This window comes from Hyperolius riggenbachi, chromosome 4 (genome assembly GCF_040937935.1).
Source record: "Hyperolius riggenbachi isolate aHypRig1 chromosome 4, aHypRig1.pri, whole genome shotgun sequence".
NCBI lineage: Eukaryota > Metazoa > Chordata > Amphibia > Anura > Hyperoliidae > Hyperolius > Hyperolius riggenbachi.
Window position 1 is genome coordinate 116,731,031 of NC_090649.1, and position 144,179 is coordinate 116,875,209.

General features: G+C 45.2%; 2 protein-coding genes across 3 annotated transcripts; both read right to left on the reverse strand.

Moving 5' to 3' along the window:
• Positions 1-29,523: 29,523 nt before the first annotated feature.
• Positions 29,524-92,600, reverse strand: LOC137570472 (uncharacterized). Of its 2 annotated transcripts, none has more exons than XM_068279141.1 (12): positions 92,486-92,600; positions 77,984-78,037; positions 75,220-75,285; positions 66,887-66,961; positions 64,978-65,031; positions 62,304-62,360; positions 62,108-62,190; positions 59,465-59,573; positions 59,177-59,294; positions 40,216-40,404; positions 35,931-36,121; positions 29,524-31,804 (listed from the first exon to the last, which is right to left on the reverse strand). In XM_068279141.1, exons 1-12 carry the CDS (start codon positions 92,580-92,582, stop codon positions 29,868-29,870), a joined length of 3,030 nt encoding a protein of 1,009 aa, XP_068135242.1. In that variant the 5' UTR covers positions 92,583-92,600; the 3' UTR covers positions 29,524-29,867. The 2 variants fall into 2 exon arrangements, with proteins under 2 accessions (XP_068135242.1, XP_068135241.1); XM_068279140.1 differs by having other exon boundaries at positions 64,972-65,031.
• A 9,363-nt stretch (positions 92,601-101,963) lies between these two features.
• On the reverse strand, positions 101,964-139,862 carry LOC137504695 (kyphoscoliosis peptidase-like). Its single transcript, XM_068233279.1, has 7 exons — positions 139,778-139,862; positions 131,852-131,934; positions 128,327-128,435; positions 122,975-123,092; positions 111,934-112,122; positions 105,561-105,751; positions 101,964-103,070 (listed from the first exon to the last, which is right to left on the reverse strand). The coding sequence occupies exons 1-7, from the start codon at positions 139,860-139,862 to the stop codon at positions 102,160-102,162; spliced, it is 1,686 nt and encodes a 561-aa protein (XP_068089380.1). The 3' UTR covers positions 101,964-102,159.
• Positions 139,863-144,179: the final 4,317 nt, after the last annotated feature.

Below are 144,179 nucleotides of genomic sequence, written 5' to 3' on the forward strand. Positions count from 1 at the left end.
ACTGAACATAAAAACACTTTGGATCATTTAGTATAACCATATTTGACATTAAATAGGTTTTTCGCTAAAGGAAATGTGTGAATGGGAAGTCAGAAGTTTAACAAATTGGCTCTACAAAGCTCATTCAGTCACTGGAATACTGCTGCGCTGTACAAGAAGCTGTTACCGCCACCAATATACCCAGAAACTTCATATATCATGTGGCCTGGATATATTCCGCATGGGAACCAGGTTGTGAAGCAGACATGGATTAAGATGCAATGGGGCCCTAGGCAAGGTAGTATATATGGGCCCCCTTGTTGTTATTTTGGTAGAGGAAGGTGGCAGGTGGGCCCCATGATGCCCACTAGGCCCTAAGCACCTGTCTATGTTGCCTGGTGGATGATCCTTCTCTGTTGTGAAGTCAAGCAATATGCCTTAAAGAGAGTCTGAAGCGAGAATAAATCTCGCTTCAGACCTCATAGATAGCAGGGGCATGTGTGCCCCTGCTAAACCGCCGCTATCCCGCGGCTTAACGGGGGTCCCTGATCCCCCAAATCCCCTCGGTGCAGCGGGGGAGCGCTTCCTGGTTGGGGCAGGGCTAACCGCCGCAGCCCTGCCCCACGCGCGTCTGTCAGCGCGTATCTCCGCCTCTCCCCCGCCCCTCTCAGTCTTCCTTCACTGAGAGGGGCGGGGGAGAAGCGGCGATGCGCCGCTGATAGACGCGACTGGAGGCAGGGCTGCGGCGGTTAGCCCTGCCTCCAGGAGCGACCAAGTCTGCGACCAAGTGTCGCAGTGGGGGGTTTGGGGGTCAAGGGACCCCCGTTTAGCAGCGCGATAGCAGCGGTTTAGCTGGGGCACACGTGCCCCTGCTAACTTTGAGCTCTGAAGCGAGATTTATTCTCCCTTCAGAGTCTCTTTAAAGAGAGCCCGAGGTGGGCTCAAAAAAAAAAGTAGCTCAAAAACTGCTGCTCCACGCCGCTGCTGTGGGCTGCACTGGCCCACTTTCACTTTAGTGACCTATAGGTCACGCCACTGCAAGGAGAAAGTTTGTGTCTCTCGCAGCATGCAGGGAGGCGGGGTCAGCAGGGGGCGTGGCCAGGGAGAGAGAGCTGTCCAATGGCAGCTCTGGAAACCCTGTAGGAATGCCCCTGGCAGGTGTTTTGAACAGGGATGTGTTTACCTCTGAGATAGCGACAAATATTATTGCTAATCTCGGGGGGCTATAGCACGGCGGTGGGGGGGGCAGAGAGCGGCGGTGTGGGGACACAGAGGCATGTCATTAGGCAAAAGACATGCCTCTGTGTCCCATCTGCCTCCCGAAAATCCACCTCGGGTTCTCTTTAAGCTAAATACTCACCTAATGATGGATCAGGAAACCTCTCAGCAACACCTCCCAATGAAGGAGGTTCCCAGATCCATCTTCCTACCTGCGGGAACACACAACGGCATACGACAGGGTGAGAACGAGAGTTCAAATGATCACAGCACTATGCGCTGGAGTTGTTGGCAATCTTAAAGATCCGATCTGCCGTGATGGTTATTGGCGCTGCATGTCGCAAAGTGTCATTTGCCTAATCACCCACTTGTACCCACCTCAAGAGATCGCGAAAAACGAACGCTCCTTGCTTAAAAAGGTCACCAGTCGCCAGAAGAACCTTGCAAAGAATCGCAAGGTGGGTACGAGCCTTTACAGGAGGCTCAGGATCACCCAAAAGATGGGAGTCTATTTCTAGGCCTCTTTCACATAAGAGCCTGATCTGTGTACTTTTCGGGCAGTTCAGCATCCCATTTGCCACCCAAGAGTGATGTTTGGCTGCAGCTGCATACAGCCAAATGGCAGTGTTTGTAACACCATGAGCGCCAGTAAGTGACCACCAGCCAGTGCATGGCAGCAGGTGACAGGTGGTGAATTCACCACCTCTGTGTAAAAGAGGCCTTATTGAACCTAACGTGGTTGATCTTGAACAAAAAAATGTAATATTTCCAGATCTCATAACATCACACAATGTAGTACTGGCAGCTATAGCAACTCTGGGCATCTTGTTTCCTCTTTACCAGCACTCCGGTCCAGAATGAAGTTAGATTTGGTGCAAAAACCCGGTCCATGCAGGAAGGTTAGTTTTACAGTTGGATGTGTTATATGACTTATACATTTAATGTGGATAGACTTTCGATATAATGACATATGCTGTTTTTATCATTATAATTATTATTATTATTATCAGGGCCGGATTTACCATAAGGCACTGTAGGCACGTGCCTACAGGCGCTTGATGATGGAAAGGTGGCTCACTCCCCTTCCTGAGTGCCTCCCTCCCTCCTTACCTATGCAGAGTCCAGAGCAGAGTGTAAATGAGAGGTTACTCACCATGCTCTTGCCATTTACCGACCAGATCTCCCTTCAGTCACCTCTAGCTACTTAATACTAAGGGTACCTCTGGCTACCTAATACTAAGGGGCACCTGTAGCTACCTATGACAGGCAAGGGAAGTAAGGGAGAAGTGACATCTGGGACAGCCAGCACACTTTCAGTGCAGATTGGTGGGGGGTTGTAGGTTCATGGATGGCAAAGTGCAGGGTGCCAGGACATCTGTGCCTATAGGCTCTAGTGATGTAAATCTGGGCCTAATTAATATTATTTTGATTATTATTATCCTCTTTTGGAGGGACAGTCCCTCTTTTGTCCCACAATCCATCTGTTACTCTTTCTTCCTCATTTGTCCCTTTTTCAGGACTGATGTACACATCTATGTAAATAAATACCAGGAGAGAGAGAGAGAGGGCCAGTGTCCATATTGTTCTCATGAAATCTTTAAGGTATGTGTGACTAGGGGTGCGCCGGGGTGTGTGATTAGGGGTGTGGCAGGGGCGTGTCTTAAATTCCACTATTTCGTATCTCAAAAAGTTGGGGGGTATGATTATATGGTACAGGACTTCAGGTATGGGCCCTAGTCAGAAAATATTTCCCCATTGTATCGGTTCTAGTCCCTTGAAGCAGAATGTATACTAAGGAAGGAGTCCTGGAACCATTTGAAAACAACTCACAGTTTTATTTTTCAGCTTAGGGCCTGGACACTGGAATGGGAGGGAAGCAACTGAGTGGGCCTTCCCATACCAGTCAAGTACACACCTTTGTTTTCTTCTAGGCAGACAGGAAGTCTGTAAATGGTAAGGCACAGGTGCAGTGTCAGCAGAGACAGGAGCGTGTTTGCGCTGAAGGTGAGCTGTAAGCTGCTCTGCAGAAGCACTGAGTTCTTTGGAAAGGAGCTGTGATCTACCCCAGGGGCGTTGCTAGCCCCAAAGATCAGTGGCACGTGCCACGGATCTATTCTGGGGTGCCCCGGATGTCCCCCAGACAGAGTCAGAGCTGTGGAGCCTCTATGAGGGCATGCTGGGAGCTGCGGTGCCTCAATGGCGGGCATGCTGGAAGCTGTGATGCTTCAATAGGGGGTATGCTGGGTACTGTGGTGCCTCTATGGGGGCATGTTGGGTGCTGTGGTGCCTTTATGGGGGTATGCAGAGTGCTGTAGTTATTCTATGGGAGCATGCTGGGAGTTGTGGTGCTCAATGGGAGGCACATGGGAGCATGGGAGGGGGTCCGTTAGAAGGTCATGGACTGCTATGGGAGGACTGCCAGATAACCTGGTTGCAGGCCAGCCCGCCCAGCAAAATCCAGACCAGTCAGCACAGAAGCCAGATAACTCTGCCTAGTATGTTTAAGTGGTACTGCTTATTTATGTGATATGCTGTATTTATTTATGTATGTGTATTAATGGAGAGGAGGGCTTCATCCAACATTTTGCTGGACAGGCCTACTTAGACCGCTGTTAAGTTCATGTAAAGACCACACCCAAATTATGGTTCATGGCCCCACCCATTTTTCAGCTGGAGTCCCCAAAAGTGCCCCAGATCTTTTAGGATCCTAGCAAGCCCCTGATCTACCCCAAACCTGCAGTGTGGATCCCAGGCCTATTTGGCCTAAGCTAGACTGTCAGGAACCTTTGGACTTGTGGTGAGGACAGTAAGTTTCTAGCAGGCCAACATTTGCTGCTGACTTTATACAGATTGTAAGGCTGGGAATGTCCTCTCAAACTAAGTATCTAACAGAGTTTCTGGGGTGGTGACCTGTTTATGTGGTTATGTATTGGGATTTATTAGTGAAAAGCATGCAGCCTAAGCTCTGCAGGTCTGGGCTGCAGGAAATAGCCAGCGAAGACCTGGTGGTACTTTATAAGCAATTTTTCCGGTATCAGCTAATCAAGAAACGTAAACAGATAAAAACAAACATTGTTCCTGAGTGCCTACAACACAGGGCTGGGAACATATTTATTCCTATTGTTTAGATGTATTTTCACAAATAAACCTGAATAAAATGGGCATCACTGACAAAAATGGGTCTAATTACAAAACAGACTAAACAGCAATAAACACTACAGGCTGTACCATCAGATATCAGCATCAGACATCCCCGAAGGTGAGTATGAGGTCAGCCAGCACATTTTCCATTTATTCACAAAGCATTTCCTTTTACTAATACTATAATTATTCCTGATGATCTCCTAGACAATGTTACGTAATGTAAAGCATCCCTTTCATTGTTAAAGCTATGCATTTTTTTTTTGCTTTTCTCTACACCATACATGTCAAACTCTGGCCCGTGGGCCAAATTTGGCCCTCGGAGCCATCATATTTGGCCCTCAGGAGGTTTCCCCAGTTTGCATTATGTTTGGCCCTCTTAGGACCACCAGAGAAGCTATAGGAGGGTGAGTCATAGATCACCAGGGAAGCCATATGGGGAGGGGGAAAGCACTACTGTATAGGAGAGGGAGGGGGCCACCAGACACCAGGGAACTGTATAGGAGAGAGAGCGGGCCACTAGACACCAGGAAACTGTATAGGGAGGGAGTACCACTAAACATCAGGGAATTGTATAGGGGAGGGAGAACCAAAAAAGCACAAGGGAACTGTATGGATGCAGGCGGAGGGCCACTAGACAGCAGGGAAGTGTTTAGGGGAAGGAGGGGGACACTAGACACTAGGGAACTGTATAGGGGACTGAGGGGGGCTATTAGACAGCAGGGAACTTTATAAGGGAGAGAGGTGGCGACTAGACATTGAGGTTGACCCGCGACTACAGTAGGTTCCAGAGCTCAATTTCGAATAATGTGGAAAATCACAAACTTATTACAAAATGATTTTCAATGGCATTTTCGTTACTAAGACGAATTTTACATTAGTTTTGCAACAATTAATACAAAAAGAATATAGGCATTTTTGCTCATTACTGGTGACCATTAACCTTCTGGGGACCAGCTGAGTAACGCCCCTTAAAGAGACACTGAAGCGAGTAAAAAAACTCACTTCTTCTCTTATATTCAGCAGGGGCATGTGTGCCCCTGCTAAACCGCCGCTATCCCGCGGCAGAACGGGGGTCCCTGATCCCCCAAATCCCCTCCTGCAAAATCTACGACCAACTTGGTCGTAGATTTTGCTGCTCCTAGAGGTAGGGCTAATAGACGCAGCCCTGCCTCTCAGCGCCGTCTATCAGCGGCCGATCTCCGCCTCTCCCCGCCCCTCTCAGTGAAGGAAGAGGGAGAGGGGCGGGTGTGAGGCAGAGATACGCGCTGACAGATGCGTGTGAGGCAGGGCTGCGGCCATTAGCCCTGCCTCACCAGGAAGCGATCCCCGGCGAGGATGGAGGGGATTTGGGGGGTAAGGGACCCCTGTTGTGCGGCGGGATAGCGGTGGTTTAGCAGGGGCACACATGCCCCTGCTGAATATAAGAGAATCAGCGAGATTTATACTCGCTTCAGATTCTCTTTAAGGACCAGGCGATTTTACATGTGGGGTGGGGGTTGGGGGGTCAGGTAGCCGGATCCCCAGTATAGTTAGCTAGGCATAGTGTACCCTGTGTGGCCAGGTGTCCCCCGTATTGCCAGCAGCCTTTACTCACCTCCCAGGCTCCAGCGAAGAGCAGCTTTAGCCCCCTCCGCTCTGGACGGCATCCCTGCTCGTACTGCTGCTCATACTATCCTGGTCCTCTTCTTCCCCTCAGAACGCCGCTGCCAATAGAGATCACTACCATCAGCCAGCGATCGTAGTGATCACGTGATCAGGAGCCAATCGTGATGGCTCCTGTCCTGATCACTGAGGCTAGATGTCAGCTTAAAGCGGAATATAACCCTGCATTTCAACTTTGCTCTAAAACATTATTTACAGTATATTATATGCAACCAGCATTTTTTTTTTTTACTAGACCAGCATTGGAAGGGTTACACAGGGCTTTAAAGTTCCTTTAGATTTCTGCAGACGCATCCGAAGCTGAAATAGATACATTTTGTTTACATAATGTATCTAAGTGTTGAATGTGACTCATCTCTCTCACTAAGAAGGAGCTTGGATGACAGCCAAAGAGTGTGTAACTGTTTATCAATAGATACATGTAACTAAATAGAATGTATCTATCTGAACTTCTGCATATCTCTCCAGGACCTTTAAACCTCTGTGTTTAACCCTTCCAATGCTGGTCTAGTAAAAAAAAAAAATGCTTTTTGCATATAATATGCTGTAAATAATATTTTAGAGCAAAGTTGAAATGCAGGGTTATATTCCGCTTTAATATCCCCTCTCGGGTGCGCACGATCGCATTGGGAGTGGAAATGGAAGGGGGCAGAAATCCTACGCTGCATCAGAGTTAGGCAGCCACAAGTGCGGCGTAGGATTTACTACACGCGGTCCCCACAAGGTTAAGGACCCTCCCAGCTGAAGATCCAGCATGTGTACAGGGGCCCTCTGACATTGCCTAAAGATCCAGCATGCAGCAACCCCTGAGCAGTACACAATGTTCTGCTCTTCACCGAGCCCTGAACAGTGGGCGGCAGTGAAGGAAGTGATGTAAGGAAGTAAAGTGATTGCTTTCCCGCTCGCTGCCGGCTTAATTACATTTAGCGAAAATAGCTGGAGGGGAAGCGCGGACGGGGAAGCCCCAGGTGAGCAGGGAAGTCTGACCCCCTCCCCACCGCTGTGCCCGTTGCTCCCCCTTCCTGGCTGCTACTCCCTCCAGGCTGGCTACCTATGGGGAGGGGGGGGGGGGGGAGACATCCTCACAAGTTTGTCTCAGGCGGCAAAAAGTCTGGAACCGGCCCTGTCCTCACCCCACCCGCCAGAAGCCACTCCGTAGATTTGTATGCCAAGCCTTGCCCCTACATTGCCCATTGCCACTTTAGATTGTAAGCCTCTGGCAGGCCCTTCTCCCTTGTGTTCCCAGCTTGATTATGCAATCTTACTGACAGTCACCCCTCTTGTGGACTAGAACAGTCTCTATTTTGACCTATAACACTGTTATGTTATCAAATCATTTGCATGATCTTGTTTTGTTGTGAGTTTCCTGTATGTCCTACCTTGTATGTTAACCCATTTATCTATTGTGCAGCGCTGCGTAATATGTTGGCGCTTTATAAATACAATAATTAATAATAATACATAGCAACAGATGCATCACTAGCTTCTAGCAATCATCCCCAAACTGTTGTCCAAAGGATTGCGTTCCAATCCCTGCAGGCGGGAGCACTCATCAGTGTGATGATGATCTTATCTGTTATGAAAACTGAGCTTTTATGTAAAGCAAACCCGTAAGGAGAAAAAAGGTAAAAGTTAGATACGCATCTCAGTAGAGGGAAGCCTTCCCAAGAAGCCATGCTCCTGTCTGCAGATGAGTGCGGCTGTACTGTGCATGCGCAAGTGTGATCCACGCATTCACAGTAGCACAAAGCTGATTATGCACGGAGGACAAAGCCGTGCACGAGTGGTTTCGTTCTACTGTGCAGGTGTGGCCTGTACTTGCACATTCACAGTACGACCACATGAGCATATCTGACAAGCCCATGCTGGATATGCTTAGGGGTTCCCAGCATTGGATCTGTAGGCTTGAGGTAGATGGGAAGCCTCTGCATGAACCAGATTCTACCCTCTACAGCAAAGACCCCAGTATCCGGTATCAGCCAGATTGACTGATGCCTTATACATGTGTTTGCCAGCCGAAAAAAGCACAAACTTTCTCCACGTGCACCATAAAATACTTACCGAGCTTCTGGGCGGTGTGTTCTACCCATCCTTTATTTCCTAGCAGCTTTCTGGCATCATGTACAGCTTCCGGTGTTGTGTCTGATTACGCTGCCTGTGGATTTGCACTGCCCCGCATGCGCAGTAGGAGACTGTGCGGCCACATTTCCTATAGATTCTAGAATGATGCTGCTGGAGATAAAATATGAAATATCTCCGCTCCCACACCTCTTACACTCCCCAAATTTTCAGGGTAGGGAGGGGACCCCCCGAACGACCTCTATGCCAAATTGCAGCCCCCGAGACCCGCTGGTTCCCGAGATAGATTTCTCTAATCTATCTCCTGAACCAGCGGGTCTCGGGGGCTGCAATTTGGCATAGAGGTCGTTCGGGGGGTCCCCTCCCTACCCTGAAAATTTGGGGAGTGTAAGAGGTGTGGGAGCGGAGATATTTCGTATTTTATCTCCAGCAGCATCATTAACGTCACACTGAGCATGCGTGCTACTCAGTGTGGAAGGGAGCTTCCGGGCAGCGCAATCAGACATTACACCACCATGTCACCTGACCCACATTGGGTCACATGATGCGTCAGGAACATGCATGGACACTGAAAAGCCACTAGGAGCTACTGGAGGCACTCGGAGGCTCGGGAAGTATTTTGCGTCCTGCAAACACCCCTAGAAAATCCCAAAGCACAGTCCCCGTTATCCCCTCAGCTATGCCGGTTAGTTGAGACTTCTGGCTGCCTGCCTGAGTTCCAGATAATGGGGACTTTGCTGTACTGAGGTAAGTATCTAAGTTTACTTTTTTCTCCTTACATATTCACGTTAACGATTTACAAAGCTCAAAAAAGTTTCTGTCTGTTCTTCTGTGGTGGTATGTAATGTGGTTTTACCTCTATGAAAAAACAGGAATGTGCAGAGACATGTTATGTTGTTATTTTCCTGATTCTATGCTACATAACTTTATTCGGCTTCTGAAGTAAATGATCTGAACACAAGAATTTCATCAAGCAACCTTAGAAATGAACTGGAGTAAGGCATGAAGAGCAGAAATGACAAAACAGAAGACGTAGGTGTAGCAACAGGCTAACCTGAAGATGCACTGATGCAGAAAATAGAAAAGTAACACAACTCCATACTAAAAGATTACTAATGGCAGGAAACAAAACATACAACTGATTGAAGAGATACTGGAAAAGCATTAAAAAAATGAAGCAACAAAAAAATTCGGAGGCAGAGATGCAGAGCAGTGGAAGGTTGAGAATTGAGATACATCTTTGGTTGCACAGTCTAGGCCAGAGAAGGAAGCGTTCCCTGATCATATATTTTTTTTGTTCATCTAGCGAAGAGAGTGGAGTCTGCATCAAATGCGAATTCATTCTGAGGCTACATTCACAGTAGGCCGTTGCGTTGTAAGGTTAAAGTCGCAAAGCAGCATTACAATGCAACGCAAAAATAAGGTGGTAACGCACATTAACGCTGCATTACTGTCGCATACAGTAGGTACAGGAAAGCATACAGTCAATGAAAAGTATGCTCTCCTGTACCTGTTAACGTGTGTGTTTAGAGCAGGGGGGTCAAACTCAAAACCAAAGTGGGCTGAAATTGTACACTGGGACCAAAGACCAACCTCAGTGTCTAGTGGCCACCTCTCTCCCTTATAAAGTTCCCAGGTGTCTAATTGCCTCCCTTCCTCCCCTATACAGTTCCCTGGTGTCTAGAGACCCCCACCCTCCCCTATAAAGTTCCTTGGTGTCTAGAGACCCCCACCCTCCCCTATAAAGTTCCCTGGTGTCTAGTGCACCCACCCTTCCCTATACAGTTCCCTGGTGTTTAGTGCTTTCCCCCTCCCTACACCATATGTCTTCCTTGGTGATCTAGGGCTTCACCACCAGTGTTGTTTCCCTGGTGGTCTAGAGGCGTACGTACGAAAAGGGCGTCGGGAAAAAAGGGCGCGTGGTATAAACGATAAATGGAAATATCGTTTATAGAAATTATTGTGTAGAATTTCGTTTATAAATAGTGTTTTATGAATTTATAAATCACTAAATAATGTGTATGAGATCGGCAATTCTTAAAACGTTAATCTTCCCTGTTTGTAAAGTGAAACTTATATTTTCGTTTATTAAAAACCCTCCCTGTACCTATCCCTAACCCCTAGACCCCCTGTTGGTGCCTAAACCTAAGACCCCCCTGTTGGTGCCTAAACCTAAGACCCCCCTGTTGGTGCCTAAACCTAAGATCCCCCTGTTGGTGCCTAAACCTAAGACCCCCCTGTTGGTGCCTAAACCTAAGACCCCCCTGTTGGTGCCTAAACCTAAGACCCCCCTGTTGGTGCCTAAACCTAAGACCCCCCTGTTGGTGCCTAAACCTAAGACCCCCCTGTTGGTGCCTAAACCTAAGACCCCCCTGTTGGTGCCTAAACCTAAGACCCCCCAGTTGGTGCCTAAACCTAAGACCCCCCTGTTGGTGCCTAAACCTAAAACCCCCTATGGATAATAATGTTTTACAGACATTAATAAATAAAAAATGTAAAGAAAAAAAATGTAAATTATTTTTTTGGGTGGATAATAATGTGTTAGAAATGTTTTAGAAATAGTGATTTATTATCTTCATAAACGTTATTCGTCACGGGCTCATTTTGTAAACTTAAATCATCACAAACATAGTTATAAATCCTTAAAAATCTCCGGGCGCCGTTATAAATCCTTAAAAATCTCCGGCGCCTTATTTTCCCCGTTCAGCGCCCATTAAACGATATTTATAATGGAAGTGAATGGGGCGCCCTTTTTGTCCACTTGTCTCATGCGCCCAAATCTACTGCTTCCGGTCTAGAGAGGGCCAAACATAATGCAAAGTGGGGAAACCACTTGAGGGCCAAATGTAATGGATGTGAGGGACAGATATGGCCCCCGAGTCGGAGTTTGGCATATATGGTTTAGAGGTAACGCACTGCTTGCTTGCACTGCACGTTACAATGTGATGCTAATGTCGCACTGTGAACAACGCATAGAATCATCAGAATCAGAATCATATTTATTTCGCCAAGTACAACGGGGATTGTACCCGGAATTATTTTTGGCACAACAGGATTAGCATTGCAGAGTTTAAACAAGAGTTTAAATTAAAAAAAAGTTTAAATAAGAGTTTATAACTAGAGTTGGGCCGAACCTCCGATTTTAGGTTCGCGAACCGGGTTCGCGAACTTTCGCGGAAGGTTCGGTTCGCGTTAAAGTTCGCGAACCGCAATAGACTTCAATGGGGATGCGAACTTTGAAAAAAAAAAAAATTATGCTGGCCACAAAAGTGATGGAAAAGATGTTTCAAGGGGTCTAACACCTGGAGGGGGGCATGGCGGAGTGGGATACACGCCAAAAGTCACCGGGAAAAATCTGGATTTGACGCAAAGCAGCGTTTTAAGGGCAGAAATCACATTGAATGCTAAATGACAGGCCTAAAGTGCTTTAAAACATCTTGCATGTGTATACATCAATCAGGGAGTGTAATTAAGGTACTGCTTCACACTGACACACCAAACTCCACTGAACAGAACAGGTATGCAGTGGCGGGTTCACTGAACAGAACAGGTATGCAGTGGCGGGTCCACTGAACAGGTATACAGTGGCGGGTCCACTGAACAGAACAGGTATGCAGTGGCGGGTTCACTAAACAGGTATACAGTGGCGGGTCCACTGAACAGAACAGGTATGCAGTGGCGGGTTCACTGAACAGAACAGGTATGCAGTGGCGGGTCCACTGAACAGGTATACAGTGGCGGGTCCACTGAACAGAACAGGTATGCAGTGGCGGGTTCACTAAACAGGTATACAGTGGCGGGTCCACTGAACAGAACAGGTATGCAGTGGTGGGTTCACAGAACAGGTATGCAGTGGCAGGATCAATGAACAGGTATGCAGTGGCAGGATCACTGAACAGGTATGCAGTGGCAGGATCAATGAACAGGTATGCAGTGGCAGGATCAATGAACAGGTATGCAGTGGCAGGATCAATGAACAGGTATGCAGTGGCAGGATCACTGAACAGGTATGCAGTGGCAGGATCAATGAACAGGTATGCAGTGGCAGGATCAATGAACAGGTATGCAGTGGCAGGATCAATGAACAGGTATGCAGTGGCAGGATCAATGAACAGGTATGCAGTGGCAGGATCAATGAACAGGTATGCAGTGGCAGGATCAATGAACAGGTATGCAGTGGCAGGATCACTGAACAGGTATGCAGTGGCAGGATCAATGAACAGGTATGCAGTGGCAGGATCAATGAACAGGTATGCAGTGGCAGGATCAATGAACAGGTATGCAGCCAGGGACAAGCTAAGGCTAACTAATCTTTCCCTATGAGAGACTGCAGTAGCTCGCCCTACTCTAACTAATGCAGGCACACGAGTGGCCACGGCCGCCGCTGCCTGCCTATATAAGGGGGGGTGGGGCTCCAGGGGCTAGTGTAGCCTAATTGGCTACACTGGGCCTGCTGACTGTGATGTAGAGGGTCAAAGTTGACCCTCAGTGCATTATGGGGCGAACCGCAATGGGGCGAACTTTTCCGCAATAAAGTTCGCGTGCGGTACCCGCACGCGAACCACCTAGGTTCGCGCGAACCAGGTTCGCCGGCGAACCGTTCGGCCCAACTCTGTTTATAACGCAGCTCCGCAATGTCCCACTGTGACTGCAGCCTCAGTCCAGAATTCAAATTCAATTAATATTTTCAAATCTTGCAAATGTTTGATTATATGTGTGGGGACAGATTTGGTCGTAAACCCAAAAACATCCTGCGTGACCTTTCGCTTTGGCCTGTGAAGCCACAGAAACTAACCAATCAGAAGTGGGATTCAGAAAGAAGAGGCTGACACCAGCCGCATTGACCCACATCCTATTAACATGTCTCCTGAGTTTTCTTCAACCAAATATTTTCAAATCTTACCAATAAAATACCTCTAAAACTCCCAACAAACAAGAAAATACTCAAAATAACTTTGATTTGATCTTTTTACCTCAGTGCTTGAAAATTATTCTTTAGTGTAGATACTTACAAGTGGTGTGCTAGAGGATGTGTATTATGGTGTACACTCTGCTCTCTATGCCACCCTCTGTTTTCACAGAGCACTGTTTAACCACAGAAGGCCTAGTAAGGACTAACAGTTGTCAAGCAAAGGATTGCAAGCTCTTAATACGTACCCGAGGTGAACCTCTGGTAGAAAAACAGATACTTACCTAAGAAGAGGAAAGCCTATTGAAACTTCCCACACCGTCCTCCAGTCCTTCATTGCCAAGCAGGGACCCCCTAAAGAACTCTAACAAGAGCTTGTCAGGATGAACATCGTGCTCTGTGCTACTGTGCAGGTGCAGCCATGTGCACCTGCACTCGTGCAAGAAGGGTAGTACTGGGCAGGAGGGTTCCAGGCATCAGCGGAAAACTCGAGGACAGGGTGGGATCCAGAGAGGCTTCCTGCTACTTACCTTTGCTAAGTATTTGCTTTTTTATGTTTTTGATACCTCGGGTTCTCTTTAAAGTGACCCTGAACAGACCTAAAAAATGAAATAAAGAACTACCTCTGGCCCCCTGTAGCCCGCCAGGTCCCTCGGCATCTTCTGTGTCTCCTCCAGTGGCGTAGCTAAGGAGCTGTTTGCCCCGATGCAACTTTTACAATGGGGCACTCTATACGTGACAATTGATACGGCGCACCAAAACCTGCCAATGGCAACTACAGTGTCAGAGGTGCAAGAAGGGGATGGGGAACCATTTGTTAATAATTACCACTATTTAAGGTATCTATAGAAGTGATTATTATGAGCACAGGACCAATAGAGAGCTAATACTGTAGTTGAGGGAGGGCCCTTCGGGGCCCCTCTGGCCCAAGGGTCCCGATGCAGTCGCTACCGCTGCAACCCCTATTGCTACGCCCCTGGTCCCCTCCATTCTCCCACTGGCTTCTTTAGCTGCGTGATTTGCCCAGCAGTTTCACGGTGGCAGTTGCATGGCTCGTCTGCACACCCAGGACGATCATGCGCCCATCGCCGTAAGCGTTCATTCTTTCCAGAACCGCACTGAGTGACCTTGCAGGCTACAGGGGGCTGGAGGAAGCTTCAGTAAATTCAGTATTATTTAGGTCTGTTCAGGGTCACTTTAACTCCTTTGCTGCTGTTTTCTCTGATTTTTCTGCTGATTCTCCTGTTGTCTTTAAATATTTTTTTATTTATTTTTTTTTATTTAATTCCTTTTAGTTGCTGTTTTTTTTTTCTGTAATTATTGTTCCCTTCCTTCTTGCGGGCAGCAGTCACTTGTTGCTTCATCCTTTTACATGTTAGACAATTTTCTTTAAGGGACAAGAGAAGTACTACAACCCAAACTAAACACCCACCAATTCCCTAGCAGCAGCAGCAGCAGCAGCCATTTAAGCAGCCTGTGTCTCAGGCACAGACTAATAGGCCCGCACTGCAGCTGCACATATAATAGAGCATTCTCAGCTGTATCATTAGCCACCACTGCGTTAGGAGGCTGAGGGCTGACTGCTAGTCATACCCCTAGGTGTGAAGGCTTGGGCTTGTTCCAGACCTCAAACCTCTCTCCAGCAATTCCTGTCCACAGAAGATGTATAGACTTTACAAAATGGTCCTTGTGATGCGCATTCCTCAACTTCATAGACCTGATTTATGAAAAGCGTGAAGAGCAGCGCTCCACCGTAATGAGGAAAACAAATCTCATTCTCACTATTTATTTTAAAAAGGTGCGTGCAGGCGGCTGTGAGGACCTGTTATGTCATATTGTGCATTCATCAGCTGTTAGGCAGCCATTGCTATGGACTGATATACCCCAGGAGATGGTTGTAGAGATCGGCAACAAATAGCAGCCAGTCTCTAGAACCAATAGCTGCTTTATAGCCATTTATTTTGTACACAAGAAGTAGCAAAACACATAACTGAAACCTCTCTAATAAATATATATATATATCGGAAAATATTCAGATCCTTTATATTTTCAAAGCAAACCAACATTGTTACGTTCTACATATCTAAATAACACTGTTTCAGCATTGCATGCCACCATCTAGTTATGCTGAGCAGAGCTGCAGAATTGATATTTTTCTGGCATGGGGGCTGCCATCTTGCTTTATGCAAACTGCAAAAATGATGTTATTGTCTTCTGATCTTTTCTACTGCCTCTGAACAAGTAATGTATGCCTGTAGGCTTCTCTGAGATAGCTGTGGTTACACCGGAGGGAGGAGGGCAGTACAGAGAGAAGCCGTCCCCTGAAAATAAGCCCTAGCTGCAATATCAACCATGCTTGAAATATAAGCCCTCCCTCAAAAGTAAGCTCTAGCAGAGGAAGAGTCAGGCAGGCGTGGACAGGATGGTAAAGTGATAATTGGGCACCGGTCCTGTCATCCCTGCACACAGCAAAGTTATCAGCTATGTGCAGAGATGACAGAGCAGGGTGCCTGATCAGTACATTACCGCAATCCATAGAGGAAGAGCTAGTGTGGTGTCGATTTATGCCTCTTATCGAGGCATGCCAAAACCCCATCACCGGCGAGAGGTCCGCACGCACACTACACTCGCCGTAACCTTGATATCTGATAGGTCACTGCTACTGATCGAGTGCAGTAATTGGCCCAGTGATAGTGCCATGATCCATCAGCACCAGTTAGCAAAAGGAGCAGTGGATGGCTGTGATTGGCCAGTCTGGTGCCAGCAACCCCGCCTGATTGGTCGCATGCCAAAGTTTCCCCTCTGACTGGCCAAGGTGACGGCGAGTGTAGTGTGAAATATAAGACATCCCCCCAAAATAAGCCCTAGCAAATTTTTTGGAACAAAAATTAATATTATTTTCGGTGAAACACAAGCACACTTAACCACTCTACCCCCGCCCGTACGAATTTCTCCGTCCCTTTTTCCATCCTTTAACCCCCAGGGACGGAGAAATCCGTACTTTGCGCACTCCCGCCGCTGCCAACGCTCCCGCTCGTAAACACGCCGCCCGCCGCTAGTAAACACGCCGTCGCCCGCTCGTCCGGAGATCAGTGAACAGGAAAATCCATTCCCGTTCGTTGATCTAAGCCCCGCAATGATCTGCTGCTCTCCGATGGGCAACGCGATCATTGTGAAAAAAAACTCACGTGTCCAGCCTCCTTATACTTCCTCCGAGCGTCCGGAAGGACGCTTGGAGGTCGCATTAGACAAAAAGTTACTGTCGCCATCTTGTGGCCAAATAGTAAAACTACACCCTAAAAATTTTTCAAACACAAATGAATTAGTTATACACAAAAAATTAACTCATTACCTCCCACACTCCTCATTTTTTTTTTTGTAATGAAAAAAAATTTCAAACATTTTCAATTAAAAAAAATACATAAATAGTTACCTTAGGGACTGAACTTTTTAAATATTTATGTCAGGAGGGTACAACACTGTTACTTTATAAACTATGGGCTTGTAATTAGGGATGGACGCAAAACTGAAAAAAATGCACCTTTATTTCCAAATAAAATATTGGCGCCAAACATTGTGATAGGGACATAATTTAAATGGTTTTATAACCGGGACAAAAGGGCCAATAAATTTCATGGGTTTTAATTACAGTAGCATGCATTATTTAAAAACTATAATGGCCGAAAACTGAAAAATAATTAATTTTTTCCCACATTTTTCCTATTTTCCCATTAAAACACATTTAGAATAAAATAATTTTTGGCATAATGTCCCACCTAAAGAAAGCCTAATTGGTGGCGGAAAAAACAAAATATAGTTCATTTCATTGTGATAAGTAATGATAAAGTTATAGACGAATGAATGGAAGGAGCGCTGAAAGGTGAAAATTGCTCTGGTGCTCAGGGGGTAAAACCCCTCAGTGGTGAAGTGGTTAAAGGGAACCAGAGATGAACGTTTCACACAAAATAAACATATCAGTCGATAGCTTGTAAAGAATAAATGTCTACCTGATAATTTCGCCGCTCTGGTGTGCTTTTTTAGTGGTTTTTTTTCCATTATTGCTCCTGGAAAAATCAAATATGGCCGCCGGCTCAAACCACTTCTGCTTCCGAGTTATGAGTTGTTCTGGATGTGATGTCTAGGCTATATGAGATTAGGCTACTATCTAGGCTATATGAGAAAGGCTGCTGCAGCCTTTCATCTGTGTGCTTTCATTTTGGTATGATGTGCAGCTGCCTGTAGGAAGTGTCTCTCATAGGAATGAAACTGCAGTCATCATCATTATCTATGCTGAGAGCACACAGATCATATTGAAGCCACACTTGTCTGTTTCAGAGATTCTCTCTCAGCAGAAGCAGCCCCTCCCATGTCATCAGAGCTCTCAGTATGCAAAGCAGCAAATCTGAGCCAGGAGGTGGCAGGCTTGGGCTTGAAAAGACTCCACAGAAGAGTGACTCAGCTATAATGATTCCAGGTCAAACCTAGACTGAGCCAGTCGGGGATTCTTACCACAACTGATAATAGATTAATTAAGCAGATAAGAATGAAACTAAAAGCAGGGTAGGTGTTTACTGTCATGTTCCCACTGATAATTGTAATAAAATACATGAGGGTGCTTCGTCTCTGGTTCTCTTTAACACAAGTACACTGATGATGGGTATACAATTCTGCTTGAGAAAATAATATAGAAATACCTTTCATGTGCAAAAGAAAATCTCACATCAAATAATTAGCCAATCTGTCAAACAGATGCTAACTACCCACAAGACTTTTACTAATTACTGTATAAGGTAAACAACAAACAACAATTCCAGAGGCAATTACAAAAAAAAGCACCCACAAAAGGAATTATACATATGCTGATAATGTCAGAGAGCTTTACCAATGCTCATATATACAATACATAAATACAATAAGCCTGCAGTTAGTTGAGAGAGTCACAAGGTGAGCATGGACATTTCGGAGGTGAAGATCCAACTTTCTCAAGGTGCTCCTGACATCCATGACATATTTGGCTGGTTTAAAGGGAAGGTCCAAGCAAAATAAAAAAATGAGTTTCACTTACCTGGGGCTTCTACCAGCCCCATGCAGCCATCATGTGCCCTCGTAGTCACTCACTGCTGCTCCAGTCCCCCGCAGGCAGCTTGCCGACCTCGGAGGTCGGCGGGCCGCATTGCGTACATTTTTACGCATTCCCGCTAGTGCAGGAACATTAACACATACATTTTTATGTGTTACTGGTTCAATGCGTAAAAATTTACGCATTTAACCAGTAATGTGTAAAATGTATGTGTTAATGTTCCTGCCCTAGCGGGAATGCGTAAAAATGTATGCAATGTGGCCCTGACCTCCGAGGTCGGCAAGCTGCCAGCGGGGGACTGGAGCAGCAGTGAGTGACTAAGAGGGCACAGGATGGCTGCATGGGGCTGCTAGAAGCCCCAGGTAAGTGAAACTCGTTTTTTTATTTTGCTTGGACCTTCCCTTTAAGGCCTAACGAGGCAATTTGATTGGTTACCACTTTTTTAAGTTCATGACATAAAAAGTAACTGCGTGTTAACAATTTTTTAAGGCATTGTTTCTTGCTTTACTAATTTCTGCATTCCAATTTCAGAATTGACTCAATCGGGGTGACAACACATTTTCACACACCTGTTTACGCTGTTCTTTGTCCGTTCCTTAACGAAAAGTCTCAAATGAGAGTTTATGTATAAAGAGGCTGATGTTAGTGTGAGTTCCAAGATTGATTCCATTATTGGCATCATTTTCTAACATTACACTAACCCTAACCTCCTAGCACGATCAAATCTTACCTCACCCTACCGTATCCCCTAACACTAACCCTCACAGGTTTGCCTCAGGCAGCAACAAGTCTAGAACTAGAAAATGTCAATTGGAAACCTGAGCTATATTGAACATCACATTAAAGTTAGCCATATACTCAGGGCTATATGGATAGCTTTAATGTGATATTCAATATAGCTCAGGTTGCCAATTGACATTCTCAGCCCTTAAAGTGGGATGAAACTCCATGTTAACTGAAACAGTTAAATAAATCATCCAATAAGAAATCATTCATTTAGATTACCTATCCCCCCCCCCCCATCAGATTTAAGAGAAATGTGCTGATTTCTATTTTTACTGTTTCTCTGTAATGCCAAAAGTGACGTCACTTCTGTCCTTTTTTCTTTTAACCCAGCTCAGTGTTAATGTACTGCTTATTTTACAGATTACTGTACCTCCCCCCTCCACAGCAATCATCACCTAGATAACAGGCTTACGTAACTGCGTAATTTTTTTCAAACGGACCAGGGAATCAAGTACCTTCTAGCGATAGTGTCCTTGTCTTATCGAAAATGAGAAGTTTCTGTTGCTTGCATTTTGAGATAAGATTTTTATTATAGCTAAAAATACCCAAAACTTCCCAGAATCCTGTTGGCACTTCACAGTTCGGCACAGTTCAACAAAGGCACACAGACCAGGTAAAAATAAAATGAGGGGACATATAGGGACCTATTTTAGAAAAATGGGTTTAGGGGTTTATGTTTATATTTGGGGCACTAACTATTGTTAGGCAATTTTTTGTATTTTTGGATGTACTTTAAACCCAAAATAAGACTATGGGACTCCAGGAAAGGTCTATTTAGGAGTATTCCAGCAGATACAATTGCTTATCTTATCTGCTTTATTTTCAGTTCAGATTTGTTTTAACAATGCATAAATAATGCATAGAAGAAATATTAATATTGTATTTAACTTAAGATCAGATCTTAATGCCTGTACATGTCAAGGACAATAAGGTTTAGCTAAAATCTGGGACATAAGCATACAAATTTAATTTGGGTACATTTCCCTGGGTACGTATTTACTGTATTAGGCACTCATTTGCTTGGGCCTCGGTGATGCCGGTAGTATAATATCAGTGATAAAACATTACCTTTAAGAAGGGGACCCCCAGATGCCCACCCCCTGCCCAGGTGAAATGAGTATAAAGGGTACCGAGTACCCATTATCCATTGCCACGAAGAGTTAAATTGAAGTATAAAAACAACAATGAAAAAAGTCCTTAAAGCATAACCAAAGCAAAGAATATTGTTCACTTCTGTCAACCTCCGTTCTCTCGTAAGAGCAATCAGAAGCTGCTCCCAGGTCGGCCTGGATGGCAGCAGTGTGCAAGCGCTATGCTTGTGTCACTGAGTGATTAGTGACATTACATACAGTGTTACACCAATACAACTGTGTGACCTAATGACCTAACATTACTATGAGTTACTGTCGGTGATTAGTTAGTGTCTCTTTAAAAGAAAAATTTACACGGTCATTTGTGTCACTGAGTGATTAGCATAGAGTGTTCCACAAATTGACCTGTCACCTAACCTTACTGTGAGTTACTGTTGGTGATATCAGACAGTCAGTGTGTCCTTAAAAAAATATACAGTGTCACAGTCATTTGTGTCACTGACTGATTAGCACGTAAGTCAGTGGGCAACGCACTGTTGACTTCGCAGCAGCTCTACGGCAATGCGAAAACTTCCGGCATGACGAGGTACGTGTGCTAGGCCCCATTGCCTTGCCTTGCCATTGTGTTGCCCTGCAGAAGCAGGGTAACACAGCGCACACTTGCAATAACCATGCCCAAGTTCTGCTGCGTGACCACACCCATTTTTCGCCACGTTTACACGAAACGCAGGGGTTTTGGGGTGAGTCCACTCACCTCTTTTCCCAGGACTAGACCACTGTGTCTACTGGTTCCTCAAGGCAATGGTTTGAGCTAAACTTTTTGTTTCCTCCTTTTCTGTAGGCTCCGTGAAGCTGGCCCCCCTGCAATCAGCACAAGTAAAAATGTCATCATGTTTGGTTAGTGCTATGTCTGTGCCCATTTGTACTGCAAAGATAAATATTTGTGCTGCTTTCATTTTCAAGATAATAGCACTTATTTTTTCCCAGACAATAACATCATCTAACCCGTACAACAGCCTACGTACATGACACAGGAATGAATGGATAGTGCTGGCTGGGTTTGTGCTCATTTGTGCCGCAAAAATCATAATTCTATCTTTAATAGTTTTTGAGATATCCAAGTTTTTATAAAGGTCAAAAGTTCACTCAGCCCCCCTACATCATCACAAAAGCAGAGCAAAGCTTAGGGAAATTTAGACCTTTATAAAAACTGGAATATCTCAAAAACTATAAAAGATAGATTGATGATTATCACAGCCCAAATTAGCACAAACACAGCCCTACCCAAACATGCAGTGGCAGAATGGACTGTGCATAGAAACATGTAAAGAATACACTCCAGAGAGGACACACAGGAATTTCTTGGGACAAATATTCTGGGCCTGCATGGATACAAAGTGGAAAGGGTAGAGATGATTACCGTAATAGACTGAATATTTTTCTGACTTGATCTAAATTTTGTTTCAATTTGCATGCATCTTGAAATTGAGCCAGTGAAATCTAGTTGGTGCTAGATTGGTTTGACTCAGTTCAAAGATGCATAGAAATTTAAAAAAAAATGCATTGAGTAGGAAAATGGAATCTCATTGATGATCTCTAGAAGACAGATGCCGAGGTTGTAAAAGTATGTATAACATTAAAAAACAATACACACTAAAACCTTATGCTATGTCCGCATAGTACTTCTTTATTAGTATCCTTTAAAGTGACCAGATGGCTGTAAGGCTGTATAGTATTCAACCTTTATTACCTAAGCAGCATTGGCTGCCACAAAAGTATAGAGGCACCCAGAGTTCCTGATTCTAATCCTTTGGGCACTTTATTGACCTGAGGAAGTGAGCGTGTGACTCACGAAAGGCGTTGTCTGAAAGTGCAATAAACTCATCTTACTCTAACATAGAATAGAGACATCTTATTGAGGTAAGATATTTTCTCTTTTTCATATTGTGATATCCACAACTATCTCACAACATGGGCGCCTCTCATCCAATCCATTTACTAGTTGCTTGACAAACAACCTCCCCACCCCACCCCATCCCTGGAAGGATACAGGCAGTTAGATAATTGGGCCAAGTTTTTTTTTTTTTTATTAATACCAGTTTCCTGACTCTCCTGCTGATCCTGTGTCTCAAATACTTTTAGCCACAGCCTCTCAACAAGCATGCAGATCAGGTGCTCTGAGTCTGACTGAAGTCAGACTGGATTAGCTGCATGCTTGTTTCAGGTTTGAGATTCAGACACTACTGCAGCCAAAAGATCAGCAGGACTGCTAAGCAATTTATTAAATTATATATATTTAAACAAAGAGGGGTCTAGGGATTAGGGATAGGGATAGGAAGAGATCTGTGTGAGCCTACAGTTTGGTATAATTACAGTAAAATATCTGTAAAACCTACCATTGCATTGCTATGCTTAATACAAGTGTAAATATCGTTTTTGTTATAGACGATATTTGACGTTTCTTTTCAGAATTCGTTTGTTGTTATAGACGGTATTTTGCCATTTAATTTCCGTTTATTTAACCTATTTAGCACTAAATTTTCGTTTACAACCCTTTAAAAGAAAAATATGGTTTTGCATTAAAACTTAAAATTTCGGCTATATCCCGCGCCCTTTTTTTCCAGGCGCCCTTTTTTGATACACGCGTAAGTGACACACAGGATAAAAAAGAGCAGTAAGTGGCACACCAGGTTAAAGGTGGAGCAGCAGAGGACACACAGGGTGGAAGAGGGAACAGTAAGGTATAACAAGTGGTGTGGAGAAGCATAGCATAGCTCCCAACTGTCCCCTCTTTTGGAGGGACAGTCTCTCTTTGGGGCCCCTGTGCCCCTGTCCCTCTTTCCTCCTCATGTGTCCCTCTTTCAGGACTTTGTCCCTCTTTCTATGTAAATATATATATATATTTCTACTGAAAAATGTATTTAACTTGCTGTAAACTTTATTCCCACCCTTTAAATTGACATATTTCTTATTTTAAAATGGTAATATGAAGGAAAATGAAGCAGGATAGAAAGGACCATGTGTGGTTTGAATTATAAAACAACATATTTTTCCTATGAAATCTTTATAGTATTTATGGTTAGGGGTGTGTCGGGGGCGTGGCCAGGGGTGTGGCAGGGGCATGATCAGGGTTGTGGCAGGGGCGTGGCTTAAGTGTCCCTCTTTCTTATCTCAAAAAGTTGGGAGGTATGGCATAGGACAAATGGGATTAAATCAGCAGATGACACACAGCAGATGACACACAGTATGAAAGAGGAAGTTGCAGAGGACACATGCCATGTGGAGCATTTATCTGATAATGTAGGAGCAGCAGAGTAAAACAATGGATGGGGAGAGGGGAGGATGCGGGAGCAAAATTGCGCTTAAAAGATGATGTGATTGGAACAAAGCAAGAAAGGATCTGCAGGAGATTACTGGGAATAGGGCAGAGAGAGGGAGACGTGTTCATGAGAGGAGAGGGGAAAATAACACATCAGTAAGGCTTTGTTCACATCTAAAATCGAAGACGCCAGTGATTTTCGATTTTTTGGGGGCATTTTACCTCCTCTCGGCGCTTACCTGAGCGCTTTGATTTTGTATAAAATGCTTTTGTTAGCGCTTTTGCAGATAGATTGCGATTTTTCACTTCCTGACATCAGTCAGAAAGTGAACTCTCTCACCCGGAAATGAATAAATACTATATATTTATTCATGAAAGCGCTGGGGATATCGCTATACAAAGCGCTTTGCGATTTCCCTATACCTTCCATTAAGACAAATCGCCCCAAAAATGGTAGAGGCAGCACTTTGCTGAGCAGATCGGAAAAACGAAGAGCTCGGATGTGAACACTCTCATAGGGAATCATTGCATAAGCACTTTTATGGCGATTTTGAAAATCGCCGGTGCTTAAAAAAAAAAAACGCCCTTAGTGTGAACAAGCCCTCAGTAAGATCATGAACTTTTGTGAATCATATCCTCCTTTTTTCACAATCCCAATAATGTGAAATTATCATTCTTAGCCACACGATGGCAGCAGAGTCCTGTTCACAAAGTAATTACAATAGCTTTGCCGTTAGTTTCTACAATAAAGCATAAAGTGTACAAAGCCTCTTCCTATTTCGTTTTCCAGGTTTCTCATTTATTTCTAATTTATACTGGAAATGTTACTTGTTGAGCTGTTGACTATGTTACATACTTTAACGCTAGCCTTTAATATTATTTGCCCCGCTTTATAAACTTGCCTGGCTTAGGATGGTACGAAGTAATCTTTCCTCTGAAATCTTTCCTGTCAGAGCTGACAGGAATTATAGAAACAGCTTGCAAAGTGTAAAATCTCTATTTTTCAGACAACCATTTTAGTTAATGGCATTTTCATCAAACAACATTTTCATTCCTAATTTTGCATTCTTGTTTCTGAATACTTTAAAAAAACAAACAAGCCCATTTTTTTCAATCAATTGATAGTAAAGTTCCAGAAAAGGTAAGTATTCTTGACTCCACCAGACTGTGAATGTTCTAGAGCATACATATCATACTCTGGCCCGTGGGCCAAATCTGTCCCGCAGACTCATCTAAGTTGGCCCTCAAGTGGTTTCCTAACTTTGCATTATGTTTGGCCCACTCTAGATCACCAGGGAAGCCACATGGTGGAGTGAGGGATGGGAGCAGATACCAGGGAACTGTATAAGATAGGGAGTGGGCTCGCTAGACACCAGGGAACTGTATAGGGTAGGGAGGGGGCAATTAGACACCAGGGAACTTTATTAGGGAGAGAAGTGGCCACTAGACGTTGGGGTTGGCCTGCAACTTAGCCCAGGTGTTTAATTTCGGCCCACTTTGTACTTGAGTTTGACACCTCTATTTTGGAGGTAAATAAAATATTTACATTGCTGATTTTCACAGTGGACTCCAAGCAAAAATGGAGATACAAATGTAAGATGATTTAAGAGAGCTTTTAATAAGCTCTCTAAGGCCATATTTAATTTAACAATTTAAAATTCACTTTAGGAACACTTTAATTTTAATATTTGCTAGCAGGGTTCTGAAGGTACAGAAGAACCAATATAATTCTACTGATCATAATGGCCTAGATAAGGGAGTACAAAATGTATCATTAACCTCCTTGCCAGTTCAATTCCCGCCGGCAAGGAGGCAGCGCAACACTTTTTTTTTTTATTTATTTTTTTTTTCAAATCATGCCACTGAGCGGCGGCATCCCCCTACCCACTCCGATCGCCTCCGGCGATCAGAGTAAGCAGGAAATCCCGTTCTGACGTTGGGACGTCAGAGGGAATCCCGATCCACCCCTAAGCGCTGCCTGGCACTGATTGGCCAGGCTGCGCAGGGGTCTGGGGGGGCGGCTTGGCGGGTAGCGGCAAATCGGCGGATAGAGGCGGCGATCGCGTACCACACGCAGCTAGCAAAGTGCTAGCTGCGTGTAGGGAAAAAAAATTATGCAAATCAGCCCAGCGGGGCCTGAGAAATCCTCCTTGCGCAGGTTACCCCGAGCTGAGCTCGGGATAACCGGCAAGGAGATTAAAGGGCCTTAAGAACCCTCTAAAGCAGGGGTAGGGAACCTATGGCTCGGGAGCCAGATGTGGCTCTTTTGATGGCTACATCTGGCTCACAGACAAATCAGTAGGGGTTGATTCACTAAGTTACACTGCTCAAGCAGCGCAGCTTAGTGTGGCAGCACAAGTAAAATTTTCAAAGTAGTGCACACTACTGCTGTAGTTACTTGCGCTACCCCAAAATGAATGGCTGCTCCAATTTTTTCACTCTGGACCCAGTCAGGTCCAGTGACTTTGTAGAACAAGAGCCCAGCACTTTGATTGGCCCAATAGGCTGCCTTTCACTTGACAGGCAGCCTATTGGGCCAAAGTGCAGGGATCTCGTCCTACAAAGCGAATCAACCCCCAAGGCAGCTAGCTAATTGTACAAGCTGTTAGTCGGTATTTCTCCTGTATGGCTCTCAGGGAAATTGCTGATTTTGCTGAAACCCAAGAGAAGCTGAAGACGTGTCTGACACTTCCGCTGCCCGGTGGATCAACTGTATACACATCACCATGGCAACAGGGACGTGAGCCCTACTGTCCCAGTCTGAAACATATTTTATGGCTCTCACGGAATTACATTTTAAAATATGTGGAGTTTATGGCTCTCTCAGACAAAAAAGTTCCTGACTCCTGCTCTAAAGGTTCTCAGTTTCATCTCATTCTGTTACTTTAGAAGGAATTCGGTTGAGTTCTTCAGTTCACGTGTATGAAACCAATATAATGCTACTAACGTTTTTCCAAAACCGACATTTTTTCTGTGACAATTTAGAGGAAAACGTGTCACTTACACTTTGTTTTGGAGGAATGCAAAATAGAGAGAATTGTCTGTGTTGTCAGTTGATGGTGGTGAACATCCAGATACATTTTTTTCTACTACAGGCTGTAATATAATTTTAAATATCTGATCAGTTCCTACTGTGCTATGAAAAAGTATTTTACCCCTTTCTGATCTTTTATTTTTCAGCATTGTTGTCACACTTAAATGTTTTGGCTCATCACACATATTTCAACATTATACTAGGATAACCCAAGAAAACAGTAAAAATGCAATTTTTAAGTCATGATTTTATTTATTAATGAAAAAAAATGACTTAAAGGAATACTTAAGTCATTTAAAAAAAATGACTTTTACTCACCTGGGGCTCCCCTCAGCCCCCTGCAGCTGAACGGTGCCCTCGCCGTGTCCCTCCGATGCGCCTGGTCTCGCTGGCGGCCACTTCCGGTTAGGCCGTCACCGGCCGACAGGCTGTGAACGCGGCTGATTATCCGCGTCCCCGGACGCAATAGCATTGTAGAAGGCGCTATTGCGTCCGGGGACGCGGATAATCAGCCGCGTTCACAGCCTGTCGGCTGGTGACGGCCAAACTGGAAGTGGCCGCCGGCGAGACCAGGCGCATCGGAGGGACACGGGGACACGGCGAGGGCACCGTTCAGCTGCAGGGGGCTGAGGGGAGCCCCAGGTGAGTAAAAGTCATTTTTTTAAGTGACTTAAGTATTCCTTTAACTGTTTTGCGTTTACTCGGATTCTCTTTTTCTATGATTTAAATTTGATGATACCAAACATTCTAAGTGTACCCAACATGCAAAAAAACAAGACATCATGCGAGGGTCAAATACTTTTTCATAGCACTGTGGATATAGCACAGAACATTTCTTACGTTTTTGTTAATTAATGTTCTGTTTGAACTGTGTCAAAAAATCGCAATTATTTTATTATGCAGCACAAATACCAGTAACTGCTCGTTTGGGAAAAATGGCAGATCATTATTCATCACAATAAAATATACAAAGCAAATGACTGTCATGTAAATGTAAGAAGTACTTATAAAAGTTGTAAGGAAAAATAACACTTTGACGTAGGGGCCTATTTATAGAGATAGTAATCTGCACTTTTATAAGTGAGCATCAGTTTACCATGGTTGCCAGTGCCAAAAATTATCAGCAATATATAGAGATGGTCGGTGGGATGCCAATAATTAGGACGGAATGCAGGTCGAATGCACTCTTGATGGCAATAACTGAAGGTGATTGGCTCAATTTCAAGCTGCATCCAATGGGGGTTGATGCAGAAAAGGACGACAACATTGCACACCGCACGGCACTGTTACCGGCCTGTACTGAACCTAGTAACACTCGTTGCGCCAATAGCGTGAGAATGACACCATAGCAACAGGCATAAAAAGTATACGCGCAGTACGGCAATGGAGTAGCACATGCTATGCTACTCCCATACCATGCGTACACTGTTTATGCACATTGCTATGGTAAAGCTATCGCCGCAACGAGCATTACTAGGTTCAGTACAGGCCGGTAACATTGCCGCGGTGTGTGCAATGTTATCAGCCTTTTCTGCATCAACCCCCATCTGCATTACATTTGCATGTAGGGCAGAATTATTTCCATCTCATCAACCCTCTGTATCAATAAAGACCAATGGACATATTTATAAAGTGGCTATCTGCCTAATCACCACTTTTTAAAAGTGGAAAATGCTGTTAGTGTGGTTGTTTGAATCGAGATTCCTTAATCAGAAATCCAGATAATGCCATACAGAGCAGCTCAGCACCAACAGGAACGGAGAGAGAATCATGGGCTTGTGTTCCACGTTGAGTGTCATGTGACTTTGATGCTTCCTACTTCCAAGCCGGAAGATGACGCTTCGAAGCCGCGGAAGCATCAGAGCCACATGAAGAGCGACGTGGAACGCAACCCCCGTAACCGTCTCTGCTTCTAATGGTGCTGAACTGCTCTGTTTGGCATCAGCCGGGTGTTCGAATAAGGAACAACAACACTCAACGCTATGGGCTTCAGTAGAGCAGACTGGAGAACAGTAATATTTTATTTCTTCTCTAAAACACCCTGTTCACTCTGTTTCTGGAGATCACCCCTTTAAGAAACAATAACACAGTAGAGAGTAGACACGTAGAGTGGCACTAGATACCCTGGTGGGAAGCAGGAGTTATAAGCTGTGCCTCCGGATCATTCAGCATATAATGTAATAGCAAGAAAACAAAATAGAGAACCGGGCACCAGCCAGCAGGAAATGCTGCACACAACACCTTTAATACATCCCCAAGGTTCCTGACAGATTATTGCAAAAGCCTGACAGCCGTTTCACAGATAGAACTGCTTCTTCAGAGGCTTCTTCAGAGGCCTTGCCCTACCTAAAGGTTGGGACCCTGGTTGGGACGTATTCTCAGAGTTTCCTGAGTTGGTTAATAGTGGGGGTTTCCCCTTATTTACCTTTGTACCTGACAATAGGAGGTCTTTCTCTCTGGGATAGAAGGTCTGGAGGGGTTCTTTAATATTGATAATTTTAATATTGATGATTTAAAATTCAAATTCCAACCTCCAGGCATTTTGATGTAATTGAGGTGGGTTGTCCACATATCTGGCTTTCTCTATGCAAAATGTTTTTCTCCCTTTAGGTGTTTTTATATCCAAATGTTATATATCTGCTTCGCTATAATGTTTTTAACCGGTGCTTTGTTTTGTTCTGTTGTGTTTATCTTCTGCAGGCACGCCGCGCTTCAGGACTGGACGACTAGACGCCAGCCCATACTCCCCATCGATACCGCTGCGCAAGATGGAAATGGGGAATTAGAGGCGGAGTCACCTGACCCTCTGAGGACCAATGAGGCTCCGTCTACTAGACGCTCCCGAAAGTGAGACGTCAGGAATCTCCACAGACCAATCAGGCATGTCCTGTTAGACGCTCCCGAAAGGGTGACGTCACTGTCTGCCTGCGAATCGGCGGCTCGGGGCGGCGCTCGTCATTGGGCGCGCGCTCGGCGGTGGGGCGTTCAGGAAGTGCGGTAAGCCTACCATTCCTTATCTGAAAATGTATTTAATCATGTGTTTTGCCACTTTTGCGTGCTATTGTTGCCTCTGAAGAAGCAGTTCTATCTGTGAAACGGCTGTCAGGCTTTTGCAATAATCTGTCAGGAACCTTGGGGATGTATTAAAGGTGTTGTGTGCAGCATTTCCTGCTGGCTGGTGCCCAGTTCTCTATTTTGTTCTCTTGCTATTACTTCAAGAAACGGAGGTACATGACCGCAGGGCAGGACAATGACCGCAGGGCAGGACAATGGCTGCATACTATTACTTCTTCCAACATAGTTGGAGATCTGCTACTCCATTCAAGTCAATGGAGCTGTAGATCATCATATTGATGAATTACAGTACTGGCGATAAAGAACTGATTGCTGGTGAGTGAAATATGATCACCCGTGAATAAACATGGAGCTCTAAAAGTGTCCATTAAATAGTTAAAAAGGAAGAACAAAAACATGGCTATCTGATTCAGATCGCTACTCTTTATAAATTAGCCCCTTTATAAATAAGGCAGTAGGAATGCTGTAAAACAGTTTGTGCATTGTGCAGTCTATGGAGTGCTTTCTCCTACACGATACTGAAGAGTATATATCCAGGTCTCTGGATCTTCTTTAGAGCTAATAGTGACATACATGTATCTACAGTTGGCTGTATTTCCTTTCCCTTCCCAGAAACCTTCATCACTGAGGCTCAGAGGGAACAAGCTCTTTCCTTTGACTCTCACTCCAGATACATCTGGAATCCGCAGCTTGAAGAAAACATCACTGTCCTCAGGAAGGATGCCCTCTAGAGGTTCTTGCAGTTCATAGGTTTCGGCCCAGTCAGTGTATGCTAGAGGAAACACTGGCCATTTCACAGCAGCATTGGTACAAGTGATGAGGTAATTACACTGGTGGTTGTACACATTACTGTTCCTAGGTTTAATGTTTATATGTAAAACATACGTTCCTGCCTGAGGGAGGCGGACCTTAATTTGCACATTGCTTGATGTCTGTATTTGGAATACGTGTCTGCGTTCCATCTCCGGTGTCATTTGTACAACACTGGAATGCAAGGAGGAAAAAATGCTTAAATCCCGCAATAGTGCAAAACTCACAGTAAAACATCCATCTTCTGCATCAATAATAGGGCCCCAATGGGAAGGCTGGATAAGGCCGGCCTTTTCCGTCTCTGGGTTAGGGCCCACAGGATTATGAAGGCTGGAAGGGAATGGAGGCCATTTTACTTTTGGATTTGAACATGTGACTAAATAGTTGCAGATATAACCAGCAATAGTGTCAAATATCTTTAAAACATATGAGCCAGCACCGGGGAGGCGTCCACTTAATTCTAGCTTTTGCTTCTGGACACTTTGAAGAATATACATGGCATTCGGTGGAATTTGGACATCATCAGATTTCAAGCTGATGGTAAGATTTAATATTCGGTCGGTAGTGAAGTTTATGGTGAATTGTCCATCCTCAGTATTGATTATGGGGTCTGGATGTGAGGGTTGGTGAAGTCCAGCTATCTTTGTATCTGGGTGAGGACCTACTGGGTTGTGAAGCATGCTGGGAAACGGTGGCCATTTTACATTGGAGTTGGAGCACTGCATGAGATAATTGCAGAGTAAACCTTTGTTTTCACAGAAAATCTGAAAGACATAAGAACCATGTTGTGGAAGGCGGATGTTAAACTCTACTTGATCCATTGCTGTTCTCTGTAGAATGTGGTTTGCTACTGTTTGAATTTTTTCAGACTTCAAACTACCACTAAGTTTAATCTCTTTATTGATTTGAAAACTTATAGTGCAACATCCATTATCGACATGAATGATGGGATCCAGGTGTGATGGATGAAGAAGGCCAGCCTTCTCAGTCTCTGGATTAGGGCCTACAGGGTTATGAAGTGCTTCAGGGAAAGGTGGCCATTTCACCTTGGCATTTTGGCATATTACTAAATAGTTACAGATGTACCCAGAAGTGCTTTCAAATATCTGGAGAACATAAACTCCGGCCTGTGGGAGGTGAACGCTAAACTCAACCTTTTTCTCTCGCACTGTCTGCAGTATATAGTTCGGAATGGACTTTACTTCATCAGATCTGAGGTTGGCTGTGAGACTGAGCTCCTTGGTTGTGGAAAAGCTTATAGTGCAGCATCCATCTTCTGTGTAAATGACGGGATCTTTGTGTGAGGGATGAAAAAGCCCAGACTTTTCTGACAACCAGTTTGGACCAGCCGGGTTATGAAGACACTTGGGAATCTTCATCTTGGTGTTGACGGTTTTGCAGTCTATTCTATAGTCTGCCACCAGCTGATACACTTCTGCTAAACTTGGACTCTTGCAATAAATTTGTATATTCTGTTGGCCAGTCTTTGGAGGATAAATATCAAATTTGGCTGTATGCTCTGTTAAGCTCAGTATGCCTGGATCTTCTGCTTCATTCAAGCTGAAGATGTACAACATGTTCTTCTGGCTTTCAAGGACAATGGACACTTTGCCTTTATCTGGATAGGGGAAACATGAATAGATTGTTCAATGAATAAATTAATTTCACAGATGCAAAACCAAAAAATATATATCAATAGTACCGGTATATTATTTTGACAATCAAGAACAGTCTGCCTCTAAAAAAAAAAACTGCCAAAAATCAAAGACCTATCAATCAATGGAGGAAAAGAAAATGCTCTAGTGCAGATATGAAACGTGGATTTATCTCCTTTGCTAATTACTATTTTTTTGGCAATGTTCATAGTCTTACTCCTCAATGTTCTGCTTATCTTCAAGGTTCCTCTCCAGGTCAATGCCTTTTAGTGCCACCTGACCAGTTTCTCTCATACAGCAAGCTAGCTTAGGTCTTGAACTTTACCCGTATGCTCATGTCTTACTACTTGCACCAGACAGAAGTTCTCTACAGGTATTTACTAAAACAGTTTCTCCAAAGCTGCAAATCCCTTCCAGTGTTTTTGGAAGGCATAAAAGAAACACTGAGAATCCCCCATGAGCAGATGGATTAGCCAGATCCGTCAGATATTTACTGTAAGTAACAGTGGTCCTTTAAAGTCATTGGGAACCGCTTGAAAAAAACAAAAGGCAGATATTTACCTAAGGAGAGGGAAGCCTCTGGGTCCTAATGAGCCTTCTCTCTCATCTCCCATTGCCCGTTACAGCGCTGGCTCACCCGTAGCAGCAATCGACCAATTCGGTCAAATACTGCTATCTCCGCTGCTGAGAGGAAGACTTCGAAGTCTTCGGGAGCCTAAGTGCTCCCAAAGACGGGCAGTTCCATACTGCGCACGCGCGAGCGCCCTCTCTCGCGTGATCGCACGTGTGCAGTATGGAGCCGCCTGTCTTCGGGAGGACTCGGGTCCCGAAGACCTCCGAAGTTCCCCTCAGCAGGGGATTTGAACAGAGAAGCTGCCGCCTAAACCAGAGCACTGGGAGAGGAGAAGTAAGGTGCTACAGGACCCAGAGCCTTCCCTCTCCTTAGGTAATTATTTGCCTTTTGTTTTTTTCAAAGCAGTTCCCATTGGCTATAAAGTGGGAGTAAACTCTCCAAACGTTTACATTTTAGTACCTACTATTAGGTTCATAAAATATTACTTCAAACCATCTCAATACTTAATTCTGGGAAGATGACACAGAACATTTATATTGCAGTTTTCTCCTGGTGGACTCAAAGCGCCAGAGCTGCAGGCACTAGGGAACGCTCAGTAGGCAGTAGCAGTGTTATGGAGTCTTGCCCAAGGTCTCCTACTGAATAGGTGCTGGATTACCGACCAAGAAGACCAGAGATACAAACCCTGGTTACCTGTGTCAGATGCAGAGCTCTTAAAGAGAAACTCCGACCAAAATTGAACTTTATCCCAATCAGTAGCTGATACCCCCTTTTACATGAGAAATCTATTCCTTTTCACAAACAGACCATCAGGGGGCGCTGTATGACTGATATTGTGGTGAAACCCCTCCCACAAGTAACCCCTCCCACAAGAAAAGTTCGAACTTTTGGCAGTTTCCTGTCTGGGAACCTTGCTGCATTGTGAGAAATAGCTGTTTACAGCTGTTTCCAACTGCCAAAATCCATGCAGCAGCTACATCACCTGCCCACAGTAAAATGTTTACTGGAGTTCCTCTTTAAAGGGGTTCTTTCGCGAATGAGGAAAAAATAAAAAGTGGTTTATGCATAAACTATTAAACATCCTTCTAAAATAGTGTTAAAAAGTTTTTTTTAAAAATGAATGGTTTCACCAATACAACATGTATTGTAAATAGTGATGGATGACGGCTGGGAGGCTAATCCATTTGTTAGGGGTGGTTTTTTTTTTACTGTCTTTTCACAACCATAACTGCTGCCTACGTAGTTTTCAGTGGTATAACCCACTTCTAACAGGATTCACTGTTATAAGCCTAATAGCTGAGCTCTGCTGAGCTGCTCAAAATGTGTTTACATTGTTGCTAGGCAACCAGACCCCGATGCAGAGACTCGTTTGTGAAAAGAGTCATAAGCTGCTGGGAGAATCAGTCCCATCTACACCATATGATTCTTTGTCAGATTTGATTCAATTTGATTCGATTCATTGATATGATTTGATTCAATCTGACATGTCCGATTCATGATTCGATTCAATTCGATTCAAATTGAATCAAATCATGAATCGGACATGTCAGATTGAATCAAATCAAATTGAATCAAAACTGACAAAAGAATCATATGGTGTAGATGGAACTGATTCTCCCAGCAGCTTATGACTCTTTTCACAAAAGGAGTCTCTGCAGAGGGGTCTGGTTGCCTAGCAACAATGTAAACACATGATGAGCAGCTCAGCAAGCTCAGCTGTTAGGGCTATAACGTGATTCCTGCTAGAAGGGGGTTATACCACTGAAAACTATGTAGGCAGCAGTTATGGTTGTAAAAGAAAGTAAAAAAAAAAAACCACCCCTAACAAATGGATTAGCCTCCCAGTCCTTCATACGTCACTGTTTACATTACATGTTGTATTGATGAAACCATTCATTTTTTGAAAAAACTATTTACACTATTTTAGAACGATGTTTAATAGTTTATGCATGAAACACTTTTTATTTTTTTTCCTCATTCGCGAAAGAACCCCTTTAACCAGTACACTATGCAGCCACCACATGATGCAACTTCCGGTCCAATCGATGGGAATCAGACAATTATTTTCCACCTGTCCGATCTATTTCTGATCATTAAAGCAATTGATTTTGAGAAGTTAGTGATAAATCGATCCCCCTATTGATCAGGAGCAGTTTGGACATGTGCACATGACATAATACAATACAATACAATAACATTTCTATAGCACTTTTCTCCCATGGGACACAAAGCGCTTAGGCTCTCTCAGATTCAGTAATTTTAGTAGGATGAAGTATTCACACAACAAAAGTTATATTTCTGCAAATGCCAAACTGAACAGGTGGGTTTTCAGTCTGGATTTAAACACGTCCAGGGATGGAGCTGTCCTGATCGGTTGAGGTAAGGAGTTCCAAAACGTAGGGGCAGCATGACAGAAGGCTCTGGGACCAAAAGATTCCAAGTGGACTCAGGGTAAGACTAGATTATTAGAACCTGTGGATCTGAGAATGCGGGGATTGCTACGTAGCTGCAACATATCTTTCATGTATCCCGGGCCTAGATTATTCAGGGATTTAAATGTCAGTAGGCCGATCTTGAATAGGACCCTCCATTCTATAGGTAGCCAGTGGTTAACTCTCGGTGGTGTAGTGGTTAGCTCTCTCGCCTTGCAGCGCTGGGTCCCTGGTTCGAATCCCAGCCAGGGCACTATCTGCAAAGAGTTTGTATGTTCTCTCCGTGTCTGCGTGGGTTTCCTCCGGGCACTCCGGTTTCCTCCCACATTCCATAAACATACGGATAAGTTAATTGGCTCCCCCTAAAAAAATTGGCCCTAGACTACAGTACTTACACTACATAATATAGACATATGGCAATGGTAGGGATTAGATTGTGAGCTCCTTTGAGGGACAGTTAGTGACAAGATATATATATATACACTGTACAGCGCTGCGTAATATGTCGGCGCTATATAAATACTAAATAATAATAATAATAATAAAGGGAGTACAGGACTGGCGTTATGTGGCAGCGACGGGGTTGGTTGGTTAGCAGTCTGGCAGCAGTATTCTGTATCAGCTGTAGGCGGTGCAAGACCTTTTTTGGAAGGCCAGTGTAGAGAGCATTACAGTAAGTCCAGTCAGGATGTGATGAAGGCGTGGACTAAGGTTGGCAGATCTTCTGGGGGGATGAGGTGCTTGATTTTGCATGATACAACCGTCAGATTACCCGTCAATCGGACGGGAAATTGCATCTTGTGTTCCCAGCATAAAAGAGCGGTACGAGCTTGTACTGTTCTTGTAACGCAACTAATCTTATCTTTGCTGGCCAGGAGAAGCTCTCTGCCTCTCTGCCTTGCCTCTTCCCTGTGCGCCCCCTTCTCCCCTACAACAGCTGACACATCACTGCTATATGGACTGAATGTGTGGCTCTTATCTTATATTATCTAGTTTATCATTGTTCTGGAAGCAGAGGTAATATTGTTTACAGGCCTACACTTCAATTTAGAAAGAATTGATAATCTACCAAAAACAAGTTACCTGTTTCTATAAAAGCTGTTTCAGGCTGAGAAGAGATCAGCCCTAAATTATAAAAATGGCTTCTGAGATGCACACTCTGTTCAAATTGTTTCCGAGTTACGGAGGTTTCCAGTAATTGGCAGTCTGGTTGTTCGGGATAATGTTCTCCAATGAAGAGAGCCGGGTGGGTTAGGAAATAGAACTCGTTGTACCTGGATGGAGGGAACAGAGAAGAGTGACTTCACTACTCATTGAATGCTGATTGCAAACTTATGCTGCCATATCAGAAACTTGAATTCACAGAGTCACTGAGAGGCATGATCGCTGATTGTCATGTTTCAGACACTCAGACCCAGTGGTCATTTTTTTATCGAATTGAGGCACCCATGAATAATTAAAAGTAACCTACTGTGAATATATATATATATATATATATATATATATATATATATATATATATATATATATATATATATATATATATACACACACACACACACACACACACACACACACACACACACACACACACAGTGGGTTGCAAAAGTATTCGGCCCCCTTAAAGTTTTCCACATTTTGTCACATTACTGCCACAAACATGAATCAATTTTATTGTAATTCCACATGAAAGACCAACACACAGTGGTTTACACGTGAGAAGTGGATCGAAAATCATACATGATTCCAAACATTTTTTACAAATAAATAACTGCAACGTGGGGTGTGCATAATTATTCAGCCCCTGAGTCAATACTTTGTAGAACCACCTTTTTTGCTGCAATTACAGCTGCCAGTCTTTTAGGGTATGTTTCTACCAGCTTTGCACATCTAGAGACTGAAATCCTTGCCCATTCTTCTTTGCAAAACAGCTCCAGCTCAGTCAGATTAGATGGACAGAATTTGTGAACAGCAGTTTTCAGATCTTGCCACAGATTCTCGATTCGATTTAGATCTGGGCTTTGACTGGGCCATTCCAACACATTAATATGTTTTGTTTTAATCCATTCCATTGTTGCCCTGGCTTTATGTTTAGGGTCATTGTCCTGCTGGAAGGTGAACCTCCGGCCCAATCTCAAGTCTTTTGCAGACTCCAAGAGGTTTTCTTCCAAGATTGCCCTGTATTTGGCTCCATCCATCTTCCCATCAACTCTGACCAGCTTCCCTGTCCCTGCTGAAGAAAAGCACCCCCGGAGAATTATGCTGCCACCACCATATTTGACAGTGGGGATGATGTGCTCAGAGTGAAGTGCAGTGTTAGTTTTCCGCCACACATAGTGTTTTGCCTTTTGGCCAAAAAGTTCCATTTTGGTCTCATCTGACCAGAGCACCTTCTTCCACATGCTTGCTGTGTCCCCCACATGGCTTGTGGCAAACTGCAAACTGGACTTCTTATGCTTTTCTGTTAACAATGGCTTTCTTCTTGCCACTCTTCCATAAACGTCAACTTTGTGCAGTGCACGACTAATAGTTGTCCTCAGGGGCGTAACTAGAAATCACTGGGCCCCCCTGCGAATATTTGGATGGGCCCCCCCCCCATAGGTGCCAAATAATCGTAATGGGGCAGCGTTTCACTGTAAATTAATTGTAAAGTGGGCAGCATTTCACCAGACAATCATAAGGTGGGCCAGAAAATTGTAATGTGGGCAGAGTTCACCAGAAAATCGTAATGTGGACAGCGTTCACCAGAAAATCGTAACGTGGACAGCATTCACCAGACAATCTTAACGTGGGCAGTGTTCACCAGAAAATCGTAATGTGGGCAGAGTTCACCAGAAAATCGTAATGTGGGCAGCAGTCACCAGAAAATCGTAACGTGAGCAGCAGTCACCAGAAAATTGTAACGTGGACAGCATTCACCAGACAATCGTAATGTGGGTAGCATTCACCAGAATATTGTAATGTGGGCCAGAAAATCGTAATGTGGGCAGAGTTCACCAGAAAATCGTAATGTGGGCAGCGTTCACCAGAAAATCGTAACGTGGACAGCATTCACCAGACAATCGTAACGTGGGCAGTGTTCACCAGAAAATCGTAATGTGGGCCAGAAAATTGTAATGTGGGCAGAGTTCATCAGAAAATCGTAATGTGGGCAGAGTTCACCAGAAAATCGCAATGTGGACAGCAGTCACCAGAAAATCGCAATGTGGGCAGCAGTCACCAGAAAATCGTAATGTGGGCAGCAGTCACCTGAAAATCGTAATGTGGGCAGCAGGCACTAGAGAATCGCAATGTGGGCAGCAGTCACCAGAAAATCACAATGTGGGCAGCAGTCACCAGAAAATCCTAATGTGGGCAGCAGTCACCAGAAAATCCTAATGTGGGCAGCAGTCACCAGAAAATCGTAATGTGGGCAGCAGGCACTAGACAATCGTAATGTGGGCAGCAGACACCAGAATATCGTAATGTGGGCAGCTGTTACCAGAAAAAAAAATGCCCCTGTAAAAAGAAAAACAATTCACTTACCTGTCAGGAGTCTCTCCTGGCCTCTGGTGCGCAGCTCCCCGATGATCCTCCTGTGCACTGCAGCACATCTCCCGCGCTGACAGGCAGAATGCAGGGCTACGGCAAGATGGCTGCCGAAGCCCTGTACTGGAGACACAAATAGTCTCCAGTGCAGGGCTTCTACGGCAGCCATCTTGCCATAGCCCTGCTCTGCCTGCCGGAGGAATATGCAGGCTGCTGGAGCGGGGCTGCGTGGAATGAACTGGCGCAGCGTCTATTAGACGCTGCGGCCAGTTGAGCACCTTGTGTGGGGTCCAGAATCGGGCGGGCGGTGGTGGCGCTCCCCCGTGCACAGTGAGCGGGCCCTAGAGCCCCGGGCCCCCCTGCGGCTGACGGGGTCGCATCCCCGGTAGGTACGCCGGTGGTTGTCCTATAGACAAATTTACCAACCTGAACTGTAGATCTCTGCAGCTCGTCCAGAGTCACCATGGGCCTCTTGACTGCATTTCTGATCAGCGCTCTCCTTGTTCGGCCTGTGAGTTTAGGTAGATGGCCTTGTCTTAGTAGGTTTACAGTTGTGCCATACGCCTTCCATTTCTGAATGATCGCTTGAACAGTGCTCTGTGGGATGTTCAAGGCTTTGGAAATCTTTTCGTAGCCTAAGTCTGCTTTAAATTTCTCATTAACTTTATCCCTGACCTGTCTGGTGTGTTCTTTGGACTTCACGGTGTTGTTGCTCCCAATATTCTCTTAGGCAACCTCTGAGGCCGTCACAGAGCAGCTGTATTTGTACTGACATTAGATTACACACAGGTGCACTCTATTTAGTCATTAGCACTCATCAGGCAATGTCTACTGGCAACTGACTGCACTCAGACCAAAGGGGGCTGAATAATTACGCACATCCCACTTTGCAGTTATTTATTTGTAAAAAATGTTTGGAATCATGTATGATTTTCGTTCCACTTCTCACGTGTACACCACTTTGTATTGGTCTTTCACGTGGAATTCCAATAAAATTGATTCATGTTTGTAGCAGTAATGTGACAAAATGTGGAAAACTTCAAGGGGGCCGAATACTTTTGCAAGCCACTGTGTATGTATATATATATATATATATATATATATATATATATCTACTTATGTTTAATTTTTAACTATCATATGTCACTCTGGAGAATAAAATCAGTGATTTTTTAAAAAGACTTATTTTTCCTCTCTCTCTCTCTCTCTCTCTTTTTTTTTTGCTACAAAATGCCTCTATTCCCCTGTATAATTTAGAGTTATAATTATGCAAAATTTGTGTTCATCACTAATATTGAGTGAATATAGTTTTATTGGATAACTTTCACACCTGGGCGGTGCAGTGTGGTAATTTTACCGTAGCCCACTGCAGGGCAATGAAACTCTATAGAGACTTTCACACTGGGGCGGTACGGCAAGTGATGGAAGTGATGTTTTCACGGCATCCCTGGTGCTTGGAGAAACCTACATGACCGCGCGGTTATACAACGAGCTGTGACGGACCAGAAGTCACATAAGTCTATGGCGACACATTTCAATATAAAAACCCGCCGCATATTTTACGCGTCGCGCATGCGCGGAAGTGTACTTTTTGCAATATGCTTCTGTGCACGAGATCGCATTGGCCACAGGAAATGAACATCACTTCCTGCGTAGCCGGCTGTCAGCCGGGGATTACCGTGTACTAACACGGTAATCCCCGAAGTCTTATATTTGGCCGTGCGGTGCGGCACAGCGCTGCACTGCTGCTGCCAATTGTCAGTGTGAAACCGGCCTCACTCTTATTCTTCATAAGCAAGAAATATCATTTTAACGTAAAACCTTATTTTCAGGTACTTACTGGAAGGTGAACTTGCTTATGTTTTCATCGACATGCCCTGCACCCCATGTGGCGTCCAGCAGATGCCATCTTCCCTCTAGGTACACCATGTTCCATGTGTAGTCAGGGTCCCCGGATAGGATCTGCCCTGGTTTGTGTGAGGTCCCTTTAGAAAAGCCACTAACTGTCCTGCACTGAATACCAGCAAGACTAAACAGGGAATGAAACACATAATTATAAGACACACTATCCAGTATCCACTAAGGATCCAATCATACTTCATACTGTATATGAGGACTTCTTCTCTGTCTTGGAATCCTGGTCATTCCAAAGCAACAAGGTATGTTACCCAAGTTTCTGCATAGAGACTAAAGGTGTTTTATAAAACAAATTCTGGGATACGATCCTTTATATTGTGGAGGTTCAAAGAACACAGTCCTTTTTGGGGCAATCCACCTTGCCCTTCAATACTCGTTTATACCTTTAAAAAGGACTAAATCTACTAAAATGCAATCTCAAACAGGCAAAAAAAGTCTCTGAAAAAACTTTATTAACACACGTACAAAAGGTAGAAAAAATGGTTCTTCAATATCACAATAGTAGGTCTTAAAAACACATTGGTTGGTTTGAAGCAACAATTGGTTGTAGCTTTATGGGCATTTAAACTTCAAGGCAACGACACATGTTCGTTTCGGGCCCTTGTATAGAATTATATGTGCCCCTCGTCAGGCCGCAATACCCGACCCTGCGTAGCCCAACCAGGGAAAAGAAACCAATCAGGCGAAGAGCCAAAAAATGGGGGGCGTCTGAACCCACCAGACGCACTAGACCCTCCCAGAGGCTGTGATGAAAAGCTGCTAAACGGGAACCCGCCTGATTGGTTTCTTTTCCCTGGTTGGGCTACGCAGGGTCGGGTATTGCGGCCTGACGAGGGGCACATATAATTCTATACAAGGGCCCGAAACGAACATGTGTCGTTGCCTTGAAGTTTAAATGCCCATAAAGCTACAACCAATTGTTGCTTCAAACCAACCAATGTGTTTTTAAGACCTACTATTGTGATATTGAAGAACCATTTTTTCTACCTTTTGTACGTGTGTTAATAAAGTTTTTTCAGAGACTTTTTTTGCCTGTTTGAGATTGCATTTTAGTAGATTTAGTCCTTTTTAAAGGTAGAGACTAAAGGTGGCCACACACCATACAATTAAAAGATCAAATTTTTTGCTATTTCAATAATTACGATCGGTTGTCCCAAAAAATCAAGAGCTTTTCTTTGTTTTCTATCAATAAATCCTTTACTTACTTTTTAGTACATTTACAATTGTTTACTGCTGAAAAGTTATTTACTAGATAAAAACTGATCTTCTGTTACGCATGCACCTTGTGCTAAGACAATGCTCTTCAATCCATGCATTGGCTACCTTGGAAATCCTATCACTACCTTAATAGAGGGTCCATGGTAGCCCCAAACATTGGCTTTTTACAATGCTATGGATTAAAGTACATTGCCATCTGCATCCAGAGCGCTGGAATTTGTGCACTCATTCATTGAAGAACTTAGACCTGGAGCCTCATACGGCTGAATCAGGAGATCCCAGCTCTCCAGCTAAAGAGGAAACTCGAAAAATTAGAATTGCATGCAAAAGTCACTTTATTTCAGTAATTTAACTCAAAAGGTGTAACTAATGTATGAAATAGACTCATTACATGCAAAGCAAGATATTTCAAGCCTTCATTTGTTACTAGCTGGTCGCCCGGCGTTGCCCGGGTATGTATTTGGCTAGTGTTGTCTCTGTCCACTTTTCCTAACCCTAACACACAATTACTTAATGACCAAGTATGTGAGCTTTGCTGTTAGGAATAATGCATTGCCTTCTCCTGCCTGCTGGTGGCAGCTTTTACTTGGAGAACTTTGGACTTTCACTGTGCCACCAGCAGAGGGCTTTGTGGACATTTAGCAGCCTTGAAGTTCCACCTTCCACCAGCAGGTGGCTGTGTGCTGCCTGTACTAAGGAACTGCAGTTCTGTGTCTGCCCTGCAGAGGCCTCTATGGGACTTTGGTTAATTACCACCAGCTGCATCCTGCTTCTATTTAAGACTGCCTCTTCCTCCAAGCGATTGCCAGAACGTCTATGTCTGTAGGTCTGAGTTTCTGGTCACTCCTGTATCTGAGTCCTGTAACCTATTCCTTGTAACCTGTTCCTTGATCTGATTTCCTGTTGCTGAACCTTGCTAGTCCTGACTTTGCCTCTGCTCATTCCTTTGTACCTCGATATATCTGAATTACCGCTGCTGACCCTGATATGTGTTTTGACCTGTCTTTGCCTGCTCCTTTTGATACCGCGTTATTGTATATAATTGCTTGTACATATATATCTCGTGCACACCGTTTGTAAATAGATAGTTAGATAGTTAGGTGTTATATATATTTTGTCACTGCTTCCCGGGTTATTTGTGTATATATTGTGTGCTGTGTATATGTGGTATGATATTTGCATTCACGCTTGCATGTATGCTTGCATTATTGCATTTGCAATAAAACATTATTTTTGCACCTTAATTCCTGGTTCCAGTGTCTGTATACTGCAAACTGTGGTCAAACCCTGTTTCTCCGTTCAGGGCCGTGACAGTACGTTCTGGCCCTATATACACTGACCACTGCAGCTATACTGCACACTGATACCTGGCTGTTATGTCCAAATATGGATCTGCAACAAATTGATTATTATGCATTGCTTGCTGATGAGGATGAAGCTGAGTGTCGTGCAGATTTTGCTGATTTCTCTAAAGCTGAATTGCAGCAGTTGATTAGCCAGACATATAGTTATGTCAAATTAGGAATAATTCGTACACAAGATATTGAAAATTTAGCCAGGATCTGGAATGATCTCGCATACCCCAAAATGACAAATGTTTGCATGCAACCTGATTCTGACCAAGGTGTAGTCAGTGATTATGATCCACCGTTTGACAATTATGCCATAGAAGCTCTGATTAACTTGTTTGAGGATGACAGGGAATATTTTCTTGATCATTACTCAAACAAAGGTAAACAGACCGTGCAGGCTTGTATAGATTCCCTCCAGTCCCTGATCACTCAGGGAATATGCAAGTATGGGAAAGCTTCCCTTCTGCTAAATGCATGGCAGAGAATTATCTCTGCAGGTTCCACAGCTCCTGCCTTACCTGTTATAAGTCCTGTCCAGGTTGATTTTACTTCTGAACAAGTTAACATGTACTATAGTTATTTGAAGAGAGGCAGAAAAGCATTTTTTGACTTTTACATTAAGCAAAGCTTTGCATTTGTTTCTGGATGTAAATGTGCGGTTGAGAGTCTATTGTCTGACAGAAAATGTAAGCCTGAGTCAGCCCATGCTTTAATCAATGCATATTCAGAAATCTTGTCATTATGCACACCTCCTGTTAACCCTCTGAATGCCACTCACTCCCAGCCCACTGCAGTTAAACAGCTGCAAAGTCAGTCTCCCAGCAAAGAAGAATTTAATTTTATTTTTGACTCTGAACTGATTGATGATTTGTTTGATTTTCTGAGAAAGGATAGAGAAGGATTTATTAAGTACTACTGTGACAAAAGTGAAGGTTTTGTGTCTGCCTGTATACGTGCAACTGAGACATTGATTGCGCATAGGCTTTGCAAGTATGAATCCGCTTCTGCCTTAATTGCTGCCTATTTAGAAGTCCTGCCAGTAAGAAATTCTTCAGTTAACCCTCCGAATGTCTGTCACATTCAGAATCCTCAGCCCACAGCTACTAAACAGCTTAAATGCCAATCGCCCATTACAAAACAATTTGATTTCATTTTTAACTCTGATCAGATTGATCACTTATATGGTTATTTAAAGAGAGACAAACAAGGGTTTTATGAATCTTACTTTGAGAAGGGGGAATTGTATGTGTCTGCCTGTGTTCGTGCAACTGAGTCATTGATGCTGCATAAGCTCTGTAAGCGTGAATTTGCTTCTATGTTGATTACTGCCTGGCGTGAAATCCTTTCTTCCTGTTTCCACTCTCCTCCTTCTGCTCATTCTCCATGTATCTCTTCTTGTGTCCAGAACTCAGAACCTGCAATAGTTAAAAAACCTGTAAAATCAGCAACATTACAAACCGCTATCAGATCCACACCTTGGTCCTGGCAGTATCCAGTTATATCAAGAGAACCTGCTGTTCCAGTTTCCAGAGTGGTCACCAAAACCAGACGCAAATACTTTCCTACAGCTTCCATTACTCCAGTCATCTCACCTTCCGTGCAGCCTCCAGTCATCTCACCTTCCGTGCAGCCTCCAGTCATCTCGCCTTCCGTGCAGCCTCCAGTCATCTCGCCTCCTGTGCAGCCTCCAGTCTTCTCGCCTCCTGTGCAGCCTCCAGTCATCTCGCCTCCTGTGCAGCCTCCAGTCATCTCGCCTCCTGTGCAGCCTCCAGTCATCTCTCCTCCTGTGCAGCCTCCAGTCATCTCGCCTCCTGTGCAGCCTCCATCCAACTCCTGTTTGGTGCAGCCTCCAGTTAATGTTCCTGTGACACTTGTTATACAGACTCTTGCCTTCCTCTCACAACTCTTGCAGACTTTGTATGCTCCAGAATCCAGTCCCGCCGTTGGTTTGTCTACAAAGCCTTGCCTCCAGCCTGCAGAGACTTTGCCTCCGTCTCCAGAGCCTTGTGCTCAGTCTGCAAAAACTCATTTCCAACCTACAGAGACTTCAAAACAACTTGCAGAATCCTGCTCACAGTCTGCAGAGCTTGCAGAATCCTGCTCACAGTCTGCAGAACTTTGCATCCAGTCTGCAGATCCCTGTTCCCAGTCTGCAGAATATTGCTTCCAGCCTGCAGAGACTCTGTCTTCATCTGCAGAGCCTTGCCTCCAGTCTGCAGAGACTTCAAATCAACCTGCAGAATCCTGCTCGCAGTCTGCAGAGCTTTGCATCCAGTCTGCAGAACCTTGTTCCCAGTCTGCAGAATATTGCCTCCAGCCTGCAGGGACTTTGCCTCAGTCTGCAGAAACTCACTTCCAGCCTGCAGAGACTCTGATCCAATTTGCAAAAGTTTGCATCCAGTCTGCAGAAACCTGCACCCAGCCTGCAGAATGTAGTCCTAAGTCTGCAGAATCACGCTCTCTGCTGGTAGAGACTTTGCCTCAAGATACAGAAACCTGCATACAGCCTACAGAACCTAGTATCTTGCCCACACCGTTTCAGTTCCAGCTCGCACAGGCCCAGTCCGCACAGTCTCAGTGCCAGCTCACACAAACTGTATCAGGGTCTCAGCCAAAGGTCCAGTCAAGTGCTCAGCCAACGGTTCAGCCATGCGCTCAGCCAACGGCCCAGCCAAATGCTAAGCCAAAGGTCCAGATCCATGAAGTTATACAGTCTGTTGCCCTGCCTGAAACTACTGAGCCTGTTGCCCTGTCTGAAGCTTCCCGACCTGTTAACCTGTCTGAAGTTTTCCTGCCTTCTGTTTCACCTGATGTTATGCCATCTGCTGCCCAGTCTCCACAGATTTCTGCTGCTGCCCAGCCTCCACAGATTTCTGCTGCTGCCCAGCCTCCACAGATTTCTGCTGCTGCCCAGCCTCCACAGACTTCTGCTGCTGCCCAGCCTCCACAGACTTCTGCTGCTGCCCAGCCTCCACAGACTTCTGCTGCTGCCCAGCCTCCACAGACTTCTGCTGCTGCCCAGCCTCCACAGACTTCTGCTGCTGCCCAGCCTCCACAGACTTCTGCTGCTGCCCAGCCTCCACAGACTTCTGCTGCTGCCCAGCCTCCACAGACTTCTGCTGCTGCCCAGCCTCCACAGACTTCTGCTGCTGCCCAGCCTCCACAGACTTCTGCTGCTGCCCAGCCTCCACAGACTTCTGCTGCTGCCCAGCCTCCACAGATTTCTGCTGCTGCCCAGCCTCCACAGATTTCTGCTCCTGCTCAGCCTGATGCTCCTGTCCTGCCTGATATCTGCCAGTCTCCTGCCAAGCCTGTTGGTACCTGCCAGTTTTCCGTCCGGCCTCCTGCTCAGCCTGATATCTGCCAGTCTCCTGCCAAGCCTGATGGTACCTGCCAGTTTTCCGTCCGGCCTCCTGCTCAGCCTGGTGATCCTGTCCAGCTTCCTGCTCAGCCGGGTGATCCTGTCCAGTTTCTTGCTCAGTCTGATGATCCTCTCCAGTCTCCTGTCAAGCCTGGTGATGCATGCCAGTCTCCTGCCAAGCCTGTTGGTGCCTGCCAGTCTCCTGTTCAGCCTGATCTTGCCCAGTTTCCTGCCAAGCCTGATGATCCTGTCCAGTCTCCTGTCCAGCCTGATACCTGCCAGTCCGCCACTTTTCCTGAAACCTGCCAACCTGATACCTCATTTGATGGTTTCCGGTCTATGTTCCAATTTCCTTGGATTCTGCTCACGGTCCAAAAGATGCTGGTCTGGCTTTGGGTGGCATTGTTGCCCACCCAGGTTGGCATTTTGCTGTCTACTTCATTATTTATTACTTTCTGGGTCCTGCCTGACATTGTACAGGTTCTCGCCCGACTTGCCTTCCTGCTCGAAGATTTACCATTTTTATCACAGCAGCCTCAGACCAAGGTTTCTAAATGTATGTATTTTCCCTCCCTGCCCACCCTGCCTTGGCATCTGCGACCCACCTGGCCAAGGTATTTGTTGCCTGCTTTTCTATGGGACCCTGGTGGGGGATTTTCTAAAGACATTGTGGAGCGTCCTGAGGCCGCTCCTTCAGGGGGGGGGGTAATGTTAGGAATAATGCATTGCCTTCTCCTGCCTGCTGGTGGCAGCTTTTACTTGGAGAACTTTGGACTTTCACTGTGCCACCAGCAGAGGGCTTTGTGGACATTTAGCAGCCTTGAAGTTCCACCTTCCACCAGCAGGTGGCTGTGTGCTGCCTGTACTAAGGAACTGCAGTTCTGTGTCTGCCCTGCAGAGGCCTCTATGGGACTTTGGTTAATTACCACCAGCTGCATCCTGCTTCTATTTAAGACTGCCTCTTCCTCCAAGCGATTGCCAGAACGTCTATGTCTGTAGGTCTGAGTTTCTGGTCACTCCTGTATCTGAGTCCTGTAACCTATTCCTTGTAACCTGTTCCTTGATCTGATTTCCTGTTGCTGAACCTTGCTAGTCCTGACTTTGCCTCTGCTCATTCCTTTGTACCTCGATATATCTGAATTACCGCTGCTGACCCTGATATGTGTTTTGACCTGTCTTTGCCTGCTCCTTTTGATACCGCGTTATTGTATATAATTGCTTGTACATATATATCTCGTGCACACCGTTTGTAAATAGATAGTTAGATAGTTAGGTGTTATATATATTTTGTCACTGCTTCCCGGGTTATTTGTGTATATATTGTGTGCTGTGTATATGTGGTATGATATTTGCATTCACGCTTGCATGTATGCTTGCATTATTGCATTTGCAATAAAACATTATTTTTGCACCTTAATTCCTGGTTCCAGTGTCTGTATACTGCAAACTGTGGTCAAACCCTGTTTCTCCGTTCAGGGCCGTGACATTTGCGGTCTTTGGCATCAATAATTTGCAATGAAATAAAATTAATCTGATTGGATGTGGCTCCACCCCTTTTCTGAATTTGAACCCCAATCACCCAATGGCCAACTGTACCAGGTACAGGTGATTAACAGTGCAAGAATGGCAGCAATTAAATAATCTCCTTAAAAATCAATAGGTGGATTTTGAGTGGCTTTTATAGGCTCCACTCACTTTTCTGAATATTAATCCCAGTCACCCAGTGACCAACTGTGCAAAGTTTGAGAACCCTACCATTAACAGTGTAAGAATGGCTGCAGTTTACATTTGCGCAATGAAATTTGTATTTTTCTCCACCCACTTATTTCCTAACATTGTTCAGGTATGTATTTGGCTGGTGTTGGCTCCGCCTACTATTTCTAACCCTAACACACAATTACTCAATAACCAAGTTTGTGAGCGTTGCGGTCTTTGGCATCAATAATTTGCATTGAGATTAAACAAATCTGATTGGCTGTTTGTGGCTCCACCCCTTTGTCTGAATTTGAACCCCAGTCACCCAATGACCAACTGTACCAGGTTTAAGGCTTGTGCCATTAACAGTGCTAGAATGGTAGCAATTACATATTCCCCTTGAAAATCAATAGGTGAATTTTGATTGGCTTTTGTAGGCTCCACCCACTTTTCTGAATATTAATCCCAGTCACCCAGTGACCAATTGTGCAAAGTTTGAGAACCCTACCATTAAAAGTGTAAGAGTTGCTGCAGTTTACATTTTCTCAGTGAAATTTGCATTTGTCTCTACCTACTGATGACCCGGCATTGCCCGATTATGTATTTTGCAGGTGCTGGCTGTGCCCACTTTTCCTAACCCTAACACACAATTAGTGTTGGGCGAACATCTAGATGTTCGGGTTCGGGCCGAACAGGCCGAACATGGCCGCGATGTTCGGGTGTTCGACCCGAACTCCGAACATAATGGAAGTCAATGGGGACCCGAACTTTTGTGGTTTGTAAAGCCTCCTTGCATGCTACATACCCCAAATTTACAGGGTATGTGCACCTTGGGAGTGGGTACAAGAGGAAAAAAAATTAGCAAAAAGAGCTTATAGTTTTTGAGAAAATCGATTTTAAAGTTTCAAAGGGAAAACTGTCTTTTAAATGCGGGAAATGTCTGTTTTCTTTGCACAGGTAACATGTTTTTTGTCGGCATGCAGTCATAAATGTAATACATATAAGAGGTTCCAGGAAAAGGGACCGGTAACGCTAACCCAGCAGCAGCACACGTGATGGAACAGGAGGAGGGTGGCGCAGGAGGAGAAGAAGGCCACGCTTTGTGAGACACAACAACCCCGGCCTTGCATGAGGGCAAGAAGCGTGCGGATAGCAGGCTTTGTACCGCCATGCAGTCATAAATGTAATAAAGATAAGTGGTTCAATAAACAGGGACCACGCGGCAACGCTAACCCAGCAGCAGCAGACGTGATGGAACAGGAGCAGGCGCAGGAGGAGAAGGCCACGCTTTGTGAGACACAACAACCCAGGCCTTGCATGAGGGCAAGAAGCGTGCGGATAGCATGCTTTGTACCGCCATGCAGTCATAAATGTAATAAAGATAAGTGGTTCAATAAACAGGGACCACGCGGCAACGCTAACCCAGCAGCAGCAGACGTGATGGAACAGGAGGAGGCGCAGGAGGAGAAGGCCACGCTTTGTGAGACACAACAACCCCGGCCTTGCATGAGGGCAAGAAGCGTGCGGATAGCATGCTTTGTACCGCCATGCAGTCATAAATGTAATAAAGATAAGTGGTTCAATAAACAGGGACCACGCGGCAACGCTAACCCAGCAGCAGCAGACGTGATGGAACAGGAGCAGGCGCAGGAGGAGAAGGCCACGCTTTGTGAGACACAACAACCCAGGCCTTGCATGAGGGCAAGAAGCGTGCGGATAGCATGCTTTGTACCGCCATGCAGTCATAAATGTAATAAAGATAAGTGGTTCAATAAACAGGGAGCACGCGGCAACGCTAACCCAGCAGCAGCAGACGTGATGGAACAGGAGGAGGCGCAGGAGGAGAAGGCCACGCTTTGTGAGACACAACAACCCAGGCCTTGCATGAGGGCAAGAAGCGTGCGGATAGCATGCTTTGTACCGCCATGCAGTCATAAATGTAATAAAGATAAGTGGTTCAATAAACAGGGACCACGCGGCAACGCTAACCCAGCAGCAGCAGACGTGATGGAACAGGAGCAGGCGCAGGAGGAGAAGGCCACGCTTTGTGAGACACAACAACCCAGGCCTTGCATGAGGGCAAGAAGCGTGCGGATAGCATGCTTTGTACCGCCATGCAGTCATAAATGTAATAAAGATAAGTGGTTCAATAAACAGGGACCACGCGGCAACGCTAACCCAGCAGCAGCAGACGTGATGGAACAGGAGCAGGCGCAGGAGGAGAAGGCCACGCTTTGTGAGACACAACAACCCAGGCCTTGCATGTGGACAAAAAGCGTGCGGATATAGCAGCAATGCTTTTTGCCGCCATGCAGTCATAAATGTAATACAGATGAGAGGTTCAATAAACAGGGCCCGGAAACGCAACACCATCCCAGATGTTCATTGGTCATGTTACTTGGTTGGGGTCCTGGAGTGTTGCGTAGTCATTTCCAATCCAGGATTGATTCATTTTAATTTGAGTCAGACGGTCTGCATTTTCTGTAGAGAGGCGGATACGCCGATCTGTGACGATGCCTCCGGCAGCACTGAAACAGCGTTCCGACATAACGCTGGCTGCCGGGCAAGCCAGCACCTCTATTGCGTACATTGCCAGTTCGTGCCAGGTGTCTAGCTTCGATACCCAATAGTTGAAGGGTGCAGATGGATGGTTCGACACAGCTACGCCATCTGACATGTAGTCCTTGACCATCTTCTCCAGGCGATCGGTGTTGGAGGTGGATCTGCACGCTTGCTGTTCAGTGGGCTGCGGCTGCATGGGTGTCAGAAAATTTTCCCACTCCAAGGACACTGCCGATACCATTCCCTTTTGGGTACTAGCTGCGGCTTGCGTTGTTTGCTGCCCTCCTGGTCGTCCTGGGTTTGCGGAAGTCAGTCTGTCTGCGTACAACTGGCTAGAGGAGGGGGAGGATGTCAATCTCCTCTCTAAAGTCTCCACAAGGGCCTGCTGGTATTCTTCCATTTTGACCTGTCTGACTCTTTCTTCAAGCAGTTTTGGAACATTGTGTTTGTACCGTGGATCCAGAAGGGTATAAACCCAGTAATTGGTGTTGTCCAGAATGCGCACAATGCGTGGGTCACGTTCAATGCAGTCTAGCATGAATTGAGCCATGTGTGCCAGAGTCCTACCAGAATCCTCATCATCCTCTTGTGAGCGTTGTGATAGTTGTTGTGATGCATCATAGTCGTCACCTTCCTCCTGGTCTGCTTCTGCTGACCATTCGCGTTGAATTGTGGAAGTCCAACGTGCACCGCTCTGGCCCTCGTCAGTGGTGGCATGAAATTCCTGCTCCAACTCCAGCTGTTCCTCCTCCTCTTCTTCGTCATAGCTGCTGGGGCCAGCGTTCCCTGAGGCGGATGGCCTGATGTTGGTACCATCACGCTGATCGTTTTCTCCTTCAGATTCCCCCAGTTGCATCATGACAGCTGTTTCCTTGATTTTTAACATCGACCTCTTCAGTAAACACAGCAGTGGTATGGTAATGCTGACTGAAGAGTTGTCACTGCTCACAAGCAACGTGGATTGCTCAAAATTTTGGAGGACTTGGCAGAGGTCCAACATGTTGGCCCAATCGGATCCACAGAAGCTTGGCAGCTGGCCGGATGCGCCTCGGTACTGCGCCGTCATGTACTGGACCACTGCACTCTTCTGCTCGCAAAAGCGGGCTAGCATGTGCAGCGTAGAATTCCAGCGCGTAGGGACATCACACAGCAAGCGATGGTGGGGGAGATTGAAGCGCTCCTGCATCTTGGCGAGTGCCCCCGAAGCAGTACTGGAATTTCTACAATGTTTGGACACTCGACGCACCTTCAACAGCAGATCGGGCACGCCTGGGTATGTCCTCAGGAACCGCTGAACTACTAGGTTCATCACGTGCGCCAGGCAAGGGATGTGTGTCAGCTTAGCCAACCTTAAAGCGCGAATGAGATTACTCCCATTATCACACACAACCATGCCCGGTTTCAGGTCCAGCGGTGCCAGCCACAAATCCGTCTGTTCCTTTATTCCCCTCCAAATTTCCTCCCCTGTGTGCTGCTTATCCCCAAGGCAGATTAGCTTCAGCAACGCTTGCTGACGCATGCCAACAGCTGTGCTGCACTGCTTCCACGATCCTACTGCTGCTGGGTTAGCGTTTCCGGATGAGGTACAGCTTTGAGATGCGTTGGAGGAGAAGGAGTCAGAGAGGTAGGTGCTGCTGTTATCCAGTGGGAGGGACGGCGGTGCAGCTGTTTGTGGCGTGGGCAACACCCGTGCCGTAGCAGGTGAGGAATCGCTGCCAGGCTCCACAAGGTTCACCCAGTGCGCGGTAAGGGAGATGTATCGACCCTGGCCGAACGCACTCGTCCAGGTGTCAGTGGTGAGGTGAACCTTGCAGGCAACGGCATTCTTCAAGCTTCGGGTTATTTTGCTGACCACGTGCTCATGCAACTCAGGCACTGCAGAGCGTGCAAAGTGGTAGCGGCTGGGAACCACGTAACGTGGGATGGCCACTGACATCATGCCCTTGAAGCTGTTTGTCTCCACCAATCGATATGGCAGCATTTCGCAGGCCAGAAGCTTGGCTATGCTGGCTGTTACTGCCACGGCCCGGGGGTCATTTGCTGGCAATTTCCTCTTGCGCTCAAACATCTCCGACACAGACAACTGAACCGTAGCGCTGCACACGGAAGGGCTGTTGGTTGTTGTGTTTGATGAACACTGGGAGACCTCAAGAGCACTACTCCGGAAAGTGACAGTGTCAGCGTCGTCTGATGTTTGTGAATGTTGTGAACCACGCAATGGCTGGGCTACTGCTGCTGCTGAGGCGGGTCTGGTGGTGAGTCTGGTGAACCCAAGGGAGGCAGTGTTGTTTCTGGTACCCTGTCCTGACGCGTTTGCCCAAAGAGTGGGATGTTTGGATAGCATGTGACGGCTCATGCTGGTGGTGGAGAGGTTGTTAATATTTTTCCCCCTGCTCAGGCGGGTCTTGCACACCTTGCAAATCGCCATGGTAACATCCTCAGTGCAGTCTTCAAAGAAAGCCCAGACTTTGGAGCACCTGCCTCCTTGCTGGCGATTTCTGTTTGCTCCTCTTTTGCCTCTCACTTGAACTTCCACGCTTGTGGTGCCTGAAATTGCGCGCCGCCTACCTTGTGGCACAAGGCGAACTCGTGCAGCAGTGTGTTCTTCAACAGACTCATCTGTGCTGCTGCTACGACGGCGATGTTCTCGTTCACATACAAAATCTGGGTCTCTGTCCACATTGTCCATACCCTCCTCTTCCATCTCCTCAAACTCGTCATATGTCATTGTGGGCCACCGCCGTGGAGTAGAGCTCCCCACAACAACCTCTGCGCAGCACACTCCAACGTCGTCTTCCAGATCTTGTCGGCCGACCTCCTGCAATTGCAACCCCTCCTGCCCAAATTGCTCTGGGATTTGGGTTTCCGAGTCCTCTTCGGACTCGCCTTGTATTTCAGTGCGCGGTGCATTTCCCACAGTTAACGGTTGTGAATCCAGGCACAACATTTCTGGCTGTTCCTCCATTGACCTTTGAAAGGTGGAAGTTTGTTGGGCTGGGAATAGCTCCTGCGAATACCCCATTGTGTCCTGAGGTAATTCATCGGACTGGTTATCTGGCAGTTGTGTGCGTGGTGTCGCTGCCGGTTGTGTCAGCTTTGTGCCCACTGGCTCCTTGTAACTGGCTGAGGACTCGGACCTCGTGCGTGATGTGCTGGTGCTGCTTAACCCACTGCTGGACGCTTGAGAGGTCATCCAAGTAATTATCTGGTCCTGTTCTTTTGGATTTGTGAGGGTTGTTGTCCTGGACAACATGGGCGGTATTGAGTGGGTTTTCTTGGGTGCTCCCCTGTGGCCTGTACGTGAACCGTCAGGGGAAACACCTCTTCCCTTGCCCCTCCCTCTTTCACCGGATTTCTTCCTCATTTCACTTATCCTTACAGTACACGCTGACTGGCAGCAGTACAGTGGCAGTACAGAAATGCTATACAGTACCACTATTCCCAGCAGCGACACAGAGCACAATGCTATACAGTGACGGGTGAGCGGTGTACCACTATTCCCAGCAGCGACACAGAGCACAATGCTATACAGTGACGGGTGAGCGGTGTACCACTATTCCCAGCAGCGACACAGAGCACAATGCTATACAGTGGCGAACGAGCGGTGTACCACTATTCCCAGCAGACACAGAACAGTACACAGAATGCTATATAGTGTGGCTGAACGAGCGGTGTACCACTATTCCCAGCAGACACAGAACAGTACACAGAATGCTATATAGTGTGGCTGAACGAGCGGTGTACTACTGTTCCCAGCAGACACAGAACAGTACACAGAATGCTATATAGTGTGGCTGAACGAGCGGTGTACTACTGTTCCCAGCAGACACAGAACAGTACACAGAATGCTATATAGTGTGGCTGAACGAGCGGTGTACTACTGTTCCCAGCAGACACAGAACAGTACACAGAATGCTATATAGTGTGGCTGAACGAGCGGTGTACCACTGTTCCCAGCAGACACAGAACAGTACACAGAATGCTATATAGTGTGGCTGAACGAGCGGTGTACCACTGTTCCCAGCAGACACAGAACAGTACACAGAATGCTATATAGTGTGGCTGAACGAGCGGTGTACCACTATTCCCAGCAGACACAGAACAGTACACAGAATGCTATATAGTGTGGCTGAACGAGCGGTGTACTACTGTTCCCAGCAGACACAGAACAGTACACAGAATGCTATATAGTGTGGCTGAACGAGCGGTGTACTACTGTTCCCAGCAGACACAGAACAGTACACAGAATGCTATATAGTGTGGCTGAACGAGCGGTGTACCACTATTCCCAGCAGACACAGAACAGTACACAGAATGCTATATAGTGTGGCTGAACGAGCGGTGTACTACTGTTCCCAGCAGACACAGAACAGTACACAGAATGCTATATAGTGTGGCTGAACGAGCGGTGTACTACTGTTCCCAGCAGACACAGAACAGTACACAGAATGCTATATAGTGTGGCTGAACGAGCGGTGTACTACTGTTCCCAGCAGACACAGAACAGTACACAGAATGCTATATAGTGTGGCTGAACGAGCGGTGTACTACTGTTCCCAGCAGACACAGAACAGTACACAGAATGCTATATAGTGTGGCTGAACGAGCGGTGTACCACTATTCCCAGCAGACACAGAACAGTACACAGAATGCTATATAGTGTGGCTGAACGAGCGGTGTACTACTGTTCCCAGCAGACACAGAACAGTACACAGAATGCTATATAGTGTGGCTGAACGAGCGGTGTACTACTGTTCCCAGCAGACACAGAACAGTACACAGAATGCTATATAGTGTGGCTGAACGAGCGGTGTACTACTGTTCCCAGCAGACACAGAACAGTACACAGAATGCTATATAGTGTGGCTGAACGAGCGGTGTACCACTGTTCCCAGCAGACACAGAACAGTACACAGAATGCTATATAGTGTGGCTGAACGAGCGGTGTACCACTGTTCCCAGCAGACACAGAACAGTACACAGAATGCTATATAGTGTGGCTGAACGAGCGGTGTACTACTGTTCCCAGCAGTGACACACAATGACTGGGGGGGACCCTGGCTAGCGTGGCTGGAGCGCGAACTACCCTGCCTGCCTACCCAAAGCTAAACCCACAGACAAATGGCGGAGATATGACGTGGTTCGGGTATTTATTTACCCGAACCACGTGACAGTTCGGCCAATCAGAGCGCGTTCGGGTCCGAACCACGTGACCCGTTCGGCCAATCACAGCGCTAGCCGAACGTTCGGGGAACGTTCGGCCATGCGCTCTTAGTTCGGCCATATGGCCGAACGGTTTGGCCGAGCACCGTCAGGTGTTCGGCCGAACTCGAACATCACCCGAACAGGGTGATGTTCTGCAGAACCCGAACAGTGGCGAACACTGTTCGCCCAACACTACACACAATTAATCGATGACTCAATGACCAAGTTTGTGAGCTTTGCGGTCTTTGGCATTAATAACCTGCATTAAAATGAAACAAATCATATTGGCTGTGTGTGGCTCCACCCTGATTTATGAATGTTAACCCCATTCACCCAATGATCAACTGTACCAGGTTTGAGGCTTGTGCCATTAACAGTGCAAGATTGGCAGCAATGAAATATTCCCCTGAAAAATCAATAGGTAATTTTTGATTGCCTTTTGTAGGCTCCAATCACTTTTCTGAATATTAACCCCAGTCACCCAGTAACCAACTGTGCAAAGTTTGAGAACCCTACCATTAACAGTGTAAGAATGGCTGCTGTTTACATTTTCCAAGTAAAATTTGTATTTGTCTCCGCCCACTTATGACCCGGCGTTGCTCGCTTATGTATTTGGCTGGTGTTGGCTGAGCCCACTTTTCTAACCCTAACGCACAATTAATCAATTACTCAATTACCAAGTTTGTGATCTTTGCGGTGTTTTGGCATCAATAATTTGCATTGAAATGAAACAAATCTAATTGGCTGTTTGTGGCTCGACCCCCTTTCTGAAATTGAACCCTAGTCACCCAATGATCAACTGTACCAGGTTTGAGGCTTGTGCCATTAACAGTGCAAGAATGGCAGCAATGTAAATATTCTCCTTGAAAATCAATAGGTTAATTTTGATTGGCTTTTATAGACTCCACCCACTTTTCTGAATATTAATCCAAGTCACCCAGTAACCAACTGTGCAAAGTTTGAGAACCCTACCATTAACAGTGTAAGAATGGCTGCTGTTTACATTTTCCCAGTAAAATTTGTATTTGTCTCCACCCACTTATGACCCAGCGTTGCCCACTTATGTATTTGGCTGGTGTTGGCTGTGCCTACTTTTCTAACCCTAACACACAATTAATCAACTACCAAGTTTGTGATCTTTGCGGTGTTTTGGCATCAATAATTTGCATTGAAATGAAACAAATCTAATTGGTTGTTTGTGGCTCCACCCCCTTTCTGAAATTGAACCCTAGTCACCCAATGATCAACTGTACCAGGTTTGAGGCTTGTGCCATTAACAGTGCAAGAATGGCAGCAATGTAAATATTCCCCTTGAAAATCAATAGGTTAATTTTGATTGGCTTTTATAGACTCCACCCACCTTTCTGAATATTAATCCCAGTCACCCAACGACCAACTGTGCAAAGTTTGAGAACCCTACCATTAACAGTGTAAGAATGGCTGCAGTTTACATTTCCAGTGAAATTTGTATTTGTCTCCACCCCCTTTTTGGTTATGGGAATAAAAAGTATCCTATACTTTATTCCAGGTAATGTACTATGTGTGTGCCAAATTTCATTCAAATCCGTTCAGCCATTTTTGCGTGATCGAGTAACAAACATCCAAACATCCGAACTTTCCCATTTATTTATTTATTTTAGTAGGATAATGTGATGATTATAGCTTACAGCTTATGAGAACCCCAAAATCAAAATCTCAGACCATCAATATTATACGCTCAAAGTGTCAGACTTTAATCAGCTAATTAATCCAGAATACCTGCAGAGGGTTCCTACTTCATATATTAAGTTCATCTTTTAAGATGAATTGCTGAAATAAATGGACTTTTGCACAATATTCTAAGTATGTATATCATGTATATCAGTCCTATCCAAACCATTTACAAATGCTACAGTAGTGCCACTAGAAAAGAAGCACCATCTTGTGGCTGATTTATATACTGCACACTGCAATCTTACTTGAATGTCGCTACATATACAGTATATTCTTTTATATTCTGTAACATAGTTTAGTCAGTTTACAGTAAAAGCTGTACTAATAAGTTTGAGGGGAATCATCCTATGGCTGTAAAATCCTGTAAGGAATTTAGCGTTAATGACTTCAGTACTAACATTCTGCTTTGAATACACATACCATATATACTCGCATATAAGCCGACCCGTGTATAAGCCGATGTACCTACTTTTCCCCCAGAAACCAGGAAAAAGTGATTGACTCGAGTATAAGCCCCTCTCCAATATAGCTCCCTCCACAGTAGCCAGATGTTCCCCCAGTACAAGTTAGCCCCCTCCCCATAGCCAGATGTGCTCCAGGATCATACAGCTGTGTCTCAAGAAGCCACTAGATGGCATCATAGATATGAGACACAGTGATTGCCACACAGGAAGAATCCCCTTTCATTGCACCACTGACATTTTGCTTGCACGCTCTGCTCCACAAGCCAGGGGACACAGGTAGTCTTGAGCAGCGCACTCTGCATACTATGTTGCAGGGGATGGGGGGCATGGGCACAGCATGGTGCAAGCTGGTAAGAGCAGGATCACTGCTGCACAATCCTTATGCTCCTCTGCCATTAACAAAACCTGCTCCACCATCTGTTTTGCTCTACTGACTCGCATATAAGCTGAGGGGGTAACTTTTCAGTACATTTTTATGATGAAAATTAGGCTTATACGCGAGTATATACAGTATTCCATAATGGAAAGACTATTGTAACGATTGGTGTCAGCAAAATAACAGATGTCTGATTATTAGGTGATCTGCAGTATCACCAATAATCCAGACACTATTCCTGATTATGTGGTGATCTGCAGAATCACCAATAATGCAAGTATAGCAAGACAATCAATGTGATAGCTAAATGCAAAGGTAAGTGCAACAGTATGAACTGATAGGTAGAGATACCTCACCAGAGGACAAGGGCTCACTGGTGAGAGTAGAGTGGTCAGACTAATCGGGTTGGCAACAGACAGGCAGATAAAGTACAAAATCAGAAGGCAGAGGCAGAGTTGGCAGCAAGATCAGATGGGCAAAAGAGAAGTCAGAACGAGCCAGAGTCATACACAGAATAATAATAATAGAGTCTTCAATTGCTTTACAATTTAAGCTATCAAAGGTCTGAGCGCTAACAGGAAGTATTCGCAACAGCAGACAAGTTGCGAGTGACTCCGCCGAGCTTAAGAAGCGGAGGAGACCCTGAGGCACGCCCACGCCAGTCAGCCAATGAAAAACGGTGAGCATGTCCTTTGACGTTAGCCGACCGGCCGGTCAGCTAACTCGCCTCCTCCCCGCATAAAGGTCCTGCCAGTGAGGGCGCGCACGCGCTAATGCGACCTTATGTGCAGCAGAGCGACCCGTCCTTGGCGTGCTAGATGCCCGAGGTGCAGAGAGATTGCTAGGCAGGGAGGCAGAGGCAGCTGCGGTGGTAGTGCTGTTCCCCGCAGCTGCCTCACCAGTTACAACTATCAAACATTGTTAGTACTCATTATCACCTGCACATGCTTTCAAACAAGGAGCAGTATCCAGTAGAGGTCCCTTTCCTGGTATGCAGGACAACATCCGGGTCAGGTGATACCAGAGATTTGGTCCTTAACAGTCCTATGTCATACTCTAGGGAACAGAAGAAGAGACAATAGGTCACCCTTAGCTTTATATATATATGAAAATCCGTGTAATTACTGATAAAAATTGTATCAACTATGACACTATGATCTATGCCTAAAGCACTATTGTGGTATGTTTCTGTTTACAGTACAAAACACAATATATACTGTACATACCAATGTGACGACAGATCCACATCCATATAACTCTAGTTTTCTCCAGCTCTGTGTTAGTATCTTGTGTAAGTTCTTTTACTAGCTGCTCAAGTGTCCCACTGGAATTTACCTATTATAAAATATAAGCAATAAAACACAAAGAAAGTCACTGTTCTGGTAGCTAAGCGGTAACCAATCTCGCCTTACATTGCCTGGGCTTTGTAAGGAATTTGTATGCTCTTCCAGTGTTTGGAGGGCAGGGTCATTAGACCGTGAGGCCCTTAGAAGGACAGCTATTGATATCTATAGCAAACTGTTGTAACAGTCACCAGAGGCGTATCTAGAGGGGTGCAGGCATGGCTTGCACCACGGGCACCAAAGCTCCATGGGCGGCATGCCTGCCCCTGAGCTGCACTGTCATGCCTGCCCCCGAGCCTCCCTGTCACTTAGACCTCAGATCACATTCATTCTGTTATCTGGGGAACATGGCTACTTAATTTATGTATGTAGGGTAGAAAAGAGGGCAGAGAGGGAATAAGAAGATATATTTCCAAAAAACTAACCTCAGCAATACCCCAAGTCATAAAACACAGGCAACCATAACACATGTACACAAGAAAGGATGCTGTTTGTAGAGGGTAAGGGGGCTCTGACTGGGGTGGGGGTGTAATTTCAGTGTTTGCCATATGCTCTATATTATCCAGATATGCCCCTGACAGGCACTGCCACAGATTGTGTTGGAGATAGTCAAGATCATAAGTGAAGATAATTAAACCCCTGGGCCATGAAGAGAGATAACACAAAGACATTTTCAAGGAAAGTGCCTTATAAGGAGCTCATAATTTTCCAGGAAACAACTGCTAAGAGGGAAAGAAGGTGGTAAATGCTTTCTGGAGGATTCCCCTTGGAATGAATAAGGGTCAGATCACAGGAAAAACCAGGCCAATTGGGTCTTAACTGCCGTACATCAGAAAAGGATGCTGGGAGAAGCTGCTAGTAGAATATCCGCAATGCTGCTGGATAATTACGATAATAGAATATCAGTAATTTTACCAATATTGTATTATCACTCTACCTAACCTTTTTGTCACACTAACCCTCCCTCTACCGACTCCTATAGTGAACATATCGTTATCTAAAACAAACACTAAACTACCCCTACCTACACTTAACACTGATCCGGTAAGTTACCCCGCTTACAATATCTAAGACACAATAGTCCTTTTTGGACCCACTGTCACCCCGGCACTTCATTGACACTTCTTGCCTCCCACTTGGCGCTGCTACAGCTGTAATTAATATTGCGGTCCATGTGGCACCCTAGTTTCCTTGTTGCTGTGGAAGGCCAAATTTCCTGCATCACGTAACTGATCTCATTTAAAACCATGACTTACTTATTTCTGACTAGTCTTGCTTTGCAATACACTATGAACTTTAAATTCAGAAAAGTGAAAGTGGGCATGTTCAGTGGATATTTCCTGACAGAGTGTACACCAGCTTGTTCCGGACAGAGTGTACACCAGCTGGTCCCTGACAGAGTGTACACCAGCTGGTCCCTGACAGAGTGTACACCAGCTGGTCCCTGACAGAGTGTACACCAGCTGGTCCCTGACAGAGTGTAAACCAGCTGGTCCCTGACAGAGTGTACACCAGCTTGTTCCTGACAGAGTGTACACCAGCTGGTCCCTGACAGAGTGTACACCAGCTGGTCCCTGACAGAGTGTACACCAGCTGGTCCCTGACAGAGTGTACACCAGCTGGTCCCTGACAGAGTGTACACCAGCTGGTCCCTGACAGAGTGTACACCAGCTGGTCCCTGACAGAGTGTACACCAGCTTGTTCCTGAGAGAGTGTACACCAGCTGGTCCCTGACAGAGTGTACACCAGCTGGTCCCTGACAGAGTGTACACCAGCTGGTCCCTGACAGAGTGTACACCAGCTGGTCCCTGACAGAGTGTACACCAGCTGGTTCCTGACAGAGTGGACACCAGCTGGTCCCTGACAGAGTGTACACCAGCTGGTCCCTGACAGAGTGTACACCAGCTGGTCCCTGACAGAGTGTACACCAGCTGGTCCCTGACAGAGTGTACACCAGCTTGTTCCTGACAGAGTGTACACCAGCTGGTCCCTGACAGAGTGTATACCAGCTGGTTCCTGACAGAGTGTACACCAGCTGGTCCCTGACAGAGTGTACACCAGCTGGTCCCTGGCAGAGTGTACACCAGCTGGTCCCTGTCGGGAAGGTTAGTTTAGGTTGAAGTGTCTCTGCTAACATCCAGAGCATTACAAGTTAATTAGAGTGAATTTAAAAATAAGAACGGAGATAGCGAATTAGGTATTTTACCGAACAGTTTTGATTTACCAAATGGCCCTTACCCTCCGAGGATCTTACAATGTTATCCCGATTATAGCCCAAGGCCAGTTTTATTGAAGGAAACCAATTAACTTGCCAAACACGGGAAAAACATGTAAACTCTTTGCAGATACTGTCATGGCCCAGATGAATATGTGGGACCCCAGCACTGAAAGGTGAGAATGCTATTATGCCTCTATCCACACCATACCATATGCTAATATACTGCCAATGATTTCCATCAGTCCACTTTATTTCAACAACAGATAAAATTCAAAGCCTAATATTATTTATGACCAACTATCTCTTACCCTTGCAGCGCGAAGGTCGAGCCTTTCAAAGCTTTTTAGGTTCACCTCCAGAGATTTGAGGTTAGTTTTGTCCCAGGGAAAAGCTGTTCAGAGAAGAATGTCACAAAACCAGTCATGTGAGGGTCTGTGGCATGGAATCAGTATATTACTCACACGATTATAGAGTATTTATATATTTGTACAATGTATTTCTTACTGCAGGTTATGGGAGATTTGTCTTGTTTCTGGCTATGCTGAGTCCGCTGATTGTGCGCTGTGAATTGGAAGGCAGCAATGTACCATTACTTACACAATACAACTACATAAGTACATCAACAAATTAAATTATGTATTTTATATAGTTCTACAGTGCCACACAAAGTGTATATAGCCATCTCACTAACTGTCCTTGAGGGGAGCTCACAATTTAATCCCTACCATAATCAATCATTTTGTTACAGTATGTTCCTATTGTAGACCACTTTATTTATTTATTTATTTATTGGGGGGGGGGGGGCAATTCATCTATCTGTATGTTTTTGGGGTGCAGCCATGCTTATACACGGACAGGAGAACATATTCAACAAGGTCTCAGGAGGCTTCCCTCTACTAAGGTATGTATCTCTTCAAGTCTTGGTTAAGACCAAATGACTGGGTTGGGTTGGGAAGCCTCTGGATTATTATGGTATCATTGCCAGAGTCCAGATGCTTGTTTCTCAAGGGGTACAAGTATATCCAAAGAGACTCTGCGGTGCACCATTAAAACCCCAAGATAAAACATTCATGATCACATTTGGAAATACAGTATTTTAGCAAAATAGGTTGAATGGTCTATTTAGAAATAGAGATGTTGGAAACATCAAATTTTGGGTTCGCGAACTCGAACTTCCGGAAAAGTTTGAGTTTGTGCGAACTGCCATAGACTTCAATGGGCAGGCGAATTTTGAAACCTATAAAGACTGTTTCTGGCCACAAAAGTGATGGAAAACTTGTTTCAAAGGGTCTAACACCTGAATGTCAGAGGTAGATCCATGCCAAAAGTCCCACCAAAAATTACAGAGTTGACACAGAATCAAGTTTTAAACCCCAAAGGGCAGAAATCACAGTACATTCCTACATTTGAGGAATAAAGGGCTGTTTTTAAATGTCTAGTGTGGTAATGTAAGTAAGGGTTATGCAAGTGGCCTCTGTCTGTGGAGTATCATTCAGACACTGAGATATGCAATAGGTCAAATACAATAAAGTGATAACAGAGGCCCTGTAGTACTATTCTGCTTGTCTAATATGACAGACAATTATAGTAGTGGGCATTGGGCACAGCTCTGAGTGGGTGCCTGTGGGCTGTGAAGTGTCGCACACACACAAAAAAAACCAGCAGAAGGATGAAGCAGTCCTCAGAAGAGCTGTTTGGGATGCTTTAACAGCAAGTCAGTCAGCGAGGATCAAAATAAACAAGTGTCACTGCCTCTCACTATTACAGCCGAAGGCAGACTGGAACATGGTGGTCATGAGTTTGTTTTTATAGAGGGTGGGGGGTCCGTGAGGGAGTGCAGGCTGATTGGCTGCCATGTGCCTGCTGACTGTGATGTAAGGGGTCAAAGTTTAGCCCAATGATGAAGTATGGGGGCGGGTCGAACATCGCCATGTGCCCACTTGCGGCAAGCACGAATACCTGATCTTCGTTGAATAGTACTTCCCGCCGAAGCGTTTGGGCCATCTCTGTTTAGAAATATACACTTGAGTAAAATTCCACAGCATCTGTTCCATATATAGCTGGCATTAAAAGGTTTTTTTCCTCTATTTTTATTAGCAATGTAGAAGATTTGCCTTGAAATTGATTTCATATTCAAAATTCAAAGTAATGATAAAGCAGGCTTCTATTTCGTCCCAGCAGATCTTCAATTAGGAGAAGCTGATGCCTTCTGTTTACTTTTCAGGAGACCTGTGGCTGCATTTGTCTGTTACTCAACTGCGTCATTTGTATAGCTAAATCTCTAGTTTATTAACCTTGCAATTAACAAAACAATTAAAGGGGACTTTAGACAAATTATTAGTAAGACTAGTAGTATAGATACTCGTGTTTGTCTCATCATGTCAAATCTCGGTACAGGTACGCTTCAAGGCCAGAACCCAAGCAGGAGGGACGCTAACCACTAAATCACTATGTTGCCACTAATTCCAATCAGAAATCGGGTTGAAATCCGAGGCTGCACTGCAGTCATTTACTGCTTTATCAACACTCATAAATCTACATAGATAAGAGAGACACAGTTAGGCTTGGTTCCCACTATAGCAAATCTCTGTTGCATTTCATTGATCCATTTTCAAGCTGCATACATTTGCATAACATTACCATAAACTTTGCAACATCTTGAAGTAATTAGCATCTCATACTAACAAACAACAAAACAAACAAAGACGTACACTTATATCGCGCTTTTCTCCTGGCGGACTCAAAGCGCCAGAGCTGCAGCCACTAGGACGCGCTTTATAGGCAGTAGCAGTGTTAGGGAGACTTGCCTAAGGTCTTCTGCTGAATAGGTGCTGGCTTACTGAACAGGCAGAGCCGAGATTTGAACCCAGGTCTCCCATGTCAGAGGCAGAGCCCTTAACCAGTACACTATCCAACCACTGCTAGAGTAACAGTCCCCAGGCGCCCGCCCCTTCTTGGACAAAGGAGGCGCTAGAGGTTTTTCCCCCTTACACTAGCTGACCAGTCTCAGCAAGCAGGTGACACACAGACACTGGCAAAATTGTTTAACTGGCTTATAGTTATTTATATTTGTTTTTTCCTTGAAGATTTTTTTATTCTTTTAAACTAGCTGTTAAATAATTGTGTTCTATGTTTTGTATATGCTGCTTGTTAAAACAATTTCCCATGATACCTTCACCATTTAATTGTGATTTGGCGCCTTCCTTCCTCTGCTGGGTTTCCCGGTCTCTATCTGTTGGAGGAAATGAAGACCTTATGTTAAAAAATCCAGAATCTCCAGAATTGCCAATGACAGTCCATTTAAATTATCATTCATGAATACAAGATACGGTCTGCTGCCACGAAGATAGGTGCATGTTGTTGTCTCTTCCTGCAAGTTCTGAGGATTTGTCTGGTCAGAGTATTTTGTCTGATGCAGAGTAACAGGAACTAGGATTATTTACAAGATTCAGCAGCTCTCTGCATTAGGGCCAGTCCACACTTGTCAGGTTCCAGATTGGATCCGTGTCAAACGGATCCGGTTTTCTGAAAAACTGATCCGTTTGACACGGATCTGATCTGGATGGTAGGACACGTTGGGGTCCTCGGGCACGTTGGGGTCCTTGCGCACGTCGGTCGCATCACATCGCTGCTCACCTCTCGCCGCCACCGCTCATCCCACCACTGGTCCCGCTGCTTGCCGCTCGGTCATTCCACAGCCTGGAGGCCAGCAGAAGCGTGGCTCTCCATAGGCTGCAACAGCCCAATTCTGCCTAGCGACAGGGAGAATTTTCATTGGTTCCACATGAACCAATAAGAATACTCTCTGTTGCTGAGGAAGGATTCCCATTGGTCTGTTGCAGCCCAGTGGAGAATCCCCATGCTTCTGTCAGCCTTTGGACTCTTCAGAATGGACAGAGTGGAGGTGATGGACGGTGGGACACGTGAGTATTAAGTCGCAACAAGATGCGACCGAAACGGGCGGCTCGGATGCGGCGACTAGCCTAGTGAGAGCAGATAATGTCCATTATCATAGGCTTGCATTAGACACGTTTTCCCATCCAGTCCAAGAAAATGTGCCAAATCCGGACTCTCTGAAGAGCTTTTAAAAACGTTGGAAGGTGGAAGGTCTTGCAACTTGGTTCCACTTATGTATCCACCCACCTCCCCTCTCCCTAGAACAGCTCGCATTAGTAGGGCACAGTTATTCACCAATATATCTGTATCTACATATAGGAAGTGTGTTCTGTGCCTGAAACCGGTACAATTAATGCAATGATTGGGTATTGTATGTAAAGTAATACATTCTACTACTATATGTCATTGCGGAGGCTCTTTAATCTATGTAAAATGAGTAACTTTTTTTTTTCAGGGGGAACTGTGTCCAAATATGAATGCACCTTTATGGACTTAGAAGTGTGTCACCCAATGTCACTCCCCCGCCCCCCTGCACAGGCCTGCCCAAGGCAAGGCACACAGCAGTAGCCCATTTAGGTGTTATAATTACCATCCATCTTTATCTTAATGGAACCAGCAGTTGGCTATAAGAATTCCATAAAGTACAGTGTGCTAAGACAAGCTCTGTGATGCCCCCTCCTACAGTTGTCACCCCAGGCATTTGCCTGATTTGCCCATGCCTAAAAGCATCCCTGATCCTCCTTCATCTCAGGAACCACTGTCAGAGTGGAGTGGTGGAGCTGGATGTTAAAAACAAGGTCCTGACTCTTCAGGTCAATCTGCCCCCAATGCCAGGGGGTGCAGACAAGATGAGAACATGTGCCAGAGACATGGGAAGGTACTCAGAAGGCCAAGAGGACATTTTTGATAAGGTAAGCGTAGTTATCCTTCAATCAATATTTTTATAGGCAGTTTCTTCACAATCAAGTCATGTGGAATATGTTGACTCTTTATAAATTAATAATGATAATAATTTTAAAAGATAGGACAGTAAACATTGTCACTCATATGACTTTGAAATAGCCTGAGCCTATTGTTGTTTTTTGAATTAAATGTCATAAGGATTCTGATTGGTTGTTTTGGTTTTCTATGCACCTGTCTTGATAAATCAGCCCTTCAATGTTTGTAAATGTAATAAAAGATTAACTTACTGAGTTCTGACACTGTTGCATCCCTTTGGTTCGGTGCTTCTGGGGTGGCAGAAGCTGTCTCATTCTCCACCGTAACTGTAAGGAAATTATCAATCAGTACAGTTATAGCAGTAGAGTATTGTTATCCTGATTCAAAACTTCCTACAGTTAAAGTTACAAGTATGGATGGTCAGTGAGGTGCAAATAATTTAGAGCTTATGCAGCATTATGCAAATTTTGGATGCAAATTTATACAGCTGGAACATAAACCAATCAAATCCTGTTGAGGTAAAATTTGATTGGTCCATTTTCAAGCTGCATAAATGTGCATGCAAAATGTGCATAATCCTGCATCAACTTGAAATGATTTGCATCTCATTGACCATCTCTAGTTACAAGTATCTGTAAGTATTGGGCGATTTCACACCAGAGGCACTTTTCTGCAATTTCCCAATAGTTAACGTTCTGAAAAGTCCTTGGATAGTGTATTCCTATGGGTTTTTTTCACACTGGAGTGATTTGATTTTGCAAAAGAGCTGCATGTAACATGTTTGAAGCAATTTTGTAAAAAGTATAGGAAAGTAAAAGTGCTGTAAAAAAATTCACTTTGAATTCACTTGCTAAAAATGTCTGTAAAATTACTTGTAACACGACATTTCCTAGTGCTTTTTAGTGTGAAACAGCCCTTACTAGTGAAACTATATATATAAAATGTTTGGGCCAATATTCATGCGTCATTTGGTCAACTATCCAGTCATAAGCTGTTCAGAAGGGAATTCTACTACTGGCCAACTAAAAATTATTAATACTTGTTTTCTAGTAAGTATTGTTGCACTGTGTATACTTGCAGCTACCTGATTGACTAATTATACAATAACCAATGTTTATGCCTAAAACAAAGGACTGGTTGAAATACATTACCCAAGCGGTTTTCAGCCCAAAAGCGTTTTTAAAAACGCTCAGAACCCGACAGACAGAACAATGATAGCGCACCTTTCTCCAGGTGGACTCAAAGTGCTTCAGGGGTGCAGCCACTTGGGGCGCGCTCCACAGGTGAATAGGATCATTAGGGAACCTTTCCCAAGGACTCCTTACTGTACATACTGGCTTGAGCCAGGGTTCAAACTTTGGTCAAAGGCTCTAATACCACACCAAAGGCATCAGCTTTACCAGTACACTATCCAGCTGACCAGAACAGATTATAAAAATAAATTCTGCTATGTTATTAAAGAGACACTGAAGTGGAAAAAAACTTATGATATAATGAATTGTATGTCTAGAATGGATATTTAATAGAACATTAGTTGAAAAGAAAAGTGTCATATTTTTATTTAATGTTATATAGCTTTTTTCCTATAACTGCACCATTCTCTAATATTTCCAGTTTTACAAATTACACTCTGCATTTTAAATGACGAAACAGAGCAGAGCTAATGACACTTTGAACTTCCTGGCAGAAAAACCTTAAGAAGAGAAAAAAACAATGAGAGACAGGTTGAGATAAGTGCTTCTGAAAACAGCACTGTAGCCACCCAAGTTGGGTGGGAGAGCTCAGAGAAGCCCTTTTGCATAGATGACAACTGAAGTTTCTTAACTCTTCCTGTACTGGAAAACAATATGAGACTCTTTTCTTGGCTACTAGTGTTCTATTTCTTAGCTGTACTACACATACAAATCATTATCTCATAATTTTATTTTCACTTCAGGTTCTCTTTTAACCACTTGCCGACCGCACGCTTATACCGTGCGTCGGCAAAGTGGCAGCTGCAGGACCAGCGACGCAGTACTGCAGTACTGCGTCGCCAGCTGCAGGCTAATTAATCAGGAAGCAGCCGCTCGCGCGAGCGGCTGCTTCCTGTCAATTCACGGCGGGGGGCGGGGGGCTCCGTGAATAGCCTGCGGGCCGCCGATGGCGGCTCGCAGGCTAAATGTAAACACAAGCGGAAATAATCCGCTTTGTTTACATTTGTACGGCGCTGCTGCGCAGCAGCGCCGTAAGGCAGATCGGCGATCCCCGGCCAATCAGCGGCCGGGGATCGCCTCCATGTGACAGGGGACGTCCTGTCACTGGCTGCACAGGACGGATAGCGTCCTGTGCAGCCTCGATCGCCGGGGGGGCAGCAGGTAGGAGAGGGAGGGGGGAATTTCGCCGCGGAGGGGGGCTTTGAGGTGCCCCCCCCCCCGCATCACCCAGCAGGCAGAAGAGATCAGACCCCCCCAGCACATCATCCCCATTGGGGGGAAAAAAGGGGGGCAATCTGATCTCTCTGCCTGCTACCTGATCTGTGCTGGGGGCTGCAGAGCCCACCCAGCACAGATCAGTAAAAACAGCGCTGGTCCTTAAGGGGGGGTAAAGGGTGGGTCATCAAGTGGTTAAGAGAATCTGTACTCTAAAATTCTTACAACAAAAAGCATACCATTCTATTCCTTATTTTCTCCTGTGCCCCTCTGTGCTGTTTCTGCCACTCCCTGCTGCAATCCTGGCTTGTAATTGCCATTTTTATCCCGTGTTTACAAACAAAAGACATAGCAAGTGATATGCTGAGAAGAGCTGAATGTGTGAGTCATACAGAGTGTGCAGGGGGCCTGGAGAGGGTGTATATAGCTTCTACCCAATCACAAGCAGCACAGCACATTCCAGCCTGACTGCCTCAGCCCGACAGAGCCAACAGAGGAGAAAAGATTAGATCATATAATAGAGATAATACGGCCACTGAGCAATTAGGAAAGGCTGCAGTTAGACAGAGCACATTAGAACAGGTATAGGAAATTATAGGATAGAAGAAATAAGGATGAAAATGTTGTTACAGAGTCTCTTTAAGCATGCCTAGATGCAATTGCGAGACACAATGCTGGGACAGCTGTAAAGAGAGACGCATTCGAATCCTTCTAGCCATGCATACCTATAGGGATTCCGATGCATGATGCATTTAAATGCAGCATGTCGTCCATTTTTTTCCCGCATGCAAATAGGTCGGCAGGCTATTGATTTAAATCCGCAGAAATTCCCCATCCAAATTCACAAGTGGGAAAACGCAGTGAATTCACATAAGTGGAAGCGGCCCCTAATAGTTATTGAGGTGATCAGTTTCAGTATTATTCAGTTTCTGTGCATGAGTTGTATCGTGTTCAGTACAGTCGGTGAAGTTTCTTGTAATCACAGCAATATTTACTATTCTGTGCCACTCCTTAACCTTTGAGACTATAGAGTGCCGCTATGCTTGGAATGTGGTGCTGCAGAAACCTGACCCTGTAATGGTGACAATGATTAAGCCAGAAGTGACATACATGTTTATAGCAACCAAGTGACATAGTGCTGCTGAAATGCATTAAGTGGAGTCACTGACCTGACAAGCTACATGCTAACAGTGACAGCTTCAGAATGCACTTATGATGTGCTGGGTGGGAGCAAATACACAGAGAATAAAGTGTTTTGTTTCATTGTGATTTATTTTACTTTTTTTAGCTACAAAATGACTACAACTGATTGATTGTGACAAGTTATAATAGTACCCTCTTAGCCCATCACAAGTACCTCCTGGCCAGAGGCGAGACTACAAAATACTTTGATGGGGCCCCCTTAAAGTGTGCCCGTGGTGACATGTGACGTGATGAGATAAATATATGTATTTACAGTACAAAACATTAATATTAATAACCAGGCAGTTTTACTTATTTTATTTTGCTGCCTGAAAGAGTTAATTCCTAGGCATGGAAGTGACAGCTTCTGTCTTGTCGGTACCTTGTCAGGAATATAGTAAACATCCCCGATAAGCAAATTACAGCCATAAAAGTTTTCAGGGCAGAAAACAACTTCGGAGAGCAGAAGGAGATTTTAAAAAAAAAGGTCACTAGTTCATATATTTTCATTTACGGACACTTAATATGCTGCTACTAAGCCGAGACAACAAAACATTCAATCTACTTTGTAAATGTTTAAATATTAAATAAAATCATGGAGCATGTAAAAAAGTAATTTTTAGGAGTAGGAGGATAAATACAATTGTTTATCTCATCAGTTTATTTTCACCTCGGGTTCACTTTAATTTTCACAACTGTTCCCTCACCTACCATTGGAGACCCTCACAGCCTGGGGGCCCATCTTACAAGGGCCATAAAACAAGTGTTACCATCAGGATCTTCACACCCATAACATGTGTAGCCACAAGAAAACCTGATCTGGAGTATCTGTTGGAGGGAAGGTTAGTAGTTGGGGTCCTCCACACGGAAACAGTAAATTCGGGCGCCTGAGGCAGGTGGACAAAAAGGGCGCCGCCATTCACTCCCATAATAAATATTGTTTAATGGGCGCCCAACAGGAAAAAAGGGCGCCGGAGAAAAATAAAGTTTTACAAGCGGTGCCCGGAGACTTTTAATGTTTTATAACTGCTTCTCATGATTACACATTATTTAATGATTTATAATTTTTTAAACATTATTTTTAAACGAAAAACAACACAATATTTTTTTCAAACGTTATTAATGCTTATCACAGGGGGGTCTTAGGTTTAGGCACCACCAGGAGGGTCTTAGGGTTAGGCACCACCAGGGGGGTCTTAGGTTTAGGCATCACAAGGAGGGTCTTAGGGTTAGGCACCACCAGGGGGGTCTTAGGTTTAGGCACCACCAGGGAGGGTCTTAGGGTTAGGCACCACCAGGGGGGTCTTAGGTTTAGGCACCACCAGGGGGGTCTTAGGTTTAGGCATCACCAGGGGGGTCTTAGGGTTAGGCACCACCAGGGGGGTCTTAGGTTTAGGCACAACCAGGGGGGGTTTTAGGGTTAGGCACCACCAGGGGGGTCTTAGGTTTAGGCATCACCACGGGGGTCTTAGGTTTAGGCATCACCAGGGGGTTTTAGGGTTAGGCACCACCAGGGGGGTCTTAGGTTTAGGCACCACCAGGGGGGGTCTTAGGTTTAGGCACCACCAGGGGGGGGGTCTTAGGGTTAGGCACCACCAGGGGGGTCTTAGGGTTAGGGGTAGGTACAGGGAGGGTTCTGTATGAGAGTAGGGTTAGGTATAGCTTTAGTAAAATTCTTATTAATCTTTTATAAAACGTTATTATACATTTCACTTTTTAAACAGGGAAGATTAACGTTTTTACAATTGCCGATTTCATACACATTCTTTAATGATTTATAACTTTATAAAAGATTATTTTTAAATGAAATATAGCACAATTTTTTTTAAATGTTATTCATGCTTATCGTTTAAAACCCTGCGCCCTTTTTTCCCAACGCCCTTTTTTAACGTACGCCCTCCACACACCTCTGGACCCCCCTGCAGCGCAGGGGCTGCTCCCCTAGCGGTTTTCACCGCTTTGTGAAAACCTGAAGCTTAGTGACATTCCTGCTGGGTTAAATGACAAGCTTTTTTTTAATTATCAGAAAAGCCTTATTTTGCTGCAGAGCAGTCAAGGTGGTAAGGCTATCTTATCCTTTTGGGGACCGACGTACATTGAATCTACGCCCAGCAGGTGGTGCTGCTGCCCTGACTGGACGTTGATCACGTGATCACTATGAACGCCGGCGGATCATAGTGATCAATTTAACAGCTGTGGCGGTTGGGGGGGAAGTAAACAGGGCAAGGTGAACACCGCTCTACTCCACCACTCTTTACTGCAGTGCTGGACCTGGGCAGCAAATCCAAAGTACTAGGAAGAAGAGGAGAGGTCCACACTTGTCAGTAAAACGTAAATCCTTTATTATGGACGTATCCAAGAACAACCATAGTAAGCGTACAGAGCTGACATGTTTCGGACTATCAGTCCTTACTCATAGCTAACATGATAATGGCAGTCTGAGCATGTATATAGAGGTGTCAGTGAAAAGTGCCCGCCCCAAATCCACCCATAGATGAGGAAGTGGTCACAATGTGGGAGGGGATACAGGCAAAGTCCTCTTCCATCTATATAATCATGTCTGTTTGCAAGTATATAAAAGATATGTAATAATGTATACAATAAAATAAAATAAGGTAAAAACAGTGTGCAGATAAAGGAACAAGAACAAAAACCCCTCAGTATCATCCCAGATCGAGAAAAGGGACACCAGTGAGGCAATACAAGCCCATAGCAATTGTTTAGGGCTGAAGAGCCGACAGCAAGGGGATGATGGAAAATCAACTAGATGACACAGCTGGGATGAAATATGGTATAGGCGAGGGTAGGGGAAGCCCCAAGGAGCGACCTCAGGTAATGGTGGCCAAATCCCATCTGGCATTCAAGCCGTGTCGGATTCTAGTATTCAAATTAAAGATCCATATGGCCTCCCTCCGCAACAATCTCCTATAGAGATCCCCTCCTCTCTTAGAAAGCACAACCCTTTCAATCCTTTATCTGCACACTGTTTTTACCTTATTTTATTGTATACATTATTACATATCTTTTATATACTTGCAAACAGACATGATTATATAGGTGGAAGAGGACTTTGCCTGTATCCCCTCCCACATTGTAACCACTTCCTCATCTATGGGTGGATTTGGGGCGGGCACTTTGCAATGACACCTCTATATACATGCTCAGACTGCCATTATCATGTTAGCTATGAGTAAGGACTGATAGTCCGAAACATGTCAGCTCTGTACGCTTGCCATGGTTGTTCTTGGATACGTTCATAATAAAGGATTTACGTTTTACTGACAAGTGCAGACCTCTCCTCTTCTTCCTGGTAGGGAGGGGGGGAAGGAAGAGGATCCACTCACCTTCCTGCCGTTCCCCCGACGATCGGCGCTCCCCTACACTCTGGCCGGCATCCCTGCTGTATTGACGCTAAGTGCCGGGTCCCGGCTTGATGACGTCATCAAGCTGCAACCCGAGACTTAGCGTCAGTAAGAGCTGGGAAGCCAGCGAGAGTGGAGGGGTCCACAGCAGCTCATCGCTGGAGCCTGGGAGGTGAATAAAGGCTGCCATCAAAATAAACTTATGAGATGATTAACTGTATGTGTTTTACTAAAGGTAAATAAAACATAGGAACTGAATTACATATTTGCATTTTCAGTTGAATTTTAATTCTAAACAGCAGCTGTGACAAATCTGCCTTGCTGAGCTGTAAAATAAACAGAAGTAATGACACTTTGAATTTCCCAGCATTGAAATCTTATCAGAAGTAATTTCTCAGTCAGATGAAATTCTTTTGGCTTCTATTTACTTCTCAGAAAAGGGACTAAATTCCACAATCTGTTGTACAAGCTCATTTACATAGATAAACAACTCTAGTTTTTTTGTTTTTTGTTTTTTTAACACTTGCTGTACTGGAAAGTAGAAAGGGAATGCAGACAATTTCTTAGTAGAGCAAGTACTATATGTACCTATGTTTATCTCATCATGTCACTTCAGGCATGCTTTGAGTCACTTTCGGGTCACATGGTTCCTGCCATGCTGCAGAATTTGCCAAAACGAGGTCAACAGCGATGGTGAATTTTGCAGATTAGAATAACATGCCCCATCCCATGAAGACAGCCCCACACCTGTACTCATGTATCTGGAGGTCACAGTTCACTTATTAATCTTTTTCATTAGACATGGGGAAGAAAATCACTTTTTAAGAAGTGGCAGTAATTTACCATGAGCAAAAGTGCAAAGCAGAGGGAGAGGAACAGTTTGTTAATGATTTATAGTATTTGAAAACACATGTAGAGGTAATCATTACAACTTAAGCACCAATGTAGAGGTAATGCAGTGGCCCTGGATGGCCTTTTCAGGGGCTAGGTGGGTTCATAGGCTTATCGCTATTTAACGTTAAAGCCTTATCGCTATTTAACGTTAAAGCCTTATTATTATTTAGCGTTAACACACAGAACCCTCTCTGTACCTATCCCTAACCCTAAGACCCCCCTGGTGTTGCCTAACCCTAAGCAACCCCCTGGTGGTGCCTAACCCTAAGACCTCCCTTTTGGTGCCTAACCCTAACCTTGACAGTTTTGCAGTTAAATAACGTCTGCAGTTTGGATTATGTAGGGCGCTATTGATAAATAACGTTACTGTGCGCAATAACGTCTGCTGTTTGGCATATGAACGGCACTATTGATAAATAATGTTACTGTGTGCCGTTTTTCTTCTTTTTTCCCTGTGCGCCATTATTATGCAGTACTAACGATAAATAGCAATAAGCGTATCTTTTTAATGCGGCACCATTTGTATGCATAGGCGCTGTGCGCCATTATTCACTGATCCGGGGTTCACAACCCAGTTGCTTTGTCACTGTCCAGCTTGTTGGGCCACTTTAGGATGTTTCTTAGTAAAATTTTCTACTGACATGTTCCTATTTTGTAGGCACAATTTAACTTAAAATAAAAATATGCACTGCTGAGCAAGTGACAAAGGAAGACATCTTTCAGCTGGTTACATCATACCTTTGCTGGTGGATTGTAGCTTAGTCCTTGTGTCTTTGGCAGCTACGGCTGAATCAACGGTGTCAGCTAAAAATACATTGATTTACAGTTAGACCCAGCTCACTCTGTATCCATTTTTCACACACACAATGAACTAAGTTTACTTTAAATCACTTTTTCTGACCTTGACACACAATCACTCAATGACCGAGTTTGTGAGCTTTGAGGTTCTTGGCATGAATAATATGAGAATCGAAGCAGTTTAAATGTTCCCATTGAAATCAGGCAAACAAATCTGATTGGCTGTTTGAGGCCAATCATGGTTATCACAGGGCACAATAGGAAAAGGAATGCTCTGGTCCTTAAAGGACCACTATAGCAAAAAAGTAGGCAGTTAAAATCTGACAGAACCGACAGGTTTTGGGCCAGTCTATCTCCTCATGGGAGATTCTCAGGGTTTTCTTTGTTTTCAACAGCATTTCCTGAACAACAGTTGCAAAGTCTAACTGACAATATAGTGTGCAAGTGAGTAGGGAGGCTGGCTGGCTGGTATCTTACTATTTTGGCAGTTAAACTGCCGTTCAGGAAATGCTGTTGTAAACAAAGAAAACCCTGAGAATCCCCCATGAGGATATTGACTAGCCTAAAACCTGTCGGTTCTGTCAGATTTTAACTGCCTACTTTTTTTTGCGATAGTGGTCCTTCAAGGGGCCATTGCCATCCAGTCCCGAAGGGTGAAAGCAAACAATAACAACAATATTTGTAAAGCACCTTTCTATCACGGGGCCCTAAGCCCATAGCATGTCTTAATTCAGTATTGTGCACTGGGTATATTTTTGGCATCATCCTGCCTCCCTGCCTTATGCATTGCAATACATGTGCTGTATGTTCATATTACAAACAAGGTGATTTCATGGTGTTTGATCAGAAAATCCCCATCCTTTTTGATTTCTTATTGTGTGGACTTTAGATGGGTTTTTATGCTTGCTTCCTATACCATTTTCTGTAATTCCATGACTAAAGTGTTTTATGTCATTAGATTTGAATCTCAGATTGAGTGATTAAACAAGAGATACCTTGTTTTTAAGGTGGTCATACACATGCCAATTTTTCTCCTGGATTTTTAGTAATCAAAAACAAGGCAATTCATTTATCTTTTGTCAAAAATATTTCCACCACAGTCACTTAATTTTCAGCTTGAAACTTACATCAAACATAATAGAAAGCAAAAATAAATACTTTCAATTTCCTGGCAAGTCATTAAAAACATTGAATTAAAAATATATATAATCTGAATTATATATTGAAATCAAAACCTGTCCAAACACTGCCCCATATGCTCTTAAGTCCTCTAATATCCACCATATTTTAATGTTATTTCCGTAGGCTTCTGAGTGTTTAGATAGTCATTCCTGGCTGTGCAATGTGGTTTTGTAAATACTATTTATCCACTTATGTCATGTTTTTGCATTGTAATTTAAATACCTTTTGGGATTTTAAATGTTTTCACTGATTGGTAAACCACACTACTTAAAATAATTAATGTAATAAGTGAAACAAAAGATTTTTAGGTTTACTACATCAGTTTTGAAAACTGAAAGAGACATTGTCAGGTTTACTATACAAAATATGGACAGCCAATACTAATAACTACACTACAGGCATGTACAATATATAAAGGAGCAGTCACTGGAGACTGAGGACCCACTTCCATGTCACAGTACCTACAGTACCTACTGCCTACAGTACACTTGTTTCCTAAACTGCCTATAGACACTGTACAGATCCATACCTCCCAACTTTTTGAGAAGAGAAAGAGGGACACTTAAGTCACACCCATGCCACACCCATAATCACGCCCCAGTCACACCCCTAGTCACAAACACGATAAAGAGTTCATAAGAAAAATATGTTGTTTTATAATTCAAACCACACAGGTCCTTTCTATCCTGGTTCGTTTTCCTTTTTTAACATTTTAAAATTAAGTAATATATCAATTTAAAGGATTTGAATAAAGTTTAGAGTCAATCAAACACATTTTTTAGTAGAGTAATACATATATCTACATAGAAAGAGGGACAAAGTCCTGAAAGAGGGACAAATCAGGAGGAAACAGGGTCACAGGGACAGGGCTCCCAAAGAGGGACTGTCCCTCCGAAAGAGGGATAGTTGGGAGCTATGCAGATGTTCACATCCCACATCACCTACTCACCCTTACCGACAAGGCTCCGGTAGCTTCAAGAGCAGCCCATATTCTCTGAACCCCCCTTCACCAGGCTTGCCCCCACTTTTAACTCATTCAAGCTGAAAGACCAATCTGTTGTTCACCATCACTTACCCGCCATCTTCATAGCTCCAAACCCCTCCCTTGGACTTACATCACTTCCCACCTGATGTGTCCCACTCCTCCACTCCTTAGACTGTAAACGTATTTGGCAGGACCCTCCTTCCTTGGCCACCACATGGGCTCAGTGACTCACCAGCTATATTTATCCCTACCTTGCAATCTGCGCACCCTTGTTTATCGATGTATCACTATTTTTGTGCAGCATCTTGTTTAACGCTGTACCGTCCCTTTGTAACATTTCTTAATGTTGTAATGCCATCTATTAAGAGCTATTTAATAACTTAGCGTTTTATAAAGTTTCATAAATGATAACAGTGTTTCTGAACTGACTTTGCATTGCTGATACCCACGCTTACCATGACCCAAGGCTCCCCATGCTGGGCAATCACATACTCACACATACTCTACAGCTGTTACAATTCAGCAGTCAGGACTCACCTATGTCTCTTTGCTTCCCCCCTACTTGTTTTTCTCTGTCTTTATTTTTTAGGCCTAGAAACAATGTAGAGAGAGAGAGAGAGAGAATAGAAAACAATTGTTAAATGAACAAACATACACATTGGTAAGCTAGGATTAATACAGAAATGTGCCAACAAAGAACACAAGTTCGTATGAACATTCTAATTTATTCATACATTCATCACAAAAATACATTTCCCAAATAAATTCAATTATACTACGTAAGTGTATTGTACTTTGTAAACTGACTTGACTACAAGTCGCGCAGTATGTTGCTTACCTGAACAATAATCATTGCCTTAATGTGCGTCATCAGTTTCCTTTTCAGTCAGTATATTAGCTCTTCTGTGTACGCATATATTTTCCATATGAAATGACTTAATTCATTTTATGTCTTCTAGGTATTGTTTGTGTTTCCCATTCTGTATTTTCTGATATCACTGTTTAGCCCTTTCTGTTATAGTGTATTAAAGAGAGTACAATGAATCAAATTTGGGAGCATGGAGACATGGCCTTCACCCAGTGGCGTAGCAATAGGGGTTGCAGAGGTAGCGACCGCAACGGGGCCCTTGGGTCAGAGGGGCCTCCCTCAAGCACAGTATTAGCTCTCTATTGGTCCTGTGCTCATAATAATCACTTCTATAGATGCTTTAAATAGTGGTAATCATTAACAAACTGTTTCCCATCCCCTTCTTGCACCTCTGACACTGTAGTTGCCATTGGCAGGTTTTGGTGGGCTATATAAATTTTTATATATAGAGTGCTTGGGGGCCCCATGTAAAGCTTGCACTGGCCCATAGCTCCTTAGCTACGCCACTGCCTTCACCTATCTACTTATTTGTCTAGAAAAGGAAGTTATAGTGTAGGATATTAACCATAGAGTTTCATGTTACCATTCACATTACAGAGATATAAATTGCCCAAGAACACACGACGCACACGTTTTCTGAACAGATTCTACTGTGTTGTGGCCGCTGACGTTTGTGCATTCCCTGCGTTGGGAACGCAAGCATGAAATTGCGCTTGTTCAAGTCTTTTGTAGTGTTAATGAGCCCAAAGTCCCTTACAAAATCCTTGTGGTTGTGGCTCACAATGATTTGGTACTCTTAGCGTGGAGAAGCGACTTTCACAATTGCTCAAGGAACATTTTTACTATTTGCTGCAGCTTGGCAAACAAGTGTTTTGTACATATGCTGCCTGTTTGTTTACACTGGAGTGGAGTCCTTGTCTCTGGGCGGAGGTGCAATGTTTGCTGTGTTAGCTGCACCTGACCTGACATTTCCCAGTAGTTGTAAATAACTCATCTACCGAGGCCCCGAGAATTATATTTAGCTAGTTTATTACTGCAAGTTTATCACAGTAGTGCATATTTAGATGTGACAGACTGAGATTTGCAGAAAATGAGGTATAAAGATTTCAAGGAAGTGAACCTGAGATGAGCAGGATATAGAGGCTGACATATTTATTTTTAAACAATACCAGTTGCCTGGCTGTCCTGCTGATCTTCTGACATCAGTAGTGTCTGAATCACAACCCTGAAACATGCTTGTGGCTAATTCACTAAAAGCAGATCAGGCTAAAACACCTGATCTGCTGCATGCTAGTTCAGGGTCTGTGGCTAAAAGTGTTAGAGGCAGAGGATCAGCAGGATAGCCAGGCAATGTGCATTGTTCAAAGGGAAATAAATATGTCAGCCTTCATTTGCCTCTCACCTTGGGTTACCTTTAAGGAATATATTTTCAAAGGCCAAAAAATAAAGAGTTTCAGCTTGACGAGAAATTGGTAGGTAGTTGTAACGATCGGTGTCAGCACACAGAGAGAATCTGATTATTGGAGATCTGCAGTATCACCAACAATACAGATATATACCTGATTATTGGTGATCTGCAGAATCACCGATAATACAAGTATAGCTAACCTCTGGACACCTGAAAGCGTGTAAGTGTTTTGGTGCAACAGTAATGAGTAGAATCAGACTCTACTGCAGTCAAAGGACTCCTAGAGGATCAGTCCCTGACTGGTTTGCAGAGAGGTCCCTCTGACAGACAGGGGTCCCTGCAGATGGACTGAACACCCAGGAGGTGGGTGACAGCCAGAAGGGTCGGCCAGATCGAGTCGGCAACACACGAGCAGATAAGGTACAGAGACAGAAGGCTGATTCGGTAACCAGGGACAGGCAGGGTTGGCAACAGGTAATCAGATATGCGTAGGTACCGAATCAGAAGGCAGAAGGAGAGTCAGGAAAGCAATAGGTCATAACATATATCAAACAAGGCCTAGTCTTGGGTGTGAGGTCCGTGGTCTCAACACCCTGGAACTAGTCTGAAGTATAACACAATAGTAACACAGTATCCCTAGTCTTGGGTGTGAGGTCCCTGGTCTCAACACCCAGGGAACTAGTCTGAAGTATAATACAATGGTAACACAGTATCCCTAGTCTTGGGTGTGAGGTCTGTGGTCTCAACACCCTGGAACTAGTCTGAAGTATAACACAATAGTAACACAGTAATCTGGCTACGTGTGGATTCCCAGGTCCTCCTGGTTCAACCACACTAAACGATCTGACTAAGGTCTGAGTGCTAACACATAAGTATTCGCAACGCCAGACAACCAGCAACTGACAGGCAAAGAGTATACAGTGGTGTGAAAAACTATTTGCCCCCTTCCTGATTTCTTATTCTTTTGCATGTTTGTCACACTTAAATGTTTCTGCTCATCAAAAACCGTTAACTATTAGTCAAAGATAACATAATTGAACACAAAATGCAGTTTTAAATGATGGTTTTTATTATTTAGTGAGAAAAAAAACCTCCAAATCTACATGGCCCTGTGTGAAAAAGTGATTGCCCCCCTTGTTAAAAAATAACTTAACTGTGGTTGATCACACCTGAGTTCAATTTTTGTAGTCACCCCCAGGCCTGATTACTGCCACACCTGTTTCAATCAAGAAATCACTTAAATAGGAGCTATCTGACACAGAGAAGTAGACCAAAAGCACCTCAAAAGCTAGACATCATGCCAAGATCCAAAGAAATTCAGGAACAAATGAGAACAAAGTACTGTAATTGAGATCTATCAGTCTGGTAAAGGTTATAAAGCCATTTCTAAAGCTTTGGGACTCCAGCGAACCACAGTGAGAGCCATTATCCACAAATGGCAAAAACATGGAACAGTGATGAACCTTCCCAGGAGTGGCCGGCCGGCCAAAATTACCCCAAGAGCGCAGAGAAAACTCATCCGAGAGGCCACAAAGAGACCCCAGGACAACATCTAAATACTGCAGGCCTCACTTGCCTCAATTAAGGTCATTGTTCACGACTCCACCATAAAAAAGAGATTGGGCAAAAACGGTCTGCATGGCAGATATCCAAGGCGCAAACCACTTTTAAGCAAAAAGAACATTAAGGCTCGTCTCAATTTTGCTAAAAAAACATCTCAATGATTGCCAAGACTTTTGGGAAAATACCTTGTGGACCGACGAGACAAAAGTTGAACTTTTTGGAAGGTGCGTGTCCCGTGACATCTGGCGTAGAACTAACACAGCATTTCAGCAAAAGAACATCATACCAACAGTAAAATATGGTGGTGGTAGTGTGATGGTCTGGGGTTGTTTTGCTGCTTCAGGACCTGGAAGACTTGCTGTGATAGATGGAACCATGAATTCTACTGTCTACCAAAAAATCCTGAAGGAGAATGTCCGGCCATCTGTTCGTCAACTCAAGCTGAAGCGATCTTGGGTGCTGCAGCAGGACAATGACCCAAAACACACCAGCAAATCCACCTCTGAATGGCTGAAGAAAAACAAAATGAAGACTTTGGAGTGGCCTAGTCAAAGTCCTGACCTGAATCCTATTGAGATGTTGTGGCATGACCTTGAAAAGGCGGTTCATGCTAGAAAACCCTCAAATAAAGCTGAATTACAACAATTCTGCAAAGATGAGTGGGCCAAAATTCCTCCAGAGCGCTGTAAAAGACTCGTTGCAAGTTATCGCAAACACTTGATTGCAGTTATTGCTGCTAAGGGTGGCCCAACCAGTTATTAGGTTCAGGGGGCAATTTCTTTTTCACACAGCTCCATGTAGGTTTTGAGGTTTTTTTCTCACTAAATAATAAAAATCGTCATTTAAAACTGCATTTTGTGTTCAATTATGTTATCTTTGACTAATAGTTAATGGTTTTTGATGAGCAGAAACATTTAAGTGTGACAAACATGCAAAAGAATAAGCAATCAGGAAGGGGGCAAATAGTTTTTCACACCACTGTATATAGCAAAGCGCTTCTCAGCGCCGCCCAGTTCCTTTCAGCCAATCCCCTGCCACGCTGGGATCAGCTGATCGTCCCGATCAGCTGACCCCTCTCCTATTGGCATAAAGGTCCCGCCTCCTAGCGCGTGCGCGTAGCTCCCTATCTGTGTGCACTACTAGGTTCAGACAAACCAGACGCATGCTGCTGCGGAGAAACCGCCGGTTTGAACGCGGAATCAGCCGCCTCACTGTCAGACCGCGCGGCGGTGTCTCCGCAATCCATTACAGTAGTGAGCAGGAAGCTTAAGATTGTTGAGAAGCTGGATTTTTATTTTTTTATGTATTTAGATTTTTGCTTTAACTTTATATGCCTATTCATATAAAACAATGTTGTAAAAATACTTTAAGAATGTGTTGAGGTACATGTAAATAAATAAATAGAGTGGCCCTGCACTGAGAGGAATATGCAATTTGTATTCCCTATCAGACAATGCCAGATGCAAGAGATAGTCAATAAGATACAAGTAATTGCAGCTTGCATGCAAATTTCAGGCAAATGTTATGCGTATTGGATTCTGGAAATTAAAATCAATTGCAAGTGCATTTGGATGACCCAGTTTAAGCTGCAATTAGCACTAAACATAGATTCAAGCCAGGATGATTTGCATCTCAATGCCCATGTCTATGAGTTGCATGGCTGTCCTGCTGATACTGTGACCCTGGTCTAGAATGAGTATGCAAATCAGGTGTTCTGACTCAAGTCTGACTACAGAAGCCAAATGCTTGCTTCAGGCATGTGATCTGGACACTACAAAAGCTAGTAAACGATCAGCCGGATTGCATTGTTTAAAGGGCAATACATATTGCAACTTCTATGTCCCTCCCACTACAAGGTGCTTAAAGGACAACTGTAGGGAGAGGTATATGGAGGCGGCCATATTTATTCCCCCTTAAGCAATACCAGTTACCTGGCAGCCCTGCTGATCTATTTGGATGCAGCAGTGTCTGAATAACACCAGAAACAAGCATGCAGCTAATGTTGTCAGTTCTGACATTAATGTCGGAAACACCTGATATGCTGCATGCTTGTTCAGGGTCTATGGCTAATAGTATCAAAGACAGAGGATCAGCAGGACAGCTAGGCAACTGGTATTGCACAAAAGGAAAAAAACATGGCAGCCTCCCTACAGTTGTCCTTCAAAGGAAACCTGAAGTGAGTAGCATATAGCGGCTGTGATATTTTATTCCTTTTAAACATAACCGGTTCCCTGGCAGTCTTGCTGATCTCTTTGGATGCAGTAGTGTAAGAATCGCGCACCTGAAACAATTATGCAGTTAATCCAGTCAAAAACACCTGATCTGCACGTTTCTTCAGGGTCTATGGTTAAAAATATTAAATTGCACATACATTACTCGATTTGGTGGTTGACTGACCATCCTATTCGATAATTATAATCGAATCAGATGAAAATCGGTTCCGCCAAGAGCATGCCCAATCGACGATGTGACCCATTTTGGGAAAAAGCTGGTCGCATGTCCAATCAGACATGCTGATAAATCTTGTGCCAACGTGCTTGAGCGGGTGCGTGGTAACGGGGACAAACACGATGGAACCCCGCCACTGCCCCCCTTCCCCCATGCATGTATAAATGTATGCACGCTTAGGGGGGCACATTTACAATAGGGGAGCAGTGATGGAGGCGGCAAGGCGGCAGATACAGCATCAGAAGGCCAATCTCCAAGAAATTTCTTGCTGAAAACTATCGCAAATCGGCCTGCGGTTTGTGGTGGTCAACAGATCTCTCTCCAATCAGATTAGATCAGAGAGTGATCTATCTGTTGGTCAATCGGTGGCCAAAATCGCTAGATGTATGGGTACCAGCAAAACAGCCAGGCAATGTGCATTGTTTATGTATAAATACAATCCACTGCGCTCATCCAGGGGTTAGACCTGCAAAAACAGCTTCACATAGCATAACACTACTTCATTTGGCATATTTCTAATGCTTCACCAAACTTCAGTGCCCATGACTAACAGTGCAACACTGTGTGCCCACCACCTCAAAAACTGGGAGGCTCACCAGATACAGACCACCTCTTTTTCCAGGTGGGGCTCTCGCTCAAACCGTATGTCTCACTCCATACTTCAGTGATTCATACCCAACATTAGTTTAAAATTGGCCTTTTAATAAACACAATAAAATTTCATTGCGCAGTATGTCAATCCAACAATAAAAATACCACTGCGCTTCTCGCGCGCTCCAACCACTTACAAGATCCAGATGAATAGATAGCGTGTCATAGCGGTAAGTCTCCTAGGCCTGGCGTGCTGCTTTCTGTATACCGTCCGCAGCGTCCCGCATTCTCGGCCGTCCGCTCCTGCCTAGTGCTTCCGTGTTCCACCACTCTCAACGTGACCTGCGTCAGGCATACTGGCTCCGCCCTACGCGTTTCGTCATCAAGACTCATCAGGGGCTGGCGTTGCCAGTATGCCAGCCGCTAATGTACTCCCTTCCCCCATGACGTCTCCCATAACTGTGCATTGTTTAAAAGACCGTAAACATGTCAGCCTCCATATTCCTATCACTTCAGGCGGGCTTTAACACACATGAGATAAATATGACGTTTACGTCATGAACCAGGTATACAGTTTGGTGCAGTAGCCACTAAACTGCCACATCAGCAATTTCTGCACAGGTTACCATGGACAGGTTACCCTTAGTTTTCACTCAGACACAAAGAACAATAAAAAGCTAACAAAACAGCTAATCCTTCAGTCCAAAACTAAAAAGAAAAAGAGGCTATGAAGAAAAATAATAACGTCAAACCTGTTTCTACAGACTATTAAATAGGAACCTGGTGAAGTCACGTAGGTGAAACATGTTGTTTCAAGTTAATATATTATTAAGTACTTACTAAGTTGTTTGAATGATTTCTTTACTGAATTAGTTCTCAATAAATCTTGCTAATGTTTGTTTAAATAATGTGATACATATATACAGTACATCTCAGTGCACCGGATACATTCAGCACACAGAGGATGTTGCAAGCCATCATTGGTCCCATGGCAAACACTTATTTGTGGTCCTCCTGAAACCATGACGCACGCTTTACCCATCCCCAACTTCAACCACACCGCGCATGGCTTTGTCTTCACTAAAATGTGTGTAGTGGTTTTACTTGCTTTAGGTAGTTTTGAAAATGAACTTGTTTATACCATATGCTGTATTACAAAAAAATGAGCACCATAGGTACACCATAATTTAACAGGAGACTGATTAATACCTATATGGGGTGGAGGCGCCTCTAATAGGATAAAACTCTTATGCTGTGTACACACGATGCGATTTACCGTTCAATCGACGGGATCGATCGATTATTTCTGACATATTCGATCGGGTCTCGATCGATACAGCAGTCAATTTTGCACACTTAGCATTAGAAAATCGACCGCTGTATCAATCGAGACCCGATCGAACATGTCAGAAATAATCGATCGACCAGTCGATCGAGTGGGAAATCGTATCGTGTGTATTCAGCATTAAAAACAATAAATACGCAAGAAAACAAGCATACCTCAAGATAGAACCAAAAAAGATATTTATATGATACAAAGACAATGGCCTCAATTCACGGAGCATTATCAAACGTTTATCAAACACTTTATCAAACGTTTGATAATTTACCTCATGGGTAAAAGCTAACTAAGGTGTTATATATTTGTTGAACGTTTTATCTGTAAAACATTCGATATATATATAACACCTTAGTTAATTCAAAATTAGATTTTACCCATGAGGTAATTTATCAAACGTTTATCAAACGTTTGATAAAGTGTTTGATAAAACTCCGTGAATTGAGGCCAATGCGTTTCTCAGGTTATACCTGCTTCATCAGTCAACACTGTATCATTTGAAATGCTAAGGATTGGCTCAGGAGCACTTCTTATGATATAGTATTGACCTGATGAAGCGGGGCTAACGTGAGAAATGCGTTGTTGTTTGTATGTGATAAATATCTCTTTTTGGGTGCTACCTTGAGGTAAGCTTGTTTTCTTACCTTTTTATTGTTTTTAAGAGTTTCCTATTAGGGGCACCTACACCAACTTTAATTCCATACAGCCCTCATTAAATCAGTACTGGCAGTTATTATTATTGATTTATAAAGTGACAACACATTCCATGGCGCTATACAAAGTGAAAAAAAACATGCGGTACAAAATACAGACAATGCACACTGCTCTATACATTTTCGGGTTTGTGAGTGCCCTTCTTCTTATTATTATTAAGGAGCTAATATTAGTATTTCGCTCCTTCAATTTATATTGACATACTACACTACTACACTCCTGTTTTCTCTCTGTGTGTCTCTTATTTTTTTGGGTACAGACATCAGTAACTTACCTCTCCGCTCTCCTGATTAATACCTATGTACCTACTGTTAACATTTGCAGAGACTACTTAACTAGAGTTGTTTATGGAGACAGAGCGACCCATACCACTTACAGAAATTGCATGTGCATGATGACCTTTGTCGCCTACAGAAGAGTGTGGGCAAGGTCATGTATAAATCTTACTTCATCTCCTCTCTAGACTTGAATGCCAAGAACATTATGCAACTATAGCTAAACTAAGTGACTTCTGCAAAGAGATGCTTGAAAGGGTCAGATAGTATGCTACCTGCTACATTTAGCATCCAGTGCACCGCACTCCATCTTCTCCTGCTCCTTCCATAGTTCCAGAGATTTGTGCTAAAGACCACTAACTTGGCTCTCACTTTGTGAGACTGAGAGTTATACATAATGTATTTTATAAACTAACAGTATAAAAGCGAAGGAAATGAAGGTGGTTCTAGCCAACTAATAACCAAGCTTATGCTGTATTGTGGCAGAGAGATTAATAATTGGACAGTCAGTCAATGAGGAACTACAATAACCCTTAATCCCATACTGATTGGTACAGCAATTTAGTATTGACAAAGAGATACCCAAAAACAGATATTGTATTGTATAGGTTCAGTTCAAGGGTGGGTTCCATTTCCCAAGAGCTTGGCCTAATTCAGGCATGGGCAAACTTGGCCCTCCAGCTGTTAAGGAACTACAAGTCCCACAATGCATTGCAGGAGTCAGGGCCGGCCTTAGTTTTCACAGCGCCCTGAGCGTAACAAGATTTTGGTGCCCCCCCCCCATTCATCCTCTTCATGCGCATACACACACGCACGCACGCACGCACGCAAGCACACACACACACACACACACATACACTACACGTGCAGACCACACCCACATGCACACACAGCTTCCCTCCCTCCAATAAAAGTGTTTCCCCCCCTGCACAGCTTCCCTCAGATTAATGTTCCCCCGCTCTGAGCTCTTAGTTCCCTTCCCTCCCTCCCTCCGATGTAAAGAACAGTGCAGGCAGTGGCTCTCACCGGGCATCTTGAAAACAGCAGCTCTGCTCAGGTCAGCTCCCCGGGCATTCTTCTGAATTATAATAAGGGCTTTGCTTGATGACCTCATCAAGCGAGGACCCTTAAAGCTACAATTCAGAAGAATGCCCGGGGAGCTGAGCTGAGCAGAGCTGCTGTTTGCAAGATGCCCGATGAGAGCCACTGCCTGCGTTGTTCTTTACATCGGAGGGAGGGAAGGGAACTAAGAGCTCAGAGTGGGGGAACATTGATCGGAGGGAAGCCATGCGTCGGGAAAGCATGCGCCCACTGGAAGCCGGCGCCCTGAGCGACCGCTCCGGTCGCTCAGGTCAAAGGCCGGCCGTGGCAGGAGTCTGACAGCCACAGTCATGACTCATAAAGGCAAATGCATTGTGGGACTTGTAGTTCCATAACAACTGGAGGGCCGAGTTTGCCCATGCCTGGCCTAGGTCATACTCAGATGCTAGGCCTGTGGTTGTATCCTTCTGTTGCCTCTTGACCACCTCATCAGACTTGGTAGCAACAAGAGGCCTGTTAGGAAACTAAGGGACCTGCAAGACTTTGAGGGGCTGGAAGAAGCCCCAGGTAGGCAAAACGTAACTTCTTTCCTCCACTTAAGGTTTGCATGAAAGGTGAGACATCTACCCCAGCTGGATCACACACCGGCCTCTGCGCCAATGCAGAGGCCAGAATATACTGTAGGTGGAATGGGGGCTTGCTACTGGTTTCTAGGAGCCTGACTTCCATACTGGGATATACATTGCAGTGATTCTTTGGTGGATCACTGTAATCTCAATACTGTGCAGACTAACGAGCAGTAGCAGCAGTCACAGGAAATGGAGGGAGGCCTGCTGCTGGGTCTGTGGGTCTGAGGCGTAATTTTTTTTCTAACTTCAGAGATCCAGTAGGGCTCAAGAGAACCTCATTAGTGTCAACTAGAGATGGTCAATGAAATGCTATTAATGCCCACTGTTGTGCAGCGCTAATTGTATGTAGCTTTGGGGGCATGTGCAAATTTCAGAAGAGTAAATTGAGTGAATATACTTTGAATGGGTTCTTTAGGTCAGAGATATCCAACTCACTGTGTAACGCACCGCAAACTGCTGTCTGTGTAGTGACGGTCGGGCTGGACTGGTGCGCACCATGGCCAGAGTGTGATGGCGGTTTTAAAGCCCATATGGTCGGGCTGAGGTAGCTGAATGACAGAACAACAGTGACCAAGTGTCCAGCTGATCGAATTTGGTCTGTCCACAATAAAGCAACAACCTTATTATCTATCCTCTTGGGTCAGGTGTGCCCCCCAACCCCAACAGACTCATATAGCCAGTGGTCATTGCTTCATTGTGATACGCAAGCCCCTTCACCGCGGCAAGGTAACGATCATGAATGGGAATTGACACATGTACATGCCTTTTGTTTTGTTGTTGCAGCTGCAGTGCAGCCAGAAAAATTAGGCAGGCATGTTGTACATGCACCAGAAAAATTATTATAGTGGCCGCTGCTAAAAAAATTCAGGAATCCGCCTGGAGTCCTGGTGGACCCTGTTGGTAGTGGCAGTCAAGCGGCCTGCAGGCAGAGATGTTGTGTGGGGACCGACTTAGTCTTGGGGCAGGCAGCCAGTCACACGGCGTGCAGGCAGAGATGCTGTGTGTGGGGACTGACTTAGTCTTCGGGCGGGCAGTAACCCTCCGTGATCCATGCCTCATTCATTTTGATAAAGGTTAGGTACTGAACACTTTTGTGACCTAGGCGACTTCTCTTCTCAGTGACAGTCCTTTCTGAAAGGAAGCTTGAGGCAGGGCAAGACAGAAGTTGGATGGCAAATTGTGACAGCTCTGGCCACGGGTCAAACCAGCGCACCCAGTAGTCCAGGGGTTCATCGCTGCTCACAGTATCTACATCCACACTTAAAGAGACTCTGAAGCGAGAATAAATCTCGCTTCAGAGCTCATAGTTAGCAGGGGCACGTGTGCCCCTGCTAAACCGCCGCTATAGCGCCGCTAAACGGGGGTCCCTTCACCCCCAAACCCCCCACTGCGACACTTGGTCGCAGACTTGGTCATTCCTGGAGGCAGGGCTAACGGCTGCAGCCCTGCCTCCAGTTGGGTCTATCAGCGGCGCATCGCCGCCTCTCCCCCACCCCTCTCAGTGAAGGAAGACTGAGAGGGGCGGGGGAGAGGCAGAGATACGCGCTGACAGACGCGCGTGGGGCAGGGCTGCGGCGGTTAGCCCTGCCCCAACCAGGAAGTGCTCCCCGGCTGTATCGAGGGGGATTTGGGGGTGAAAGGACCCCCGTTAAGCCGCGGGATAGACACGTGCCCCTGCTATCTATGAGGTCTGAAGCGAGATTTATTCTCGCTTCAGACTCTCTTTAAGGCCAGGTAAGTGGCTACCTGCCGGTCGAGGCGTTGGTGGAGGGTGGATCCGAAAGCGCTAAGGCGAGGCATTGGAGTAAAGAATGTTCGCATGTCCAACATCACCATGAGATCGCTAGAGTGTCCTATCCTTGCCTGCAAGGACATGGGAGAAGGTTTACTGGCAGTGGTACCTTTATTCCCGTGTGCTGTGACATCACCCTGTAAAGCATAGTTGCCAGCTTGTTCTACATGTGCAGCATCCTTTCTGCCTTCAGGTGAGTTGGTAACATGTCCACCACTTTGTGCCTATACCGAGGGTCTAGTAGCATGGCCACCCAGTACAGCTCATTCCCCTTGAGTTTTTTTATAAGGGGGTCCCTCAACAGGCTGGACAGCATGAAAGACGCCATCTGCACAAAGTTGGATCCAGACGTACTATCCAACTTCTCTTGCTCTACCGCAGTGATGTCAGGTAAGTTCTCCTCCTCCCCCCAGCGACGAACAATACCGTGAACAGGTCTAGTGACTGGTGGTATATTACACTGCTTGCGGTCACGTAGGTGCACTGAACAGGTTACAGGTATGCACTGCAGTGATTGGTATTACAAATGTGCAGCTGTCACACACAGGTACCGTGAACAGGTGCAGTGACTGGTGGTATATTACACTGCTTGCGGTCACGTAGGTGCACTGAACAGGTTACAGGTATGCACTGCAGTGATTGGTATTACAAATGTTCAGCTGTCACACACAGGTACCGTGAACAGGTGCAGTGACTGGTGGTATATTACACTGCTTGCGGTGACATAGGTGCACTGAACAGGTTACAGGTATGCACTGCAGTGATTGGTATTACAAATGTGTAGCTGTCACACACACACAGGTACAGTGAACAGGTGCAATGACTGGTGGTATTAACAATGCATGCGTTCACGTAGGTAGGTAGGTGCACTGAACAGTGAAGAGGTGCAGTGATTGGGATTACAAATGTGCAGCTGCCTGTCACTCACACAGGTAGTCACTGAATGTGCTGGGCCTGGCAGTGACGCAGTAGAAATTACCACCAAGGGGCCAAAGGCCAGCTGCGACTGACTGACAGGGCTGTATATAATGCAAGTGGGCCACACACACACACACACACAAAAAAAGATCACAAGAACAAGATTAGCTCTCAAAAGAGCTGTTGAGGGGTGCTTTTTTTAGCAATAAGAATCAGCAAGGAGCAAGCTAACAAGCCTACAAGAGCCTAACTAAGCTTTCCCTATATATCTCTCTGCAGCAGCTCTCCCTTCTCTAATTACTGCAGGCACATGAGTGAGTGAAATGCCTGACGCTGCCTGCCTTTTATAAGGGGGAGGGGCTTCAGGAGGGAGTGTAGCCTGATTGGCTACAATGTGCCTGCTGACTGTGATGTGGAGGGTCAAAGTTGACCTTAATGATGTAGTATAGGGGCAGACCGAACTTCCCAAAAAGTTTGCGGTTCTCCGTGATCGTGAACCACGGAAGTTCGCCGGGTCCCGTTTGCCGGCGAACCGTTTGGGCCATCACTATTCAGCGTTACCACTTGTAAATATTACAGTCATCCAATCCAATTTTTCAGGAGGGAAGGTGCTTAAGCTGTAGACAAATCATCCTTACCCATTATTTAATTTACTTTATTGTCTTACAAAGCCACTTTAAAGTACAATAAAGTACCCCTGAATCTGAGAAATTATTACTGAATGAAGCCCATGGTGGGCTAGATTACCTCCTCCTGAACGTCTTACCCAGTTCTCTTGCCTACTAAGCCTTCCAGAAGTTACTCCGAGTTTGGAGAACAATTCTGAAATGCACATGCGAATGTTTCAAATTGCACATGCGTAGTGAAAAAAAAAAAACACTCTTGGGCAACCACTTACGTTTGCTGTGCACACACATGGTTCGGAAACTCATGCCTGTGCAGTTCTGAATAGTACAGTGCCGCTTGGGGGGACTTTTGGAAAAGTGATCGACTGAAGGATCCCGTTGAATACTTAGAGTACCGGGCATGCGGAACGGGAGGGAGCCCGAGGACAATGCCAGGAAAGTGTTTTACGGTTGTAATTCCCTTTCAGTGCGAGTTTCACTATAGTCCGACCTAGTCCCTACCCAGAGAGGATCTGTTACTTGCATACTTGATTTTTAACTCTTTCAGGCAGAGAAATAGAAGAAGTAACCCAGCATAGTTATTTGTGTGGTTGGCACAGTACATACACATGTCTATCTCCTCATGTCACCTAGTGAAGAAAACAATACATGCACCTGTAACAATATAATCAACATTTGTTTTTGCTGTCAGCATTCTGATCAGAACGTTTCACCGACATCTAGTGCCCAGAGATCAGGCCATGCTTCAGTAATCAGACAACCTGCTCCCTAGTGCAGTACAGAATGTGCTTAGTGAAGCAATACACAAGAGTGCAGTCTATACTCACACAGGCAGTACACACAGAGGTAGACAGGCAGTAAAGGGAAGCAGAGAATCCCCAGCAATATCTTCTGCCACAGCAGGAGACGATGGTGCAGTGCCATGATGCATCTCAGCCAGCATGAGATTTCTGTGTAGTTAGTCCTCTTCTTCCTGGTTTCTGTCTCATATTATTTACTGTGCGAACTTTAAACTTCACTGGGAGTTAAAAGTTTACAGATATGAAATACATATATGACGCAGAGTCAACACAGTGCCTTTTCAGCCGGAGTTTGGGTGTGCTCACCTGACCTTTGGTAGACTGTAGTGCTTTTTACAGTGTGTCACTGCTAATCTTAGTACACCATGTAACTGCTCCAGATTTGATTGTTATCAGCACACACTGTACACGTTCCACAGTCTTGCCAGTGGGAATGTTTTCGCTTTACCGTACATCCTGACTTTAGGACAAACCTCAACTACACAAGAGCAGGAATACTTGCTCTGCCATGGATAACCAATGACATGTGTGCAGGCTGAAGCAAGCAAACATCTATTCCTCTGTTCTGAACAGGCTTGTACTAAGCCTCACGGACAACCCTACCCACTTTCCACAGTTCATTCACTGAAGACTTGCTCCAGGGCCATGCATAGTTTTATGTATACCATCCGATAGCTTACTAAGTATTGTGCTCATATGTTTCTTTCTAGCAAAGGATTCCATTAAAAAATTATTTAAAGCAAACCTAAAGTGAAAATAAACAAATGAATTATTATTATAATTTTTAATAGCGCCAGCATATTCTGCAGCGCTATAGCATATAGCCTTGACACTTAAAGGGAACCTAAACTGAGAAGGATATGGATGTTTCCTTTTAAACAACACCAGTTGCCTGACTCTCCTGCTGATGTCTTTAGCTGCAGTAGTGGCTGAATCTGAATCACACACCTGAAACAAGTATGCAGCTAATCCAGTCTGACTTCAGTCAGGGCACCTGATCTGCATGCTTGTTCAGGTGCTGTGGCTCAAAGTATTAGAGACAGAGGCTGGGCCGGCCTTAGGTTTCACTGCACCCTGAGCGAAACTGGATTTTAGTGCCTCCCCCCCCCCCCCCATCCTACACACATACGCACGCACACACATAGGCCCAAATATAGCACCAACAATTTGCAACGCTCATTAAAGCTGTGGTGTGTCCCTCCCCCAAAAATGCCCTCAGACTCAGTATAGGTAGGTATGTAGCCAGGTATAGGTGCCCTCAGTATAGGATCTCATGTGTAGGTGCCCTCAGTGTAGGTAGCCAAGCATAGGTAGTATAGTTGCCACAGTAAAGGTAGCTAGTATTGTTGCCCCCAGTGTAAGTAGCATAGTTGTCCGCATATAGGTAGCATAGTTGCCCCCAGTGTAGGTAGTATGCCCCCAGTGTAGGTAGTATGCCCCGGTATGCCTCCAGTGTAGGTAGTATGTCCCCAGCGTAGTTAGTATGCCCCCCAGTGTAGGTAGTATGCCCCCAGTATGCACCCAGTGTAGGTAGTATGCCCCCAGTGTAGGTAGTATGCCCCCAGTGTAGGTAGTATGTCCCCAGTGTAGGTAGTATGCCGCCAGTGTAGGTAGTATGCCCCCAGTGTAGGTAGTATGCCCCAGTATGCCCCCAGTGTAGGTAGTATACCCCCAGTGTAGGTAGTATGCCCCCAGTGTAGGTAGTGTGCCCCAGTATGCCCCCAGTGTAGGTAGTATGCCCCCAGTGTAGGTAGTTTGCCCCCAGTGTAGGTAGTATGCCCCCAGTGTAGGTAGTATGCCCCCAGTGTAGGTAGTTTGCCCCCAGTGTAGGTAGTTTGCCCCCAGGGTAGGTAGTATGCCCCCAGTGTAGGTAGTATGCCCCCAGTATAGGTAGTTTGCCCCAGTATGCTCCCAGTGTAGGTAGTATGCCCCCAGTGTAGGTAGTTTGCCCCCAGTGTAGGTAGTATGCCCTCAGTATGCCCCCAGTGTAGGTAGTTTGCCTCCTGTATGCCCCCAGTGTAGGTAGTATGCCCTCAGTATGCCCCCAGTGTAGGTAGTTTGCCCCCAGTATGCCCCCAGTGTAGGTAGTATGCCCCCAGTGTAGGTAGTTTGCCCCCAGTGTAGGTAGTATGCCCCCAGTGTAGGTAGTATGCCCTCAGTGTAGGTAGTTTGCCCCCAGTGTAGGTAGTATGCCCTCAGTATGCCCCCAGTGTAGGTAGTTTGCCCCCAGTATGCCCCCAGTGTAGGTAGTTTGCCCCCAGTGTAGGTAGTATGCCCCCAGTGTAGGTAGTTTTCCCCCAGTGTAGGTAGTATGCCCCAGGCAATCCCCCCCCCCCTTTCTGTGGCAGCGGGCCGGGCAGAGACTGACTCACCTGACATCCAGCTCCAGCGCCGAGGTCACTCTTCTCTCTCCGCCTCCGCTCCATCTGCAGTTAGAGCAGGGCTACAAGAAAATGGCCACCGATTGTCTGCATTTGTGGACATCGGCGCCCATGTTCTTGTAGTCCTGCTCTAACTACAGACGGAGAGGACGCAGGGAGACAGCGGGGCGGCAAGGGGCGACAGGGTGCATGTGCCCTTGAGAGCATGGCTCCCCGAGAGTCTGCTCAGGTCGCTTATAGCAAAGGCCGGCCCTGGGCAGAGGATCAGCAGGACTGCCAGGCAACTGGTATTATTTTAAAAGGAAAAATCCATATCCTTCTCAGTTTAGATTCCCTTTAACTGTCCCCCAGAGGGGCTCACAATCTAATCTCTACCATAGCCATATGTCTATCGTAATCTAATGAAACCCACGCAGAGTCGCAGACACGGAGAGAACATACAGACTCTGTGCAGATCATGCCCTGGCTGGGGTTTGAACTGGGGACCCAGTGCTGCAAGGCAAGAGCGCTAAACACTACACCACCGTGTTGCCACCATGCAGCTTGTGTTGTCTTATTTTCATTTTAGAAGTTTAGAATCTAGGTTAAAAGAAAAATGTAATTCTGTTAAAAGGAATCTAAAGTGTAAATAAACCTATGATATAATAATTTGTATGTGTAGTACTGCTAATAAATACAACGTTATTAGCACAAATATGAGTTTCATATTGTTTCCAGTACAGGATGAGTTAAGAAACTTTAGTGGTTATATATGCAAAAGAGCTTCTGTGAGCTCTGCGGCTTTATAAAGACGTGGACAGCACTGTATTTTGAAGCACTTATCTCAACTCTCATTGTTTCTTGTTCATGGTTTTTCTGCAGAGAAAAGTTTAAAGGGTCAGAAGCCTGCTCTGTGAAATCATTTAAAATGCTAAGTGTATTGTGGAAACTGTGATTATTAGAGAATGATGCAATGTTATAAAAAAACAATATATATAACTGTATAGCACATAAAAGGTTGGTTAAAACCAGTTCTCCCTAGAACAGTCCTGTTGTTTGGACTGTTACAGGGATTTGCTTCCACAAATAAATTGTGATGTCGACAGTGTTTGCACAAAACTTTGCACATAGATTGAGCTAGAGATTTGCGTTCCCAGGGTCAGATAAATGGATATGTGCTGCAGGGGTCTTTGCTGATCCCCCCCAAGAGCCACAGTTGTGCTATTAACTTGGGGTGTAGCTATCCCACAAGACTACCACTTAGTTTGATACTGAACCGTCTGGGTGCGTTTCTATATAGCAATCAGTACTGTCTATATGACACTGTATCAACCTGCTCCATATTGTACATGCAGGTTGGTATATGTGTCAAAATAGAGTCCCCATAGGGGATAAAAAAAGCCTTCATAGAAGGTGACTGGGTAGGAAATGATAACCACAGGGTGTATGAGCAGTGCAATATAGATGCCAAGATAGTGTCACTCATCAATTGTTTCACCTCATAGAAAGAGGCGTCGTCAGGAGTTTGTGATAACACGACATTCATATATACATTATATTACAATATATACAGCCCTCCACCCGACCAACAAAGATTCCCTCAGCACCACGCTCAAGTCATTACATAGGGGGAGGAGCCAATCTAGGGGGGTGTGCGGGAGACATTGCTATTTAAGCGTTCTGCCTAAACACACACTCAGCTCTGACTTGAGCGTGGTGCTGGGGGAATCTTTGTTGGTCGGGTGGAGGGCTGTATATATTGTAATATAATGTATATATGAATGTCGTGTTATCACAAACTCCTGACGACGCCTCTTTCTATGAGGTGAAACAATTGATGAGTGACACTATCTTGGCATCTATATTGCACTGCTCATACACCCTGTGGTTATCATTTCCTACCCAGTCACCTTCTATGAAGGCTTTTTTTATCCCCTATGGGGACTCTATTTTGACACATATACCAACCTGCATGTACAATATGGAGCAGGTTGATACAGTGTCATATAGACAGTACTGATTGCTATATAGAAACGCACCCAGACGGTTCAGTATCAAACTAAGTGGTAGTCTTGTGGGATAGCTACACCCCAAGTTAATAGCACAACTGTGGCTCTTGGGGGGGATCAGCAAAGACCCCTGCAGCACATATCCATTTATCTGACCCTGGGAACGCAAATCTCTAGCTCAATCTATGTGCAAAGTTTTGTGCAAACACTGTCGACATCACAATTTATTTGTGGAAGCAAATCCCTGTAACAGTCCAAACAACAGGACTGTTCTAGGGAGAACTGGTTTTAACAAACCTTTTATGTGCTATAGGGTCAAGCCTATATTGGCAACGTGTGAAAAATTATTGTTTACCTGCACAAACTTTATTCGGTAGTGAGACAATATATATAACTGTTATGCAGCAATAGGAAGTGCGCTGGACATAAATGTATTGTAATAAAAAAGGTTTTATTCAGTCCTCTATGTCTTTAAACAATCTTAAAACAATAATATATTGCACACATACATACACATACACACTCACACACAAGGAGCGTGCTGGTTCCCCTTAAAAATATCAAATCACGTAGTAAAATAAGACGGGATGTTAATAGCACATAGGGATATATATATATATTAGGCCATGCAAAAAAGTTCAAAATAGGGTTGTTTGAGAGACTTTGTTTCCCTATCTTTCCCAAGTAATTTGCTGGTTTGTTCAAAAATATGTAGAACTCCTGTGTTGCTTTATAGGTTTTGCTCAGTCCTATTTATAGTTGTGTGTGGCTAATTAGCCTACCGGCTGCAAAAATTCCAGCTTGCACAGACAGTAACATAAGGGCCAGTCTATATCACCGGTCTCACCACTTCCAGTGATACTGTCCGGGTATAACTTACGGATTTCCAATCCTCAACAGGGTCTGCTCTGCAAGCAGGTTTCTTCCGCACAGGTCCACCTCAGGAGAGCCGTTCCGGTGGCTCGTTCTGAGCCTAAGTTGTTCAATCTCGCCGGTTCCAATTGCGACTTCCGGTCCTCCGCTCCTGAGTTGTGACGTCACTTCCTTATGCGTCTCACTCAGGTCACTTCAGCTACTTCCTTGCGTTCCACCCTCCGCAGTAGTCACTGTATGTTCCAAACTTTGCCGAGCTGTTAGACCTTGGTAGGGGGAAGAAAGATTAGCCGTTCCACAGTTAAAACGGGCGCCCCTGGTAACTGTTTAGTGTTAGATTCTAACGCAAAGTTTGGAACATACAGTGACGACTGCGGAGGGTGGAACGCAAGGAAGTAGCTGAAGTGACCTGAGTGAGACGCATAAGGAAGTGACGTCACAACTCAGGAGCGGAGGACCGGAAGTCGTAATTGGAACCGGCGAGATTGAACAACTTAGGCTCAGAACGAGCCACCGGAACGGCTCTCCTGAGGTGGACCTGAGCGGAAGAAACCTGCTTGCAGAGCAGACCCTGTTGAGGATTGGAAATCCGTAAGTTATACCCGGACAGTATCACGGGAAGTGGTGAGACCGGTGATATAGACTGGCCCTTATGTTACTGTCTGTGCAAGCTGGAATTTTTGCAGCCGGTAGGCTAATTAGCCACACACAACTATAAATAGGACTGAGCAAAACCTATAAAGCAACACAGGAGTTCTACATATTTTTGAACAAACCAGCAAATTACTTGGGAAAGATAGGGAAACAAAGTCTCTCAAACAACCCTATTTTGAACTTTTTTGCATGGCCTAATATATATATATATCCCTATGTGCTATTAACATCCAGCCTTATTTTATCACGTGATTTGATATTTTTAAGGGGAACCAGCACGCTCCTTGTGTGTGAGTGTGTATGTGTATGTATGTGTGCGATATATTATTGTTTTAAGATTGTTTAAAGACATAGAGGTCTGAATAAAACCTTTTTTGTTACAATACATTTATGTCCAGTGCACTTCCTATTGCTGCATAATTTTGATTCTTTTTTGTTGAGATAGGGAATAGGGGGTAACCCTGTCCTGGATAGTTGCAGCAGGAGGCAGACGATTCTGTGGAGAATACCACGAAAATAATTTGTGATAAATAGAGTCTAGGCAGCGCCCTCCAGTGCTTTTATAATATATATAACTGAAAATAAAAATATGAGACTATTTTCTTTGCTACTAATGTGCTATTAGTTATCCGTACTACACAATCAATTCATTATGAGTTTTGTTTTTTTTTCGCTTCAGTGTCACTTTCAATGATGGCATTTAGAAAAATGTTTATACAGCTCCTATACAGGCCGATCTTGAACTTTTGAATCTGTGTTCTGTTCCCTAGTTCTCAAGAGTATTGTACCGTGTTAGGCATCAGTAAAAGCAAAAGGTTTTGAATCAGGATGATACCATTTATCGGTTAAAGGAATTCTATCAAACTTTTACTATTTCTGTAAGCACTATAAATCAGTTTGCCAACAACAGTAAGCATGAGCACAGCATATATTTTTGCTGTGCAGAGAGTCTTTGTCTTTATCTAACTAGTACTGTCGGCGTCCCCTGAGAAAACTGACGGCAACAGGGAATTGGGGCAGTTCATTATGCAAGAGGGGGATCCTCTTGCCGAGTACAGCTGTAGTTTATTCTATTCTGATACTCAGCTCCCCCCACAGCAGAGCGAATTATACAGCATGTGATCCAGCTCATAAAGTTACTGTCTGTGAGGAGCTCTTTCTCGCTGCTAGTCTGAAGGAGATTCTGCTGAGCTGATTTGCTACACAACGGCAAACATATGAGCTGGAGGAGGGCGCGTCATTGCTCTGAAGAGGAGCCGTAGGGGAAGATTTATGCTCATATGTTTGCCGTTGTGTAGCAAATCAGTTCAGTGTGAAAGGGGCCTAACACAATCATAGCAATATAGCAGAAAGAGAAATGTCATGCAAACATATATACATAATGGCGACTTTCAAAATGGAGGACAGAGAATTCCATTGATCACAGTGGACAAACAAGACACAGGAGAGGAGAAAGAGATTAATGGGTAAACCACACGGGAGGTAAGTATGACGTGTGTATGTTTATTTTGACTTTTAATTTTCAGTTCAGGTTTGCTTTAATGAGTGTAAGGGGGAAAAAGTAGTGACAAAAGTGGTTAAGTAGAAGCAAATTATTAAGCATAAATTAAGGATCACGGTGTCTGTGGTCATCCATGTGTCGAGGACCACAACCACCATGGGCACCAGATTTTAAAAAGTTTTCACTGTCGTCATGAAGGGAATAAGTGATGTTTTCCTTACAGTAGCCAGTTGTTGTTTTTTTTTTTTTTTTTGTGGAAATGTATTTACAAAAAATAAATAAAACAAAAAACAGTGCAACTCTGTGCAACCGGGATCCACTGTGTATTGTATTGCAATAAATGGGATTGTTAATCCTAATAAGTGAGGATCAGGTCTAGGAGAATTGCAGCCACCCACAGAGTTGGCTGGATAACCAAACAATGGTAGTGGTGAAGAGAAGACTGTACTGTGTCTGTACTATGTGTGTATTGTCTATATGTCTGTGTTCATACAGTGAGTGCATATGTCTATGTTTGCAGGGCCACCATCAGAAATGTTTGGGCCCCATACTGGGCAAACCTACTGCCCCCCCCCCCCCCTCACTCCTCTGCCCCCACATGGCAAATCACAATCATTGAAGGCCTGAACACACTAACGTCCGTGTGCCTGCTTTTCACACATTCCTATGGCTGGGAAACGCTCTGTATGCTCAGTTAGTTAAGCCTGTAACTGCAGCTATGGGAGCACAATAAAGGAGGTGTGTGGCCTAGAATGCGCAGTGCCCCGGGCCGCAACCCAGCTGGATTGTGAAGCCTTCCCAGGAGCACAATGGATCGGACTGGAAGGGTATTGAGGGAGTTAATGGACCACATGCATGGGCGTAACAATAGGCTGTGCAGCACCTGCTCCCGCGGGGGGCCCGGGCCCCCCCCCCCTGGGGCCTGCTCGGGGCCGTTTTGTGGGGGCTGGAGGGGTGGCAGCATGAGGGGAAAGCCTTGGCCACAGTCGGCGGGGAGAGGCGAAGTTCCCCCCTCTCCCTCACCTCGGGGCTCTCCCCTCCAGCTAGTTACAGTTTGGGCAGCGGCGGCAAGATACATACCTTCTTCCTTGCGTTCCACCGCATACTCCTCGCTCTAGCGGCTGACGTCACTTCCGGAAGTGACATCAGCCAATAGAGCGAGGAGTATGCGGTGGAACGCAAGGAAGAAGGTATGTATCTGACCGCCGCTGCCCGCTGCCCACACTGTAACTAGCTGGAGGGGAGCGCAGAGGAGAGAGCCCCGAGGTGAAGGAGAGGGGGAACTTCCCCTCTCCTCGCCGACTGTGGCCAAGGCTTTCCCCATGGGTCTGGAAGGAGCCCCAGGTAAGTAAAAATCCTTTTCTCCTGTTTGTCTCAGGTTTATTTTATTCACTAACTGACTAAGGTAATGTACCACTCACTACATTAATGGGCAGCCAGAAGGACAGACACGGAAAGACACAGACTGCAGCTGGGGCACATGTGTGGCACTGTTTGCTGGGCCCCAGATTCACTCGGGCCCCATACAGTAGTCCCCCCTGTGATGGCCTGAAGGCGGCCCTGTATGTTTGTGATTGTGCGGTGAGAGAGAGTGTGTGTGTACAGCACATGTAAAGAGACACTGAAGCGAAAAAAAATATATGATATAATGAATTGGTTGTGTAATATGAATAATTACTAGAAGATTAGCAGCAAAGAAAATATTCTCATATTTTTATTTTCAGGTATATAGTGTTTTTTCTAACATTGCATCACTCTATAATATGTGCAGATTACACAACACTCAGCATTCAAAATGAGTCTTTCAGAGCAGTCTGTGAAGTAATGACCTCTCCTCTAGCAGAGGAAAAGTAAATAGTCCAGGAACAGTTGAGATAATAAAAGTCAGATAACAGCCCTCTCCGCGACTAACTTAGTCGGAGAGCTTAATGGCTTGTTTGCATAGAGATAACAACTGGAGTTTCTCAACTCTTCCTGTACTGGAAACAATTACACTGATGTATCTGATCTTAATGTTTTTTTTCTTAGCTGTACTACACATACAAATCATAATATCATCATTTTTTTTTCGCTTCAGTGTCTCTTAAGAAACTGCCTATTTGGGAAGGTGGAGGAAGGACACTTAGGTATCTGTGCCTTATTGCCTTATTTCATCCCGCCACTAGATACATTACATTTTTGGAGAAACATTTTGGGCCGGGTCACTTACAAAGTGCTAAAAGGATCTTTGTGCTGAAAAAATATATATTCATATTACAAAAACAAACCACTAAAATGTTTGCTATGCTGCGTCCTCAGTTAATATCAGCTTGCTTGGTTTGTGACGTTATATTTTATAAGATGATACCAAACCTTTTGCTCATTTTTTTCTTTGATCACAACAATAAGCTCTGTGTTATCGGCAGTATTGTACATTCCTTCCCAGTAACCATTGTCAGAGAGGGTCAATGGAACACTCTCTTGCCCATCAACACGCACTGCAGCCACATCAGGAATGTACAGTGTGAAAGGGATGTTGGTATATTTAGGTAGTACGCCCTCTAGAGGCTGCACCAGTTCATAATTCTCAGCCCAATTACCATACAAAAGTGGAAACTTTGGCCACTTTACAGCTTGATTGGCACAAATAATGAGGTAGTTACATATATAATTATACTTTTCATTCTCACTAGTATGAGGCTTGATGTAAATTTTTAAAACATAAGTTCCGGTCTTAGGAAGGTGAACCTTCATCTCCACTTTGTCGTCTGTCTGTTTTTTGAGGGTGTGTTCGTTTTCCATCTCTGGTGTCATTTTTACCTCGTCAGATTTTAAAGAACATAAAAAATACAATTTCTGCTTCATCAGGAAGCTAACAGTGAAGGAGCCGTCCTCTGTGTAAATGATGGGATCTGGGTGGGAGGGATTAGTTAATCCAGCTTGCTCACACAACCAACTGGGGCCCACAGGTTGGGAAAGACATTTTGGAATCTTCATGTTGCTGTCAATGTGTTTGCACTCAAGCTGGTATTCCAACACATGCTCTAGGCTTCCCTCAGAGTCTCCTCTTTTGGCATAAATATTTAGCACATGCTGACCAGTGGTTTGAGGGTAAACATCAAGCTTCATTCCATTGTCCAGCAATGTCAGTATACCAGGTTCATCTTGTCCATTGAGATTGAAAGAGAATTTGAGATTTTTCCAACTTTCCAACTGAATGGAGGCCTTCCCTTTCACTGCACACAGAAGACAAGTATAACTAAAATGGATGAGATTTGCAGCAATTTCACAAACAAGACAATTAGTGAAGTAGGTATACAATAATTAACGTCATTTCTGAATTAAAGGATAGCTACACCTCAGGGAGGTCCCAGTCCCTGGCAAGAAAACCATATAAACACAGCAGGAGTGTCTCCTGTATAGGCAGCCAGGTATAGGTGCCCCCAGTGTAGGTAAGCTGGTATAGGTGCCCCCAGTATAGACAGCCTAGTATAGGTGCCACCAGTATCCGTATCCTAGTATAGGTGCCCCAGTATAGTTAGCCTGGTATAGGTTCCCCCAGTATAGGTAGCCTGGTATAAGTGTCCCGAGTATAGGTAGCCTGGTATAGGTGCCCCCAGTATAGGTAGCCTGGTATAGGTGTCCCCAGTATAGGTGTCCCCAGTATAGGTAGCCTGGTATAGGTGTCCCCAGTATAGGTAGCCTGGTATAGGTGTACCCAGTATAGGTAGCCTGGTATAGGTGCCCCCAGTATCGGCAGCCTGGTATAGGTGTCCCCAGTATAGGTAGCCTGGTATAGGTGTCCCCAGTATAGGTAGCCTGGTATAGGTGCCCCCAGTATAGGTAGCCTAGTATAGGTGTCCCCAGTATAGGTAGCCTGGTATAGGTGTCCCCAGTATCGGCAGCCTAGTATAGGTGTCCCCAGTATAGGTAGCCTGGTATAGGTGTCCCCAGTATAGGTAGCCTGGTATAGGTGTCCCCAGTATCGGTAGCCTGGTATAGGTGTCCCCAGTATAGGTAGCCTGGTATAGGTGCCCCCAGTATAGGTAGCCTGGTATAGGTGTCCCCAGTATAGGTAGCCTGGTTTAGGTGCCTCCAGTATAGGAAGTAGAGAGTGGCGGAGACAGAGAAGTCCAGCGGCAATTGGCACTTCAGAACATGGAATGCAGAAAAGGTGAGTCTCCCTGCCCAGCCACTGCTCTAATTACTGGAGGGAAGAGTGCTGAAGTTGGTCCCAGGTGAGGGAGCGGGAAGTCAGGCCCCCTCCCTGTGGCTGTATGTGACCACTTCTCCCCCATCCTGCTCTGCGCCCATAAAACCGGCCCTGTGCGGGCCCCAGAGACGCTGGCCCCCGAAGCCACAAAAAAAAATACTGTTTGTGTGAAGCCTGGGTCTTTGGAATATTGTCCTGGAAATCCATATGAATTGTGACAATCACAACAGACCAAATCAAAACAATTACAGCTTAATGCCACCCTGAACGCAGAACTTTCTCTCTGCTCTAAAAGATATGCAACAGCATAATAACCTTTAAAGAAAAACATGTCTTTGTTACAGCTGATACCAATCCAGCAATAAATCTGCACTGTTTCTACTTCCTGTTTCATGGAAGCAGACATATTGTTAACATCCTGTGTTTACCAATTCGCTGCTCTGTCAAGGCAGCCAGCTGACACAGGGAAATGATCAAATTACAACTTGTGATTAGACACAGATGAGGGGAAGCTAGACAAACTAAACTCTCTAAATACATACAGGGTGCATTTCTCGGTTTTCCTTCTGTCCTGTTGAAGAGTTCAAGTCCACTTTAAAGAGTATCTGAGGTGGTGTGTGTGTGTGTGTGTGTGTGTGTGTGTGTGTGTGTGTGTGTGTGTGTGTGTGTGTGTGCAGGGGGGGGGAGAAGGGGGTTATAAGAAATTATACATACCTGGGTCTTCCACTAGCCCCCTCCAGGCTGAGGGCCTGTCGGCGCAAGAGCAGTATCGGCCATGGGCACTCCAGCGTCACGTTCCCGTAGCCAGGAGTGTTCTGCGCCTGCGCTCCCGGCAATGGAAGCTCTATGAGGCATGCGCAGTACGTCCTAGACTGAGGACTTTTGAGGCTAAATTGCGGAGGATACCCAAGCGGCACAGAAGGGCGGCAAGGAAGCGTTCAGCCTGGAGGAGGCTGGAGAAAGACCAAGGTATGTATAATCTTTTATTATCCCCACCCCCTGTCTCAGGTTCCCTTTAATTAGCTCATAAAAAGTACTAACCATTCATCGTTATGCTATTCAGGCGATCTTTATTATGTTAATTAATAGTGCCCATTTAGGTGTTAAAATTACCATTCACCCATGTCTTAATGAAACTAGCAGCTTTGTACTCGCAGCACCCGCCACTGCATTGCATCACCTCAGCCATGCTCTGTTGTCCCCCCCTCCACACACACACATTGCAATGCAATGCGTAGATATAATGTAGGCTAACTATACGTCTCTACACCATCTACGCAGCAATGGCGCCTGAGGGATCCGGTCCCAATCCCCATAGGGTGACATCTATCAAGTGTGCACAGGCCTTTACACTCTTAGCAGCTATTTGGTTTTTGAAGGGGTCACATAACTAAACGGCTGCAACTAATATAAATGTTGAGTAAGTAATGGCATAGTCCTCTATTAAGCTTTACTGACAATGAAAGATGTGGCAAAGTAAATCTGGGCTTGAACACTATTAATCTTGTATTACCTGCTTCAACAATTGTTGTCTGGGGCTGGCAGGACACCAGTCCTAAACTGTAAAAGTTACTGCGGATGTAAGCACTCCTCTCAAACTGCTTCAGAGACAGCGGCGTTTCCAGCAACTGACAGTCTGCCGACTCAGGGATATGGTCCCCTATGAAGAGCGCCGGGTGGGTGAGGAAATAAAACTCATCATAACTAGAAGACACAAGAAGAAGAGGGGATTTTTTTGTTTGTCCTTTTGTTTTTTTTGTTTTTTTTTGTTTTTTTTTTTTGGGGGGGGGGGGTTGAAACTTAAAAAGGAACTGTAGTAAAAAAAATAACATAATAAAATTGCTTATTTGTACAATATATATTAATAGATTATTGAGTCAGTGTTTGCCCATTGCACAGGGGGAGATATTGCTTGCTTGGTACTGTTGGCAGTTGGAAAAACCCACAATGTAACGAGATTCACAAACAGCAAACTGTCAGGTCGGGTCCCCCCCTCTCCCTGGAATTGGAATGAAAAAAGTGACTGGAGAATACAGTATAAACAGAGGCCCATTTAACAATTTGAAGATCAAAACTTCAAGATATTTTAAAAACAACTAATGACAAAGAATCTGACCATGTCCAAACTGAAAACAATGTTACATTTTTAACACCATTAAATATCAAAGCGCTACAGTTAAACAAATTAGAATAGTCCACCAGAGAGCGTTCCGACTTGGTTTAGGCAAAACCCATTTCATATATAAACATAAAGAGGTTTAGCGCACATCCATTAAAGCCCTATTCAATGCAAGTCCATTGCTATTGGAAAGTCCATCGCTTCTTCCTTAATTGCCACCAATTTGTTCTATTTTAAATCATATAACACAGATCTACTACCAAAAGCACCCTGCTGGAAACAGACTCACCAGATATCTCTGACCACTGCTAGACTGGCCAGATATGCACAATATCAGGAAGCCTTGGAGCCTCAGGATCCCATTGCCAGTGTTAGTGGTTGACTTCAGGTAACAGAGCGATTTCATGGATGACTTGTGCCTTATGGCCCATACTCACGGGCTACAAATGTCGCCGCAACACGCGGCGCGCGCGTGTTGCGGCGACAGGTCGCCCGTGAGTATGGGCCGTTGAACGTCGCGCACCCCGAACTGTCGCCCGTCGCTGATGTCGCCAGGCGATTGAAATGTTCAATCGCCTGGCGACAGTCGCCGCCGCAGCTGTCGCTAGTCCGCGTGAGTACGCGGACTAGCGACAGCAATCTCCATTGAGGTATGCAGAGCTTCCGGCGGGGGGAGGAGGAACGTCGGCGACAGCTTCCGTCGAGCCGCTGGTCCCTCTTCTGCGTGTGTACGCGGAGGGACCTGGCGAGGAGCTGTCGCCCGCACGCTCACGTGTGCTGGCGACAGGCCACTTCTGCTGCCCGTGAGTATGGGCCATTAGCAATCCATTCCTTGCATGCCAAATACCTCAAAAAAACAGACCTCACATAGCGTGATACAATAAAGGACAAACGAGGTGACATGTGACATGATGAGATAGACATGTGTATGTACAGTGCAAAGCACACAAATTACTAGGCTGTGTTCCTTTTTTTCTTTCTCTGTCTGAAAAAGTTAAACATCAGGTATGCAAGTGACCGGGTCGGGACTGGGTCAGACTATAGCATAACCCTCACTGATCAGTAATTACAGCCATAAACCACTTTACTGTCAGTAAATAGCTTCTGAGAACAGGAAAGAGATAAAAATGGTAAATAATTCGTAGATTTGAGCTCTGACATACTTCAATAAAGGTGTTATTGAGCAGAGACAATGAAACAGTACAAACTTAATAACTTGACTTAAATAGAAGATAAAACACTAGGATGTCTAAAACAAAGTCATTATTAGGAGAAGGAGGAAAGATACAATTGTTTTTCTCATCATTTTATTTTCACCTCGGATGTCCTTTAAAAGCATTAAAACCTTTATTATAAAAAACTCTCACATAATCTTCAAGTGTGTGTCCGCATAGAGTTTTAGGACTGGCTCTCCCCCGTTGCCTAAGCTGGGCTTACCTGCACTGCAACTCCTCTCCACCGCTATTCCACCATATACAGAGAAACGCTCTCGACCTTCATTCACTGCCACCACCACCGTCCACTTCCTGATACATCCATTCTCTGCCCTATCGATTTCGTCACTGCCTCATGACTCATCAGGGGCACACAACGCACACACCCATCAGTGCCCCTGATGAGTGACGAGGCAGAGTCGAAATCGATAGGGAGAACACACACTTGAAGATCACGTGAGTGGTTTTTATAATAAAGGTTTTAATGCTTTTAACTGTATCACGCTATGAGAGCTCTGTTTTTTTGAGGTATCTGGCATGCAAGGAATAGATTGCTAAGGCACAAGTCATGCATGAAATCGCTCTGGCACCTGAAATCAACCACTAATGCTGGGAATACACAATGCGTTTTTGCATTCGATTTGCTGTTCGATCGCGTTTCGATTCATTTTTCCGCTTGATTACCCGCTCGATTCTGTTATCTTTTCTTATCAATTTCCATTTACTTCTATCAGAAATTGAGCGGTAAAACAATCGAAAGTGAAATCGGACATGTCAGAAATGATCTATCGAACCATCTATCTGCCTCAAAAACGTATGGTGTATTCCCAGCATTATAAATTATAATTGATCAGCGCAGTCCAAAAACAGAAGACGAGTCTTCTGCAGACGTATTCCCAGCATTACACTGGCACCGGGATCCTGAGGCTCCAAGGCTTCCTGGATATTGTGCATATCTGGCATAGTCTAGCAGTGGTCAGAGATATCTGGTGAGTCTGTTTCCAGCAGGGTGCTTTGCAGGGGCGTAGGGCCTGTGGTCGCAACGGTCGCCTCGGCGACCGGGCCCGGCTCCTGAAGAGGCAGGGAAGGGGCCCGGGGGGCCCATGTCCGTTTGGACTCGTCTCGGAGATCCCTGCGTGCGTTATTGGGAGGGGGGAGCTGCAGCCGTGGGGAGGGCAGCCCGACCTCTCCCCGGCCCCCCCCCCCCCCTCAGATGCAGAGTGCGCGGCGCACGGAAGCGCTGTAGGCAGAACTCACCTGCCTGCGTTCCAAGCGCCGCTGGTCTCCTCCCGCTCTGCATAGATGCTGTTACACACTGCTTCCGGCTAAACAGGAAGCAGTGTGTAACAACATCTATACAGAGCGGGAGGAGACCAGCGGCGCAGGGACGGAGGTGAGTTCCGCCTACAGCGCTTCCGTGCGCTGCGCACTCTGCATCTGAAGGGGAGAGGAAGGGAGGGAGAGGGCAGCTAGCGACCTACCTACCTACCTAACCTACCCTGGGGGGCCAGCTACCTACCTAACCTATCCTGGGGGGCAGCTACCCACCTAACCTACCCTGGGGGGCCAGCTACCTACCTAACCTATCCTGGGGGGCCAGCTACCTACCTAACCTATCCTGGGGGGCCAGCTACCTACCTAACCTATCCTGGGGGGTCAGCTACCTACCTAACCTATCCTGGGGGGCCAGCTACCTACCTAACCTATCCTGGGGGGCCAGCTACCTACCTAACCTATCCTGGGGGCCAGCTACCTACCTAACCTATCCTGGGGGGCCAGCTACCTACCTAACCTATCCTGGGGGGCCAGCTACCTACCTAACCTATCCTGGGGGGCCAGCTACCTACCTAACCTATCCTGGGGGGCCAGCTACCTACCTAACCTATCCTGGGGGCCAGCTACCTACCTAACCTATCCTGGGGGGCCAGCTACCTACCTAACCTATCCTGGGGGGCCAGCTACCTACCTAACCTATCCTGGGGGGCCAGCTACCTACCTAACCTATACTGGGGGGCAGCTACCTACCTAACCTATCCTGGGGGGCCAGCTACCTACCTAACCTATCCTGGGGGGCCAGCTACCTACCTAACCTATCCTGGGGGGCCAGCTACCTACCTAACCTATCCTGGGGGGCCAGCTACCTACCTAACCTATCCTGGGGGGCCAGCTACCTACCTAACCTATCCTGGGGGGCCAGCTACCTACCTAACCTATCCTGGGGGGCAGCTACCTACCTAAGCTATCCTGGGGGGGCAGCTACCTAACCTATCCTGGGGGGGCAGCTACCTAACCTATCCTGGGGGGGCAGCTACCTACTTAACCTATCCTGGGGGGCCAGCTACCTACCTAACCTATCCTGGGGGGGCCAGCTACCTACCTAACCTATCCTGGGGGGCCAGCTACCTACCTAACCTATCCTGGGGGGCAGCTACCTACTCTAACCTATCCGGGGGGGCAGCTACCTACTCTAACCTATCCTGGGGGAAAGCTACCTAATCTATCCTGGGGGGCAGCTACCTAACCTATCCTGGGGGGCACCTACCTCATCTAACCTATACTGGGGGGCAGCTACCTAATCTAACCTATACTGGGGGGCACCTACCTATCTAACCTGGGGGCACTTAATTGTATAACCTGTATTCGGGGCACCTAGCTAGCCTATACAGGTGGCAACTATACTGGCTACCTATATTGGAGGCACCTACCTAACTAACCTATACTGGGGGCACCTACCTATCTAACCTATGCTGGGGGCAACTATTCTGGCTACCTATATTAGAGGCACCCACCTAGCTAACCTGTACTGGCGGCGCCTGCCTATCTAACCTATACTGGAGGCACCTACCTGGCTAACCTATACCGGGGGCAACTATACTGGCGTACCTATGCCTGGCTACCTATACTGGGGGGACCTATAGCTGGCTATAGGGATTCGGATATGTGTGTGCGTCGGGTGTTGCCGGGGGAGGGGGGGTTGTTGTTGCCGTGGGGGGGGGGCCCACATCCAGATTCCGCATCGGGGCCCAGAGGTTTGTAGCTACGCCACTGGTGCTTTGGTGGTGGATCTGTCATATATGATTTGAATAGAACAAATTGGTGGCAATTAAGGAAGAAACGATGGACGTTTCAATAGCAATGGACTTGCACTGAATAGGACTTTAATGGATGTGCGCTAAACTTCCTAATTTTAATATATGAAATTTCACATTTTTATTTCCACTTTAAACTGAAGTTTTACTTAAAAATGTGAGCAGATGACATGCTGTACTATAATCTAACAATTTCTAAGCATATGCAATATTGCTGTAAATGCAGAACATTTTCAAAATGGATGCCATGTTGAGGCAATATTTCAGACTAAAGTAACATTACAATACAATTAAAGTAATACAGTTCTTATTAGAATTCAGACAGATCCATCTGGTTGAGCTAATGCTAGTGTAGCGCCTTTGACTAGGTAAAGATTTATTTTTTTGCAGAAAAGTTAAACTCCACCGTTGCTATAATTATTCCAGTCCACACTGGATGCCAAACTGTCTGGAGTATACAGCCTTCATCAGTGACAGGCCTCTTGCTCACTACATGTGATTTTGATTCCGATTTGCGATTTTGAAGCCATTTTACATGCGATTCCGATATGCGATTTTTAATCGGTGCTACATGCTGCGTTTTTTCTGTGGTTTTCTTTTTGTTTTGATAGCATTCAGGGAAATCAGAAACTTAAATAGGGATCGCAAATCGGATTTGCAGTGTGCAGGGGGCCTCAGTCTGTTTTTTATCCTTCAATTTAATTAAAGATTAGAATGATAAAAAAACATATTTTGCTATTGTTCAAACAGCTGATAAGACTGATAAGGAGTCAATCCAACAGTTGGATTGACTTCTTATCAGTCTTATCAGCTTTTTGAACAATAGCAAAATCCTTTTTTTTTTGTTGTTTTAACTTGTTTCACAACAAAAGCTGTTTGACAATTGTGCTGCATAAAAGACCACTGTTGAGCGCGTGAATGGGGCTTAATAAGTAATTAGAAACACAGATTTTCATTACATTTCAACAAGAAATGTAATATTTGTGTACACTGCCTGCTGGGTCCCCAGATCTCCCAGTAAGGTACGTAACTAGAGGGGAGCAGCCCCCGTGGTTGCAGTGGGCCCAGAGCTGTTTTGGAGCCCCAACGACTAACCTTCCCTTTCTCCGATACAGAGGACTATACTTGAGATCAGGTGTTTTTGTGGCTGCACTTGGTATGGGTGTGAAGATCATTATGGCCACACTTGTCTTATGACCCTCGTGAGATGGGCCCCAAGGCCTTATAGGACACCAAGGGGAGGTAAGGGAAGGGGTATGAACATAGGGGGAGGGGCACCAAAGTTTCACTGGGTGGCCCATGTTTAGTAGTTACGCCCCTGCTCCCAGTCAAGATTCTTTACAAGCAAATCTCACATAGAGGTGAAGTTTGCCCTGAGCCACATGTCATTAGAAGTTAGCCTGTGTCTCTTTTTGTGAAATTAGTGCTTTCCTATGTTTATTGTATGAAAGACATGTAACTTACCAAAAGGTAAACGTGCTTACATCCATACTACTATGACCAGCTCCCCAAGTGCTGTCCAGCAAGTGCCATCTCTCTTCCAGATACACCATGTTCCAGGCATGATTGGTGCCGGCAGATATCTTCTGGCCCACCTTGTATGAAGCACCTTTACCATATCCGCTGACTGTCTTACACCGCACTCCTGCAATACTGCATACAAAGTAAAAGGAATTCTCAGGAAATCTGAAAAGGCTGGAAAACAAAAATCTGCTGCATATCTAAATATCTATCCATCTATGGGCCTGATTCACTTACTGCTGGTAATAATAAAGACAAAAGAAATACAGAGAGCCCGATATAGTGTAGTATACAAAACAAGGAGTTGGAAATGAAAAGTATATAATGTATATACTCACAAACATGGGTTACCGCCTAGGTAACCACTGTATAGGCAGTAGTGTTGGGCGAACACCTGGATGTTCGGGTTCGCCGAACATGGCCACGATGTTCGGGTGTTCGCGCCGAACTCCGAACATAATGGAAGTCAATGGGGACCCGAACTTTCGTGCTTTGTAAAGCTTCCTTACATGCTACATACCCCAAATTTGCAGGGTATGTGCACCTTGGGAGTGCGTACAAGAGGAAAAAAAATATTTGAAAAAGAGCTTATAGTTTTTGAGAAAATTGATTGTACAGTGGTGGGTGAGCGGTGTACTACTATTCCCAGCAGCGACACAGAGCACAATGCTATACAGTGGTGGGTGAGCGGTGTACTGCTGTTCCCAGCAGCGACACAGAGCACAATGCTATACAGTGGTGGGTGAGCGGTGTACTACTGTTCCCAGCAGCGACACAGAGCACAATGCTATACAGTGGTGGGTGAGCGGTGTACTACTGTTCCCAGCAGCGACACAGAGCACAATGCTATACAGTGGTGGGTGAGCGGTGTACTACTGTTCCCAGCAGCGACACAGAGCACAATGCTATACAGTGGCGGGTGAGCGGTGTACTACTGTTCCCAGCAGAGACACAGAGTGGCAGTAAACACAATGCTATACAGTGGTGGGTGAGCGGTGTACACAGAGTGGCAGTAAACACAATGCTATATAGTGTGGGTGAGCGGTGTACTACTGTTCCCAGCAGCGACACAATGACTGGGGGGACCCTGGCTAGCCTGGCTGGAGAGAGAACTACCCTGCCTGCCTACCCAAAGCTAAACCCACAGACAAATGGCGGAGAAATGACGTGGATCGGGTATTTATTTACCCGAACCACGTGACCCGTTCGGCCAATCACAGCGCGTTCGGGTCCGAACCACGTGACCCGTTCGGCCAATCACAGCGCTAGCCGAACGTTCGGCCATGCGCTCTTAGTTCGGCCATACACCATCAGGTGTTCGGTCGAACTCGAACATCACCCGAACAGGGTGATGTTCTGCAGAACCTGAACAGTGGCGAACACTGTTCGCCCAACACTAATAGGCAGGTGAGGAGATTTGACCTGTCCTCACTCAGGATTTAAAGTCGCTCTCTGTAGATAAAAAAAAAATGGACATCAACCCCTCCACCAGGGGTGGATATTGGTAATGTAAGAGTGAACAGAGGCGCCAGCAGGATAAAAGGTTCTAAAAAGCTTAAAATCCCTCAGGAGGTGGTGGTGGACTCGCCAGTGGCGTCCCTACCATGGGGCGGCCAGGAGCGCTCCGCTCCGGGTGTCAGCTCCAGGGGGGGTGTCATCAAGGCCTCCCCAGAAGCCTTGATGACACAGGAGGGGAAGCAGCGCTGAAGGAGAGGTGGCAGCGTCGGCGGGGAGGGGTGAAATACCCCCCCACATCTCCCTCACCTGGGTCCCCTCCTTCGGCGCTTCCCCTCCACGATTGCCGGCAACGGACACTGACAGGGCGGCTGATAGCCGCCCTCAGTTTACCCGAGCAGGGCTACGGGAAGATGGCCGCCGACGCCCGCACTGGAGACAAAAATAGACGGCAAGATGGCCGCCGACGCCATCTTGCCGTCTATTTTTGTCTCCAGTGTGGGCGTCGGCGGCCATCTTCCCGTAGCCCTGCACTGATGACGCAGCAGGAGACGGCGCCGGACATTCAAGAGGAGCTGCGGAGAGAGAGGCTGCCTGCGATTCGGAAGAGAGGTTTCATCTGCAGGTAAGTGAATGTTTTTTTTTTCTTTTACAGGTGCACCGGCCACCCACCGCTGCTGCCCACCTACCCACCACTGCTGCCCACCTACCCAGCAGGCTACCCACCACTGCTGCCCACCTACCCACCGCTGCTGCCCACCTACCCACCACTGCTGCCCACCTACCCACCAGGCTACCCAGCAGGCTACCCACCGCTGCTGCCCACCTACCCACCACTGCTGCCCACCTACCCACCAGGCTACCCAGCAGGCTACCCACCACTGCTGCCCACCTACCCACCGCTGCTGCCCACCTACCCACCGCTGCTGCCCACCTACCCACCACTGCTGCCCACCTACCCAGCAGGCTACCCAGCAGGCTACCCACCACTGCTGCCCACCTACCCACCAGGCTACCCAGCAGGCTACCCACCACTGCTGCCCACCTACCCACCGCTGCTGCCCACCTACCCACCACTGCTGCCCACCTACCCAGCAGGCTACCCAGCAGGCTACCCACCACTGCTGCCCACCTACCCACCACTGCTGCCCACCTACCCACCACTGCTACCCAGCAGGCTGCCCACCTACCCACCAGGCTACCCACCACTGCTGCCCACCTACCCACCACTGCTGCCCACCTATGCACCACTTCTGCCCACCTACCCACCAGGCTACCCAGCAGGCTGCCCACCTACCCACCAGGCTACCCCGCAGGCTGCCCACCTACCCACCACTGCTGCCCACCTACCCACCACTGCTACCCAGCAGGCTGCCCACCTACCCACCAGGCTACCCAGCAGGCTGGCCACCTACCCACCACTGCTGCCCCCTACCCACCAGGCTACCCACCATGCTACCCACCACTGCTGCCCACCTACCCACCAGGCTGCCCACCTGCCCACCAGGCTACCCAGCAGGCTGCCCACCTACCCACCACTGCTGCCCCCTACCCAGCAGGCTGCCCACCTACCCACTAGGCAATCAGGCTGCTCACCCTTCACTACCTACCCACCAGGCTATCAGCTTGCCAACACTCAAATCTGCTACCGATATTGTGTATTTTGTGGTCAGATCTGCTACCGACATTGTGTATTTTGTGGTCAGATTAACTGCCGACATTGTGTATTTTGTGGTCAGTTTAACTGCCGACATTGTGTATTTTGTGGTCAGTTTAACTACCGTCATTGTGTATTTTGTGGTCAGTTTAACTACCGTCATTGTGTATTTTGTGGTCAGTTTAACTACCGTCATTGTGTATTTTGTGGTCAGTTTAACTACCGATATTGTGTATTTTGTGGTCAGTTTAACTACCGTCATTGTGTATTTTGTGGTCAGTTTAACTACCGTCATTGTGTATTTTGTGGTCAGTTTAACTACCGATATTGTGTATTTTGTGGTGAAATCTGGTGCTGACATTGTGTATGTTTTGGTCAAATGTGCCGCAAGATTGAATGATTTTTTTCTGGTCAAATCTGCCGACATGATTGAATGTATTTTCTTGTGAAATCTGCTCACATAACGTGTAATGTCTGGTGAAATGTTCTCGCATTACGTGTATTTTATGTTGAAAGCTTCTGACATTTTGTGTATTTTCTGGAGAAAAGCTGCGCAATGATGTGAATTTTCTGGAGAAATGTTGACTAAAACTTGGGTGCACTTTTAAATTAGCTCCGCCCCATCCGGTCATAGCCACGCCCATTTTTCGCCGCGGTGGTGTACCATGGGGGGGGGGGGTGTCTTTCAATACCTAGCACCGGGTGTCAAATGCCCTAGGTACGCCACTGGGACTCGCCACCCCGAAGCAGACAAGATACCACCAGTTTTATGACAACAGGTTTATTAATATATTCCAAAACAAACAGTGCAATGCGTTTAACGGGTATGTTCCCGCTTCCTCAGGCAATAAACAGATAGGAGTACACAGTATAGTCTCAAGGTCACCTAAAGCACCTCTGTCCAGTGTCCACCACCACCTCCTGAGGGATTTTAAGCTTTTTAGAACCTTTTATCCTGCTGGCGCCTCTGTTCACTCTTCCATTACTGCTGGTAATACTACCTACAGTAAGTCTGATGTTACTTTCCTAGACCTAAATATATTCATTGAGGATAACAATTTGAGCACAAAGTGCTATTTTAAAGAGAGTGATAGGATGATAGGAACTCCTACATAGACTCATCAAGATGTCATCACGGTCCCTGGCTACCGAACATTCCAAGAGGACAATTCTGTAGAGTTCAGAGGAACTGTACTAAGGACTCTGATTACTGGATGCAATCAGGTATCATACAAGAACAGTTTGTAGAAAAAGGATATATGGAGGAAGAAATATACAAAGAGAGAATAAAGGTACTCAATGAGGGGAGAGAGGTGAGACTCATTGAAAAAACTGCCAGTGGCGTAAGAAGACAGGAAAAATCAGAATTTGCCTTTGTGACTACATACTCACGGGGTCATAACAGGTTCAAAAAGCTCTTTACTGAAAATTGGGGAATACTGAGAGAGGATCCCATTATTGGACCAGAACTACCAGAGAAACCCGAAATCATTTATAGGAGACCCCAGAACCTTGGGGACAAGCTTGTGAAAAATTGCTTACGCTCTATATTCCCGACTTTAAAGGGTTTTTTTTCCATGCAGGAATCCAAAGGTGTGCAAAGTATGTAAATATGGTGGACAAGGAGTTTCTTCTTTTGTTTCTGTGGCTAATGGAAGAAGCTTCAAGATCAATCAATTTATAACATGCATTACCATCAATGCCGTATATGTACTGGAATGCCCCTGTGGCTTGCAGTATGTGGGATGAACTGGCAGAAAGATAAAAGGCACATAGTGTACCTGATCATTTCTCTAAATTTCAAAACAAGGATCCCACTGGTATTAGATGCTATGGCATTGACGTTATTAAACCACATTGGAGAGGCGGCAGTGTTATCAAAGCTTTATCTCAATTGGAAACCCGATGGATATTCCAGTTACAGACATTATCCCCGAGTGTACTTAATGCCAATTTTGATCTAAATTGCTTCATTAAAGATGAATAATTTTGTATGTAACTTTGGCTCTTATATAATCTGATCTATTATCTTGCATAATTAGCACTATTTTCCTAGTTGGTGTCAGTGCTAATATATATTTTTATGGCGGTTTTAATTATGTATATTTATGCTATTTGCTGCATTTTATATTTTATGATTGCTTAATTTATGCAGATGCAAAATTTTGCATCCTCCTTTTTGATTCCCCATTTGGACCTGAGAGTTAAAGGGGAGGAGTTTTATGTATTTATTCCCCTTGTATTTGTGTAGCCCCACCCCCGGTTGAAGGAATTGGCTGAAACTCGAGCCGGGAAGTGGAGGCTACTTTCTTTGAAGTGCAATAAACAAAGAAATGGCTTAAAATGCTTCCCAAAGTCTCTCTCTCTCTCTCTCTCTCCATCTCTCTCTCCATCTCTCTCTCCATCTCTCTCTCCATCTCTCTCTCGACGAATTGCTATTCAAAGTTCGGAGAGTGGAAAAATTTCGGATTATCTGGGTACTTCGGATATCCGAAATCTTGCTGAGCACCACTGACAATAAGTATGACTCGTGTTACTTTGATAAAGCGCGTGTTGCTATAGTAACATGTAATGTGTCCGCAGGACACAAAACAGCCATCGCATGCTCCCCTATGGTGCCCGACCACCTACCTCCACTTCCACTGATGCACCAGATGCCTACATATAGGCGAATGTAACAGGCGATCCATGGATGATTTGTAGCATACAGTGAAAAATGGCACTGGTTAAATAATGGCGCCCCCTTCTGCCCGATATTTGTTTAAAACGATATTTATCGTTTTAAAGGTTAAAATAGTGCAGACCTTGTGAACGTAATTTATCATTTTAAAACCTGCTTTTTTTCGGATCAGTGAAAAATGGCGCATGGCGCCGACGATTCAATAATGGGTACAGTTAAAAATGCAGCAGAGTGACTAATGGTGCACCGTTCTGCCGATCATAAAATGCTATTTACCGTTTTTATGTGAATACATTAAGATGGTAAATAACGTTTTATAAAACATTTATTAGCAGAACGGTGCACCATTGCATGGGGGCTAGTGAGGCAGCGGTGGTCGGGGGGGGGTAGAGGCAGCGTGACACCAGGCAGCGGGGTGAAGGAAGTAGGATTAGGTGGAGGGAGGATTAGGTAGCTTTAGTATACATTACTGTGTCCCGGCTGGCGATCGCTCCTTCACTTCATAGTTAGCTTGCAGGAGTCCTCATCCAGGCAATCACCATGCGGAAACTGAAGCCGCATGGTGATTGGCTGGATGCAGGATTCCTGAAAACTAACAGAAGTGAAGGAGTGATCGCCGGCTGGGACTAGGTAATGTATCCCTCGGCACACATCCTCTGCCTAATCCTACTCCCTGCACCCCGCTGCCTGTCCCGCTGCCTAAAGTTTTTAAAGATATAAAACGATAAATATTGTTTTATATTAATTACTCCTGCGCCCTTTTTATACTGTTGGTGCTATGCGCCATTTTTGCCTGTTCCGATAATAAAGGCGCCTGATAGACTTTCATTGTAAAACGATATTTATCGTTTTAAGGTTAGAAAATGGCGCAGACCTTCTGAACACAATTTATCGTTTTAAAACCTGCTTTTTTTGTCCTGCTTGAACGATATTTATCGTTCTAAGCCCTGCTTTGCTGCCGTTTGGAAAATGTCTGCCCACCGAATTTAATGTTTAATAGCAAAGCCCCTTTAAAAGCTAGAAACACCAAATTTGCAGGTTATGTTAAAGCGGATCCGAGATGAAAAACTAACTATAACAAGTAACTTGTCTATATATCTCATCTAAAGTTTAGATAGTTTACACAGCAAATCTAGCTGCAAACAGCTTTAATAGAAAATTATTATTTCTTCCTGTGATACAAGGACAGCAGCCATGTTGTTTGTAAACATTACACAGAGGCAGGCTTATCTGTATCTTGAGCACTCAGCCTGTGAAAAAAACCTAATCCCCCCTCCTCCTTCCTCCCCTCTGCCTCTGAAATCTCTGGCTAGTAACACCTCCTCCGCCTCCTGCCCAGACTGAGCTCCCATTAGCCCTTGCTACTGCCAAGGCTCTCTGAAAACCTGTGGACGTGGTTTATTTAGTTTATAGGGAATTAGAATATTAGAACAAAAACAAAAAAGTATTTGGCTTGAGGAATGCCCTATAAACAGTAGGAAAAGAACACAATTATGCAATGAGTAAAAGTTCACCTCGGATCCACTTTAAGAAGAAAATTGGGAACAAGAAGAAACGTTTTTTTTTTCAAAAAGACCTTATAGTTTTTTAGAAAATCGATTTTAAATTTCTCCTTCTGACCGTGGGAAAATTAAACGCCCACCGACATTAGCGGTTAATAGCAAAGCCCCTTTAAATGCCAGAAACACCAAATTTGCAGGGAATGTTAAGAAGAACAGTGGGAACAAGAAGAAATTTTTTTTTTCAAAAATACTTTTTGAGAAAATCGATTTTAAAGAGACTCTGTAACCTCAAAAACATCCCCTGGGGGGTACTCACCTCGGGTGGGGGAAGCCTCTGGATCCTAATGAGGCTTCCCACGCCGTCCTCTGTCCCACAGGGGTCTCGCTGCAGCCCTCCGAACAGTCGGCGACAGACCCGACTGTAAATTCAATATTTACCTTTGCTGGCTCCAGCGGGGGCGCTGTGGCTGCTTTCGGCTCCGAACTACACGGAAATACCGTTCTCAGTCGGGTCCGCTCTACTGCGCAGGCGCCGGAAACTTGCGCCTGCGCAGTAGAGCAGACCCGACGGCGATCGGGTATTTCCGCCTAGTTCGGAGCCGACAGCCGTCAGAGCGCCTGCGCAGGAGCTGGGAAGGTAAATATTGACGTCATCTTTCACCGAGGGCTGCAGCGAGACCCCTGAGGGACGGAGGATGGCATGGGAAGCCTCATTAGGATCCGGAGGCTTCCCCCACCCGAGGTGAGTACCCCCCGGGGACGTTTTGACGTTACAGATCCTCTTTAAAATTTCAAAGAAAAAAGCATACATTTAAATTCCATAATGACAGTTCTTAGGGAAACAATTCCCGCCGACTTTAGCAGTTAATAGCAAAGGCCCCTTAAATCCTAGCAACACAAAATTTGCAGGATATGTTAAAAAGATAGTGGGAAACAATATTTAAATAAAAATAAAAAATAAAAATGTTATTTTTTTTTTTTAAATTTAAATTTTTTTTGATGTTCAGAGTGTGGTCAATTTTTTTAAAAAAATGGCGTGGGGTCCCCCCTCTGGAGGCTCTGTAACCCCCTGTCTCCCATGCAGGCTGGGATAGCCAGAATGTCGTCGCCCCCACCTCCTCCTGGGGCACCGGAGGTGGGGAAGAGCCCCGGAAGGCTTGGCCGCCCCTCTCCCCCGGAGCCCCCCCATACCATGGTCCCCCGATCTGCACTCCCCTCCAGCTTTAAAAATTGAAGTACCAGCTCTATGATTAAGAGGCAACGGGCGGGGATCACTCACCTTTTCGGCGTTCCAGCGTGCGCTCCACTGACGTCACTTTCTGCAACTGTATTGTAAGTGGACGGCGGCCCCCCGGGGGGGGGGGGGGGGGGGGGTTCCCTGCGATTTTTTCTAATTTTGCCTCAGGCGGCAAAAAGTCTAGGGCCGGCCCTGATTACCGCCAGCCAGAACGGCACAGCATCACCGCCAAACAGGCCAGCACAGCATCACCACCAGCCAGGCCACATAATCACCGCCAGGAATGCTAGCACAGTATCACTACCAGCCAGGCCAGCACAGCATAGCATAGCATCACCACCAGCCAGGCAGCCCAGCTCCATAGCATCACCACCAGCAAGCGCAGCATAACCGCCAGCCAAGCACACAAGCCAGCCAACCGAGGACAAGATAAGAGCCAGGTGATGGGCTTATTTATGTAAAATACTGCCTATTTATAATATATTTAAGTTACACCACTGCTATGTTCACGTACATTTTGCCCCACCCATGACCACACCCACATTCCATGACATGACCACACCCATTTTTTGCAGCTTTTGAGTCACTCTTGGTGCCCCTTAGGGCCCCGGATCTCCCAGAAACAGAGCAATACACCTGTCAGTCAGGCATGTTCTAGAGCAGGGGTGCCCACACGTTTTCGGCTCGCAAGCTACTTTAAAATTCGCCGAGGCAGGCGATTTTCAAATGCTAAGCTTAGCGCCCCCCCCCGTATAGGTTTGCTAGTTATATATGTGCCTTCAGTGTAGGTTAGCCAGGTATATGTGCCTGCAGTATAGCTTAGCCAGGTATATGTGCCTGCAGTATAGGTTAGCCAGGTATATGTGCCTTCAGTATAGGTTAGCCAGGTATATGTGCCTTCAGTATAGGTTAGCCAGGTATATGTGCCTGCAGTATAGGTTAGCCAGGTATATGTGCCTGCAGTATAGGTTAGCCAGGTATATGTGCCTGCAGTATAGGTTAGCCAGGTATATGTGCCTGCAGTATAGGTTAGCTAGGTATATGTGCCTTCAGTATAGGTTAACCAGGTATATGTGCCTGCAGTATAGGTTAGCCAGGTATATGTGCCTGCAGTATAGCTTAGCCAGGTATATGTGCCTGCAGTATAGCTTAGCCAGGTATATGTGCCTTCAGTATAGGTTAGCCAGGTTATGTGCCTGCAGTATAGGTTAGCCAGGTCTATGTGCCTTCAGTATAGGTTAGCCAGGTATATGTGCCTGCAGTATAGGTTAGCCAGGTATATGTGCCTGCAGTATAGCTTAGCCAGGTATATGTGCCTGCAGTATAGGTTAGCCAGGTATATGTGCCTGCAGTATAGGTTAGCCAGGTATATGTGCCTGCAGTATAGCTTAGCCAGGTATATGTGCCTGTAGTATATGTTAGCCAGGTATATGTGCCTGCAGTATAGATTAGCCAGGTATATGTGCCTGCAGTATAGGTTAGCCAGGTATATGTGCCTGCAGTATAGCTTAGCCAGGTATATGTGCCTTCAGTATAGGTTAGCCAGGTATATGTGCCTGCAGTATAGCTTAGCCAGGTATATGTGCCTGCAGTATAGCTTAGCCAGGTATATGTGCCTGCAGTATAGCTTAGCCAGGTATATGTGCCTTCAGTATAGGTTAGCCAGGTATATGTGCCTGCAGTATAGGTTAGCCAGGTATATGTGTCTGCAGTATAGGTTAGCCAGGTATATGTGCCTGCAGTATAGCTTAGCCAGGTATATGTGTCTGCAGTATAGGTTAGCCAGGTATATGTGCCTGCAGTATAGGTTAGCCAGGTATATGTGCCTGCAGCATAGCTTAGGCTGAGGGTCCAGGGCAGCATGCAAGTAAAGTGCCCTCCGCCAACTGTGGGTCCAGGAGCGCTCTGGTGGCTAAGGGGCAGCGTGCAAGTAACATGCCCTCCAGTGGCTGTGGGTCCAGGAGTGCTCTGGTGGGCTAAGGGGCGGCAGGCAGCGTGCGACGAGCGTGCTTGAAACGTGCCCGGCGCCGCCCCCAGCCATGATGTTATGGCCGCGCCGGCTTTCTCCTCCCTCTCTCCTCGCCGTCTCTCTCCTAGTATAGTAACCAGATAGAGTTCTACTGGCCATCCTAGTTTTCTATCACATGTTGATTGAGTGATGTCATGATATGGTCAATAGATGGACACAGACATGAGACACGGGCCTTGAAGGAGGAGGCCTATAACACTTGATCAGGTAACTGTGCCATATTTCTTACTATTCTCTGTGCTGATGACATCTGTACTAGGATAGGGAGAAACAGAATGGATTGGCTGAAGGACAACCCCACTCAGCCCTTCTGGAGCAGACCCTGTTACTACACCACTGCAATAATAAACATAATAAGGTTTACAGTATAAGTATCTACATCATGATGACTTAGCAAAACAGGATACAAAATATTTGGTGGTACCTGCACATATTGTCAAACAGTGAGGAATATCCAGCACAGACGCCTTTTCTTGCACGAAAGACATCATCAGGATTAGATGATCGTGAGCCAGGATTTTTATAACCGTGAACATCATATTCTGAATACAAATAAGATATGTGTGGGTCTGAAGTCTTTGCAACAAATAAAAATAGACAGTTGAGGCTTATTAGCAAACAATGACAGAGCACGACCACAACAGCGTCCATGTTGCTGGAGAATTGCACTCATCGTAAAAACCACAAACTTTGTCAGTTCAAACAATGATTTCAACAATCCCCCAGGTTGGTTTCTCACTGTATTGCTTTCTACTTTACCAGCAGTGGGGAGCCTCCATCTTCTCTCCCTCATTCACTTTGCGTACATTTAAAATAGCCGTAAGCTAAAATGGGCGCGGATATCGGTTAACTTAAATTTCAATTGAAGTTAGCGCTATATAATACTAAAACAACATTGTGCGGCTGTAAGGAGGATAAGATTCTAATAGTAGAGATCTTCAGCTTTATTTTAGTACTTAATTCACGGATATGGCTCACTTCGTATGCAACTATTATTCAACGTTTCAGAACTTGCCTGTGCCGAGCTTTGCGGCTGTAGCTAGAAGATAGAAATAGTAGAGATCTTTAGCCTTATGTAGCGGCTATAGTAAATGCTTGAAATGCAACATTCCCCTAATTTTTTCCTCATGTTTATTAACGGCTATATGTGTACATTTAGCTTTCATACCTTAGAGAAAAAGTCAGCTGTAGGGAGGATATCCTGTAAATTACAGTGATATAGGGCTGTGAATCACTGCTATTGATAGCATATGCTCCCTATAGCCGCTTTTTCTCTAACATATAAAAGCAAAATGCACACACACAGTCCTTAATTTATGTTAAACTTTAAGTGAAAATTTGTAAAAAGTCCCTATTCAAGTCGTTTCAAAGCCGCTATAACAAGGCTACACATAACAAGCAGCTATAGGAAGCAAACATTGAAAATAGTACAGGTTAGTGGAAAATAAGGGCGCACAGTAAAGTTGTTGTAAAATATAATTATGAAATACTGATATTTTACTATATAAATGTAAAATATCTATATTGAATAACAATATTTTACTATATGCCCATATTGCCAGCCAGGCTGAAGCACGTGTCCCAATCCCTGCTGTGCTCTGCCACAGCCACTTGTTACCTGTAAAGAGCACTGAACTCAGAGGAGATGGTGATCTGTTGTATGAAACTTCTTCACCATTGTCTGTATTCAGCATTTTGACTCTCATTCACTCTATAGATCGTATCTGAGCACCTGCTGACCTGATCTTTTCCGTTAGCTTCCAGCACTACTATTACAGGATCTGTATACTGAGATGAGTTATTACACTGTATAAGACGTGTTACATTGTATTCCAGAAACCCCAGCTGTTACATTGTATCCAGCCTGTTGATGTGGGAAATCCCATGAGACTTTGTTACATTGTATTTCAGCACTTTCCATCCAGGAACTCTAAGCTGATCTGAGTTGCTACTACTTGGGACCCCCTAAACACTCACATTTGATTCAGCATTCTGTGGCTGTATTACAGCCTGATCTGAGTTATCACATGGTTTCTCAGCAATCGCAAATGCTTCTGACTGGTGACACTTGGTGCCCTGTATCAGAGGAGCTTCACCGGTGCATAGAAGTGCAGTGTAGCCCATAGATGCGCCGAAGGTAACAATTTTACTGCTAAGAGGAGTCTCCAAAGTGCCGGCAATGAAGAGAGTGAGTAGCTGAGGAACGGCTAGCCCCCGCGGATCATGTTCCAGGATTATCCAGGGAGTTTTGACAGCTTGTCCCATGGTAGCAGAAACTCTCCAGGCCAGCCAGAGGGATATCCCATAGCTACCTCTGTGCACCAGGTGAGGAGGGTGCCCATATCGGTTGTTGCTTCAACTTGCAGACAAATAGTGGATATTAGTCTATAGTGTAGTGAATTGACATTTTGTAGAAATAGCCGATAATGTACAAATTAGATGAAGACATATTATAGCGGCATTAACTAGGGGCTATTTAGTAGTAGGAAAAAAATTATAAATCTAATTCTTGAATAATAATGGCTCTGGAGTAAAATTGTCAGAGAAAACACATACTATAGTTAGTGTTAGTTATTTTAAACACTGGACAGAGGATCAGCAACTTCCTGCAGCTGGAATGCCATGTTATAAAGTGGCTGTAAATGTCATTGCTCAGAAGATCAGTAATGTCCGCAGCTTGCAGAGGATGGAGATAGTCAGGCACTCTGGGGTCAGCAGCTTGCAGGACACATAAATCTTGCTGACCACAGCGGGAGAGATTTCACTTTGGCTTGTAGTCCTCAGGGTATATGTACAGACTGGCTCTGTGCACACTCCGTGGATGGGCAGGTTGGGATGAGAGCTGCAAGGTTCAGTCCGTGCAGCAATAACAAGCCTTCTTTGACCGGTATTTATTTGACCGATATTATATTACCGATATTATTTGACCTATATATATTCTTATACCGCTATTCTTCTTTGAAAAATATTCTGTTACATTGCAAGCCAGCAGAAAGCAAAACTGGCTATGAAGTCTGGCAGTAAACTTAGATGCAAGTAAACCTGCAGTGCCAGTGAGCAGAGTTTACCGATATTTGAACAGCCGCATATAGGAGAGAACAGTTTTTCTTAGAAACCTATAATGTTCGGGTATATATATTAATAGTTTTAATTTGCCAGCTGCTTTCCTGCTTCGGTAATGCACAGTTATGCAGTGATAACTAGTGTGGAGTTTCAGCAGGGATAATGAATAGCCGCGTTAATATCTGAAGGAAGTTATAGCCGTAAAATGCGCCCATTTTATACAGTATGCGCCTTGAAAGAGTGCTGTAGCCGATAATTACATTGACGAAATAGCCGCGCCTGAATTAACTTGCGCTGTCATCAACGTGTTCGTCCACTTTACATAGTACTGAACTTGCAGCTGAGCCAGTCTGAGCATGCCTGTCACAGGATTGGATTGGAACGATCATCCAAAGTATGAATGGCGCTCTAGTATGAAAGTGAAGGTGTGTACACATGCAAAATAACTGTCACCCACAGGGTTCAGAACACAATCCCGTAGCGGACAGTTTGGAGCCTAGTTCTGTACTGACACTAGCCTGCAGACACATTCTGTTGCTATGGAGGTGGGAAAGAGGGCAGATGGTGCAGCACATGATGAAGCAGCAGGAAGTGGGCAGGGTGGACAGGGAAAAATATAGGCTTGGCCTGCACTCTGCCAGGATGATCCACTAGTCTGGCTCTCTCACTGGCACATTAGGAGGGGATTGAGGGCAAACCTGACCTCATCCAGCCGCATCGGCCAAGAATCATTGGGCATGTGTACAATTGCAGTGGATTGAGCCCTAGCGGAAATTTTGCAAATACACCTTTTAAAATCCACCAGGTGTTCGATAACATGGGGAGTTCAGGTGTTCACACCTTCCTTATTTTGATCAACCTTTTCTATTTCCATCCTGGAGATTTCAGCTGAATTTGTGTTATGTAAACCCTATTCATGTTTTCTTTATGCAATTCACTTTGTATTTATCATTTGTCAACGCTTTCATTCTTCAGTATTGTTATTTATTGTTATTATGCCCGACGTTGCTTGGGCTATGTTGTGGCTTGTCTTAGGCCTTTTCTATTGTGAAACTTCAATAAAAACCCTTGAAACTAAAGCTGACCATGTGGGAAGCTTGGGCAAGAGTAAGGAAGTATACACCGTGGGGCACACCAGGGTTAGCCCTGCAGGAAAGGATTAGTCGGGCAACTTGGTACTGGTTTCATCTAGGTACCCCAGTCATTTTATTCAAAACATACCTGAAAAATTGCAAACACAGATTCACTTTTAACCAGGGCTTGATTTACCATAAGGCACTGTAGGCACATGCCTACAGGTGCCTGATGATGGAAAGGCGGCTCATTCCCCTCTCTGAGCGCCTCCCTCCCTTGAATACCAAGAGCTTTGTGAAGTTACTCTACCAGCTCTTGGCATTACACCGACAAGTTCTCTCTTCAGTCAGGGACACCTCTAGCTACTTAATACTGAGGCTCCTCTAGCTACCTAATACTTGGAGGCACCTCTAGATAATACTGAGGGTACTTCTGGCTACCTAACACTAAGGGGCACCTGTAGCTACCTATGAGGGCAAGGGAACTAAGGAAGAAGTGACAGCTGGGACAGCCAGCACACTTGCAGTGCAGTTTGGGGGTTTGTAGGTTCATGGAGGGCAAAGTCTAAGGTGCCAGAACATCTGTACCTATAGGCTTCTATGAGGTAAATCGGGGCCTGCTTTAAACGCAAATAACACCTCTCACATGAAAAAAAGAGGACCTGCCTCATGAATTTAAAATGCAGATAAATCACAAAATGTAAGAAAAAAAAGCAAACAAAATGTGATGACCAGGGATGCTCGGATACCCCAAATCACGAATTTGAGTGATCACGCATTTGACTCCGCCCACTTACAAATTGACTCGGGATAACAAATTTAAACAGATATCTTACTCGAGTGTGGTATTAAGTCGAATAACTGCATGTAATCACAAATCACGAGTCGTGATTCGAGATTAAAAACCCGCTGACTTTAACAGTTAATAGCAAATCCCCTTACATGCTAGAAACACTAAATTTGACAGATATGTTAAGAAGAATAGTGGGAACAAGAGGAAACTTTTTCAAAAAGACCTTATAGTTTTTGAGAAAGGCAATTTTAAAGTTTCAAAGGAAAAAAGTATACAAATGTGGTAAATACATTAACTGTCACTTACCGCATTTAAATGTATACTTTTTTATTTGAAACTTTAAAATCGATTTTCTCAAAAACTATAAGGTCTTTTTGAAAAATGTTTTTCTCTAGTTCCCACTGTTCTTCTTAACATATCTGGAAAATTTGGTGTTTCCAGCATGTAAGAGGGCTTTGCTATTAACCACTAAAGTCGGCGAGTTTTTAATCACCAATACCAATACTAGTGATCACGAGTAACTCATGATTTTGAGTTGGGTAACGAGTGTGATCATGAGTGCATTCAGGATCGGCATTCGTGATATAGAGCTGATCACTAATGCCGATTATGACCTCAAGTTACTCGTGATCACGAGCTCGTGATGAGCACCACTGGTGATGACATTGAACTACATTAGATGAGTGATTTCACTAAACGTATGTGTATTCAAGTACTGTGTGCAAGCTAAGCAGGCCTGTATGTATAAACAACATCTTTCATAGATAGATTCCCGTGGGATTGTGCACTAGTTTTCTACCTTTTTATATTACTAGTTCAATCACACTGTAGTGCCACCTGCACCTACCTATGTGATGACAGATCCATATCCAGATCGTTCTTATTTTCTCCAAGTCTGTCTTAACACCTCTTACAAGCTCTTTGACTAGCTGTGCAATAGTTCCTTTGGTATCTAACTAGTTTGGAGAAAAAAAAGAACAACAAAAATAACTATGGATAACACCAACATTACCAATGACTTATGCAAATAAAGATGTGTACAGACAGTGTATGGACAGTGCCAAGCATATAAATAATGATGGTGAGTTTCTTTTTCTTTTTTTTGTGCCTGAAAGAGTTAAACTTCAGGCGTGCAAGTGACAATTTCTGTGTTGTCTGTCAAAGGCTTCAGCCTATGACAGTGGATCATCCCCAAGCCTACCAGGGGGACAGCTGTGTGAAACGGCTGTCCCCAGTACAGTGCTGCCTTAGATCGCAGCGCTGTATGGAGTAAAAAGACGGTGGTTTTGCCGTCTAACATTCTCCTAGCAGCGATCGCCACTGGGAGATTGAAGGCTCTGCCTACCATGCGGAGATGCGCGATCTCCTGCAAAACAGGCCCGCAGGACCTTACGCCAATCGGCGTTAGGCGGTCCTGGGGCTGCCGCCATCGGCGTGACGCGGTTGGCAAGTAGTTAATTATGACTTTGTTGGAATTCTTTCTGAGTATTTGATTTGTGTCTGTAGGCTATCTGTATCTGTAGGCTACTATCACACTGACATATTGCAGTGCATGGAACACTAGACTAATCACATGGTAAAAACAATGCAATTATATTGTAAGGGGATGTACACATTGGCGCCTTAGTGGTGCGGTGGAATCTGTCGGCATAATGCGAGGCATGCTGTGCGGTACTGGACGAATGTGCGTTTACAAATGTGCTGAAGCATACTTTTCACATACTGGATGCTTCACTGTTTGTGTTGTATTGTACACGTAACACAAGATGTGACTTTCGCCTCCATATTGTGATCCTATTTTTATATGGCCTCAGTGTGCAATGTCCCTAGCCTTACATTTATTTTGTCAATTTAAACCTTTTGTATTTAATTCTATGGTTCCAAATTTCTGAATTAACAGAAATTCTCTGAAACATGCTATTTTCATTAAGATGATGTAAACATGAAGGTAACCAATTGGAAAATGTTGCACTTATTGCCATTCCCATGCTGCAACCTATAATAGATATTCTTTCTCTAGTCAGTTGTTGAAAAAATGATGGCTGCAGCCACACAACCTCCTTCATTATTTGGCACCCCCACCGGGCTGCAGGCGGGTTTAAAAGGGCTCCTATGCAACCACAGCAGTGGGCATGGTGCTCTGCATTGGGAGGAAAACCCCCTTCTCCTACATGCATTCCCACACTGGTTAAAGGTATAGGGAGTACAGTATGCCTAAGGAGGGGAGGGGGGTTCCTGAAAGGTCTCCCTCAGCCACACACAATACAGTATAATAATATGGTAGGACATCATGCTGGGTAAACACAATGCAATTTCCCATCTGACTGGCAGGATCTGACAAATATTTCCTAAATGTCCGATCTGCTACTGATCGACAACGGGATCCATTAGGAGCAGTTTGAATACAGATAATAATGAGGACAGTCGACATTGGTAATGAAGGGAAAAGTAAAGCATTCACACAGCAGGGCACAGGGTTGTGCTCATACCTGACGCTGTTTAGTTCCCCAGAGCTGCTTCATGCTCTGTGCAAACGCTGCTGCTCCATCCAAAGTCAACTGTAGCAGGGAAAGAAAGGGGGCTGTGCTGTGTGTGGTGATATATTGGGGTGCTGATAATGTTAAGGATAATAACAGAACATATTTCTGTCCTGTTTCTGTCTAGTAGGTCTGTTAAAAGCTAGTCTGGCTCTTGAAGGTGCCACCTGGCCCCAGGAAACGGTTAATGGGAGCCTGTATGTACATGAAAATTCTGTATGTAAATGTACATTACCTCTGCCCTCAATTTCCAGCAGGGGAAGAGGTGTCTACTGCTAATTAGCTGCCAATTGAGGAAGAATAGGCTGGCCTGGCTTTTGAACTCTAGAGTAAGCCATTGTCCCATATACAAAGCAAGACTACCAGAGTCTTGGGGACAGGGGAAGTTGACACCTGAAGGTTTGAAATTTACATGACAGCCAGCTAGAAGGGGTTGGAAATCTCTGCAGACTTTAAAAACGGAGACAGGAAAACTTTGATGCTAGGAAATAATGTTGAGGAAGCCTTTTGATGTCTGTTAGGATACAATCTTACCTGTTGAATTCTGCAACCTTCAAAAAGCTAAAACAGGAACCCTTTGAAGTTCGCATATCACAGGAAGACTAGGACAAGTGTTCGGTGATGTCACAAACGGGGAAATTGCATTAGTTCCTGGGGGCTGGACATTAAATGCCCCAGGGGACACTTCGGACTATTTAAGTTGGTCCAGGACAGTCACAGGTATCTTCTCCTGGATATAGCACATAGCTAGGGATGATCTCGACTCCTGGTCGAAAAAACCGGCGTGCTCCCGCCATCAACATTTAGACCTTCAAGTTGGTAACGTTTTAATCCCCATTTTTATTTTTACGCAAATATCCTTGTGTGTACTTTTATCTTGTAACTTTTACTTTGTACTTTTTTACTTTGTTTTTTGTACATCTGTTGTATAAATTACTTTCTGCACTGTTTCACGTTTTCCTGGAATATTAAATCGTTATTTAATAAGCTTGACTTCTGCTGTACTAAACTAACACTCATAGCCTAGAAGAAACTGAAGTGTAACTGTGTATAAGTCCGTGCCTGATTGTACGTTTGGGCAACCCTACCGTATGAGATTGTAATTGCATTGTGTGTGGGGGCGTTTGTCATACGTTGGCCTAAAGCGTGCAGCTGACCCAACGTACGAAAACGCCAGTGCGAGTAGCTCGACAGCAGAGTGGCTAACAATATCGTTCGGAACGACTGTTAGTGGTTTTGCTTCACTACAGTGTAAGATTGCAACTGTGCGTGTGTGTGCGTGGCGTTCCCGTATTTGGCCTAAAGCGCAAAGCTGACCCGAATACGAAAACGCGGATTGCGTGCTGAGCACTCGACAGCCGAGTGGACGTGTCTAGCAAACCGCTAGTGGTGGCAGTAAGAGGCTTTTTAGGGGTCACAGCATTGTTTGCAGCTTGAATAAGGCTGTTCCCCGTTTGATCTGGTCAAACCCGCAGTCGGGAACAGTATACGCAGGCGTGCCGCGGGCCGGTTCCTGACACTGTGAGCTGCAGCAGGATACCTGCAGACATTCTGGTGTCTCAACTTGTGCCTGTACCCAGACACAGCACCGGCCCTGGTCTGAGGGGGGATTCTGGGCAGCTGTAATCCACCCTTGCATTTGCCTATGTGCTTTCTAGGACTCTGCCTTCCTTGTTATTAGCCTCCATGCTTGGATGGCTGATGTGGCATCTAGTATACCTTTAGAGTCGGGTTATCTATATACATTTCAAGACTTTACTTTCAGTTTTAAAGGAGGTGTACATTTTAAAGAAGTAATTTTGCTCAAAGTTACAAAAAAAGTAGATCATTTATACCTTTGAAGCAAACTGGTCCAGTTCCTCAAATTTTTTCAGGTCAATCTCCATGGACTTCAGGCTTGATTTATCCCAAGGATAACCTGTTTTGCAAGTACATACTGTTATTAAAGTTGATATCTAGGCTCTTTCAGGATTATATTTCTGTATAAAGCACAACCTTGGGTAGTTGCTGTCTGCAGAAGAGGACATGGACATGGGAGACAGAGACAGAGAAGGCTGCAAATAGGAATGAAAGCATGCAAGGAAAGCACTGTCCACAAAAGGGGACTAGACATAAAAGAGGGGATGCTGCAAGTTGAAGAGGAGGCGACAAATGGGAAGCAACACATGAAAGAGAGGACCTGCTGGCAAAGTAAGGAGACAGGTCATGTAAGGGTGGGTGCTGTATTTGGAAAAGAAGGCAGCAAGTAGACAACAGCACAGGAGGAACTCAGCATATGGGACAAAGGGATTCTGTTTGGTACATAAGAAAGGGAAGCTTCACATGGAGAAGAAGGACAGCATGAGAAGATTGGCACTGGAGGGAAGAGATATGAATGTGGATCCACTCCATGGTTAGCTTAGGTGACATTGCTGTGTAACAAAAAAAAAAAAAGAAATACCTTAAAATCCAATGTTATTTATGCCTAGAGGTGAAGCAGTTAATTTTAGCATAATGGATACTGAATCATAATGGATAGACTGCAATATAAACTTGCGGCTATGGGACATCAGGGTGTGAGGATTAGGGATGCTCATTCGGATTGCATTTCTGCATCGGAAATCGCGGAAATTTTCGCCGAATTTAACATCGATTTTCTCAAAAACTATAAGGTCTTTTTAAAAACTTTTTTTTTCATCTTGTTTACAAGATTCTGTTTAATAAACCATGAAAGTTTGGTGTTTCTAAGACTTATGGGGGCTTTGCTGTTAACCGCTAAACTCAGCAGATTTTACTGTAATGTAAAACGCAGAAAATCTGCATTATCCGATATGCGGTAATTTTAAGCCAATCAGAAGACTCAGAATGAATAAACCAATCAGAGAATGGGGATTTAGGCGGAAATTTCCACATTCTCTGATTGGCTTATTCATTCTGCGTCTTCTGATTGGCTTAAAATTACCGCATATCGGATAATGCAGATTTTCTGCATTTTACATTACAGTAAAAATCCGCTGATTTTAGCGATTAATAGCAAAGCCCCCGTAAGTCCTAGAAACACCAAACTTTCAGGGTTTATTAAACAGAATCTTGTGAACAAGATGTAAAAAAGTTTTCAAAAAGACCTTATAATTTTTGAGAAAATCGATGTTAACCACTTGCCGACCGCCCACAGCCCATGGGCGGCGGCAAAGTGGATGCCTTAAGGACCGCAATACGCCTTAGGGCGTTGCGTCCTTTTCCTATGCCGGGGGAGCGATCGCGTCATTGATGACGCGCGCTTCCCCCGGCAACTGGCTCCGCCCACCCGCCGTAACATCCCGCCGGCCATACGGAAGCGCCGGCGGGATGTTAACCCCGCGATCGCCGCTACAAAGTGTATAATACACTTTGTAATGTATACAAAGTGTATTATACAGGCTGCCTCCTGCCCTGGTGGTCCCAGTGTCCGAGGGACCACCAGGGCAGGCTGCAGCCACCCTAGTCTGCACCCAAACACACTGATCTGCCCCCCCCCGCCCACTGATCGCCCACAGCACCCCTCAGACCCCCCCCCTGCCCACCCCCCAGACCCCTGTTTGCACCCAATCACCCCCCTAATAACCCATCAATCACTCCCTGTCACTATCTGTCAACGCTATTTTTTTTTTATCCCCCCCCCTGCCCCCTGCCCCCTCCTGATCACCCCCCCACCCCTCAGATTCTCCCCAGGACCCCCCCAGACCCCCCCCCCCCTGTGTACTGTATGCATCTATCCCCCCTGATAACCTGTCAATCACCTGTCAATCACCCATCAATCACCCATCAATCACCCATCAATCACCCCCTGTCACTGCCACCCAACAATCAGCCCCTAACCTGCCCCTTGCGGGCAATCTGATCACCCACCCACACCAATAGATCGCCCGCAGATCCGATATCAGATCACCTCCCAAATCCATTGTTTACATCTATTCTCTCCTCTAAACACCCACTAATTACCCATCAATCACCCATCAATCACCCCCTATCACCACCTGTCACTTTTACCTATCAGATCAGACCCTAATCTGCCCCTTGCGGGCACCCAATCACCCGCCAACACGCTCAGATTGCCCTCTGACCCCCCCTTATCAATTCGCCAGTGCATTAATTACATCTGTTCTTCCCTGTAATAACCCACTGATCACCTGTCAATCACCTATCACCCATCAATCACCCCCTGTCACCCCCTGTCACTGCCACCCATCAATCAGCCCCTAACCTGCCCCTTGCGGGCAATCTGATCACTCACCCACACCAATAGATCGCCCGCAGATCCGACATCAGATCACCTCCCAAATCCATTGTTTACATCTATTCTCTCCTCTAAACACCCACTAATCACCCATCAATCACCCCCTATCACCACCTGTCACTGTTACCTATCAGATCAGACCCTAATCTGCCCCTTGCGGGCACCCAATCACCCGCCCACACGCTCAGATTGCCCTCAGATTGCCCTCAGACCCCCCCCCCCCTTATCAATTCGCCAGTGCATTAATTACATCTGTTCTTCCCTGTAATAACCCACTGATCACCTGTCAATCACCTGCCAATCACCTATCACCCATCAATCACCCCCTGTCACCCCCTGTCACTGCCACCCATCAATCAGCCCCTAACCTGCCCCTTGCGGGCAATCTGATCACCCACCCACACCAATAGATCGCCCACAGATCCGACATCAGATCACCTCCCAAATCCATTGTTTACATCTATTCTCTCCTCTAAACACCCACTAATTACCCATCAATCACCCCCTATCACCACCTGTCACTTTTACCTATCAGATCAGACCCTAATCTGCCCCTTGCGGGCACCCAATCACCCGCCAACACGCTCAGATTGCCCTCTGACCCCCCCTTATCAATTCACCAGTGCATTAATTACATCTGTTCTCCCCTGTAATAACCCACTGATCACCTGTCAATCACCTGCCAATCACCTATCACCCATCAATCACCCCCTGTCACTGCCACCCATCAATCAGCCCCTGTCATTGCCACCCATCAATCACCCCCTGTCACTGCCACCCATCAATCAGTCCCTAACCTGCCCCTTGCGGGCAATCTGATCACCCACCCACACCATCCGATCGCCTGCAGACCCGCAGTCAGATCACCTCCCAAGTGCATTGCATCTGTTCTCTCCTCTAAACACCCACTAATTACCCATCAATCACCCCCTGTCACTGCTACCCATCAGATTAGACCCCCATCTGCCCCTAGGGCACCCAATCACCCGCCCACACCCTCAGACCCCAGCCCTGATCACCTCGCCATTGCATTACTTGCATCTATTCCCCCCACTAATCACACCTTGAGACACCCATCAATCACCTCCTGTCACTACCTGTCACCCCCTAGCACACCTACCCATCAGATCAGGCCCTAATTTGCCCCGTGTGGGCTCCTGATCACTCGGCCAAACCCTCAGATCCCCCTCAGACCCCCTTCCGATCACCTCCCCAGTGCATTGAGTGCATCTATTTTCCCCTCTAATCACCCCCTGAGACACCCATCAATCACCTCCTGTCACCCCCCTAGCACTCCTATCCATCAGATCAGGCCCAATACAACCTGTCATCTAAAAGGCCACCCTGCTTATGACCGGTTCCACGAAATTCGGCCCCTCATAGACCACCTGTCATCAAAATTTGCAGATGCTTATACCCCTGAACAGTCATTTTGAGACATTTGGTTTCCAGACTCCTCACGGTTTTGGGCCCGTAAAATGCCAGGGCGGTATAGGAACCCCACAAGTGACCCCATTTTAGAAAAAAGACACCCCAAGGTATTCTGTTAGGTGTATGACGAGTTCATAGAATATTTTATTTTTTGTCAAAAGTTAGCGGAAATTTATTTTTATTGTTTTTTTTTTCACAAAGTGTCATTTTTCACTAACTTGTGACTAAAAGTAAAATCTTCTATGACCTCGCCATACACCTAATGGAATACCTTGGGGTGTCTTCTTTCTAAAATGGGGTCACTTGTGGGGTTCCTATACTGCCCTGGCATTTTAGGGGCCCTAAACCGTGAGGAGTAGTCTAGAAAACAAATGCCTCAAAATGACCTGTGAATAGGACGTTGGGCCCCTTAGCGCACCTAGGCTGCAAAAAAAGTGTCACACGTGGTATCGCCGTACTCAGGAGAAGTAGTATAATGTGTTTTGGGGTGTATTTTTACACATACCCATGCTGGGTGGGAGAAATCTCTCTGTAAATGGAAAATTGTGTGTAAAAAAAATCAAACAATTGTCATGTACAGAGATATTTCTACCACCCAGCATGGGTATGTGTAAAAATACACCCCAAAACACATACTTCTTCTCCTGAGTATGGCGGTACCACATGTGTGGCACTTTTTTACACCCTAAGTGCGCTAAGGGGCCCAAAGTCCAATGAGTACCTTTAGGATTTCACAGGTCATTTTGCGACATTTGGTTTCAAGACTACTCCTCACGGTTCAGGGCCCCTAAAATGCCAGGGCAGTATAGGAACCCCACAAATGACCCCATTCTAGAAAGGAGACAACCAAAGGTATTCCATTAGGTGTATGGCGAGGTCATAGAAGATTTTATTTTTTGTCACAAGTTAGCGGAATATGACACTTTGTGAAGAAAAACAATTCAAATCAATTTCCGCTAACTTGTGGCAAAAAATAAAATCTTCTATGAACTCACCATACTCCTAACGGAATACCTTTGGGTGTCTTCTTTGTAAAATGGGGTCATTAGTGGGGTTCCTATACTGCCCTGGCATTTTAGGGGCCCTAAACCGTGAGGAGTAGTCTTGAAACAAAAATGACCTGTGAAATCCTAAAGGTACTCATTGGACTTTGGGCCCTTTAGCGCAGTTAGGGTGCAAAAAAGTGCCATACATGTGGTATTGCCGTACTCGGGAGAAGTAGTATAATGTGTTTGGGGTGTATTTTTACACATACCCATGCTGGGTGGGAGAAATACTTCTGTAAATGACAATCTTTTGATTTTTTTACACACAATTGTCCATTTACAGAGTTATTTCTCCCACCCAGCATGGGTATGTGTAAAAATACACCCCAAAACACATTGTACTACTTCTCCAGAGTACGGCGATACCACATGTGTGGCACTTTTTTGCACCCTAACTGCGCTAAAGGGCCCAAAGTCCAATGAGTACCTTTAGGATTTCACAGGTCATTTTGCGGAATTTGATTTCCAGACTACTCCTCATGGTTTAGGGCCCCTAAAATGCCAGGGCAGTATAGGAACCCCACAAATGACCCCATTTTAGAAAGAAGACACCCAAAGGTATTCCGTTAGGAGTATGGTGAGTTCATAGAAGTTTTTATTTTTTTGTCACAAGTTAGCGGAAATTGATTTTAATTGTTTTTTTTCACAAAGTGTCATGTTCCGCTAACTTGTGACAAAAAATAAAATCTTCTATGAACTCACCATACTCCTAACGGAATACCTTGGGGTGTCTTCTTTCTAAAATGGGGTCATTTGTGGGGTTCCTATACTGCCCTGGCATTTTAGGGGCCCTAAACCATGAGGAGTAGTCTTGAAACCAAATGTCGCAAAATGACCTGTGAAATTGTAAAGGTACTCATTGGACTTTGGGCCCTTTAGCGCAGTTAGGGTGCAAAAAAGTGCCACACATGTGGTATCGCCGTACTCAGGAGAAGTAGTTTAATGTGTTTTGTGGTGTATTTTTACACATACCCATGCTGGGTGGGAGAAATAACTCTGTAAATGGACAATTGTGTGTAAAAAAAATGAAAACATTGTCATTCACAGAGATATTTCTCCCACCCAGCATGGGTATGTGTAAAAATACACCCCAAAACACATTATAGTACTTCTACTGAGTATGGCAATACCACATGTGTGGCACTTTTTTGCAGCCTAACTGCGCTAAGGGGTCCAAAGTCCAATGAGCACCTTTAGGCTTTACAGGGGTGCTTACAATTTAGCACCCCCCAAAATGCCAGGACAGTGAACACACCCCACAAATGACCCCATTTTGGAAAGTAGACACTTCAAGGTATTCAGAGAGGGGCATGGTGAGTCCGTGGCAGATTTCATTTTTTTTTGTCGCAAGTTTGCAGAAATGGAAACTTTTTTTTTTTTTTGACACAAAGTGTCATTTTCCGCTTACTTGTGACAAAAAATAATATCTTCTAAGAACTCACTTTGCCTCTCAGTGAATACTTTGGGATGTCTTCTTTCCAAAATGGGGTCATTTGGGGGGTATTTATACTATCCTGGAATTCTAGCCCCTCATGAAACATGACAGGGGGTCAGAAAAGTCATAGATGCTTGAAAATGGGAAAATTCACTTTTTGCACCATAGTTTGTAAACGCTATAACTTTTACCCAAACCAATAAATATACACTGAATGGGTTTTTTTTTTAATCAAAAACATGTTTGTCCACATTTTTCGCGCTGCATGTATACAGAAATTTTACTTTATTTGAAAAATGTCAGCACAGAAAGTTAAAAAAATCATTTTTTTGCCAAAATTCATGTCTTTTTTGCTGAATATAATAAAAAGTAAAAATCGCAGGAGCAATCAAATAGCACCAAAAGAAAGCTTTATTAGTGACAAGAAAAGGAGCCAAAATTCATTTAGGTGGTAGGTTGTATGAGCGAGCAATAAACCGTGAAAGCTGCAGTGGTCTGAATGGAAAAAAAGTGCCTGGTCCTTAAGGGGTAGAAAGACTGTGGTCCTCAAGTGGTTAAAGTCGGCAGAAATGTCCACGATTTCCGGCGGAAATCCGCATCGGAATGCGGAAATTGGTGGCAGAAAGCAGAATCGGTAGCAGTAGCGGTAATCGGCAATGGCGAAATGCGGATTTTCAGCGGAATCGGAAATTGGCATTTCCGACCATCCCTAGTGAGAATCAGCAAGTTGTGTGGATGAAACAGAAACGGCAGGAAGTAGCACGAGTTCTTGGCAAGCTTTGCACAGTGATCAGTAAGTAAGCGGCGCTGGGGTGTTTGAGTTTGGTGTGTGTATCGGTAAGTGTTCGGCAAGTAATCCGTAAGTGGCACAGGGGTATTTAATTTTGGTGTAGTTATCGGTAAGTGTTTGCGGCGTGAGTCATCAGTAAGTGGGATGTCTCAGGTAGTGTATTGGTAGGAAGGTTAGTTTTAGGTGTGTCGGTAGGAAGGTTAGAGTTAGGCATACTGGTAGTCAGGTATATTGGTAGGAGGGTTAATGTGAGAGGATAGGTTAGGGGGAGGTTGCAAGTTGAGTTTGCCATGAGCTATAGGCGCTAGATAGTATAACATCAGCAATAGAATGTCACCAATATAATTTACTATCATGATCAGCTTGTGGCAAACTCACTTGCATATACGGGAAATGTAGATTTAATAGCAGGCAACTGAGATCATTACATTCTGTTTACTGTGCACTGCCATTGACCTGAGGAAGCTGCTTGTAGTGGCAAAATGCGTTGCACAGTGCTTAAAGAGAGTCCGAGGTGGACTCAAAAAATAAAAAAAAAGTGCACTACCTGATCCACGGGGCTGAGCGGATCAGGTAGCCGCAAAAAAACGCAGCACCCCGCTACTCATGTGGGCCACTTTCACTTGAGTGACCTATAGGTCACGACGCTGCACTGAGAGACTGTGTGTCTCTCATAGCGTGCAGGGAGGCAGAGGAGAGGCAGGGGGCATGGTCAAGGAGAGAGCTGCCCAATGGGCAGCTCGGTAGACCCTGTAGGAACGCTCCTGGCATCTTAAACAGGAAATTGTTCTCCTCACTGTTTACCTCCAAAAGAGCGACAAATATTGTCGCTAATTTCGGTGGGATAATAGCGAGGCGGTGGGGGCAGAGAGCGGCGTTGGGGGAACATAGAGGCATGTCAGGAGGCAGAGAAAATGCCTCTGTGTCCCATCTGCCCCTGATCCACCTCGGGTTCTCTTTAACCTTCCTGGCGGTATGAAAAATTCCGCCAGGAGGCAGCGCGGCAGGTTTTTTTTGTTTTGTTCTTTTTAAAATCATGTAGCGAGCCCAGGGCTCGCTGCATGATAGCCGCTGCTCAGCGGCATCCCCCCGCCCGCTTCGATCGCCTTCGGCGATCTCCGATCAGGAAATCCCGTTCAAAGAACTGGATTTCCTGGAGGGCTTCCCCCGTCGCCATGGCGACAGGGCGGGATGACGTCAGCGACGTCAGCGACGTCGTGACGTCATTGGGAGTCCCGATCCACCCCTCGGCGCTGCCTGGCACTGATTGGCCAGGCAGCGCACGGGGTCTGGGGAGGGGGGCCACGCGTCCCCGACGAATAGCGGCGATCGGGCGCGGAGCGGTGGCGATCGGTGTGCTAGCGCAGCTAGTCCAGCAAAAAAAAAAAATTAAGAAAATCGGCCGAGCAGGGCCGGAGAAAACCTCCTGCACGGCTTACCCCGAACGTAAGGGTTACCGCCAGGAAGGTTAATAAACATACTTTTCATTTAAATCTACAGTGAGTCCTCTATTAAGTTAGGACATATTATTCAATTTACAGTAGGTTAGCTCTTCCACACTGTTTCCAGTGGGCGTTGTCCTAGGCTATTGTTATATTCCTCTCGAAGGGTCACTTACTAGTGAGCCATCATATATTTTTGGAGGGAAGCAGTGACTAACCTCTTCTATAAAAGACAGAGAGGGTGCTGTACTTCTCCTCATGCGAATTGACTGGTTGCTTCTACTAGCAACCTGATTTTGTGAGTTTAATATTCATATACTGTATACTATCTTTGTTCACTACATTGCCTACATGCTACACCAGATTGGGCTGTGCTTCCAGTGTCTTTGTGCTTTCTTCTCTTTTTCTAAGATTAGATCACTTGCATATACACTAAGGCTACTTGCACACTAAGACGTTGCGTTAGGTGCCACGTTAAGGTCGCATAACGTGCACCTAACGCAACGCCTGGTGCTCTTCTATATGGACGACAGAGTGAGCCGCGTTGTGCAGCTCACTCTGGCGTCCGCGATGCCGTGATGCGTACTCTTGTGCGCATGCGCCATCACGTGGTCCCGCCGGCCAATCACCGCACAGAGCGGCCGCTCCAGGAAGTAAACACTGCACGTCACAACGTGCAGTGAATATTAATTAGCCATGTGCCTGGCCGCTCTCCGCTCCTCCCCAACATGACTGCGCATGTGCAGACAGTCTAACGCGGCTTAAGCCGCTCTAACACCGTAGCATGCTGCACTTTCGGGAGAACGTGCAGCGTTACATGTAACGCAACGTGGGCTGTGTGAACAGCCCACATGTGTTACATTGCTGTGCGTTGGGGGAGCGTTACAGGCGCACTAACGTGCGCCTGTAACGTCCCTGTGTGTAAGCAGCCTAAAGCAAGGTTCCAGTGCTTCCAGGCAGGGGCGCCTCTAGGCATAGGCAGTACAGGCCATTGCCTGGAGTGCCATTGGTCCTGGGGGGCGCCATGTTGCTGGATTAAGCCCCGCCTCCAAAGGCCCACCCTGGTATAAGCCCCGCCCCGTGAGTGTTCTATTACTTGCTTCTGCTGCATCTATTTAGCGCAAGTTGCAGGCAGCTGCAAACTCTGTGCTTCTTTCTTCTTTGTGCCTCCTTCTGTCTCTTTTGTGCCCCCTGTCTCCTTGTGCCTCCGTCAGTCCCTAAGTTGTGCCATGTCTGACCCCGTCTGTCTCTCTGTCTCCCTTTGTGCCTCCTTCTGTCCCTATGTGCCTCCTTATGTCCCCTTTGCCTTTATTTGTCCCCCGATGCTACCTCTGCCCCCGTTTCCTCCTTCAGTCCCACTCTGCCTCCTTCTGTCCTCCTGTGCCTCACTTTGTCTCTTCAGTCCCCATGTGCCACTTCTGTCCCCTGCGCTTTCCTCTGTCCCCGCTTCTGTCCCCCTCTGGCTTCTTCTGTCTCCCTGTGCCTCCTTACATCCCCCTCTGCCATCTTCTGTCCCCCTTTTGTGTCTCCTTCTGTCCCCCTTTGTGCCTCCTATTGTCTCCCTGTGCTTCCCTCTGTCCCCATTTGTGCTTTTGTCTGTCCCCCATTGTGCCTCCTTCGGTCCCCTGTATGCCAACTTCAGTCCTCCTGTGCTTCCTTTTGTCCCACATTGTGCCGCCTCCTTCCCCACTTTGTGTCTCCTTCTCCCCCACTTTGTGCCTCAATCTGTCCCCATTGTGCCGCCTCCTTCCCCACTTTGTGTCTCCTTCTCCCCCACTTTGTGCCTCCTCCTGTCCTCTTTTGTGCCTTCTGTCCTCTTTTGTGCCTCCTTCTGGCCCTCATGCCTTCTTCTGTCCCACTATTCCTCTTTCTGCCCCTCTGTGTACCTCCTCCTGTGCCTTCTCTGTCCTTTTGTACCTTATTCTGCCCCCCATTGTGCCTCCTTTTGTCCCCTATTGTGCCTCATTCTGTCCCCCTTTGTGCCTCATTCTGTCCTCCTTTGTGACTTCTTCTGACCCTCGTGCCTCCTCCTGTCCCCCTGTACCTCCATATGTCCCCCCGTGAGCCTTCTTCCTTATATGTATTTTCCTTCTTACATGTATTTTCTGGTGAAACATTGCCGCATTATAGTTATTTCCTGGTGAAACGCTGCCGCATTAAGATTATTTTCATGGTGTGTGTGTGTGTGTGGGGGGGGGGGGGGCGCCACAGGTTTTCTCGCCTGGAGTGACAAAATGGCTAGGGGCGCCCCTGCTTCCAGGTCTGTGCCCACTTTTGCTGATTTTGTTTTAAACCAATGTAAAGAAAGATTCAATAGCATAGTTATTTATCAAATCAAAATAGAGGTTTTGTGAAATGTATATGAACTATTTATGGGGGAGACCAGAAGGAGGGGACTTTACAGGTGAAGCATGAATCATACACTTATGTGCTATATGTTACCAAATTTTCCAGAACGGTTAATTTTTTGCTTCTTTGCATCCTGCGGGTATCTGCTATCCTTCACTTCTTGTTCTGAAAAAAAAGAAAACATTTTGATTTTGCTGTTCATATAAATAATGGCACCTAACATAGTAAACCTGGTCTCAGTAAATGGGGGCATTAGAGACAGATATGTTAAGGTGGCCACACACCATACAATAAAATGATCCGATTTTACAGTAATTCGATAAAAACAATCGTATCTCTCGAAAAAAAACGAAAGCTTTTTTTTCATTCGACTGAAAAATCTGATCGGATTTCCCGTTTTTTTTCTATTTAAATCGATCCGGAATGCCAGATATTTCTCTTCAATTTCTACTACAGATTGGAAGGTGTGTGTTGGATTGTCAATTTATCAATATACACACCCTAGCAATTTTCTCTGAGTTTCCAATCATTTTTATCATAATTGAGGAAAAAATTGAACATAGGTGTGTGGTACATTGGTCATATTTTTGAAATGTTACAATCAATCAGAAAAATTGATTGCAATTCTTAAATTGAACAGATATTTAAAAAATTGTATGGTTTGTGGCCACCTTAAGGCTGGCCAACCTATAGCACTGTCTAAACAGTAAAGCTCCAATTATTAGAGACCACCAGCAGAAGTATCCCTGTTTAGGCAAAGGTTGTAAATAAAAAGAATAAGATGTATGCTGTGTGTGACACCCATGGCATTAGTACCAGGACAATTGTCGTGTGCTACCTGCACAGTACAAATTTTCCTAACGTTACTCATCAGGCTTCCATCTGAAAATGGTGCCTGCGAATAATGGCGCACGGTGTTGCCGCTAATCCGTTTGTCACTTATCGCTATTTAACGTTAAAGCCTTATTGTTATTTGGCTCTGTTTATTTTATTCAAAATTAGCGTTAACGCACAGAACCCTCTCTGTTCCTATCCCTAACGCCTAGGCCTAACCTAACCCTAACCACTTCCCTGGTGGTGCCTAACCCTAACCACCTCCCTGGTGGTTCCTAACCATAAGACCCCCCCCCCTGGTGGTGCCTAACCCTAACCACCCCCCTGGTGGTGCCAAACCCTAACCACCCCCCTGGTGGTGCCTAACCCTAAATCTCCCCTGGTGGTGCCTAACCCTTAGACCCCCCTGGTGGTGCCTAACCCTAAATCTCCCCTGGTGGTGCCTAACCTTAAGACCCCCCTGGTGGTGCCTAACCCTAAATCTCCCCTGGTGGTGCCTAACCCTAACCTTGACATTGTTACATTAAATACAGTCACTGTTTTGCAGTTAAATAACGTATGCAGTTTGGCTTATGTAGGGC

Bases quoted from the DNA above. Each gene is read 5' to 3' on its own strand.
- LOC137570472 (XM_068279140.1), bottom strand. From the start codon at position 92,582: ATGGCACTGCACCATCGTCTCCTGCTGTGGCAGAAGATATTGCTGGGG. The intron at 75,286-77,983 runs GTGAGTCCTGAC...ATGTATTTTTAG, and splicing joins GGGGAAGCAAAGAGACATAG to CTGACACCGTTGATTCAGCC. The intron at 65,032-66,886 runs GTAAGTTAATCT...TTCCTCCAACAG, and splicing joins TGCAACAGTGTCAGAACTCA to ATAGAGACCGGGAAACCCAG.
- LOC137504695 (XM_068233279.1), bottom strand. From the start codon at position 139,862: ATGTTCCCCCAACGCCGCTCTCTGCCCCCACCGCCTCGCTATTATCCC. The intron at 131,935-139,777 runs GTAAACAGTGAG...CTTGCAAAACAG, and splicing joins TATTTGTCGCTCTTTTGGAG to GTTATCCTTGGGATAAATCA. The intron at 103,071-105,560 runs GTAATACAAGAT...TTCTGTGTGCAG, and splicing joins GACAACAATTGTTGAAGCAG to TGAAAGGGAAGGCCTCCATT.